Raw genomic sequence first — 144,179 nt, forward strand, 5'->3', positions numbered from 1 at the left:
CACTTGGCCATGATGCCCCAGGGCTCCCACACTGGGCGGCAGTGCCCGTGGGACAGTGCAGGGATGGCACTCTCTACGACTCGCTTACAAGGCAGAGTGCTTGCCAGCCGTCATGCATCCCACAATCGACAGACAAGCGTTCCACTCCCTCCCACACTGGCTCCTAATGCTTATTCCCATTCCTTTTATTATTATTATTGTTATTATTATTATTATTATTATTGTTATTATTATTATAGACAAAGAGTGGTGAAATCACAGAGGGGGCTCTGACCTGTACTTCCCTAACGGTGAGAATCACACTGCGTGTGCTTGGCCATTTGTACATCGCTTTAAGTCACAAACTTTTTATTTTAAATTTTGTTGAAGTCTAATTTATTTTCTTTTCAGGTGCTTGTGTTTGGGCATCATATCTAGGAAATCATTGCCTAGGTCACAAAAGTGTATTGGCGTTTCTCTTCTAATAGTTTTTGCAGTTTAGTAGTTTAATCTGAGTCATGCATTTTGGATTAATGTTTGTATATGATGTGAATAGAAGTCAACTTGGTTATGTTGCTTGTGGTTATTCAGTTGTTCCAGCATGAGGTCAGAGAGAGAGCAAGACGTCCTCAAGACTCATAGGTCTTCATGCTTTGCATACAGGAGGTACAGGTTCAATTCATGGCACTGGATCCCCAAAATACTGAACTGGGAATAGTCCATAAACTACGGAACCCAAAGTGTATGGCCAGTGTGTGACTCCAAAAACTGAGAAAAAAAAAAAACAGCAAAAACTTTGTCCCAGAACCATTTTTGAAAAAGATTATCTTTTCCCCCATTGAATTATTTGACATTTTTCTTTTTCTTTTTCTGCAATTTTTATATATTTTATTTTCATAAAATAGTCCACAACAGTCCATTACAGATAATATTCAAACACCAATCCCACCACCGAGCACCTTCCCACCACAATAAGAGGGAATTGTGTGAAGATTGCTGTATTTTATTCCGAGCCGTTTAAGCCTGTATATAATAGAATATAAGCAACTATGTTAAAACCAAACAAATGTGTGCTACTTTTGGTACATAAGTGGGCTAGAGTATAAGAGGTCGCTGGGCCATGAATGCGGCCGTGAACTTCAGGAAATTCTGTGTCACTCTCTTCTGGGAGTTTTAGTTTATAGTCTCTGGATCTTGGCTGCTGATGAGATTACATGGCGCCTGGGGGTCAGTGTGTGGGTGTGACTGCCAAGCTACAGGAAAACTGGGGAGCTGGGGGGAGGAGGCCCAGACCTGATCTGAGGGGGCTTGAAGATCTCAGTCCGGCATTCCCGCATACCTGGGTTTTTCTGCTTGTTCCCTGTTGGGTGAAGAATTTGGCATTTTTTTTAGAAAGCAATTTACCCTAAGTCATAAGGTTTAATTCTGGACTCAACTTCTATTCTTTTGAGCTTTATGTGCCTTCTTAATGCCAGTATTTTTAAAAAAACTTTTTAAAACATTGAATCACTGTGAGATATACAGTTATAAAGTTGTTTGTAATTGGGTTTCAGTCATACGATGTTTCAGTCCATCCCTTCACCAGTGTACATATCCCATCACCAATGTTCCCAGCCTCCCCCAAGCCCCCCCACCCCAGTCTGCTTCTATGGAAGGCACTTCCCCCTCACCCCTCTCTCCTTTTGGCATTATAGTTTGCATGACAGGTACTGGAAGGTTATCATGTTTGTCTCTATTGACTCTCAGCAGCCACATACTATTTTGATTCTGTATCATTGTATCACTGTCATCCCCTTGTTCACCGATTTACTCGAGCAGGCGCCAGTAACATCTCCATTTGTCCCAGCCCTGAGATTTTAGCAGCTTCTCCTTACTTGTCTTTCCCAATGATTGGGGGCTCTTTTCAGGGCCAGGGGAATGAGACTGTTATTGTTACTGTATTTGGCATACTGAAAACGCCACAGGGAGTTTGCCAGGCTCTTCCATGTGGACGAGATATTCTTGGTAGCTTGCAGGGCTCTCCGAGAGGCATATATAAATATATATATATGTATAATATATTTCTCTTTATGATGATGTGTTCACAGGAATATGTTCACTCATGCATGAGGCTCAGCCCGAGCGTGTGAAAGGTGGCCTGGAGCATGGCGGCGGTTGGGTAGTGGAGGTCGGCTGCCAGGCTGGGTCCCTTGGGGTGGGCTGCCGGGCTGGGTCTCTTGAGTATAAGAACTCTTGTACTCAACTGAAAAGCAAATAGCTCATTTTATTTTATTTTTTAATTTTATTTTATTTAGTTATTTATTTTTTTGCTTTTTGGGTCACACCCAGCAATGCTCAGGGGTTACTCCTGGTTTTGCACTCAGGAATTGCTCCTGGCAGTGCTCGGGGGACCATATGGGATGCCGGGGATCAAACCCGTGTCGGCCATGTGCAAGGCAACGCTCTACCCGCGGTGCTATCGCTCCGGCCTGCAAATAGCTCATTTTAAAATTAAAAGAATGTGTATAGGGGCTAGAGCGATAGCACAGCGGGTAGGGCGTTTGCCTTGCACGCAGCCAACCCGGGTTCGAATCCCAGCATCCCATATGGTCCCCTGAGCACTGCCAGGGGTAATTCCTGAGTGCAGAGCCAGGAGTAACCCCTGTGCATCGCCGGGTGTGACCCAAAAAGCAAAAAAAAAAAAAAAGAATTTGTATAATCATTACTCAAAAAAAGAGAGAGAAATAGCTATTAGGTACGTGGAAAGATGCTCAACATCATTATCCATCAGAAAGATGCTTTCAAAACCACAATGAGATTATCACTTCATACTCATCAGGATGGCTAGCATTAAAAAGGCAGGGCTGGGCGGGGCTGGGCAGACAGCTCAATGGCTAGATTAGCACATGGCTTGCCTGCACAAGACCTGGGTTCAATTCTCAGCACCCCTGAACGTGGCTAGGAGCGACCTAGAACCAGGAGCAGTCCTTAGGGACCAATGGGGACTATTTTGATTACTGCAGCTTTGTAAATAGTATGAAGCCACAAATGTAAAGCTTTTTAAAAAATTATTTAATGCTCTTTTCCCAAGATAGTTTTTGATCTCTCTCAATCCTTTGAAGCTCTGCCTGAATTTTAGAGTCAGTTTGCCAGCTTCTATAAAGCGGGGAGCTGGAAGGCTTGATGGGAGATCTCAAAAGGCTGGAGGGAGGCCTGAGTCCAGCCCCAGCACTGCATAATCCTCTGCACATGGCCAGGGAGCAAGCCCTGAGCACCAACCCACGAGCAGCCCCCTCAGATTACTACCAGGTAAGACTCAGATACTCACTTTTAAAAGCTAGAAAAGAAATGTGTCATGGGGATGCAGCCTATAATGTGATCAGTTCCTGCTGTTAAGACAGCATGACAGGAGAGATGGTACAGAGGGGGAGCACTTGCCCTGCAGGCCGACAACAGGAGTCAGAGTCCCGCACGATATAGACCCTCAGGCCAAGGGTAAGCAAGGGTAAGGCCTGAGCAGAATCTTTCACTTCCTCTCTCTCTCTCTCTCTCTCTCTCTCTCTCTCTCTCTCACACACACACACACACACACACACACACAACCCTGAACAAAAAGATTGCAAATTAAAATGTTCTGAGATTGGGGCTGGAGCGATAGCACAGCGGGTAGGGCGTTTGCCTTGCACGCGGCCAACCTGGGTTCGAATCCCAGCATCCCATATGGTCCCCTGAGCACCGCCAAGAGTAGTTTCTGAATGCAGAGCCAGGATTAACCCCTGTGCATTACCGGGTGTGACCCAAAAATAAAAATTTAAAGAAAAAAACAATGCTGCAATAAACATTAAAAAAAAAATAAAATAAAATGTTCTGAGATTAGTTCTGTAAGGTCCTCATCATAAGAAAGTTGAAGGTATGTATGGGGACAGCTACTAACTAGGTGTACTATGGCAATCCCGTCACAATGCATAGAGATGCCAAATCATCACCATAGATACATACGTGTCATACATTACATCTGTTCCTGACATTTTGTTTTTTTTGACAGGAGGTGCTCAGGAGGCCTGGGAGACCCACTTGCGGTTCTCAGACAACAGTCCCATGTGAGAATGCGGCACTGCTTCTCGGACCCTGCACGCTGGCAGGGGTGGGGTGGGGGGTGCCCTGGATGCCTGAGCAGTGCTCAGGAGAGCAAGAGGCTCTATCTATCAGGAGCCTCCAGGGCTGCACGCTAGGATGTTCAGTGGATCATGCAGTCCCCAAAATCAGAAGCAGGTGGTGTACAAACAAGGCACGAACCCTAACCACTGTACTATCTCCAGGCCCCTGAAACTATTTTGATACCTTAATGATCCCACCATCAAAGGCAAAATAGCCAGTTATGGTTTTGATCAGATCGTGTTCAACCTCTAGATCTTTGGGGTGGGGTGGGGCATTGTATTAATAAGGGTTTAAGAAAGAGGCAGAGGGGCTGGAGCGATAGCACAGCGGGTAGGGCATTTGCTTTGCACGCGGCCGACTCGGGTTCGATTCCCAGCATCCCATATGGTTCCCTGAGCACTGCCAGGAGTAATTCCTGAGTGCAAAGCCAGGAGTAACCCCTGAGCATCACCAGGTGTGACCCGAAGGGCAAAAAAAAAAAAAAAAAAAAAAGAGAGAGACGCAGAATAGGATGTTCGTAAATAGCATCCGGTTTATTATCATAAGGAATGGACTCCTCAGGACTTTAGACGCTGGCGGCCCTCACATTTATAGCCTGTGCGGAAGATTGGAAAGCAGGAAGTCTGAGTTGGGGCTTCCAGGTGAGAAACTGGGTCGACGGCAATACTGCAGGCCCGAGCTGACCTTGGTTCTAGGGCCTGCGTAGAGCCTCCTCCTATCAAATATAAGGCCCTGGTGTAAAAGAATTCTTAAATTGTTGACAATTTAGAAGCCAGCAATCTATAAAGAATTCTACACCACTCAGAAGTAGGTCGGGTTACAGGAATGCAAGCTCATGTCAATATCTGACAACCATGAAAATTCACCCTATTACCCAACTTAAAGAAGAAAAAAGCACGTGGGCAAACCAAATGCTTTTCAACAAAATAGAAATACCGAAGGACTTCTTCCACTTGGTAAAGAAGATGGGCAAAAGGCCGAGGACAAAAGGCCACCAACACGCTTACGGGTGAAAGTCTGAAAGTATTTCCCATAATGTTTGTGATGTTTTCTATAACAAAGGAGCCCATAATGTAATGCGGCTGGCAGAGCTTGCAGGCTACCCACCCAGAAAGGTCATCCTTAGAAATAAAAATGCCCTTTCTGACAGGATGTTCTGTCTAGAAAATGCCAAGTTGGAATGGGAGGAAGGAGAGAGAGAGAGAGAGAGAGAGAGAGAGAGAGAGAGAGAGAGAGAGAGAGAGAGAGAGAGAGAGAGAGAGAGAGAGAGAATGCCAAGTTGGAGCAGGAGGAAAGAGGGAAGAGAGAGGTGGGGGGTCCTAAGTCCTAAAACTTTGTAAATTCCTTGTACAGGATCAGCAGACCCACCAGTGATAGTGAGGACCCTAAAATAGAAGCTACAACACCGTTTACAGCTGTGAACACACAAAAGAAACAAGGACACTTAGGTGAAAGTGTAGCGATGTGTGTGGAATTTATACGCTGACGACTCCAGAGTACAGATCAAAGAAATCTATGAATAGAATAAATGGAGACAAACGCCACGTCTGTGAACCAAAGACCTAGAATTGCAAAGCACTCGGCGGTTCCTCCCAAGTGAGAGTACATGTTTGACACAATTCTGATCAAAGACCCAGCAAGATTTTTGTGTATACATTTAGGCCATCATATTATAAAAAATTCTTTTGGAAAGAGAAAGAAATTTGAATAGTTAAAACAGTTTGAAAAAAAATAAAAACACAGTAGGGTGCATGAAGCTGGACCAAAGGGCTCAAAGTCTATAATGATGGCAGGCAGGAGGCCAGGTCTCAACCCTACACTACGTGGCCCCCCGAGCACCACAGGGAGTGACCCCCGAGCCCTTGAACATCACTGCTATATCCTAAAAGCCCCAAAAAAGAGACAAAATACAGGATAGAAAAGGTCTAAGATTGAGGGCTAAGACAGAATAGTTCAAATCTATACCCAAACCTTCTGTTCATTATTAATCTTTGTTTTAGCTCTGGACTATTAATTTATTGGGCTGGAGAGATGATTTATAGGTCTGGGCAGATGCTTTTGTTGTCAGAGGCTACACCCAGCTGTGCTCAGGGTTTATTCCTGACTTCGCACTTGGGGATCGCTCCTGCCATGCTCAAGGAACCATATGGGATGCCAGGGATTGAGTCCAGGTCAACTGTGTGCAAAGCCTTACCCACTGTACTACCCCACTGACCCCAGGGGTAGGTTCTTTTTATGCTGGAGGCCCAGGAGCCACCCCCAACACCATGTTGCTTCCTGAGCACCACCAGGAACCTCTCCAGGGTGACTTGCTAGAATAGCCTCTGAGCACGGCTGGCGTGACCTGACACCCCCCCCCCCAATAACAACAGTAATAACAATTCTGGAGGTAAAATAAATACTCGAGTGTACAATGTTGCCACACCACGCCCACCACCATAGTGCCAATATCCCTCCCACTATCCGTAGGCCCCTTCCCTTCCTCACTCACCCCCTTGAGTAGCTCAGTTCGGAGCAATAGCACAACAGGTAGGGCGTTTGCCTTGCATGCAGCCAACCCATGTTTGATTCCTCTCTCCCTCTCAGAGAGCCCAGCAAGCTACCGAGAGTATCTTGCCTGCATGTCAGAGCCTGGTAAGCTACCCATGGCGTATTGGATATGCCAAAAACAGTAACAAGAAGTCTCACATTGGAGACTTTACTGGTGCCCGCTTGAGCAAATCCATGAATAACGGGACAACAGTGCTGGATAAATATAAGCAGAAAAATAATAACTAGAACTGCAGAGAACTTGAAGTTCTCTTGTGGGAGGGATCCTTTTAGGAGGATAAAAGCCAAACCAGAAGAAGGTGTCCATTAAATAGAAGAGTCTGGTGTGCAATAGAAGAACACTAGATGTGAAGAGCACTATGTCTGTTAAGTAGAAGACTCTGAAATATATGCAGAAGCACTGAAAACCTGGCAAGGGCAGGATATCACAGAAGGTAAAGCACTGGCTTTGTATGCAGCCAACCCCGGTTTGGTCCCTGGAACCAAGTGGTCCCTGAGCACTGACAAGAGTGACCCCTGAGCACAAAGCCGGGGATACTCTCCAGCACTGCCCATTTGCCACCAGGTGATTCAAAGAGTTGAATCACCTGCTAGAAGCCCAGATTAGAACACAACAGCACATATTATCCTACAGCACCACAAGCTATGGCCCCCAAACAAAAAAAATATGCAAACCCACAGACTAATGAACAGAATGCTTCAAAATGGTTCTATGAAGTGCTCCGGAGCCTGTGCATGGGGCATGATCCGGGAAGCGGAGGTAATAGAGAGGGATTCTGGAAAAGCATTGCATAGCCCACAGCTGCAGTCGAGCCCCCAGAGAACAGTGCAGCTAAAAGTCTGAGCCCCTCAACCGAGCGTGCGTGAGATCCTCGTTCATCACCACAGCTGCATCAGTGGTGGAGAAGGAAATGGGAAATAAACAGTCTGGAGAGGGGCAGAGATGGTTCCTGACGAGGATGACCATACAGATGGCAAATGAGTACATGAGGAATACTTGGGAGCACAAGTCACTCAGGAAAGGTCCATGAAGATCAGCATGAGGGCCAGAGAGATGGCTCAATGGGCAGAGTGCATGCTTTGCAGTGGGAGATGCTGGTCCCATCCCTGGCACCACAATGAGCCGCCCCCAAGCACAGAGCTGCAAGTAGCTGCTGAAAATCAGAGGTGTGCCCCCCCAAGCTACACATATACAAAGATAAGATCACCATAAGATATTGCTGTATAGCAGAATGACTAAAATGAGAAATAGTGCCGAATGGGGGCCTGAGAGATAGTATAGCAGGTAGGGTGCTTGCCTTGCATATTCGGTCAACCAGGATGTGTTTCCTGGCACTACATATGGTCTCCTGAGCCCTGCCCGGGGTGATCCCTGAGCACAGAGACAGGAGTAAATCCCGAACACAGAGCCAGGATGTGGCCCCCAAACAAAGCAAAAAACTCAATAATGACAATTGGGCCGGAGAGAGAATACAGAGATTTCGAAGCTTGCCTTGCAGGCAGCTGACCCGGGTTCTTTCCCCAGCTATGATCCCCCAAGCAATGAACATAGACCAAAGGGATGACAGGAAATCTTGTCACTAGAATGGTCATGTTTGGCACCTGGAGCCCAAGCTCACTGACATTTGGAGGGGTGTGTTCCTTCCTCCCTGTCCGCTTGGGCCTGTGGTTTGTGTTGGCTGTGCTGGACACTTCGCCTGCATCATAGACTGCTGTGGGTCATGGAGTGAGAATTTTGATCCCTGCTGGGCATATAGACGATGCCATGTATGCATTATTCATTATGGGCACTGCACTTGCCGAATATCAATGAATAGACTCAATTTACAGACAGGAAGAGTTTGAAAGTCCCAGACACACTAATGCAGTACAGTGAACGTACTGTACTGCATTAGGTGTGGAGCGGAGAGTTAGAACAGGGATGAAGGCAAGCCGGGTTCAGCCCCAAGCACAGCCAAAGCACACAGCTGCGAGTGGCCCCTGAGCATCTCCAGGTGTTGCCACAAAACAAAGCACAGTGAAAAAGAGGAAATAAATTGAGATGCATGAACACGATACCCTTGAGCAGTATTGCAACCCACAGTGCCTAGGAGGAAAAAAGGAACATGAGAGTGACAGACAGACAGCACACACACACACACACACACACACACACACACAGATAGAAAGGGGGAGCGGGGCAGGGAGAGAGAGGAGAAATTCTCTGCCATAGAGTCAGGTTTCCGGACAGCAGAAGGTGGGGCAGAGGGAAACTGGGGACATAGGTGGCATTCTGGAAATGTATCCTGGTGAAGGGATGGCTGTTGAAACATTGTAGGACTGAAACACAGCCCAGTGAAACTTAGTCATGAATAACTTTGTAACTGGTGATTCAATTTAAAAAAGAGATAATATTTGAGATTTGTGAAGATGCATCACGCCAGTACTCAAATATTCCACTAGGTGGCGTTCGTGTCTGCATTTTTACTGTTTCACGGTTGCTCAACTTGCGAAGGGATTGTCTCCTCTTTTCTGTATCTCACGGTGATTCAATAAAATAAAATAAAATAAAATCTTTGGGACTTTCTCTATAAGAAACCTTAAAAGGAGAGAGAGAGAGAGAGAGAGAGAGAGAGAGAGAGAGAGAATGCCTGCCTGCCATACACGCAGGCTGGTTGGCGGGTGGGGAGTGATGGGAAGGAAACTGGGGACAGCGGTGCTGAGAAATGCACACTCATAGAGAGATGGATGTTGGAATATTTTATGACTGAAACCCGACCATGAACAGCTTTGTAACTGTGAATCTCACTGTGATTCAATTTAAATCAATCAATCAATCAAATATTTGGGGAGGATCAGAAGAGTAGTACAGTGGGTGGGGCGCTTTCCTTGCATGCAGCAGACCCGAGTTTGATCCCTGACACTCCATCTAGTCCCCGCCACCCCTCTCCCCCCAAGGCTGCCAGGTGTTATTCCTGAGCACAGGACTAGGACGAAAAAAGGAACATGAGAGTGACAGGCAGACAGCACACACACACACACACACACACACACACACACACACACACAGATAGAAAGGGGGAGCGGGGCAGGGAGAGCATCTCTGAGCATCTCTGAGTGTGGCCCGAAAGATAAATAAAAAGAATCTTAGGGGCTATGGGAAGGGTTCTTTCTCTCTTTTTATTTTTCCTTGTGTTTTGCTCTTGTGTCAGGGATCAGCTCAGGTCTCCTGCCCGTGAGACACACACTTTCCACCGAGTCACACCCCAGCCCCCACCAAGAATAGTTTGGAACATAGTCACTGATAAGTATTCAGTCTGACATGAAGGGACAATACGTATTCAGTCTAATATGAAGTATTCATAATAGAATAAGTATTCAGTCTAATATGAAGCTCCCGGAATAGAGTGACGCAGAGAGTGTCTTGCCCGAATGCCTGGCTGTCTTCCCTGGGGCCCCTTGGAGGGGGTGGGCTCCAGCTTCCCTCCCCATCCCGAGCAGAGCTCCCGTGGCTGAAGACCTTCGGAGCCTAGCCATACCCATGCTCAAGCTCCCTCTCCACACGTTCAGACAAGCCTCACGCATGAAGGAACCGGCAGAGGAACCCAGGTGTGTGGGACCTGGGGCTGAGACCTCCAAGCCTATTCGGATCAGGACTGGGCCTCTTCCGCCCAGATTTCCCATTTTCCAGTAGCTAGGTGGTCACACCCAGGGACTGCCGGCCCCCTCCCCCACCCCGGGCACCATGTAATCCCACCAACAACCAACATCCAGAGACTTAAAACCAAGTTCCTGGAAGAGAGAGATTCGGCTGTGCGACATCTTATAGCCTACTTCTCCCTCTGGGAGAACCTGGCAAGCTACCTAGAGTTTCCTGCCCACATGGGAGAGCCTCGAAAACTCCCCATGGTGTATTCATATGCCAAAATCAGTAACAATGCCGGGTCTCATTCCCTGACCCTGAAAGAGCCTCCAATGCGGCATTGTTGGGAAGGATGAGTAAAGAGAGGCTTCTAAAATATCAGGGCTAGGACGAATGGAGATGTACTGAGACTACTTGAGAAATTCGACAATCAATGGGATGATGATGATGATGATGATGATGATGATGATGAAGGGACAGAGACGTTAATTACATTGGAACAAGTAACTACTCCACTTCTTGTAAGAAAAGATTCATAAGATTCCTACATGCGTATTTAGTGGGGATTTCAGTTGTTTCGGCCTGGGGGCTACTACACTTTGCAGCTCAGGAACTACTTTAGCTATGGGGCTTATGGGACCCTCCTGTGCTGAGAATTGAACCCAAGGCTTCAGCATGCAAAGCACGTCCTTTGACCTTTGGACAATCTCCCCAGACTTAATGGGGGTTTGGGGCAGGTGGGCGGGTGTATCGGTGATGCTCAGGGGTTGCTCTTGGCTCTGCATTCAGAAATCATTCCTTGCTCAGGGGACTATAAGGGATTTAACCCGAGTTGGCTGTGTGCAAGGCAAGTTCCCTACCCACTGTAGAATTTTATTATATTTTTTTATTTTAATAATTATAAGCAATAATTAAAATTAGACTTGCACTCGAAATGCCTACCTGGTTCATGACTCTGGAGCTTGTGCCTATTCTTGGCACACTTTTGCCCGCACGGCCAATTTGGGAGCTGGTCAGTGAGGTCATTGTGTACATTGTGTGCAGAGGGTTACGTCTTGCTTTGGGATTTTCCTAGTTTTTCCTAGTTGCTGTTTATAATAGAGCAGGTGGGGTGATCAAGATTCTCTCCAGACTAGTGGTGCTTAACTCACATAAGACAGATGATTGGAGATGGTAGGACAGCTAAGGGGGAGGCAGGTGACGTCTACAATGATGGCTGTGAGGCTTCCTGCAACCCAATCACTCACTCCAGCCTTAGCACCTAACACTCACCCACCGGCTCAGGCACCCCATTACAGAGGGGCCTGGGGGGAGGAAAATGAGATTCAGTGTAGAATAAAATAAACTAGAAATGATGACCCCTTGTCTTTGTACCATTATTACTATTGTTATTATTGTTGAAATTGTTGATACTGGAAGATAGTTTGGTAACTCAAAATTCATGCGTAGCAAACCGCAGGCCCAAGTTTAGGGGCTGGAGTGATGAGGCACTCGCCTTCCATGTGGCCAACTCAGGTTTGATCCCTGGCACCTCCTATGGTCTTCCGAGTCCCACCAGGAGTGATTCCTGAGTGTAGAGCCAGGAGTAAGCTCTGAGCACTGCAGGATGTGGCCCAAAACACAAAGGCCCAAGTTTAATTTCCAGGGAGCCTGAGGGAGAGCGACAGGCATAGAAGGACTGCAGGCATTTGTGGGATATTGGGGAAAAAAAAAAAGAAAAAAAGCTTAGTATGAGGCTAATAACCAAGGGCAGTAGAAACAAAGGCTGGGAGGCCTCATCCACTGTTGGAAGCTTGACACCAGTTGGAGGGGTGCGGGAAACTGGGGACATTGGTGGTGGGACATGTACACCAGTGAAGGGACAGGGTTGGAACATTGTATGACTGAAACCTAATCATGAACAACTTTGTAACTATGTACCTCACAGTGTTTCAATAAAAAAAGCAGGGGGGGGAGGGCGGAGGAGAGTGATGAGCAAACACCAAAGCTCGGATATACACACCACCCACCTCCAAACATGAACCCTGTGGTTACATGAGCAAGTAGTGAACCCTGATAAAATCTCTGACAAGCACCATATGTGTGAGCACCATTGGACCACGCAGCATTGGACCGTCTGTCCACGCAAGAGCAGCAGAGGGAAGGGTAGGGAAGGAGAGGAAGAGAAATTCCAGCCCCTTTGACACAGTGTTGACACGGGGTCTTCGGAGTACAAACCCTGATTATATGTATAATTATCCGGTTATGAAGCTGTTCATGAAGCCAGAGTGGCAAGCAGTCACATTGCAACAGATGCCCCGTAGGACAGCCACATACCTCATCCGAAGTGGACACCATGTCCACGCTGGTTATATCTCCATCTCCAAAGGAAAGAAGAGGAGCTGATAGCTGTCTCGGTTTCCATCCCCTGCATCTGTACAATCCCCTGATCCCACTAGGTGTGGCCCCAAACCCAAAAAAATAGAAAGCAAAGAAAAATAAAAAGGAAAGAATAAAATGCCAAATGTTATTAGCGCATATCTGACGTTTGGACTTTCACAAGCACAGAAAAAATAGATCTCTAATTTTTCATGTGGAGGGTGGTCACACCCAGCAGTGCTCTGGGATCACTCCTGGCGTTGTTCAGGGCATCACCTGTCAGGCTGGGCACTGAACCCAGGTTGACAGTGTCCAAGACAACACCCACTATCCTATCTCTTCAGCACCCGAGTTCTCTCTCATTTTGACAGGCATTCTTTAGCAGAAAATTTAAAATAATTTTTTTTTATTAGTGAATCACTGTGGGTACAGTTACAGATTTACAAACTTTTGTGCCTGCGTTTCCGTCATACAATGATCCAGTACCCATCCCTCTACCAGTGCCTATTCTCCACCACCAATGATCCCAGTATCCCTCCCACCACCCCATCCCGCCTCTGTGGCAGGGTATTCACTTTTGTTGTCAGCAGAGAATTTTTGATACAGAAATTAACAACAAAAAAAGACATGAGGTTGGAGCAATAGTCCGGTGGGTAGAGCACTTGCCTTGCATGCCACTGACTCGATTCGATCTTCAGCACCCCCTACGGGCCCTTGAGCAGTGTCAGAAGTGATCCCTGAACACAGAGCCAGGAGGAAGCCCTGAGCACTGCTGTGTGTGACCCCAAAGCAAAAACAACAACAGATATACACCCCGCCCCCCTCCCTTCCTCCTGGAAATTGCATCAGCTAAACCTCTCTTCACTTTTGTTGTTCCTTGGTGATCTAAAACAAAACACCAAGTGAGAGCTATCACCTTTACCCTCCCGGTTCTGCATTTCACTTCCCCCTAGAACCCTCAGCTTGGCTAAGTTGCCTGTCATCAAAGAAAACTGGCTTCCCCGGCCAGGCAGATTGCTCTGAAGGTTAACAACACAGGCTTTGCTTGAGGAAGGTCTACGCTGCGCCCCCCTCTCCTCGCCCTGAGCACTGCATACCCCCTCCCCAGCACTGCTGGGGGCAGTGAGCAACATCCAAATAACCAAGTGTGACATCAGCAAACAGCTCCCACATAAACAGCCACGTGAAAACCCACTGGCGCTGGTGCTCCGATTTCCACGATAAGCTGAACTCTGCTTCTGTTGCTGGGAGTTTCCTAAGCCTGGGCCCCCTCAGTGGTTCTTGGTTTGGTTCCATGCTGGGACTCCCAAGAATGCGAGCTTCTCGGGTCCTGGAGCTTGATACATTAGGTGATGCTGGGGGGACCACAGCGTGCGGGGGATTGGACCCAACTTGCTCGCATGCTAGGGATGCAGCTTAACTCAAGCTCTAATTCTTTGCCCCTCAACAAACTTCTTTGACTGATAAGGCAGTGAAAGCGGTCTGCTGAATGCTCAGGTTTGAAATAGCTTGTGATACAGCAACAGGGGATCAAGAGGGGACAGGCAGGGCGAGAGCAGAAATAACGGCTCCAGAGGGGAGAATTCTGAGAATAGCCCAAGAAAGGTTCAGGATACGCCCCAGGCTATACAATAGAGAAGTTTGTAAAATCCTGCTCTTCCCCCAAATTCTTTACCTTAAAGCACAATGCATGGGGCTTGAGCTATAGTACAATGGGTAGGGTGTACAGTGGGTAGGGTATTTGACTTGCATGTGGCCGACCCGGGTTCGAATCCCAGCATCCCATATGGTCACCCCTGAGCACTGCCAGGAGTAATCCCTGAGTGCAAAGCCAGGAGTAACCCCTGTGCATTTTGGGTATGACCCAAAAAGAAAAAAAAAAGGCCCAATGCACAAAGCTCACCCATCCCCTAGCAAAGAGGATATGAAAAGAGAAAGTCTTCCACATCTGGGCCTCCTCCTCCTTCCTTTCCTCAAGTCTCAACTGAATTCTGCAACTCATCTCTAGTCTTCTACTTTCTTTTTTTTTTTTTTTGCTTCTCCAAGGTGACCTTGTGATTTCCACAGCCTGCTCTCGAGGACCCTCATCTTGCTCACAAGAAACTTTCTCGGAATATGGTCTTGGCCAGCTTCTTCACTGGGACAGGTCCTGCCAACTTTCACTCTGCATTTACCAAGCACCTTTCCCTGCAGGTTGCCACCACATCCGCTGAATATCCCAATTGCACATGCTTTGCTTTTTCTTTCCCCTCTTTGCACGCTGCTTCAAACACAAAAACAAAAGTTAGGCAGAAACAGAGGGAATGGGCTGTGTGTGTGTGTGTGTGTGTGTGTGTGTGTGTGTAGGGTGGGGGCGGGGTTAGGGGGATGGGAGCAGAACATCAGCTAGAGGCAGGTTCCGGAATGGCCTCCTGACATTAATCATTTGAAGAACCAATTAGGGGAAGTGGTCGCTCTGGCTCTGGCGGGGCCTGAAAGGAGGCCAGTGACGTACAGGGTACCCTCTCAGTAACAGTCCTAGCGAGCCACAGAGCCTAAAAGGAAACAAAGAAATAAAAGGACTTGCCAGAGAGGCAGGCTTTCTGGGTCCAGAGGGTCGGTCCGGAGGGTAATTGAAGACGTTGTGGAGGGAAGGCACAAAGTTATAGAGAAGCACAAAGTCGCACACACATGCATATGCACACGCACGCAGACACACCACATGCATCAGATACACACACGCGCAGACACAGACACAAACGTGCAGATGGTTGCACGGGCAGATGCACACACTTAGGCATACACACGTGTAGACATGCACACACATATGTGCACACACATATGTGCACACATAAATGCACACACACACTGATGCGCACACTTGAATTCAAACACATACAGCTGCACACACAGACTACACGCAGATTCGCACCCACAGACACACACATGCGCGCAGGAGACTGGTGAAGGGCTGGGTGCTCGGACACTATTCCCCTGAATTCAATCGTGAGTAACTTTGTAATTTACAGTGACTCAATACATTAATTGTAAAACTTTTAAAAGAACCAATCCCCACCTGTCATGAACGCCTTTGGGTTTTCTTCATCCCTGAGGGAAATGGGCAGGAATAGAGGGGCCCTCAGAGCTCAGGGAGTGGGGCTGACTCTGGGGGGAGGGTCTCTGGCATGTGGAGGATGGGGGGATGGGGCAGAGAGGAAGTGATTGGGAAACTATTTTGCTCTGAGATCTCTGACTGCAAGTGCCTCTGCCATTTGCCTACCACAATAATCTCTCTGGCAGCAGAGTCTGGGGGCCCAGGGAAGAGTGAGCAAGAGAGAAAAACACTACAACAGACCGGGGTGGTCACTGGTGTTGCCAGTGGAGGAGGAGGAAGAGGGGGAGGGGAGGGGGAGGAGCAGGAGTAGGAGGAAAAGAAAAACGATGAAGAAGAAGAAACTGCATCAGCGGGGCCAGAGCAATAGTACAGTGCTTAGGGCCGTACTTGGATTGATTGTCAACCTGGGTTCAATGCCCGGCATCCCATACGGCCCTTACAGCCCTGCCAGAAGTCATCTCTGAGCATAGAGGTTACTTCTTAGGGGCCAGGACACATGATTTCCCGAGCACCACTTCCAGGAGTGATGGATCCCCGAGTGCAGAGTCAGAAGTAAGCGCTGATCACGGACAGACACGGCCCTGAAACAGAACCAAACCAAACAGAGAGTAGAATGCGGATCTGATGATCTCCTGCTGCATCCTGGCTATTGGCACATGCTGTGATATTCACTGCAGCCCCAAATAAGCCTATCTTACATCATTACTTGTCTCTTTCCTGAAATTCTTTTTTTGCAAGTGTAAGGTGACACACTGGAAAAAGCAAGAAATTGGGGCAGAGGTTAGGACTGGCTTTTCTTTTCTTGCAAAGGGCAATTCCTTGCTCCAGTCTGCCCACAGTTCCCCAGGAAATCTGCAGGTGGTGGGGATAAGTTTCTGCACTGTGATGACCAAGTGGGACTCGTGCACAGGTAGCCAACGGCTGCACGGAGGTGGTGAGAGGCAAGGTCTGGCCACGTGGGTACTCACAGCTGACTTTACCAGTCCTAAACCTCCCACGTGGATGGTAGTAGTTTTCCCGCCTGCCTTTCCAACACTCCCCACCCCATCCCAAAACTGCCACCTATTCTCTCCCCACCTTACATTAGTGACTTGAGACACCAAGGAACAGGAAGACAGCTCGTGGAGGAGGGGTGTAGGATGACATTACTTTGTCCTCTTCCCCCCCTTGCCCCGAGGAGCTTGTCCCGGTTATTCCCAGAGTTTAAGCTTACCCCAGTCTCACCCATCAAGGTGTTCCCGAATCTCTCCCATCCCTTTGTTTAGCTGTAATCACTTCTCTATGCTCTCTTCCACAAAAAGTTAATCAGCTTCTCCCCCTAATCTGACTCTGCTAATTTGTAAGGTCAGACCTTCCTAGGATACTGAACTTATAAGTTAATATTGCCTTTCTCCTTTCCTTAATGCCTTTTGAATAATTTACTTTAAAGCAATGTCCTTTTTATATAGACACAAGAAGACAATATTATGCTTTTGTAACTTGGGACTTAATTGGCTTTGAATATTATTCATTTCCGGGCATCTGCTTTCTCCACTTAAGCCTCAGTTGCCCTCAGTTCCTAGCACCCTAAAAGCGGGGTCCCGACGAGGGACGGGACGGATCCAGGGCAAGCGGTGAGTCATGTGCTACCCTGGCATCGAGATGGGCCTGGCCAAAGTGCCTAATTCTTAACTATAAGTTAAGAGCTTGATCATAGACAAATGCTGTCATGATCCAGAAGTAATGACGAGACTAGGACCCTGCTAGGGATAGGAAAGACTGATCTGGCCTGAGCATTGTAGTCTGAGATCGAGATGGCCCCAGGAGAGCAATTCTATAAGCTTTAATGCATTTGATATTGTGTCCATACAAAACAATTAATATTATGAATGCTTATGTGTTTGCTGGATGAGGAGAGGAGAAACACACTCATGGGACTCCGCCCTTGGGTGGATCCTCTTGCTGAAAGAGAATCAGTCCTAGGAGAAGTATCCCCTGAGGGAAAAGAACTTTACTCCTATTGCTGGTGACCACACCTATGTGTACGCCCCAACCCCCTCATGCAGGGAGGTTTAACTAGGCTGTAAGAGTGGGTTGGGGCCAGATCCACAGATCCTGAGAGAGACCGAGAGCCGGGAGAGAAGCAGGGAGTTTATGAAATAAACTGATCGAGCAACCAGTTTGGCCTTCTTCCTTCCATTGCCTGCCCTTGACCGACAGCACACACAACGGTTCCAGAGCACCGAACATGGGCGGTGAGACAGAGCCGCTCAGAGAGCCCGCGAGTGCACACACCCCTCAGCGTGCTTTAGTTTTTTACAGAGGGGGGAGACTTCTCCCTCCGCCATGGGTCTGAGTTGCTAAGGAGACTACACAGTGGGTGTTGCACACGTGCTTCCTTTGAAGGAAAGGGAGACAGACATGACCCACCAGCTCCCTGCCACTCTCTGCTGCTGCTTCTCAGCTTTGTTGGGGAGGGGCACACTCCTCCAACCAAGGCAAATAAAGGGACACCGAAGCTTAATCTACACACAGCTGCCTCACCCCAGTGGTGTTAGGTCTGCTCTTTATTGGGTGCTAAGACGTGGCCCGCTCTCTAGGGGTGTGTAGTGGGGGTGGTGGGGTGGGACCTGCCAAGTGGAATTGGCATTTGTCTCAGTTCAGTGGCCCCGGGCAGCGCCAAGCAGGATGCACTTGGCAATCGGCTCTCCCTTTGTTTTTGCCTTCCCTCTGAGCATATGGTAGCTGAATCTCGAGCGCAAAATGAGAGGAGACGGAGCTGACACTTGGCCACCAGCAAAACCAGGTGTCCGCCTCATGGCACAGAAAGACAGTTCCTGAGGAGAAGCTTTCTGCTGAGGAAAAGCTCACCTCAAGAGTGAGGAGATCCACCCCGGCCAGGCTGCCGGACCCCAGGCTGTTTCACTTGGGGCACCCAGAAGAGGGGCAGGTGAGGCCTCTCCCTGCCCCAAGGGACCCAGCCCCAGCAGCTGGAAACCTCCAGAACTCAACCAGCACCATGCTCACGGCTACTCTCCACACGCTCAGGCAGAGCCTCACCCATGAGTGAACCTATTCCTGGACCACTCGACATCTCATTCCTCACACCACTCAGATTCCAAGAGTAGCGCACCACACTTGATGGGGCTTAAAGCAGAAGGCAACCGGTCTTAGAGGGAAATATATCTTTTTACGCATTTGCCTTGCACGCAGCCGATCTGGGTTTGATTCCTCCGTCCCTCTCGAAGAGCCCGGTAAGCTACCAAGAGTATCCTGCCCGCACAGCAGAGCCTGGCAAGCTATCCGTGGCGTATTCAATATGCCAAAAACAGTAACAAGAAGTCTCACAAATGGAGCCAATCAATGAACAATGGACAACAGTTGTGCTACAGTACAGTGCTACATGGGTGAAATACAACGATCTTCAAACATTTTCCTCTAAGGAAGCTTTTCTGGAGCATTTTCAGTGGTCTATTCATAGCAAACAAATTATTTCAGTTTTGCTTTGGGGCAGGGGTTGGGATTCAGGATGGAAAAATCTGAAATATGGGAAGGTATAATGGTGGTGGGATTGGTATTCGAATATTAAATGTAATCAAATATCGTGAATGAAAGAAAAAAAAGTTAGGAGATCCTGCAGAAAGGTAGTGTGTAACCCAGAGAACAATCAGGAAAGGTGATGTGTGAAGTAAAATGCCAACTGTAGAATTCTACTACATTTTGTGTCTTTGCAACTCCAGCTGTGTGGATATTTTATTTTTCAAAGGAAGGAAAAATTTCACTTTGAACACTACTTTGGTGCCAGAGGAGAGTGCTCTAGTGGCTGAGAGCATGTGTGCAGGCAGGGGTCTGGGTCCCTCCCCAGCATGGCAAATCCTCGAACAATGCCAGGAGTAACCTCCTGAACAAAGCCAGGAGTGAACAATGCCCGGAGTGACCTCCTGAACAAAGCCAGGAGTGAACAATGCCCGGAGTGACCTCCTGAACAAAGCCAGGAATGACCTCCAAATATGGAGTTGGGAGTAGCCTTTGAGTCACTGCTGGGTTTATCCTGGGAGCTAAAAATCAGACCAATGGAACAAAATTGAGAGTTGAGTGAAAAAGTCCGTGAATCCATAGACAGTTAATCCATAGACAAAGGAGGAGGAAATCCGGGAAACCTGGAGAGCCACCAGCAAAGAAATCAAAAGTGGATCTGCATCTCACACCACACACAAAAGCGAATCCACACGCAAAGTGAATTAAAGACTGAGATTTGATCAGATCCACAAAATACAATGAGAAAAACACAAATTCTTCAGGCTCTTGACCTGAGTATTCTTTTCAATGATTTGATTCCATTGGCAAAGTTGACAGAAAAATAACATGTATATATCAAACTAAGAATTTGTATGGCAAATGAAACGGGCTAAAACAAAAAAGACACCTACTGAATGAAGTATTTGCACATCACACATCAGATACCAAAATATACATACTCACAAAGCTCAACCATAACTAAAGAAACCAATAACCCAATAACCCCATGCAAAGAAAAAATGGGAGAGGAGATAAAGACACTTCCTTGAAGAACACATAGACTCAGCTGGTAGCAATGTGAAAAGGTGTCCTCATCACTTACCATCAGGGAAACGCAAATCAGAACACTGAGATACCCCCACACCAGTGAGAATGGCATTTTGTATCAGAAAGATACAATCTGTGTTGTAGAAATGGAGTGAAGAAGGAACTCTCGCTCGTGACGGTGGAACCGCTGCCTGGCCTTAGGCCTTACGGAGAGCAATACAGAGAGCACATGCTCCATTGCTCACGGCAATGCTTAGTACGACAGTCAGGACAGGGAAACAACGCAAATGTCCAGTGACAAGTAAATAGGTAAAGAAGTTGTGGCATACATGCATGATGAAGTTACACGAAAAGATGAAATCATGCAGCTCATTGAAACTTGGACAGAACTGGAGGGTACCATGTGAACAAAATAAGTTCCAGGGAAGATAAATACCGGTTCAAGTCACTCATCTGTGGTACAGAGAATATTAAGTGCTGACAAACCTTTGGCCTTGGATTATAAAGCTGAAGACTATCAAAGTAGCCAGTCATGGGAAAAGGAAGAGGTGGAATAGAAATAACATAAGGACAACTGTTTCAGGGTCTCAGGTCCCCTGAAGACTTGGTGGTGAGCAGTCACTGTGTACATCAAAACAATATTGTAACTATGTTGCCTCAACTATCATACATTTAAAATTTAGAGGGCTGGAGAGATAGCACAGCGGGTAGGGCATTTGCCTTGCACGAGGACGACCCAGGTTAAATTCCCAGCATCCCATACAGTCCCCTGAGCACCGCCAGGGGTAATTCCTGAGTGCAGAGCCAGGAGTGACCCCTGTGCATCACCGGGTGTGACCCAAAAAGCAAAAAAAAAAAAAAAAATTAAAATTTAAGACTTGTAACTTAAAACAGCTGCAGATGGCTTTCAGCAAAATTTTCTTTTTCTGAAATGAATATAATTGTTCCATTTCCATTCAAACAATAATTCCCCAAGACCAATTCTACCATTTAATTGTTATGGAACCAGAATTGTACTTAACACTGAATAAGATTCAACTCAAGAAAAAAAGTACACAAATAAATACAAAGACAAATTTTATAGCTAAGTTTAAAAGCAGTAATCAATGACACAAACAACCTCTCCCCTTCACTCAGTCTTTTTCTGAGTCACACATTGTGTTTATTCTCAATAAATGTAGATAACATACCATATTCTGAAGATGATGGCTTTATATTTTAAAATGCCATCCCTTGGGCATGAAAAGTTTCATGCTGAGTGAAATGAGTCAGAAAGAGAGAGACAGACATAGAAAGACTGCACTCATCTATGGTATATAGAATATCAGAGTGGAAGACTAATACCCAAGAACCGTAGAAATAAGTACCAGGAGGTTGACCCCATGGCTTCGCGGCTGGCCTCACGTTCCGGGGAAAGGGCAACTCAGAGAAGCGATCACCAACTACATTGTAGTCGAAGGCCATGTGGGGGAAGGGAGTTGCGGGCTGAATGAGGGCTAGAGACTGAGCACAGCGGCCACTCAACACCTTTATTGCAAACCACAACAGCTAATTAGAGAGAGAGAACAGAAGGGAATGCCCTGCCACAGTGGCAGGGTGGGGTGGGGGGGAGATGGGAGTGGGAAGGGTGGGAGGGACGCCGGGTTTACGGGTGGTGGAGAATGGGCACTGGTGAAGGGATGGGTTCCCGAACTTTGTATGAGGGAAGTATAAGCACAAAAGTGTATAAATCTGTAACTGTACCCTCACGGTGATTCTCTAATTAAAAATAAATAAATTATAAAAAAAAAATAAAAATAAAATGCCATCCTTTCCACTCATTAATCTAGGTAAATCAATATAACACTGATCAAAATCCCAAGGGGGCCTACTCTGGCACATTATATGGTCTCTTAATGCTAAGCAACACACATACGATACATATATTTTTAAAATCTTTATTTCCTCCCTCAAACCTTGGTATTAACTTTATATTATCATCTGCGGTAGGCTAGTCCCATTTGTTCTTCTCCAAAGATTTTCTCATAGTAATAAGTGGGAGGTCCTGGAGGGGAGTCAGGTCTGGTGGGAGGGGCAGGGCCCCCTGGGACACACTGACCGAGGGGTCTGGCCCAGTCCAGGAGAACACGCTGCACTGAGAGGAGTGCCTCTGGAGCTTCGTGGGTTGGGTTGGGCTTCGAGACCCACCGGAACCAACCCGAGGCCACAGGACATAGACTAGGCCTCTAGCTTCTGGAAATGAAGGGGGTTGGCTCTGCAAGCAGGTATTGAAGTTCACCCATCCCACTTGTATTAATTATGGGAGGAAATGTTTTTTCTAAATTATGAGCACAAGATTAGACAAGTCTCTGTACTTGATAATTCCTGTGCGAACGTCTTTATTTTAAAGCATATTTCGTTTTAGTGTCAAAACATAAGACATATTTTCCTTTAGAAAAAAATCCTTATAATAATAATAATACAATTGCCTACAAGGATAAAAGTCTCCAACACTCAAATTATCCTGACCAAATGGCCAGGGAGGAAGGTCAGTGATAGAGCAATTATCTTGCAAGTCGAAGGCCCGAGCTTCAGTCACTGAATCAAAACACAGTCAGGACCCGAGAGATGGTATGGGGGTAAGGCCTTGCACCCTGCCCCCCTGGGCCAATCACCAGCACTACATACGGTCCTGTGAGCACCATTAGGATTCCCGGCATAGAACCAGGAGCCGGCCCTGAGCACAACTGGGTGAGGCCCCAAACAAAATGCAAGTGTCCATAATAATCCAGAATATTCTCTCCAGTGTAGGTATGGCTCCTTCATGGTCCCTGAACACAGCATATTCCAGGGCAGGGATTCATAACTGCTCTGAGTCCTTTACCCCAACCGGAAGCAAAGCTTCAGGAGGTAATTATTTCTCCCATAATCTCTTTTACTTAAACCTCTTAAAGAGGTTACACTTAAACCTCTTAGGGGGAGGAAGGCCTCCAAACAGCGTGCAGGGGCCCAGAGGCCCTTCCAATGACACTCAGGCCCCAGGCCTTTAGACTCAATCCCACAGCCTGAAGGTTCAGAGGCAAAGGTGCTGTGGGCCCCAGGACAATACTCAGGCAATGCTTGGGGGACACGACAGTGAGCCCCTTACCCGTTATATCCCAGGACCCAGCAAAACCAACTTACAAGCTCTTGTTCATATACTTCTTATTTAAAAATTTTTTCTTTTGGCTACACTTAGAAGTACTCCAGCTCGGGGCACTCCCAGCAGTGATTAGGGCACCTGCATTTTATTTTATTCTATTTTAATTTTTTTCCTGCATTTTAAACATTCCAATTTATATCTCAAACTACCACTAGGATATATTTAATGAAGTTTCAATCCTAAACACCAAAAAAAAAAAGCAGTATTCCTAATGTTTTCAACAGTCACAAGACCCTACTCAAGCCTAATTCCAAATATGCATACTTTGCTTTTTAACCAAAAAAAAAGAAAAAAAAACCAACAAAAAAAACACCAAACCTCTAATACCAAGGAATAAAGCAGCACTGTCAAAATCTAAACAAAACTGCACTACCAATGAGAACGCAATGTAGTCAGGTGAGGAGAAAGAGTCACAAAGGGAAACACTCATCCATCAGAACTAATGTGGCAGGCACACACAGGTCACCAGTCACCAGCCTCAGGAGAGCCCAGAAAAGGCCAGCAGCCCTGAGGGGAGATGATCTTATCTACCGTGTACTCGGTAATTAGGTAATTATCTTCACTTAGTGTGGAGGAGGAAATTGGTTCATCCTAACCCATCAAATACGCAACCTCAAGCACCAAGGGCGGTGACAACGCCTTGTGCAAACACTCAAACCAGGCACATCCGGGCAGACAAACCACCATGCAGGCATCGCGGCCAAGCATACGTCAGTAAAGTCGGAGGTATGCCATGAAACAAGCTGCACTAGGAAGCTAGGTCATTGCCACCACGTTTATTGATCTAGGTCATCACTAAGCATAGGACACCAGAGCGGTTTCTAGGGAAGAAATCCTGCCCTTAAGGGGCTCACAATCTTATTAGGGAAATAAAACAGGCACAGAGAAAGCTGGAGGCCAAGAAAGCAGAGGGTAAAGCCGCAAGAGTTCAGAAGGGGGGTTAGGAACACACAGTCCTGAGGCCTGATTCCCGCCCAAACCTGCCTACTCGGTCACTTCTCTGGGTTGCCTGCCCCAGCGGCAAAACGAAGGCGAGGAAGAAGCTGCCTGCATACATTTGCATCCCGAGCCCCATCAGAAGCTGAGGGAAGCTCTATGGAGGAGGCGTGTACCTGAGTGAGCCACTGAAGGGGACACAGAGGGCATCTCAGGCAAGGAAGGGGTGCTGAGGTAGCCCTGCACAGGGGATTTCAGGGGAGAAGCAACCACATGTCGCAAGGTGGGGTGGGGGGATTCCCACGCACCAGTGACCCCTGCCTTCCAGCCGGCTAGGGCACAGGGCTCCAGGGGACAGAAAATATACCCGAGAACATGGTGGCATTTCACCAGACATTTCAATTTCAGAAAATATAATTTAATATTATCTCTACATTGAAAATTGACATCGATAAACTTGTCAAAATGTAAACCCGTTTCCAAAGTTGACATTCTTAAGTAAACATTAAAACTCTTGATTTCAAACAGCATTTGACACAAATGATCCCAACTGTCCCAACACTGATTTCCTATTCGGTTCCCTGCATGGTGGAGAGAAGACCCAGAGCCAGGCAGAAAGGCACACGACCACGGGGCCTGCCTAGAACGAACTGGGCTTCTGTGGTGTGACCCCGGAGTGCGAAGCAGGCTCCATCCTTCTGAAGGAGTTTCGCCTGGGGTTCCGAGAATGCCTGGGAGAAACGCGCCCGGCGGGGACGCACTGTAGGGAGGAGAGGGCTTCCAGGCTGAGGCGCAAGGCCACAGACATGCGGAAGTAAGGGGGGCGGGGCGAGGCAAGGGCCTAGCATGGGGACAATGTGGGGGGCACAGAGAGCAGTCACAGCCAGCAACTCAGCTCCCTGGACTTAGTCCTGTGGAACCAAGAGTCAGTACTCAGCAGCCTTCCCTATCGACCAACACCCGGACATCTGCTCAGGAAGGAGCAGCAGAGCGAACAGCGTCAGGAGGCACGGTTAAGCTGGGCTCAGTCACCTCCACTGTTTGGGGAACCCCCGGGGCCCCCCACTTCCCACAGCCTCTCTTCTTCCCTTTAAGATCTGCTGGAACTGAAGAGGCATCAGAGGAGCAAACGAAGAGAACTGGAAATAGATGTATATGGCTTATTAGGTCACCAACGGGTGTGGTGACTGACTCTTCAAAGGCCGGCAGCTGAGAAAAACCTTCTTTCCTAGGAGTTTTCTGAAAGAGCCAGGTGGTGAATACCTCGCTCAATGTCAGCTCAGACACGGAGCCCTAGAGGAAGACTCCAATATCCTGAACTGTTTTTCCGTCAGAGAGCAGTGTTACAAATACAATGTCACAGGATTTCAAAGTTTATATTCACACAGCCGTGATTTATGGACATCTGCATTGTGTGGTTTAAAAGACAGAAAGACACAGTGTGTAGTTAGAAATGCTCTTAGTCATTAGTGAGTACGCAGTTACTTTCTGAGTACATTTTCTTAGTGGCGAACATGCGGAAAATGATCCTGGCAAGTAAGCCATTACTTTAGAACATTTTTACCAATTCTACAAAAGTAAAAGCGCTTCTTGAAATTTCATTTTATAATGAAGAAAATAAGCTTAGGTATTTTATTTAACATGCATTCATTTACAGTTATGCCAAAACAATCTGCTTTTAATGAAAGAAACCTTACTAATTCTAAAAACATGCATAGAGATTTAGTAGGATCATCTACATTTCTAAGTAAATTACATGCATGATATACATTAGCCAATAAAGAATACCAATATGAGAATTCATGACATTTATTTTTCTGCATGGAGATTTAACTACTGTACAATACATATACAAAACAAACCCACAAAGCAACGGTGTGTAATAGGTAGTGAGAGACACTTTATAATAAGCATATTTAAAATGCCTACAAAAAGGACCTTTTTTTTTAGGCAACAAAATATTTTCAGTCCTTGACACCTTCTCACACTCACCTAGCACCACAGATGCAAGGACTTCCCAGTAAACATGTACAATCTCATGCTTAAAATCTAAAGCATGCATTGAATAGAATTTACACATTATGATCTATTAAAGTATGCAATACATACTTCTAATATTTTATACATTAAATTACCCTGCAGCGTCTTGAAATTTAGCATTTATGCAAAACAACTTCTGAAAGACTTATGAAACAAGTTTTTGAGGATTACCTTGAGGCTGTTCACACAGGCATTGGTTTTAAGTAAGTGGGAAAATGGCAGCAGCCTCAAGGTTCATACTGAATGGAAATGGTAAATGGCATGTCAAACCATGTAAAAATACATATATACACAGATGGCACAGAGATTTGTGCAGTTGGAATCACCAGTGCAAATGCATGCATTTGAGGTACTTATTTTTTTTTCCCATGGTCAGGTATAATTATGCATAGTCATGTTCCACAAGTACGAAATATTTCAGACCTGATCAAGTAAAAAGGTGTCAGAAGTGTCAATGGGAGATTTTATATGATTAATTTCAAAATGCAAACAGGCTCTTCATGAACATTCAACATTATATGCTTATGTATTTAGTTTAAAACATTTACCAACCAATAACTTTTTGCAATTTAAAAGAGACTGGTAATTATACCTGGCCAAGTGATTTAAATAGCATACTTGAACTTCGAGCAAGAACTGTAGTGGAATAGTAAAATACTTCATTATTGCTTCATTGGACCGAGAAACCTAACAGGCAGAGACAAACAATGTTCAGCGACGATACGTGAATACCCAGCGCGGCCTCGCCTCAACAGACACTAAGCACTCTCCACATTATCAATGCCGTTGGCATCCACATGGATGTCCGGCTCCCCACACAAAGACGAGGGCACAAAGCGGCTAACGGTGGGACACAGACAGCTCTTAAGCTCTGGCAATTCTTGTTTCAGGCGTTCCAACTGCTCCACTTGGAATATATTTGGCTGTTCAGGCATCCAATCATATATCCTATTGATGAAACAAACACAAAGCACATGAAATACTGTCACTTTATGGTAGACTTAAGACCCGCCTGGCAACGTTTTTTCAGGAGAATTTATTTATAATGTCTGGAACATCTGTATTCTTTCTCATTTCTTTTCCTTTTTCCTTTTGGTGCACATCTGGTTAAGCTACAGGCTATGCCTGACTCAATACATGGGGTCACTCTCTTGTTCTTGGGGGGCCCGTGCATTGCTGGGAATCAGACCCAGAGTCTCACACAGGCAAGCTAAGTACTCTACTGGGAGTCACACCCCCTGGTCACAGTCTTTTAACATTTTATTTTTTAAGATACAAGTATCAGTTTCATCAGAAAAAAAAAATCTTTTACTTAACCTTGCCAATAATCTAGAAAAACAGCATTCCCCTTTTCTTTTTGGGGGGAAGTGCTGCCGGGCCACACCTGACAGAGCTCAGGGGTTACTCTGGGCTCTGCACACAGGGATCACTCCCGGCAGAGCTGGGGGACAGTATGAGATGCCGGGGATCTAAAGATCACACAGAGCTTTCAAAGAAAGGAAAAAAAAAAGTGGAAATTAAAAACACAATAACAGCCATGAAAATGTCAACAGAATGAACAGAAGGTAAGACTTAAGAAATCTCAAAGTGGAGCAAACGCCAAAAAGAAAAGGAAAAGAAAAAAACAATCAGAAGTCTGGTCTAAGAATAAAATACGGAAACAAAAGAATTTTTATAATTAAAAACAAATCTCAGAAAAATGGAAGGGAAAAAGTTAAAATGATTTCACAGAATTTTCCCCATCTTTAAGGAAATGTATCAAGAGACTAAAAGGGATGCCACGTGCCCTGTACAAGATGTCAAATCAGATCCCCAGTAAGACCCCTATCCAAGTGAGCAGATCCAAGCTTTCAAAGATACCACATGCAAAGGAACCAAACTCAACATGGCATCACATGCCAGCAGACCTACTAGGACATACGCTAACCGGACCAGAGTCACTTAAGAAAAAGAAATTAAAAGCCATCTTAATTACCATAACTGCAAAAATCCCAATGAACAAAAGCACTTTTTATAAAATAATCAAAAGCATTCTGTATGAAATAACGTATAAGAAGGTCATGCACGTCCTTCTATTAGTGCATAACCACTATTAGTACCTTTATAAAATTACAGAACTTCTGTTAAACAAAAATATGCATTCTTTAAGAAATGCCCATTTTCACTTTTCTTTTTTTGGGCTACACTCAGCTGTGCTCAGGGCTTGCTCCTAGCTGTGTTCGAGGATCAGTCCTGCTAGGGCTTGGGACATATGTGGTGCCAGAAATCCAATCTGGGTCAGCAGCATGCAAGGGAAGTACCTTAACTTCTGCACTCTCTCTCTAAACCACCCCCCATTTCATTCTTATCAGACTTCTCCCCAAAGGAAAATGCATCAAAGGCTGAGTCCCCCCACCCCTATACCTGGCAGTGACAAGATTTTATTTCTGGCTCTGTGTGTTCAGGGATCGCTCCTGGTACGGCTCTGAGGGACCATATGGGGTTCCAGGGGTCAAGTCTGGGTCAGCTGCATGCAAGGAAAGTGCCCTACATGCTGTACTATCTTTCTGGACTCAAAAACATTTTTTTTTTTTTTACAGTTACAAGCTTTGATGTTTGAGTTTCAATCATACAATGTCCAGACACCCATCTCTCCACCAGTGCACATTCCCCACCACCAATGTCCCCAGTAAAGCCTCCCCAACTTTCCAACACCCCCCACTGCCTCCATGGCAATTTCCCCCATACTCTCTCTACTTTTGGGCATTATGAAAACTTCTTTCTTTACATCTAATATTTGATAATTAAAATAAAAACAACCCTCTCCCCCACCAGGAAATACATCATTTAAAGTATATAGAGATTCGGAGCAACAGTACAGTCGGTAAGGCATGTGGCTGAGCCGGGCTCCCTCTCTAGCATCTCATATGGTCCCCTGAGCACTGCCGGAGTGATTCCTGAGTGCAGTCAGGAGTGACCCCTGAGCATTGTTGGATGTGGCCCCCAAACAAAACAAAACTAAAAAGCATATAGACCAATTATCAGAAGAAACAGTTTTGCAAAAATAACAAAGGGCTAGAGAGAGCGAGCACAGGAGTTAAAGTGCTTGCCTGCATTCCATCAACCCGGGTTAGACTTTCCAGTACCACATATGGGCCCCTGAGCACTGTCAAGTGTCTCTCTCTTGAGCAGAGAATAACCCATAGATATTGCTGGGTGTGGCCCCCAACCCCCGGGGGGGGGGGGGGGACAGGGCCCAGGAACTCACTTATAAACAAGGTCAGATACAGAGGTCCCAGACACCACGGCCACCACTGTGGTGGCGGAGATCAGACCCAGAGCCCTGCACGCCAGGCATGGACAATATCCAGAGCCCATGGCCTCCCATTTTAATACCAGACTGAGTAAGACAGAATGGGGAGGGGAGCAAGGAGCAATGGGCTTTACTAAGCGGGCGATGGGAACGGTATGAACTAATCCAGGGAAAGTGGTGTTCAAAGCAGGCCTGGTCAGAGCGTTACCACTTGTTCTCTGTAGGCTGCTGCGTGAGACCTAGCAAACCAGCTAAACTCTCGGTAGAGAAACCACCACCGCTTCTACCTCAAAATGTCTTTATCCCATTTTAACCTTTCAATCTCACATTAATTACTCAGAAACTTACACCCAAGGACTTTTAAAAAAAAGGGGGAAAAGGATATATCTGAGAAGCATGTGTTTATCACATGTTCCTGCAGTGCTGATCATGTTCTAAATCCTGAAGCCATAGCCTAAAAGCAGGCTCAAACCTCAGGCGTCTGTGTGCAAGTTTATTGGTGGGGACAGACCAGGGAGGTCAATATGTAAAATAAGTATCTATATGGTTATATCAGACAGTGGAAAATGCAATGGAGAAAGTAGAGGAGGTACCTAGTGAGTTATTTAAATTAAGGTAGTCCAGAAGACCTCATTTGGAATCTAACTGTTCAGTCTTCTCATGAATTTCTCCAAAGCAGAAGAAGCAGCAGATCAAAGTGGGGATGGCTTGGTGGGGAAGGTTGTAGAGAAAAGCAGGTGTGTGTAAGGCACTAGTAGCAATAATTATGTGTGTGTGTGGGGGGGGGGGGGGAGAGACAGACAGAGAGACACACAGAGAGAGAGGCAAGAAGGGAAGGAGCAGTCACCAGGGAGCCTGCCTGCTCTGACAGTCACCTAGGAAGGAGGACTGAAGTGTCTGGAGGTGAGTGAAAACAGTCAATAGTGAAAACAGGAGAGAGACTCAGGACTGAAAGATAAAATTAACAAGATTTTGTCTGGCTGGATTTGAGGTGTAAGATAAAGAATCATGTCTTCCTTAGAAGGCTCCAAGGATTTGGCACCAGGAACTGGAAAAAAAAAGAAAGCTGCCATTTATACTGAAGTCAGAAACCGAAGGCAGGCATTGGTAGCTGGTCATAAGCAGTTGAGGTGAGGGAACCCTCTTGGGGAGTCCATCAAGCTATGAAGAGCCACAGAACTGTTAAGATCCCGGTTAAGAGTTATCAGATCGTTAACAGAACTGTTGAGAAGGCTGGAGCAGACAGAGAAGTTGGGAAGCACACAGCAGCCCCACCCCACGATGACTCAGTACATCTGGGCTAGGGAGCACTTGGCTGAGATTTTCACCAGCTTCCTATGTTGCTGCTATGTTCTAAAGTTAGAAAAAACACACTGACAATCAAATGGTAAGAGAAATCTCAGGCTGAACTGCAGAAATTTAACTAACTTTAATATTATTTCTACTTTTGTAAGATGAAAACCATGTTTCCCTAATACTCCATTAACATTTTCCATGGGAAAACAAATACCTATCATAAATTAGACCATTAACTCCAAGTTCCTTCAACTTCTTCCTGTTCTCAGGATCGTTGGTATCATCACCCCAGCAGAATATGACGAGTCCCTTGGCTTTTGCCTCCTGAATATAGGACGGGTTTCTGAGCAGGTCTTCAGTATGTGCATTTATCCCCTGAAAGTAAAAAAGAAAAAAAGCTGCTCATGAAAAGATAACAACTCAACAACTACAAACGCTACTTGATCACACCTCAAGGTGGTGTTCTCTACACTAAAACAAGCAGGGAAATGAATGGTACCATTTTTTCTTGTCATTTATTTTATCAAACAAGTTCACAGCCCACTTTTTTCCATTCTTCTTTTTTTCAGTGCTGGAGCTCGAAGTCACAGTCTCACACATGTAAGACATGCACACTGCCACTGACGCACTTCTCGGTCCCAGTCTAACTATCCACAAAATTCTTTGCATGTTTTTGAGCCACCCCTGGCTGTGTTCACCGCTTACTCCCGGCTCTGCACCCAGGGATCTCTCCTGGCAGTCTCGGAACCATATAAAATATCAGGGATCAAATCCAGGTCTGCTATGTGCAAGACAAGTGCTTTACCCGCTGCACTGTCGCTCCAGCCCAGGTAATTCACAAAATTCATGTAGAAGACTAAACTACACAACTTACACAAAAGAATTTTGATTTCTGATTTAACTGCATTATATTCTGAGATCTAATAACCTCATTTTAAGTAGTCATTAAGACAGCCTCAAGTACATTCATTTACTTGTTATACACATGTTCAAAACTAACCAATTAGATGTGTAAAGTAACATTAAAATTTATTTGCTACTGTTCTAAAACATGAACTTTTTAAATTAAAAAGATTCTAACTTACCAGTAGATTTTCAAACTGTGCAAAGCTCATTGCAATGGGGGTTGTTCGAGATCTGAGGTCCATGAGTTCTGGGTAAATATCAGATTTCCCTTGAGTTAAAAATAATATTGGATATTTGTTCTGCTTTTGCCGAACCCTAAAACAAAATTGAAAAATATTTTCATCAGGATCACTATATTGTTTCAAATTTTAATATTAATTTAGAGTAAAAAATAACCACCACTATTTTGACTGTCTTAGAATAAACAAGTAAACAAAAGCAAAGTTTTCCAATCATAAAATCCCATTACTGAGTCACTGCTTCCATTACTGCCTTCCAGTCAGAAGACAGGGAAATGCTAAATTACTCTATGCAAGAGTCAAAATACTCTCAGAAAAGTACATAATACCTAATAAGGAGGGGTTGGGAATAGCCCAGGGCAGGTGCATACCCTGGCACATGTGTATATGTGGGTGTATATGCAGGTAGGTGTATACCCTGCACCTCAGGGTCTCCTAAACACTGCCAGGAGGGATTCTAAAGCCATGTGCTGGGAGAAGCTCTGTGCGGCCCTGAGTGTGACTCATCATCATCATCATTATCATCCCGTTGATCGTCAAATTTCTCGAGTGGTCTCAGTAATGTCTCCATTCATCCTAGCCCTAAGATTTTAGAAGCCTCTCTTTACTCATCCTTCCCAACTATGCCGAATTGGAGGCTCTTTCAGGGTCAGGTGAATGAGACCCAGCATTGAGTGTGACTCAAAAAAATAAAAAAGTATCTGTAAGGAGCAGGGCCAGTAAAATGCACACATGAGCACACACGTATGCGTGTCAACCTGCAGGGATGATGTTACATGCCTGCAGAATGAAATATAGGATGTAGGGTATGGTGTGCTCATGGGAGGAGGCTGCACAAAGCATGACTGAGAGAGGAGAGGTGAAGTCTGCACAACTGCCTGTCTCTAAGCACAATCTTGGCAACCACAAATATCTGGCTACAGCCTGAGAAGATGAGAAAAGAAAGCGAAGTACCACTCACATTGTGCAAATATCTGCATCGAATGAAGAAAACACAATTCTCCTCTTCCCAGAATTCTCTAAGACAGTTTTCAAAATTATATCCAAAAATAGATTCATGTCAAAATATGTTGATAAATTACCATCCCATATTCCATCCTATGTGAAAGAAATAGGAAAATAAATGCCACTAAAAACCATTAAATCACAGAATTAGAGAGAAAAATATGAGGAGTTGAGGAGTATCTAATCAAACTCACCTTTACAGATAAAGAAAGGAAACGCCTGAAAAGACTGTGACTTGCACCAACCCTACGTGAACTGTCCGGTGACCCTGCAGTTATGAACTCAGGTCTACTCTTACAGTACACCTGATGATGCCAGCTGGCCTCCACTTCAGTATGGTTGACCAGAGGAGAGTCAATACTCTAGAAAGCTATAATTTACTATGACCTAAGAGTCATTTCAGCTTCATAAAGTCATTACAAAAAGTCCTAGTGATCATGGATTATCAATTAATAAAATCTTTGAGTCTTTTTTTGTTGAATCACTATGAGAAAGATGCTTACAAACTGTTCATGGTTAAGTTTCAGAAATCTTTGAGTCTTAAGTATATTAAATACTCACAAAAATTATACAAGTAATTCTTTAAGTAGCAGTAATATACCAAGACACCTGTTATTCAGATGATAAATGTTTCTTCTTCTTTTTTTTTTGGGTCACACCCAGTGGTGGCTAAGATGCTACTGTCGGGTCTGTGCTCAAAGGGACATTCTTGGTAGAGCATACATGTTGCACATGCCAAGACCCTGAATTTGATCTCTAACAAAATTTAAACGAATTGTCATTGAAATAAAAAATTATAACTCTAGAGGTTCGTAAAACTAAAAATCACTTATTAGGATAATCTGGGCTGAGAGCTTACTATGCATGCCAGAGTCAGCTTACCAGAAATGGCAATTCAGAAGGCAAGATAATCAAAACAAGCTGCAGGATGCTGCTCTGAATGCCCGATGAGATCACTTAACTTCCGGGTTAACTATAACTCTAATGGCCCTCACTCCAACCAACCTCACCCTTAGCCACACACACCCATCTTTTGTATGCACTCCCACTGAATATATATTTCCCTAACTAGAATGCAACTTTCAGGAAGAGAAAACTTACTTTGTTTACCACTTGATCCCACACCCAGAAGATGTCTGCTTAAAGTTTTCAAGAAATAATTATTCAACAAAAGACTGCAGAAGTATTAGAGTAATATTAAAGTACATTTTCAAAAGTTTATTTCCCAATTAACAATTACTAGTTATTGCCACTGAACAGAAAGCTGTTTAGAAAATGATTTGGAATATGTTTTATAAGAGCGTAGGATATAGAAACTAACTAGAATGATAAAGTTCTGGCAGCCTAGAGTTCTCACTGTTCATGCTGTAATTATATCCAGAAACCAAATCCAAATTAATTTACATAAGACACAATCATCATTAACTTAAAAGATATCAAATATTATTTAAGAGATGTGCTTAAAAAATTCAGCAAAAGCCGTGCATGCTGAAGAAAACCCACAGTAAATTTTCAGATAGAAGGGATGTACTTAAATCAACAGGAAGGGTGGGAATGAGGAAAAAATATAACATAAAAAATTACTTACCCTTTGCTGGCAGATCCATTTTATTTCTATGTTAAAGCCTACATCCTCTGGCAAAGATTCTAAAACCTACAGGTTTTATATTTTACAGATAATTTTTGTTTTTTGTGGGGAAAAAAAAAAGAAAAAAGAAAAACCAGTATTATTAAAGGCAATCTTTGATAAAAACATCATTATTAAAAACAAATATTCTATGCTTTTGTGTCTTTTACTCCATTTGACAACTTGACTGATAATTAAGTGAAAAAATAAAGCAAGAGTAAAAATGTTTAGATATCTACAATAGTTGATTTGTTCACTATTTGACCCCAGCACTCTAGACATTACTAAAATTGGACTCTTTTCTTTTTTTTTTTTTCTTTTTGGGTCACATCCAGCATTGAACAGGGGTTACTCCTGGCTCATGCACTCAGGAATTACTCCTGGTGGTGCTCATGGGACCATATGGGATGCTGGGAATTGAACCCAGGTCGGCTGTGTGCAAGGCAAACACCCTACCCACAGTGCTATCGCTCCAGCCCCTACAATTGAATTCTTAATTGACAAATCTGTTAAGATATGCAAACTAATGAACTAGACATTTGTCCTGTTTTTGGAATGGCATTCTGGCTTAACTATACTACATTGCAATTACGTAAGAAAAAAAATTATGTTTTAGTTTGTTTTAAAGGTAGTAATTCTTGAGCTAGAGCCATGGTACAGCAGTTAGGGTGTTTGCTTTGCATGGGGCTGACCTGGGTTTGATCCCTAGCACCCATGTAATCCCCCCACCAAGGCCACCAAGAGTGATTCCTGAATGTGCAAAACATGGGTGTGTCTCCCTTCAAAAAAGGGTAGTAATGCTCATTAATAAATGTCTGGTAACCCTCTGAAAAGATATTATCTCCAAATAAAAGATTTTAGAGTTCATACATAAGATTTCTTCTATATAAACAAATAATCCAGTACTAATTTATCTAATGGACATGTATTACTTAACCATTTGCCATTATTTTGGCAGTCATTAAATGGAAAATCTAATTAAAAATATGGGGGCCAGAGTGATAGTACAGCAGGTTGGTATTTCCCCTGCACCTGGATGATCCGGGTTCAATTCCCAGCACTCCATATGGTCCCCTGAGCACCTCAGTGAGTGATTCCTTAGTGCAGAGCCAGGAGTAACCCTGAGCATCTCTGGGGTTGCAACTGGACAGGGACCCTCCCTCCCTCCCATCCCCCAAACTGAAAATATAAAGCTTGTTTTAATCTACAAAGAGAAGACTCGATGATGTCTAAAACACGAAGAACAGACAAACAGATGCACCACTAGGTGTAATTCTTGAGTGTATACAGCCAGGAGTAAGCCCTGAGTAATGCAGAATGTGGCCCCAAAACAAACAAGAATGCAACTCTGCCAGGACTGGAGCAATAGCACAGCGGGTAGGGCATTTGCCTTGCACGCAGTTGACCGGGTTTGACTCCCAGCATCCCATATGGTCCCCTGAGCACTGCCAGGGGTGATTCCTGAGTGCATGAGCCAGGAGTAACCCCTGTGCACCGCCAGGTGTGACTTCCCCCCAAAAAAGAAGAATGAGCTCTTCCATCTCTGTGACCCCCCCATAAAAGTTTGGTGGTTATATCCTGAAGTACTCAGGGGTTACGGTGCTAGGATCCAACACTGGCTTTGTGTATAAAGCATGTTCTTGGCTGCACTCTCCAGCTTTAACTTATGTTTTAATCTTTTTTTTTTTGGAGGGGGGTCACTCCCAGCGATGCTCAGGAATTCCTCCTGGCGGTGCTTGGGGGACCATATGGGATGCTGGGAAACGAACCCGGGTTGACAGCACACAAGGCAAACCCCCTACCCGCTGTGCTATTGCTCCAGCCCCCAAAGGCCACACCTGGACATGTTCAGAGCTTACTCCTAGTTCTGCACTCAGGGACCACTGCTGGTGGGCTTGGGGATCCTATGGGGTGCAGGGGATCTCTTTTCACTAGCTCTGGTCCTCTAGTTCTGTTTAAAATGCCCTGACAATCTTGATTTAGGGTTATCTTTTCTTTTGTTTGGTTTTGGTTTCTTTTAGCCACACCCAGTGGTGCTCAGGGCTTATTCCTGGTTCAGTACTCACGAATCCATACAGGATTTCTACTGCAATTGAGACTATCAGAAAATAGTCAGATGAGGGGCTGGAGTGATAGCATAGCGGGTAGGGCGTTTGCCTTGCACGCGGCCGACCCGGGTTCAAATCCCAACATCCCATATGGTCCCCTGAGCACCGCCAGGAGTAATTCCTGAGTGCAGAGCCAGGAGTAACCCCTGTGCATCACCAGGTGTGACCCAAAAACAAAAACAAACAAACAAACAAAAAACCCAAAACAAACAGAAAATAGTCAGATGATAGAAAACAGAGCCAGCAAGAACGAAATCAGATGCAGTCTTTGGGACAAGGGCAGCATCTGGCATCCAGGTAAGTTTGCCTAGTACTGTCAAAGGGATTCTTTATAGAAAGTTTAGCTATTGAGACATGTTAAAAAGAATTTCTTAAAATTTGTGTCTGTGTAACCAGAATAATTATTTTCTTTGGCCAGAGAACCTTGATTCTCTCCAAAAACTGAATAAGAATTTTAAGTATTACAAAAGTGCTCACCCCTAGCAAAATCACCCATTTCTCCTTCCCATCCTTTCCCTGTTCTTTCCTTCAAGTACAAAAACGTGGATTTCCTTTCTTTCTCTGAGTAAATTACTTAAAACAAAAAGTTACATCAGTGCACCACTAAATGATTTATCTTCTCTAAAAAAGCATTAATGGTGACAAATTTTTACTACTGTTGTCACTGAAAACTCCATGCTTGTCAAGGAGATTCAAGAGAAAGCACTGCTCTAGTTAACTCAAGGAACTTACCATCTTAAGTGAAGGAAATGGTTGATTTTCAGAAAAGGAATTTTCTTCCTCTACCACAGATTCTGAAATTTTAAATTACAAAATCTCAGGAGATAAAATGCCATTTTATCACTAAGATACACTCCTAAATTCTTAAGGGAAAAAAGGAGAGATGCTGAAGTAATTATGCAAATCTTTCACATACAGTACTTTTGAAGGCTTTTGTACTCATTTTTATCAGTTATTATCTAAATAAAAATCCTTTATGAAGAAAATAGCTTCAAAATACCTTATGAAGAAAAATGTTATTAAATAACATTTAATACAAACACCGTGCCTTGTGGCCCCAACAGTAATATTCTCTTAGAAAAGCTGTAACACTACTTTTTAAAAATGAGTCACAAGCAGGGATCTGCGTTTTCTCAAAGGAATTATGAAACTCCACCTTGGTCGGGAGAGAAAGGATAGGGGGTTTGATCCCCGACACCCCATATGGTACCAAGAGTGATATTTGAGCACAAAACCAGCAGTGCGCCCTGAGCACCGACCGGGTGTGGCTCAAAAATCAAAAAACAAAGAAATGCCATCTTGTTAAAACTTATTTGAAACATCAAAATCAGCTCAAAAGGCAGAAATTTAAAAATTACAAGAACCCAGAGCTATTTCCATTTAGTTCAAAATAGATACTCCCTCTCCCTACCCCCCCCCCCACACACACCTCTGCCCCGCTTCTAATTTTCGCTGTGGGAGGGGGCTGATGGCAGGATTGAAACCAGGACTTTACACAGGCAAAGATGCATACTGGTCCCATTCCCATCTCCGACCTTGCTCTGCGTGTTTTTTAATTGGGTACTGGGGGCCCAGGAATTGTGCCCAAGCCTCCTTCACCGGCAAGGCATATACACTCTACCACTGAGCTTTATTTCCAAAGAAGAAAAAATTTAACAGCAAGACTAAAAACAAACAAGACGCTTTACTAAGCCTGTCTATGGCAACTTTAAAAAATTATTTCATATGAAATTTTCTAGGTGAATAAAGGTAAAATTCATATTACTAGTAATAGTGATAAATGGTCAAGAATTTTATTTTCTGAAAATAATCTTCAGAATATTTAGCACTTTGTAATTTTGTATAATGCAGTCAAACAGTCTCATTATAACCAGATAACCATATGTTATGTGCAGTGTACAATAAATATTTCTGGGAATATAAAACATAAACAATATAAGCCAGGGCATGTATTAAAACAAAGGTTTAGGGGCAGAGAGTGGATGGCCATGCTCAGCTTGGTGGGGGGATGGACTTCAACCCCCAGTGCCACCTGATCGCCTAACTACTGTGCCAGGAAGAACCTCTGAACACTGCCAGGTATGGCCCGGAATTCTAAAGAAAAATTAAAATAAAATGTTAAGACTGGAGATCCAGCTAGGTATCGTAACACTTTATTGCATGTATGAGGCCCTGGGTATGATTCTGGCATTATAAAATAAATAAAAGACAAAAATAAAAGACTAAAGAAAGGATATGGAGAGATCAGTGGGTAGGGTGCTCGCCTTGCATGTGCCTGACCTGGGCTCATCCCATAGTGCCCCCCAAACGCCACCAGGAGTAATTCCTGAGTGCAGAGCCAGAAGTGACCCCTGAACACCTCCTTGTGTGGCCCCAAAACAAGAACAAAATCTGAAATAAATGGTACAGACCATTAAATTCCATGAGAATAAAAATTAATATGGTATCACAAAGCTTTCACAGGCAAGACAGGCGCTGAGGAAACTGAGACCAGTAGTGAAGTAAATACCCAGCACCACAGCAGACAAATGCTAGTGCCAGGTTTTAAGTCCTGGCTCTGGAGCCAATTCTCTATTCACTACTTCATAATTGGGCAATATGGTTGGAAATACTGATAGGTCCAAAATGATAAAGAACTTGAATCATAAAGCTAAGAAAAGTCACAAAAGCAAACAATAATTATTATAATATACATGAAATATATGCATTTGAAAATAAAAAAAGCTTTTATGCATACATAAAATTACATTTAACAGGCAATTCTGACTATTCAATTAAGTGACCGAGAATGTTATACTAGATAAGAAAATGCTATTTATAAAATAAAAGCTGCTTCCTTATTGGTACATACCTTTCAGGTCTTTAGATTTTAATGCCTTCACATGAGTGAGCTAAAAAACATACACAAAAGGCAATCAGATAAAGGAACTCAGTTTATGAAGATATAGTGAATAAACTAATTTGAAAATCTAGCAAGTGAGATAAGATCATAACATAGAATTATGAGTCTATTAAGGGCCAGAGATAGTGTAGCGGGTAGGGTGCTTGCCATGTACGTGATTTAATCCCTGACACTGTATATGGTCCTCTTGAGCCTTGACAGAAGTAAGCCCCGAGCACAAATACATATGGTTCAAAAACCAACAGGGAGAAAAAAAAAAAAAAGGCAATGCTCGTGTCTTGCAAAGGACGCACTGAGGACTCCCAGGAGCGATCTCTGAGCACAGGCAAGAAGGAAGCCCCCAGCACCACTGGCTGTGGTCCCCCAAAAACAAAACAAATAATAAAGAATAAATACTAACCACTATATACATTTTCTTTGTGTATAAATACACATAAGATCAGGTATGACCTTGAGTAGGGAAGAGCATAAAAATCCAAGTTAGGAAACTATTCTCAATCCATCAATTACCAGGTATCTAACAGTAATAGGGAGATGGATCATGTAAAATTATATGGCATCAACAAAATAAAGACCTTAGATATTAACATGTTAAAACTGTAGCATAAGAGGGTAATGATAAAAAGTGACAGGTTTAATATAAATAGAGCTAAAGTGGATCAGAGCTATCTAAGATTAAAAGGGCAAATCCCCATGATTTATAGAGAATTATTAGAGAGCCCGGCAAACTACCGAGAGTATTGAGCCCACACGGAAGAGCCTGACAAGCTACCCGTGGCGTATTGGATATGCCAAAAACAGTAACAATAAGTCTCACAATGAGAGATGTTACTGGTGCCTGCTCAAACAAATCGATGAGCAACGGGATGACAGTGACAGTGACAGGATCTTGCCTGTTCCTGAAAGCAAAAACTAATGGGGTCCGCAGAATAAGAAAACATGGATTAGCATGAATTCCAAGCACAGCAGTATAGGGGCTGGAGCGATAGTACAGTGGGCATGGTGTTTGCCTTGCACATGGCTGACCCAGGTTTGATCCCCAGCATCCCATATGATCCCCCAAGCACTGCCAGGAGTAATTCCCGAGTGCATAGCCAGGAGTAACCCCTGAGTATCGCTGAGTGTGACCCAAAATGCAAACAAACAAATAGAAACCAAGTACAGCAGAATTACACATTACCCTCTTTCAGTTTTATAGTTATCTCCAGAGCAAAGAGAACTAATACCATATTCAGGTAAACAGCCCTAAAGCTAGAGAAAAATTCATGTTTTGCGCTACTAACCTTTAACAACTGAAGCTGATCAAATGTTAATTCCTTGACTGGAATTTCAAATAGTTCAACTGGATCAGCGTCAAATTTCTAAAAAGAAAAGGAAAAATAAAGAGGAAAAATAAAACTCCCAAGTTATAGCAACATTGATGCTGGTGAGCCCCGGAAGGGGAATCCTTACCTAGCCCCCACCTCTGCCAGCTCATTCTATGACTCAATGCTTTAGCTTTTAAGCTGTATGAAATCTTAAGTTTGGTCAAAAATACCTACAGAAATCAACTGTCATGGAAAAACCGTCTCCTTTGCTTCACTGCCTTGGAACTGACTTTTCCTCTTCCTGTGAAGTGGATAGCTATAACTGAGCATGACAACCTTGGGCCCCTTTAAGGCCCAGAGGACAGGGAGAAGCTCCCAGGCCAGGCAGACGTAACGGGCTTTAGGTGCAGTTTCCCAGGCGTTTAAGGAGCCCGACCTCCTGAGGCCAACACCCTCCTGAGAACACGGCTGAGAGTCAGTCAGGAGCAAGGCAACGCCATGCAGCCCCCTCCTCCTGTTTCACAGCTGGCTCCCCTGCTCGCTTCCCTGGTCCCAGCATCAACAACAAACGCTTTCATTACATTTACAGTTGTTCAGACATGTCAGACACGAGGCTCTGTGTGCATAACATTTTTTTCTGGAAAAACATATAAGAAACTGAAGAATAAGGGAGACAGGAAACTTAAAGGATAGGTTAAACTTAAAACCAAAGAAACGGGAAGGAAAGACTCTTTTTATTCTGTAATTGTCTGAATGACTTGCATTTTTGCAATGAACATGAGTTGGTTTTATAAGAAAATCACCAACTTAAATTCAAGCTAATTTACAAACACACACATACACACAGTTACTTTTATTCCCTAATTAACTCATCTAGATTCAACTTCGCAGATTCAACTTCGGAGCAAGGCAAGTCTGTTAAAAATAAATCCAATCAAGCTGGCCTCACATTCTGGGGAGAGGGCAACTCAGATAGAGAAGGGAACGCCAAGTAAAATGTGGTTGGAGGCCAGTGGGGGAAGGGTGATGCGTGCTGGATGTAGACTAGAGACTGAACACAAAGGCCACTCAACACCTTTATTGCAAACCACAACACCTAATTAGAGAGAGAGAACAAAAGGGAATACTCTGCCACAGTGACAGGGTGGGGTGGGGGGAGATGGGATTGGGGGGTGGGAGGGATGCTGGGTTTATTTGTGGTGGAGAATGGGCACTGGTGAAGGGATGAGTTCTCCAACTTTGTATGAGGGAAACATGAGCACAAAAATGTATAAATCTGTAACTGTATCCTCACGGTGATTCACTAATTAAAAAATAAATTAATTAATAATAAAAAATAATAAGTTAACCAGAAAAAAAAAAAATAAATCCAATCATTGTATGACTTAAACTCAAATATGAAAGCTTTATTAGTGTAAAAAGAAAAAAGGATATTTAGATGCCACTTTAAGATACCATCTTTCCTTCAGTACAATTCTTATTTTTTCCTATTTGTAACTGATAATGTATGTGTGTGTATACAAGTAGTGCATATTGAACAAATATATTAATTTTTGTATTAATTTATACACTTAGCACTGTAGTACTGTTGTCCTGTTGTTCATCAATTTGCTCGAGCGGGCACCAGTAACGTCTCCATTGTGAGACTTCTTGTTACTGTCTTTGGCATATCGAATACACTATGGGTAGCTTGCCAGTCTCTGCCATGCAGGTGGGATACTCTCTGTAGCCTGCCGGGCTCTTCAAGAGGGACAGAAGAATGAACCTGGGTCGGCTGCGTGCAAGGCAAATGCCCCACCTGTTGTTCTATCGCTCCAGTCCATACATAAACTTTTCTAATTTTTGCTTCTATGGATTCTGGTAAATTTGGTTTTGTTCTCCCTTTTTATTAATAAATATTACTTGCCCATCTCAAATAAAAAAAAAGTGAATCCAAAATGCTCTTCAACAAATTCTCAGATATTCAGAACTAAGCTAGGATTAGTTTAATCTCGTGCTTGGTTTGTTATCCTGCACCGTCCCACCCCCTTGCTATGTCACTGTGTCTGAACGTTTCTGCCCCATCCCTATTGGGGCTATTAACCTCCCACCTACACAGGTGCCATTCTCTCTCCTCTCTAACACCAATGCACAGAAACAGCTACGTCTTTCCCATGTCTGACTGTAATCTAAGCCCTTACAGCAGGGGAGAAGCTGGTGGCAAGCAAACTGCTTACGTGCATTGTTTGGTACAGTGTCATAGATCCTTAACAAGCCACTTAAATCAACTCAATGGAAAAGGATACTCAAGGCAATTTTAAAACTTTGAATGTTGTAGAGGTAACTGTGTACATCAAAACTAAAAGAACAACAACAACAAAATGTTCCAGTACCATAGTGTTTTAATTACTACCACTTTGTAGTAGAGTTTGGGGAGGTTAATTCCTCCCATTTTCTTTTTTCCAAGAATTGCTTTAGCTATTCTTAGGGGCTTATTGTTCCATACGAATTTCAGGAGTGCTTGCTCCATTTCTTTGAAGAATGTCAAGGGTATGACCCGCAGCTTGGAAACTGGCCTCACACGCTGGGGGAAAAGGCAGCAGAGATAAAGAAGGGAACACCTAGTAGAGAATGTTGGGTTGAAAGATGCGTGCCGAAAGTAGACTACAGACTGAACATGATGGCCACTCAATACCTCTATTGCAAACTACAACACCCAACAGGAGAGAGAACAAAAGGGAATGCCCTGCCGAAGAGGCAGGGTGGGGTGGTGGGGGTTGGGTAGGGGTGGTGGGTACTTGGAACACTGGTGGAGGAGAATGGGCACTGCTGGAGGGATGTAAACCAAATGCAAACATGAAAGTTCTTAAGTTTGTAATTGTACCTCACGGTGATTCACTAATAAAAAATTAAAAAAAGAGCCAAAGCCAATACTCCTATAAACATGTGACTCAAGCTGTAACAATTAAATCAAAACAGTGATTGCCAAGGAGGCAGGGTGAGGAGTATGAGGGAAGCCAGGATGGTGGTGAGTGTGGTCAGAACTCTGTGTACCTAGAACCCCATTACTGTACTGTAAATCATGGTGTCTAACTATTATTTCAATGAAAATATTTTAACATACAGGAAAAACAAAGCCAGATGCCAAATAAACTATGCTAATTTAAGTCCCTGAGAAATTACTTGGTTAGAAGTGTAATAGTTCAGGTACCATGTGAGTTATCACAATAAATCTGTACAGTTCAAATTTCTTTATACAATTGTAATTTTGAAGAAATTATATGCATTTGTCAATCTCTTTTTATTTTTATTTATGTTTTTTTGCTTTTTGGGTCACACCTGGCGATGCACAGGGGTTACTCCTGGCTCTGCACTCAGGAATTACTCCTGGCGGTGCTCAGGGAGACCATATGGGATGCTGGGAATCAAACCTGGGTCGGCCACGTGCAAGGCCTACCTGCTGTGCTATTGCTCCAGCCCCAGTCAATCTCTTTTTAGACTTCTCCCTCTGTCTTGCTCTCATCTTCACTCTATGTCCATTCCCATTTAAGTTTACCTTACCTTTGGCCAATTTTACCAAATCCCTAGTCTCTTGCTGCTTAAACTCATGTCAAATACCAAAACATTAATGTTTAGTTCTGAATATTTCTATCTCTTATCTAATCTCCACAGAGGCTCTTTGACTGGCTCCAAAACACTTTCCCAGGTTTTTTTTTTTTTTTTGGATTCTGGGTCACCCAGCCTGCTCAGAGGTCACTCCCAGTGGTGCTCAGGGGACCACAGAGAGGGCGGGAGCACTCACACCTCAGCAAGCAAAGCATATGTTGCAGCCTTTTGGGCTATCTTCCGAGCTACCAATTTTATTTTTCATTGTGATTCTTATCACTTCTGTCAAGTCCTATTAGCCTCTTTCTGTGAGAAAAAGTCTGAAAAGGACAGAAGGGAAGCTCAAAGCAAATACTGACAGCTTCCTCGCCTGCCTCGAAATTGGGAGAGTGGCAGACTCGTGCAGAAACTTCCTAAAGATCTTTCAGTTGAATAACATTCTTTTTTAAAAGCAAATTCAGCAATACACAGACCCTCCACTAGGACATGGCTATTTCTTTCTCATCACTTTCTCAATGTTGCAGAAACTTGAGAAGAAAAAACTGGCAACTCACTAAGGAAATGAGCAGACTATTTCTGCGCAGTAAATATGGAATGAACTTCCCAGTTTTGAACTTTTATGTGTTTTTTTTACAAGGAGAGAATATCAACATACCTTTTTCATAGTCAGACAACAGGTCAGATCATGATACACCACAGGCACAAAATCTTTTGAAAGATGTACGTCAAATTCTACGAAGGCTGCACCCTGACAAAAATAAGCAAGTATTAATTTCTTCTTTCAAAACAACACTACATCTACGTAACTGACATATTCTTTGATTTGGGCCACACCTGCAGTGCCTTAAGGGTGGCTTCCTGTGGTGTTCAGAGGGCTCCTGTGGTGGTGGGGAGTAAACCCAGACTTCCTGCATGCAAATCATGTGCTGCAGCCCATGGAGCTATCACAATGGTAACTGTATTTTCTTTATGCTACTGTACAGGCATTCGCTCATTCCTGGGTGGGGAATGGGCCTTGGGCTACCATCTAGCTACCAACTGAATACCCCCTAGGGCCTTTCTGTGCCAGAGGGATGGCCCTCACAGGTGTCACGTCCTGCCACAGAGATGGCAGATACGGAGCAAAGCAGAAGTCCAGAACCTGGGGCTACCTACCCCCGCATAATTCCACTGGACATTCAAACCACAAACAGGAGGTGGGTACCACTGGGAGAGACCCCAGCACTGTGTGTGGCCCAAAGACCAACTTCCCCACCCCCACCTGCGCGCCAATGTCAAGTTGTAACGGCTGACAAAAGCTAAAAAGCAGGCCTGGAACCCTCTGAACCCTCTACAATTCTGTAAGATGAGTTAGGAAAATGAACAGAAAGAAGCTGTATGATATTTAAAAAAGGATGCTGCAATTCCAACGTCTTCATCCTGCCATTTACACCACTGATGCAGAGAGGAGAGCTCAGATCTACTCCTCTGTCTCGCTCCATCTTCACCAACAGTCAAAACTGGTTTAAAGACCACTTCCTTGTGAAATGATTAAAGAGATCTCAGGAAGATAATACAGGTACTAAGGCATTTGCCTTACAAAATGCCAACCCTGGTTTAATCCCTAAGCACAGAGCTAGAAGTAAGTCTTCAGCACCAAGTCTTCACTTTTGTGACCCCATAAACAAAAACACTGATACAGAAGTTCCAAGAGAATAGAATAAATGTTCCCTTGTATAGAATGAATGTGTCCCTGCACCCTAGTGCTAGATGGAATAAATATTCATTTATTACTAGATGCATTACATTTGTTACTAGGTGCATTAAAATGTTCAGGAAAAGTTGGGGCCAGAGGGATACTATAGCGAGTAAGGTGTTTGACTTGCAAGCTGTGGTCAACCTGGGTGCAAGCCCCAGTATGATCCATAGTATTATTTATGGTTCCCCAGAGTCTGCCTGGAGTTACCCATGAGAGCAGAGCCAGGAGTAAGGCCTGAGCACTGCAGGGCTTGGCCCGTAAACAAATAAACAAACAAATAGTTCACGACAAGCATGGTATCTATTCTCTAGAATGCAGAGATCAGTAGCTGTAGTTATGTACTATTTTAATTCTTGTCAATAAAACAACCTTGGGGCCAGAGCTACAGAACAGTGGGTAGGGCATTTGCCTTGCACATGGCCAACCTGGGTTCAATCCCCCGCATCCCATATGGTCCCCCCAGCACCCCCAGGAGTAATTCCTGAGTGCAGAGCCAGGAGTAACCCGAGCATTGCTGGGTGTGACCCAAAAAGAAAAAAAACAAAAGACAAAAAACCCCAAAAAACAAACAAACAAAAAACCCCAACCTTGTATGTGCTATTTGTAAAAAGCAGTTCTTAAAAAAATAAAACAGGTACCACACTGCTGACCCCCTTTTACCTGTTTTATTTTTTAAAGGGGGTCAGCAGTGTGGTACTGGATACAAAGTCTAACGTTAGAAACTAGATTGTAATGTAGCAGATACAGATGTTGAAATATGCAGATATACTTGAAATTGAAAAAAAAAAACAACTTTTGAGAGGGTCACTCACATGACTAGCAGCATTTCTTAAAGAAGCAATAGTATTTTCTTGCACTTTAGCAAGCCTGAAGGAGAATATAAAGAGTTACTGTATACAACAGACAAAGAAAATATATAATAGTAAATGTAATATTGAAGCCAACCATATTTCTAACAATGGAAATAGTTCTTTCTTATTTTATACATTTCTTGGCCAAAAGGCCTGGATATGATACATAAATCTCTACACTAAGGCTTACTTCACTCCTCCCCCAAAGATAGCAACTATCACCTGGGTGATTTATTTCAAAAATGTATGTTTTAAGGGTCACATTTACATGCCAAATATACATATGTCCTACATTCCTTCCTGCAAGCATGGTGCCCAATGAAAGGAAACAAGCCTTCACAATGGCACGAGAAAGCACAAGTACACATGGAAACCTGTTCCCCATAATAAGTCTCAGGTGATTTAATACTGGCAGGTGCGGGGACCGGAAACTGCTGGCACACCAATCGGGTAGAAGCACGGAAACTTTTTCCTCAAACAGGTGAGCAAACTGAGACCCAGGAAGGGCGATACGCCAACAGTCAGGACCACACCACAGAAGCAGTGATGCTCTTGGCTAGTGCTTCACTTCACCTAGCCTCCCTCCCAGCTTTCTTGTTTCAATGTCCTCTGATCACTAGTTCAGGAGAATATTAACAAGACTGACCAGAAGCATAGGAGAGAACTGGTTATCTAATTAACTTAAACGGAGTGTTCTAATCACTGAGTCATACTAAAGTTCCAGGGTACTAATAAAAGAATCGTCTGACTTTTAGTCAAAGCAATGCAGTAACCATCTCAAGTGTAAGTTCCAAATGTGAGCACTCAAACCTACTGAGCAGTTGTTGTCGAATTCCCTGCACCTCTGTGTCCAACATCCAATGGTATCCTCGGCTTCCAATACTTGGAAAACGAAGATTTCATGTCACAATTATATCCTGGTAGCGGCTTAATAATTATATAATCAACTTTATAGGGGAAAAAACAGAGAGGGAGGAAGAAAAAAATCAAAATTATAAAGGTCATACACTGATTCCTCCCCAGGTCAGCACATTTACATGGAACCCTGGGGAACCCCAGCACTGCCATGTCCAAGTAATACCAGGTTGCCTAGACCTAAGTATTGAATTGTACAGTCCATACAGCTGAGCCAAATTATGCTAGGAGGAACCCCTGGACACTGCTTGGGAGGCCCCCACTTTCTTCCCTAAAACACAGTAACTGGGAAGAGACTAAAGAGCCATCCTCCTTTCCCAGGCTTACCTCTCACTTTGCCTATGGTTTTTCTGGAATTTCTGCTCATAATAGGAAGAGTAAGGATTCCAGCACTCTTCCCACTCTCAGCAATGGTGGATGACAAGAGGCAAGCTGTACCCACATGTCCAGGGAGGGCATCGCCCTGAACTACATGTTCACTGAGATCCTCCTGAAAAAACAAAAGAGATAATTTGAATTTATTTATTTATTTTTTGCTTTTTTGGTCACACTTGGCGATGCATAGGGTTTACTCCTGGCTCTGCACTCAGGAATTACTCCTGGCGGTGCTCAGGGGATCATATGGGATGCTGGGAATTGAACCCGAGTCAGCCACATGCAAGGCAAATGCCCTACCCGCTGTGCTATTGCTCCAACCCAATAATCTGAATTCTTATACTTCAGTATCTTTCACCTAAAAATCAAAAGCTATACCCAAGTGAACAGAGTCAATCGCAGAGACAGCACAGAGGATGAGGAGCCCATCATCGTGCAGCTGATCCTGGCACTGATAATGCCAGAGGGTCACTGAGCAGAGAGGCAGGAGTGGCCCGAGTACCAACCTCCAAGGATAAAGGCAACAACGTTTATGGAGGAAGATAGATATTAACAAGTACAATCAAATTTACACTCAGATAATTTAGATGACTTCTTTGGTGGAGTGATGTAGTTCCCTTTAATATATACCAACAGGTTATGCCATGTATTGTAATTCAGGTGATTTACAATTCTGATCTTCTAAATTGTGTTAAGTGACAATTCTAAGGAAATTATCCTAATTTTATTCTTTTTTTTTTTTAAATTTTTGGGTCACCTGGAGGTGCTTAGGGTTTACCTCTTGATTACTCAGTAATTACTCCTGACATTCTTGGGGGGCCATATGGGATGCTCGGATTGAACCTGAGTTGTCTCATGCAAAGCATGCACCCTACCTGCTATGTTATTACTCTGACCCAATCTTAATAATATTCTTAATAGTACTAGAAAATTTATCAATTCTATGTTTTTAAAAACCTTTAAACGTATAGATGGTGAACTTAAAGAGCTGTAGAAGGCCACTGCGTAGTTTAGTGGTAGATAATAAGCCTCATATTTACAACACTTTGGGTTTGATCTCTCACAACCAAAACAAAATGTTGCATCAATTGTGGCTTTACATCAACTACACAAAAGCAGAAATAAGTTCATGACTTCATTATTTTTTTCTCAACCCCCCTTGGAGTAAAGCAACGACTCACCTCAAAAAAATCAAATATTAGTTCCAGGTTGTCTGGTTCCATTGTCTGTATACTATACTCGGTCCAACGATCAGGCTGTAAGCCATACCCGCACTCAGGCTGTGAATGCCGGCACTTGAACTCATTGTCACTTATTAGGGAGATCTCCAGGCTATTGGACATTTTGTGAAGAACTGTGGGAGATACTCTATCATCATCATCCTCCTCCAGACCTTCTAGAGTGAGCTTTACCCTAAAGAAAAAAAAATAAGGAAATGTAAATACAAGTACAAAAAGAAAACTCAGATAAATGTTATCTAATAAAGTACTCTCTGAATATGCTACATCTTCAAGAATGAAAAAAGGTCACATTCTAGGCCAACGATACCCAACTATTCTTTTTTTTTTTTTGCCTACTGTCCCCCTCTTAAAAAGTTATTCAATGTCTCTTAGAAATCTACCTTACGTAGACAAACAGTATGCCTCAACTGCACCTGATACAACTCTCCGTCACTGCATTCAAGCTGGGAAACACTGCTACGTGTTGGGTTTGTTTTGCAGGTGATTAGTATCAGAGCTATATGTTATTTCTGAAGAGTATTAAAATGAGAAAGGTGGTTAATACTCTTTTTAGGAATTCTTCATTTTTAAAAATCCAAGTCTTGGGCTGGAGAGACAGGACAAAGGGTAGGGCATCTGCCTTGTACACGGCCGAGCCAGGTTCAATCTGAGCACCAAGCACCACCAGGAGTTAACTTCTGAGTTCCAATAGGAGTAGCCCAAAAACCAAAACCAAAACAAATAAACCAAGCACCCTACATGGTCCCTGAGCCTGCCAGGAGTGACCCCTGAGCGCCAAGCAGGAGTAAATCCTGAGCACCATGGGATGTAACCCCCCCAAGACAACAACAACAAAAAATTTATCAATAAATTAAGATGCCAGCCTGGAACAGAGAGAGCTCCCAGGCTGAGCATATGCTCTGCACGCAGTGTACCGGGGTTCTGCGCCCCCGGCACATTACCTCCAAGTTCCTGCAGGCAGCGGCCCCACTGCCTGGTATGTGGCTCTTTCACAGCCCCACGAAAATATCAGACTAAAGTAAGAATCTGAGGAGGTTTGTACCATCATCTCATTTACAACTGATGATCTCAGTTTACTCTAAGTTTGTAGACAGATAAGCATCATACAACTGAATTCTACTGTTACTATACATTTAAAGAATGTATAGTACATAAAGAATGTATAAATACATTTATAGAGGGGCTGGAGCGATAGCACAGCGGGTAGAGCGTTTGCCTTGCACGTGGCCGACTTGGGTTGATTCCCAGCATCCCATATGGTCCCCTGAGCACCGCAAGGGGTAATTCCTGAGTGCAGAGCCAGGAGTGACCCTTGTGCATTGCCTGGTGTGAAACCCCCCCCCCCCCAAAAAAAAAGAATACTAGAGTTGGGAGGCTATAACTAAGCCAAGAGTCTAAAACTCGTCCAAGGCTCTCAGAACAAAGAAGACAAAACTAGATATGAAGACACAGGTCCACAAAACAGGTCCATTTTCAATGGGAACTAATTACCTGCAATACCAAATCAACTTAGTTCTAAAATTTCTTGCACTAATGAAAACATAGACCAAACTTTTGTTCTGGAGGCATACCAGTAGTGGTTAGGAAGTCACACCTAGCAGTGCTCTGAGTACAATGATGTTCGGGGCTCAAACCCACGTTTCCTCATGCAAAGCATGCCCTCCAGCCCTTGGCGTCAGCCCCAAGGGTCAGATTAAATGCTTTTAATACTATTAATGGAGAGATTAACATTACTGTACAGAGCAACAGTTAGCTATGAAAATGTTTGTTTCTGGATTTAAATGCGATGGGATCTAATGTATAATACAATTAGGGGGATTTATATGTAGTGGACAGGAACAAACATTCAAAAAAGACACTGAAGGGCCGGAGAGAGAGTAGAGCAGGTGGGGGTTTGCCCTAGACGTAACCAGCCCAGAAACCACATTTGGTCCCCAAGCCCCACCAGGAATCATCCTTGAACACAGAGCCAGGAGCATGACCTGAGAACCTGGGTACCATGGCCCCAAAAGACAAAACAAAACAAAACAAAACACTGAAGGTAAAAATGGCCGTTTTGCCAATAGCTTGCCTCTGTACGTTATATTTTTAAAAGGGTCAATGAAAGAATCTAGTATATTTTATTTATGTTAAGGATTTCTAAAAAACAGATAATATCTGTAAGAAACACTGCTTTCCACATACTATGGAGAAAATGAACTGAGTTCATTTTTGCAATCTGATGGCAATGAGATATTTGAAACATGTAAGCTATTGTTAAAATCTATTAATTTCCTGCCTCATGTAGGTTTGGTCTATAACTAAATAAACCTGGGGGTTGTTGGACAATGGTCAGAACAAACACCAATTTCTAATTTCCAGCTAGCACAATGATTTCAACAGGAATTAATCACACTGTATAAATAACAAAGATTTGCTATTTAAAAACAAAAAAACCCTCTAACCTTAAACAACACAAAAACATGTATACTCAAAGTGATTTGCAAATCAACAGAAAAGACTTAGTTCGTACCTCCCATCCAAATAAGAATTCCAACCATTAATTTTCTATTAAATTCTTTACTACAGTCAAGGCAAAATAATTCACACCAACCAATGATTTTCTATTATGTCAATTTCAAGGTCACATGCTACTGAGCTATCCCTCAGATTCTAACATTATTTATTTAAAAAACATTATTTAAAGCTATATGAATAACTGGCTAAAGAATCTTTGTCATCAACCGAATCTTGCAATTGAAGCATGTGGCATAATTACCTTGGGTTTTTCAGGAGCAAAGCAGAGGCCTAGAAAAGTTAATGCAGAGAGAGACAAGATAGACCTAAGACCTGTTGGTACCCGAACCTTACCCTGAATTACCAATGCAAAAGACTTTCCCTGTGTATTTCATATCTGAGAAAAATGATAAAACATTTAATAAGCTACTAAAAAACAGTGACAGATTTATAAACTGCAGTATCAAAAAATACATTATATATAAAAGAACTCCAAATTTCAAAAAGTTAGGTCCCTGGGGCTGGAGCAATAGCACAGCAGGTAGGGTATTAGCCTTGCATGCGGCCGACCCGGGTTCGATTCCCAGCATCTCCCCTGAGCACTGCCAGGAGTGATTCCTGAGTACAGAGCCAGGAGTAACCCCTGAGCATCACTGGGTGTGACCCAAAAAACAAACAAACAAACAAACAAAAAAAGTTAGGTCCCTAGATGACAGCTCACTTAAGGGCATGCACGAAGCCAGGAAAATAAAGTCACTAGTAAAACCTGGCACCTACTTACACTGATAATTGAAAAATCAATTTGGGACTTCTGGGTAACTGTTACCTTTCGTCAGGGAAAGCTTCCTATTTTCTTTCTTTTTTGGGAGGGTGGGGTAGTGGGGGTCTGCACCCGGCAATGCTCAGGGGAGCATATGGTATGCCAAGGACTGAACGCCAGTCGGCCACATGCTCCAGTTCCATTTTTTTCCACTTTCAAGTCAGGATATTTCCAACATGTTTTTTTCTGCTTTTACCACATTCCCCTCATTTTAGCACAGAATTACTTCTGTTACATCAATTTAAAATCAAGCTATCTATTGTTACGGAAATTTAAATGGCAAAAATAATGAGGATACATTAAGCTTTGAAATCACTTAACTATAAACAAATTTTCTGGTTTTAAATTCAGAGATTTAGGTGCATATGTAACTTCGGTTATCTGAGGCAAGGAAGTAGCTCACTACCCTAAGATCCTATAGTTTGTATTACTGTTACCCTGTTGCTCATCGATTTGCTCCAGAGGGCACCAGTAACATCTCCACTGTGAGACTTGTTACTGCTTTTGGCATATCGAATATGCCACGGGGAACTTGCCAGGCTCTGCCATGCAGGCGGGATACTCTCGGCAGCTTGCTGGGCTCTCCGAGACGGATGGAGGAACTGAACCTGGGTTGGCCGTGTACAAGGTAAATGCCCTACTCGCTGTGCTATTGCTCCAGCCCAGTTTGTAAAAAAATTTAATAAATTAACAATACCTGTAAATGTGTTATTTTCTCAGTATCTAAATCTAAAGGTTTAAATCAGTTGGGCTAGAAGTCTATAGTGTTATTGAAAAGAATAAAATGGCCACAGTCACATTAACTAAAAGTCATACCTAAATCTAGATTTTTTCAATTTTTTCTTTGTTATTGAGACAGGAGGTTTTTCAGAATAATGCAAACGTAGTCTTATTTCAGTCTGACAAGTCAGCCACCCAGAATCCAGAGTTTCAACACCATCTGGCAAAGAAAATATGGACAGTGAGAATTATATACTTATATACTTAAGACAATCCAACAGAATACATAGTGACAACTCTAGTCACATTATTTACTTATTTTGCAGTGCTGGGGATCACACAAAACTCTCGGCCCCACACAGGCCAAGGCAAATGCTCTCGAGCTGAACTACATGCTTGGCCCAGCACGCTTACACCCACTACATTTCCATTCACAGAGCCTATACAGCGACTGCCGTGTACCTCCACAGCAAATAGTCTGACATTTGTCACTGGAGCTGCGTATGAGGCAAGGAGAAAAAACTGAACCAGATGTTAACAGTGAGCCTCATTTTAAAAGTTTAAGTGAATGAGTTTTTTCCCTGGGGTCAGTAAGACAGCAGCACAGTGAGCAGGCGGTGGTCTCGGGCTCAGTTCCGACATGCCGCAGGGTCTCCCAAGGAACACCAGCCTGAGTACAGATGCACAGGGGTCACTCCTGGCTCATGCACTCAGGAATCACCCCAGACAGTGCTCAGAGCCAGGAAACAGCCCTGGGCAGCACCAGGGGCAGTCCCCAAACCCAAATACAAACAAACAAACAAGAGACCACTCAGTGGCCACGAACAACAAAAGAATAAATAAATACAAAAAGAGGGGCCAGAGGGATGGTGCAGTGGGCAGGACACTTGCCTCACATGGCCAAGCCAGGTTCCATCCTGGCATTCCATACGGTCCTCCAACCCTACCAGGAATGACCCCTGATTGCAGAGGCAGCAATAAGCCCTAAGCACTGTCAGGTGTGGCACAAAACCAAAAACAAGTAAGCAGTGAGATAGCCTTACTGAACTCATCAGTAATGCGAACAGTCTGCACCAAAAAGAATACACATTCCAAGCGGGCACTTAACCTAGCTGCTGTTCCAGCGGGGACCATTATTACACATCCAAAGTGCCACATGAGCGTGTCAGCTGAAACTAGCTATGTCATTTGTGCTGGGGGCTGAGATGAAAAAAAGAAAAAAAAAAAAGAAAAGATTCAAATCAATTCTATATTTTAATTTTTATAAATCCTGCCATAAAATGCAATGTTTATAATAGAAATGATTGTGGTAACACTGCATTAGCACTGCTTTACTCGAAGTTATATACTATCATAGATTAAAAACTTTTCATTGACCAGCAATTATTTTGTACCTAAGCTTTTCACCAATAAGACTTAAAAATGGAGAAACAAATTTCTGTAGCAAATGTTAACTAAAATTGAACTAAGAAAATCTAAAACCAGATTGAGGATAACAACAACTCCTTCCCCTCACCTCCAACCCACTCCCCAAAAGGCAGGAAGTGGGGAGGAATATTGCCACGCACTTGTACATAAACTATTATTAAAATGGTTCAGGGGGCTGGAGCGATAGCACAGCGGGTAGGGTGTTTGCCTTGCAAGCAACCAACACAGGTTCGATTCCCAGCATCCCATATGTTCCCCCCAGCACCGCCAGGAGTAATTCCTGAGTGCAAAGCCAGGAGTAACCCCTGTGCATTGCTGGGTGTGACCCCAAAAGCAAAATAAATAAAGTGATTCAGAGAAAGGATGTCATTCAATTAATTATAATTGAAGACATGTGAAAACAATTCTATAGAGAGTTCTCTAAAACATATCAATAACATCTCAAGATAAGGAGAATTGTCCCTAGAAGAAAGCTATTTTAGACTAATTTACAAATAATACCAAACAAAATTAAGTCAGAGTTCAATTCCTATCCACAAATACTGCCAGAGCTACACTACTACAGTGCACAAAAACACTGTCACTGTCATCCCGTTGCTCATTGATTTGCTCGAGTGGGCATCAGTAAAATCTCCATTGTGAGACTTGTCGTTCCTGTTTTTGGCATATCAAATATGCCATGGGTAGCTTGCCAGGCTCTGCCGTGCGGGCTGGATACTCTTGGTAGCTTGTCGGGCTCTCTGAGAGGGGCGGAGGAATCGAACTCAGGTTGGCTGCGTGCAAGGCAAACCGCTGTGCTATTGCTCCAGCCTCCACAAACACACAATGGAGTAAAACCACCAACAGAACACTCAGGCCCTGCAACTTCTCATAGTCAACAGTAAAGCAGGCTGGTTGTCGGCCATTTCTCTCTCTCCAGCTCAGCATCAGAGTAGCCACGAATCCCACCCACCCACTATGCTTTTATACTTCTACAGTGTAGAATTTATTATTATTATTATTATTATTACTTTTTGCTTTTTGGGTCACACCTGGCGATGCACAGGGGTCACTCCTGGCTCATGCACTCAGGAATCACCCCAGACAGTGCTCAGGGGACCATATGGGATGCTGGGATTTGAACCCGGGTTGGCCGCGTGCAAAGCAAACGCCCTACCCGCTGTGCTATCGCTCCAGCCCCTACAGTGTAGAATTTAAATGAAAATGCAGTTGGCATGATAACTCTGCCAGACTATGGTATTTCAATTCATTGAGAGAAAAACTCGAATCCTCTGGAAATGAAATACTTACTGAAGCGGAAAAATATTCAAGAGCATACCATTTTGAACACTCAGAGGTAAAATTATTTCCTTACTGAACTATTAATTGGTTTTGTCTTAGAGCCACACCCAGTGATGCTCAGGGCTTACCCCTGACTCTGCACTCAGTAATTACTTCTGGTGGTGCTAGGGTGGGACTATATGGGATGTTGGGGATTGAACTTGGATGGGTAGCGTGCAAGGCAAGGGCCCGACCTGCTGGTCTATCTCTCCAGCCCTGACTTGTCAATTGTTAAAGATTCATCTCTAGGGCTGGGAGATAGCTCAAGTGGTAAAACACCCGCCTTGCATGTGCTGGGTTTCCAGAAGCTCCACTTGGCTTGGCCCTGGTGGTTCCACAGCTACACTGGGAATGGCTCCCATTTATCAGGTAATTTTGGCCACTGCTTAGGGCCTACTGTTGGCTCCATGCTGAGGGATCATTCTTGGTGCTGCACTTATGCGATGCCAGTGACTGAACCTAGGTCACCAATAAGCAAAGCAAGGAAAACCTAAGAATCATACTGAAGGAATGGAGAGGTAAGACAGCAGATAATGCACCTGCCTTGCATACAACTGACAAAGTTGCAAGGCAAGGAAAGCATAAGAATTATATTGAAAGAATGGAGAGAAAATACAGATGGTAACGTCTGCCTTCCATAAAGTCGACCATAGAGTCGACTTGGGTTTGATCCCTGGCAACACAGATATCCCTAACACCACAGGGGTGCCTGAGTGCAAGAGTCAGGATTAAGCCTAAACACAGCCAGGCGTGACAAGAAAAAGAAAAGAGAAGGGAAGGGAACAGGAGGAAACAGAGGGGAGGAGGCAAGAGAAGCAAAAAGGAAAAAACGAAGGAAGGAATTACACTAGAAATGACTACTTAACAGAGTGTACCTGTTTCTGGGATCGAGTCTGTTTCCAGTATCATACCTTATCGTATTTCCCTACTGTTTCTAATGAATTATACAGGAACATCTCAATGACATCATTAAAGATTTTCAAAACTCATTTTTACTTACTGTGGATTCCAAATTGCCCATCATCAATAATAATTTCATTTTCTAGAATTGAAGGAAAATAAAAACCCAGTTAAAATTTGTGATGCATGTACAGCAAACTGAGAAAGCACCCATCTTAAGGATTTTTAAAAAAAAATATTAAATCCAAAATTTCAAAGCAACCCCAAATGAATAAGCATGTTTATTGTAGCCCTCAATAAAGGATTACTTGAAGGAGGCTATCAAATAGTAATAGTTCTCGCATACTTTGGTGACTACTCAAAGATGTCAGAAGATTAAGAAACTACTCAGGAGGTGGCTCTAGTAGCACCGAGAGGAACTTCCACACCCACCAACACGAGGGGCACAGGGTGCTGGGCAATGCGATCTCCTGGTTCATTTTTCAAACCAAAAATCTTGGCACAATTAAAATGCTTATTCTTATGTAGCACATTATCTGAAATTATCTAGATATAATCCTCTCAAGTCCCAGCTATGCTCTACAGCCAGCTACAGCTTTACAAACAGCGTTAACTTACCTGCAAATACAGAGCTGTGAGGAACTACCAAAAGAGTGAGTGCTAGAACATTCCCTTCTAACAGAAATTGCAACTATGAAGCTATGAAACTTCAACTATAGATTTTAACTGTAAAGCCCCAGCCTCTTGAGTAAAATATTTAATTACCTTTCCTCTTACTTCCTTCTCAGTTTACCTTAAACGTAAGTCTGAAGTATTTGTTAAGATAAGCATGACAGCTGCCAATAAAGATTCTCTGGTAGGTTGCACATAGCTCTCAAGTTTAGGAACTGTACTTTCCACAACTATCAATTTATTTTTAAGACCAGAAATAAAATCATCCCACTTCTCACAGTAAAAAAATATACTTGATTGCAAGATGCCTCAAAATGCAAATTACTTCAAAATGTTTCGTTACCTAATACCACATTTCCAGCCTCAATATGGGACTATTAGAATTCTAAAACACACTACCATAAAAATTATAGCTACAAAAATGTATTAAAACATACAAGAGGAAAATCCAATAAAGAGGATGGAATGAGATTTGTTTAAAGGAGATACATCCTAAGTAGAGGGTAAAGCAAAATCTCTTAGTACTTCCTTAACTAAGCTAATAACTGGCAAAGTATTTTGTATGTGTAAATTTTAACTTGCTCTAGAAAATGAAAGATATACTTCATAGCACTAAGTCAATCTGTAGATGACTCCAAGAGAGTAATTTAAATTATTAAGTGAACTTTAAATTTTGATCTCAATACAGAAAATGAAATTAAAAAATACTTGTATGAAGAGAAATGCCATTTTTAAGCATAAGAAACTGAATAATGTTTAAAAATACAGCTGAATATTGACTTTAATATAGCCGGCAGGGTATTTAAGTAAATCAGGAGGAAAATACAGCCAAGAAATTGGAATTTATTCATACAAGTTTATTCAAGTATCTACTAGTTTACAAAAAACACAGAATTGAATAATTTATCCTTTACTCTTACTCCTCAAATTAAAAAAATATAAGTAGCTTTGTTGTAGGTTAACTCCTTCCTCAAATGTTTTACAAGTTCTCTGAGCGAGTAATCAAATAAAGGCCTGGGTGCTCAGTCAAGAACATTCATGTATTAACTTTGTTGATCACTTTATAAATAACTACTCCAAATCAAGAATTCCATTAATATTAAGTTAACCCAAGACAATAAAAATAACTAGGCAAGCATTTCTAATAAATGTATAAAGAAAGGCAATTAAGAAATGTTTAGTTTTGAAAGATCCATGAAATGCTACGTGAGAGGTGTAGTACTGACAACGCATTGACCTTAATACTCAAGAATTTAAAAAATTTATCAAATCCCACTAAGCCATTGTGCAGCATATTAGTAACTTTATGCATATGCCTCAAACAGATGCAGTTAATGCCCATACCTAAAGGGGTTATTGATCGTGGTTGTAGATGAGTCTCCCACTTGTGAACTATCACTTGACATGGACCACCGATAGTCTGCAATTTAAAAGTTAAACGTCTGCAATAATTTCTTATATCTTATTTTCTACCCAAGACTCCATAAGATGTTTGTGGCCTAAGTCTTATTCTAAATATGAAACCAAAAGATTCATCTTGTTAATTACCAATGTTATATGTCAAAAACCAAGAATGTACCAGGTCACAAAACATGATGAGTGCTGGAAGAAAATGGGGGTGAAGCAGTAAACCAGAAAAAAAATTAGATGAACTAGCACATAAAACCATCTTAAACCCACTGCTAAATCTGCCTACAGCCCTCAATTAAAAAAAAAACCCACTTTATTCTTCAACAATTATTAATTGTGCAGTAAAGTTAACCTAAAATACTTTTAGTTTGTATATCAGAAATCAATGTTAATGGAAAAGGTATCTTAAGCAATTCTTCAAGTGTTGGAAAAAAAGCCTAAACTCTATATGACAGTAAGATTATCACAAGTATTTCACGGAGCATGAGGGTACAATAAAGATCTTTGTTTGAGGGATATATGTATGTTTATATACTTAAGAATATAGAAAACAGGAAGAAAGGCAGAGTTCTCTGATCTTAATAACGAGTGTTTCTAATGATCAAAGAAAACCCTTACAGGACAAACGAGTGGATAAATGTGTAAAACAAGTTCTGTAAAAGAGGTACTAACAACTAGGGTTGGAGGGACGGTGGGCAGGGCGCTTGCCATGCACATGACCAACCAGGGTTAGATCCCCAGCACCTCATTATAGCCCCCTGAGCACTACCAGAGTGATCCCAGAGAACAGAGCCAGGAACAATCCCTGAGAACCACCAGGTGTGGCCCCAAATCAAAAAACAAAAGCGGGGGGTGTTACTAATAGCTACTTTTATTCTTACATCTTAGAAGTTTATAAATTGTGACATTTCCTCATATTATTATCTATTACTAAATTATCTTACTGGAAAAAAATTGTCCATGTATTGTCGGTAAAATATATAGTGACTTAGAAAGATGAATCTACAGAAAAGGTTCACATGTATGTGTGTGTATATATAAAGGACTTAAGGTATTAAAGGCTTCCCAATTTACCATGTTTTTTAAATTAACAAAATTAGAATTAAACTGAACCAAATAAAATCCTTAAATACAGATATTATACGAAAACATTATTTTTGTATGTTTTCTAAGTAAATTTGCTAAAATCTAAAGAAGAAAAAAGAAAAAACTCCAACATTTTCATATGTAGTCCAGATCTTTTTCAAGGCAGCTATTACATATACTTATTTTAAAAGTCTGTCATAGCTGCCTGAGAGTGCAGGGCCAAGGCACTGGCTTTGTACAGAGCTGACCCCAGTTCGAATTCCTAACACCACATATGGTCCTGTGAGCACCACTAGGAGTGATCCCTGAGCACAGAGCCAGGACTAAGTCTTGAGCACCACACGGCCCCCCCCTCCCCAAATGTCTCATATAAGCTTTTCTGTGTACCTTTCAGTGGCAATAAGTATTCTTTTCTATTATAATTAACAACTTTAGTAGTGATTACATTTAATAGTAAATGTGTCAAATAATTATATATTAAATAAGTAAGATGGATTGATTTAACACAAATCAGGCACATCAAATAAACAGGAGATAATTCTGTCATTAAAAACAACAAGGTTAAAAATCACTTTCAAAACTAGTAAGCTTTCAGTTTACTCAAACTAAAACAGCATTATTCATTCAAATCATTAATCCTGGGATAATATAGGAAATCTCCCCTCCCCCCCAATTTAATACCTCTTTGTTAAAAGGTATTAAACTGGCAGGCTGAGTTAAGTGAATTGGCAGGCTGAGGAAATCTTTTAAAACATACAAACATGGGCCAGCGAGGTCACTGAACGGGCTGAGCACATGCTCTGCATGCAGGAGGCCTGGGTCCAATCAGGCAGCACGGGGGCCCGGAGCAGCGGCGGGAGCCACCCTCAGACAGCAGCAGATGTGACTCAACCAAAAACAAATGTGAAGCCGTTCAGCCTGAAGGATGGTACAACCTTACCGCCTCGACACCGAAAGCAAAACAGATTTGAACATTTTCCTGTCAGATTTTAAAAGTCAACTATTATTTTTTTCAGTGCTGGGGATCAAACCCAGGGACACACACATGCAAGGAAATTGCTCTGTCACCAAGTTACATCCCCGACCCTTGTTTTTATTCTAAACTTTCAATTTCTCAAATGACGCAAATGCCTTGTGCTAAAAATAGGCATTATGTTTCTTTCTTTGAGGGGTGGTATGGGCCATGCCTGGTGGTGCTCAGGGGCTACTGCGGGCTCTGAGCTCGGGGCACTACACACGGCCACACCTGCTCAATGCAAGGCAAGTGCCTTGCTCCTGTGCTGTCTCGCCAGCCCAACAGACCATGTTTCTTAGTGATACGCAGCCTGAAAGGACTTATTCCTTACTCCATCTCTTCGACGTCCTCTGTTGTGTGTCTCTCAAAAATCCTCTTTACTGCAAAAATGGTGCAAATCTAGTTTTTTGCAAGGTGACAGGGTTGGGGACGGAAAGAAGAGGTAGCCCATTCCATGGCCTGGAGGTGGCCTGGGTCCAATTCCGAGTACTGGATGGTCCCCTAAGCCCTACCAGCAGTGCTCCCTCAGTGCTAGGTCAGCAATCAGAGTGACTCTCTAGACACCACCACCTGTCTTCCGAACACACCAGACAGCTCCCCCACCCTGCCCCTGCCCCCACTAGGGTTGAAAGGGTATCAGGAATGTAATATTAAATGTCAGCAGGGAGAAAAGCTAGACTGAGGAAGGGCGTTTTTGTTTTGTGTAAATTTAGATGTTATGTAACTTTACAAAGTATTAGCACAGCACCTATACTTGTATAAGAAAACTCCCATAGATTAAATATTTGCTGGAGAACATATTTCATTGGTAAATTTAATAACAGGCTAACTCTTCACAGCCCAAAATAACCTAGACTCAACAGAGTGGGTTTGAGAAACAGTCCAAAGGGTTGTTGATTCAACAGGTAAGTTGTAACTGATACTAGCTATTACACTATCAAATCCATGTTGGCTGCTACATAAGGTAATATTGAAAAGAAAAAAGAAGAGCCAGGTTTCAAAATACAATGACCCTGCAAAATTGATGTAGTGCTTTACTAAACTTTAAGAGGAAATTTTAAATTGTAGATTAAATTCTTAAAAAAAAAAAACCCTCAAAAAGCAAAAAAACCCTTAATGCCTAATGATAACTCTAAAACATGCATATGTAATCACTAATTCTTCAAGATTTTAGAAGATCCATCCTGGGCCCAGGAGCCAGAAAGCTTAGAGAGCAGAGCAGCTTCAAGGACAGAACAGCTTCAAGGGCAGAGCACATGCCTTGCATGCATGAAGTCATGAGTGAAATCCCCGGCACCAACTGGCTCCCCAACTACCACTGGTTAGAGCCCTAATGGCTCCACCACTGCTGGGTGTGGCCCTTGTGGCCCTTAGAGATGAGCCCTCAGAGCTGCACCCGGGTGAAGAATCACTGAGAGTAGAGCCAGAGCGACAGTACAGGGAGGGGGAAGGGGGAGGGCATTTGCCTTGCATGCTGCTGATCCGGGTTCAATCTCTGGCACCCTATATAACCCCGCCAGGAGTGATTCCTGAGCACAGAGTCAGGAGCAAGCCCTTGCTGGGTGTGACACAGAAAATAAAGTTTAAGATGCATTCTGGAAAAGGTTGCCGTAATTTTAAGCATATTAAAATCAGTAAGAGGTGGCTGTTTTGAGAAATTAAAAAATAAAATAAATAAATAAATAAATAAATAAATAAATAAACAAACAAATAAATAAGAGTACCTGGAGCCAGGGAGCTGGTACAGGGGAAGGGTGCAAACGCTCATGCACCCTGGCAGGATCCCAGGCACCACATGCCCCACCCACACCCCCTTATCCCGGGCACTGCCAGGTTGTTCCAGTCCCACCAAAAAAGAGGGAAAAGAAATAAGTAACAGTATCAGTCTCACACAATATTCCATTAACAGTACCAGTAAAGTCACATAATTTAGCACATATTACATCAGATAACTACTGGGATACTTTCAAATATGCATACTAACAAATACACACATAAACCTTTATGCAAAAAAAAATCATTATTTTTTAAATTGTTGCAGACGTTATTCAGCTACATCAACAAAAAGAGAAACAAGATCATTTAACAAGTAGATGTGATTTTTTAAAAAAAATTACACAAAACATCAAGCAAAACTATCAACCAATCACATACTATCAGCACTTTCATTTTTGATGAAAAATGTGAACTCAAAATGCTGCTCATCCTTTTCTTTTCACAAAAGTTGAAAAAAAGAAGATACGCATGTATAAGGGGTCCAGAAGAAATTTTATCTATGATGTCAGAGGTTAAAACTATAGTTATTTTTAAACTACTTAAAAAAAATTTTGGTTACCAGAAATGCAACCCAGACCTCCTGTGTGCTGCGCTCTCCTGCACACTAGATTACTATTTTCAATAAGACCAGTAAGAAAAAGGGTGACCTAGGAATGAGCAAAGCAAACTATGCGGACAGGTATTTCTGAGTGGGTTCAAGCGTGAAGCAAACAGCTGAGGACAGTTAGCATTCAGGTGATTTTGTGACATTAAGAAATCAAACTGGGGGCCGGAGCAAGAGAACAGCAGGTAGGCCCTTCCTTGTCTTGCATGCAACTAACCTGAGTTCAATCCCTGGTGCCCCATATGATCCCCTGGGCCTCACCTGGAAGGATTCCTAGGAGTAAGCCCTGAGCACTGCCAGGTGTGGCTCACAAAACAAAGGCAAAAGAAAAGAAAAGAAAAGAAATTTCGGTGGGCCTGCCAGAGTGCATGATTTGTATGCAGGAGGCCCTGGTTTCTGTCCCTTTGCATGTGCTCAAGAGAAAAGTCAAAAAAGAAAAAAAGAAAGGTATCATCGTACAGAACAGCAGTCAGATATTCTGAAAATGCGTATCTGATGACTGCAGATGACCAAGTCTTTTGTTAAAAGGATTTAAACGGTTACCCAGGAAATAAAGGGGGTGGGGAAAGAGGTGGGAAAGAACAAAAAATCTGTATGTGAATGAGATTTAAGACCATTAGGAAAAATAAGAACAGGGACCAGAAAAAGTGCGGCGGGCAGGCGCGGAGACAGGCTTTCCCCAGCACCACACAGATCCCAGAGCAGAGGCAACACAAGACAGGAGCCCCTGACACCACTGGGCCTGCCCCTTCCTCCCTCGCAAAAAAACCCTCAACTTTTAAACAAACGAACAAAACCTAAGAGCTATTTCCACTTCAATGAAAAAAAATTTCCAAAAAAGTGTAACTGAAAAGCAACAACATTTTAGTAAAAGGTAACTGCACTGGTTTGGCTATAAGAGGGAGAATCAGGACTTTTTAAAAAAATCTGTTATAGGGTAATTCAAAATTATTTTTGGTGAGGACAAGAAAACAATGGACCATCTTGTAGACTCACCAACCTTTTATTCTAGAAACATCTACCACAAGATTTATTTGCTATGCTTTAAATAATTTTTTGATGTATAGCCTGTAAAAATTTTTAACTAGGCAGATCAATAGATTATTTTACTACTAGCATATGAGAACATATGGCTATGCAAAATTAAAAGAAAAAGAACTCTAATACTCAATTTCAAAACTATGCTGAAAAGGAAAATGTGGAAGAGGAAAGATGATTTATAAAGTTTTACTTATTTACAATTAAATTTTAGCAATGGAAGGAGCCAGAGACCCACCGTTCAAACCTGTGATTTGATAGATGAGGACTCTGACATCTAAAATTCAAGCGCCTAAGCCCAAGATTACCAAAGTTTTAGCTTTGGCTCAGCGACTGCTGTAGGGGACCACCTCCGCCAAACAGCTGATACACAAAGTTACTCTTTTAACCTATTTCTCTTTTTCAATTACTTCCATAACCACTTTGCTTTCCATAAGACCATAATTTATAATACATTCATAATACACTGGTGTGAGATACATCACACATTACGTAAGATTCCTTGTACATCCGTCCTATCGACAATGAACAATTAACACAAAGTTCGTGTTTCATTTAAAAAGCGCCACCACTCTTAAAAGGAAGTGTTACTTTAAGCTGGCATGTGGAGTTTAAATAACCCACTAACTATATGCATGGGATTTTATGCAGCTATTGACTATTCCAGGAAAAACATACTTACCACGGCAGCCCCTGCATCACACGGTACATGTGTACACGATACAGAGCACCTACTTAAAGAAACACACTCACCAACACAAACTGTAAACTTTTGCAAGTATTACAAGGGAGGGGAAAATGATTTTTTACTGTAAGCAGATGTGCCAATTTTTTTTTTTAAAAGGCATTTTGGACTCATTTTGCTGCTTTTGGTTACATTGTTAATAAAGAGAAAAAATACTTCAGGTTGGCTTAATTTGACTTGTGTTGACAACAGTCTTCCTTTAGCAAACTACGCACAAACGACTCAGGATTTTTTTCTTATGCAACTGGCAGCTTATGTAAAATTTAATTGATTTCATATAACAAAGCTCAATCTCACACACTAGGATCCTTACATTTTCAATGCTACGCATACTATGAACTCTGTCTATGGCCAATTGTTTAATGTATACATAAAAACTTTGCACAATGCATAATCCCTATGATAAATAATGATCTTTTATCAAGTCATTAAAGTGAGACTGTCAAGATAAGCCAACAATGATCACCCATAGTGTAATTTAAATTTAAATACTGTTATTTACAACACATTCTTCGAATAAGAAAAGTAATAGGTGCAAAAGACAGCTAAAGTGGGTTGTCAGTTGTTCTGTTCTGTAATGGTGGCTAAGAGAAGGAGCAATCAGTGGCTACTTGTACTTTTCGCATGTACCTAGAACTCCGTAATCCCCAAAGAGAAATACATTTTTTGAAAGGGTTTAATTCATGGTTTGCTTTCTAGACTCCTGCCTACAACTTATGCACATTCAGCCTAAGTGAGTTCCAAGGTGTTTTTTAAAAAAAATAAATAAATAATAAAAAAATGAAAGAATCTTCTGAGCAAGTAAGAATTCTTAAAGGGAAGAATTAGTTTTCTTTTTCTTTTCTAACTATGACAAGTCCAAAATAATAAATCATTGTAAGCAAGCAGACGTAGATTTAATAGATACTCCAAAGGTCTTCAAAAGGTCCTAGTCTTTCAACATTGTTGAAAAATTCTACAAGAAATGACTTTAGTTTTGATAGGAGTTAATGCAACCATGAAGAAATGGCTGAAGTGAACTAATCTTTGGAAACAATTACTCACTTAAAGCCGGCTATATACTCCACTAAATACATCCTAATCACAACAGGATTAACAAATGAAGCAAAAAGAAAAAAACCTGTAACTGGTTACTAATTCATTTACGAAAGTACAGAAAATGAACACCTCTAGAACATTTATAAGTAATACTAATTTTATCTTAAGTATACTGCAGAACATACTTACTATGAGTCTTAAAAACTCATTGCAGACTTTGTCTGCTGAGTTCTTTTCGTTTTCCAAGTGCTTCCTTCCCTTTTGGCACTAACATGTTATTTATCTACTTCTATTTTCCTTTTTTTTGTTCAATTAAACACATTTTACTTTCAATGATTTTAAACTAGTTGCTTCTGAAAGAAGCTTGCTAATTAGAAACTGGAAAATAGACAAAGACAACATACCTTTGGTTCTAAAAAGCACCCTTTGAAGTATCGATACTCAACAGATATTCCTCTACTGAGTACAATGTTTGCTTTCCATAACATGCTGTGAGAGAGAAAAGAAAAATTAAAGCAGAAACATCAATATCAAATTCAAATTGTACCAACTTCATAATCCTTTTTGTATGTGTGGTATCAGAGAATAAACCCATTTGTGTGCATGCAAACTCTCATGCATGGCAAAGCATGTACTTTACCACGAAACCATACCATTGGCCAGATATATTTCACTGAAAACGCACCAAGGTCTGTGACAAAAACCATTTATTTCCTCCTACATAAATTTACTCTGGGCCTAAGCCCAGGTTCCAGGGTTCCAGGAGCAATGAGGATAAGGAAGAAAACCATCTATCTTCAAAGAGGTTGCTTTCTTGTCTGAGTGGCCAAGCATTATATATACTTTAACCTTTCAGATAGAATAGGAAGTTTTGGAGGAAGCTTTTAGAGGAAGGACTCAATCATGAGGAACTGCCTGAATTCAGATACTCAGATCTAAGTGATGAGGCGGAACCAGTTGAATAACAGAAGTAGAAGTCAGAGACAGACTGTGCGTGTGCGTGCGTGCGTGCGTGCATGTGTGTGTGTGTGTGTGAGAGAGAGAGAGAGAGAGAGAGAGAGAGAGAGAGAGAGAGAGAGACTGTGTGTGTGAGACTGTGTGTGTGTGTGTGTGTATGTGTGTTTGTGATGAGGTGGAGCCAAAGAACAGAAGTAGAAGTCAGAAACACACCGTGTGTATGCATGCGTGTGTGTGTGTGTGTGTGTGTGTGTGTGTATGTGAGAGAGAGAGAGAGAGAGAGAGAGAGAGAGAGAGAGACTGTGTGTGTGAGACTGTGTGTTTGTGTGTGTGTGTGTGTGTGTGCATGTGCGTGCACTTAGGGGGTTCTTGAGCCATAACAAGCAGTGCTCAGAGGAGCCATAATCATCCATACCCTGGTGCTGGGGTTGAACTGGAGTTGGCCTTATGAAACACAAGTGCCTAACCTCTGTGGAACTTCTCCAGTTCTTTTCTGACTCTTAGCTAAAGATGTTACATAGTTGCTAAGATGCTTAGACTCCAAAGGCCTGCAATTCCAACTCATATTCCAGACATCCCTGTTCTAAATACTGATCCCAACCTCTGGCTACTCCCCCAGTCAAGCCTTGTTTTTACTTGTCTCAACTCAAGTCCTCTGAACTGTACTAATTTAGTTCTGACTCAACAGTGAAAAGAATTCACTGTGATTCATGATCATAACTGATTATAGCTTCAAAGCACAGGCCTGAGATATACACTTTCACGGTCCCATGATCCTCACTATCACCCAGGAGCTTGTTAGGAACGTAAATTCTCAGGGTCCTCCTAGACCTATAGAATTGGAAACTGATGTTGGGCCCCATAATCTGTAATTCAACAAATCTCCAGGTGACTCTGAGAAGAACACTTAAGTTGGAGAGCCATAGTCATAGACCATTACCCACATATTAATTCAGCATGAATAGTTCTGTGTATAAACAGCAGCTCCAAATGTTCTTCCTCGACACCAGATGGCTAGCACCGCGTCCCACCTGGCTCTGCCAAGACAGGCTTCGGTGCACTCGCCTCATTCTGACTCAGTCGTGGCTCCTTACAGAGCCACAACCAGCTGCCACCAGCTTCCTAACTCCAACAATTGAACTGACCTGGTAGTAATAAAAGAAGTGTGTGCTCTGGCTCCACACCTGGGAGGCTCTGATTTCTTCAAGTCGAGGAAGATCCTGGTCCTGCGGAGTTGGCTATGATGTATAGGGCAGCTTACTAATCACTGCTTCAGAAGGTAGCAAATGTTTCTTAGCGTGCATGTGAGCCCTCAGTACCAATAAAGGAGCAAACTTGTAGTAAGCTGTATCTGAATTAGTTAGAGATGCAGAAAAAAGTCCGAGGGAAGCTTTGAAAAAATGTGGTTGGATCCCTATTTCTCAGTCTCCAGGTATAGGGACCAGGCACAAGTTCTTTGATGCTGGAGATAAAACCCACAGCCTCATACACTTGAGTATCACTGAGCTATACCCCCAGAACCCAGACAAGAGTTCCTTTCAAAGCCCTCAGATTAGAGTCTACTATGAATCCCTGGTTTAAAAGCACTCATTAAATGAAGAGATGGAGAAAGCAATGAGTTCATTACTTACATCAAGCAAAGGTAATGTTCTTGGTTTTTTGGTGGGAGGGTCTCCCCAAAGGCCCTCAGAAGCTATCCTGGCTCTGTGTGCGTGTACATCTGTGTTAGGTGGGGAGGGGAGGAGGAGCTGCTGCACCTGGTGCTGAGACGGAACAGGGCCCCCTGCATGCAAAGCAAGCACTCACTGTTGAGTGCTCTGTCCAGCCCTTAAGCAAAGTTTATAATAAACCAGAATCACTCAGTGACTTCAAGAGTGAACATTATTTGTGTAAGTTCAAGAAAAGCCAGGATGGGGTAGGGTAGGGTAGGGAGTTTGCATTGCACGCAGGCGACCCAGGTTCGATTCCCAGCATCCCATACGGTACTCTGAGCACCGCCAGGGGTGATTCCTGAGTGCAGAACCAGGAGTAACCCCTGAGCATTGCCAGGTGTGACCCAAAAAGCAAAACAAAACAAACAAAAAAAACCCTAAAAAAATTAAAATAAATAATAAAAAAAAGAGAAAAGCCAGGATGGAGGAGCAATGAGAAAGTTTAATGTAGTCACTAACTTCTGTTCCCTAGTCTTCTGCTCAAATATTATAAAATCTACAAGAGGAAATAAAACAAGTGACCCACATTTTCAGTATTTTAGATTACAATCTTTCAAATTGGAGGTAATTAGGAATGATTGCAACAGAGTTCTCCTTACCTATCACAAGTCTATAGGTAGAGAGACACAGGACTCCTTGAACAGTGCTCACAGAGTACTTAACCTTTTTCAAACATGCCCAGGTCCCACCAGTTGGCTACCCAGTCTTGCACAATGGCCCCCCATTTGCACAACTTTCACCTGTGCCCCCTTGGAATATCCTAGGGGATATTCGAAGAACAGTGCTCTAGAGAGTATGCTGGAATCCCAAAGAAACAATTTCGAAACATAAGAAGGTTCTTTCACAGTAAACAAACCTGTATGACCTTGTATCATCTTGTATTATCTACTTGCATTATCCTGTGAAGCACTGTATATCTGGCATGTGATACATTATATTTCAGTGTATAACATCAATTTACAAAATGCTGGCTCCTTAAAGGCATCTACTCATTGCATTCCCATCAGTTTGATGTTGGTTAAAATGGATTCAAGGAAGGTGACTAGACAGTTCAAGGATTCAGAGCTGAGGTACATGAGTTTTCAATTCAATTCAGACACAAGTAGAGATCCAAAATCAAGGGGAGAAAAAAATGTCACTTGGAAGGAATAACCTGTCATGCACTTTCACTCGTATGCATACGCACGCGTGCACGCGTGTGTGTGCGAGCACGCGCAACACTGTGTATGTGGGTTTTGGGATCACATCTAGCTATGCTCAGGGTTTACTCCTAACTCAGCATGCAGAGATCACTCCTGATGCCAGGGATCAAACCTGGTTGGCAGAGGGCAAGGCAGTGCCTTATCCACTTAACTATCTCTCCAACCTCTAATCTGTTCTTATTTGACCCCAAAACTTTTTGGCAATAGAACTTCACTTACAGGAATAGGCAAGAATTTGAGCAAGAGATACAGGACAATGGCTACAGCCTTGTACATGGTCAACCAAAGTTTGATCCCTTGCACCACATATGGTTCCCTAAACATAGCCAAAAGTGATCCCTGAGCTCACAGCCAGGAGTGAGCCCTGAAGCACAGCTGGGTGTGTCCAAAAAGCCAAAACCAAAACAAACCAAAAGTAGGCAAGATTTGGCTAAAAATTAAAAGAAGACAAATATGGAAAAGGATAGTCTACACGTATTGTTCATTAGTTTATATTACATTGTTTTATTTTCATATTATGTCTTTGTTTTGCTGCATGTGTTTCTCAAACTATCTGCTATGAAGACCTAGTACTTTGCTTGCTTGTTTGAGACTAGTCTAGTTTGCATCCCCATTTCAATGAGATGGGAAGTGATAACAGTCATGGGTGTCCCAGCAGTCAGATTACTATACATATATTACTATATATATAGACATGGGCGTCCCAGCAGTCAGATTACCATACATATATTACTATATATATATATATATATATATATATATATAGATGTGGTGTCCCAGCAGTCAGATTACTATACACACATATTACTATAGAAACCTCATTATTTTAGAAGCCTGCAGGCTAGCATCTGACATTTCCGAGCTTACCTTTCCCCAGTCTCATTCTCCGGAAGAAGAGCAACTGCATTTTGAGGATTCCACTTTCCCAAAGGATCACAGCTTCCACATATAGCAAAAACTTCTCCTAAAGAAACAGATCAGTTACAAAGTGATTCGTACAAAGATTTCCATTTTAAATTTAATATAGAAAGAACAGTCAGTCCACCTAGCTCCACAGTAGGGCAGAGCCCTACTCCAATAAGGAGGGGCCTCACTGGAAACAGGGATTTGGACTGAGGTGCCTCGCTCGAGGCCCTGGGCTGTAAGCTGACCCATCTCTACCAGAACCAGAGCCACAGAAAAGGAAGGACGTGTAAAGTTTTCTTAGTTTGCTCCCCTATACTGAGCTAAAAACAAGCAAACATGAAGATAAAATGATCAAACTACAGCTTTCACAGCAGCTTCCAGTTTAAAGGGGAAACAGTAAAGAATCTAAGTATTCAGGTATGGGATGTGATTCTACTATGCAGAGCACATGTTCTGCACATGTGAGGCCCTAAATTTTCCTCTCGGTACCATATAGTTCCAAGAGACTGCTAGGTTTGGTTCCTACAATAAAAGAAGAGAATATTCTACAGAAATAATAACTACCATTTTCCAGAAACTTGATAGTTATTGAGCTAAAAACAAGAAAATTACCAATGGGACTGGAGCAACAACAACAAAACCCCTCAAACCAAAGATATATCGTAAAAACGAAACAAAACGAAACCCATCAGTGTTCCTTACTACAATGAGTAGTATTTCATTTGAACACTTCTCATTCATCAAGAGACAAACCAACACCAATGCTATTCCCTATACTACTAGCAAATATATTTAGGAAGAGCCTACAACTACTTTGGCAAGTGTACAGAAGTCTACTTATACACCAGCATATTCTGAATATAATTGAAATTCATAAGTAAAAGTGAAACTGAGCCTAAAAGACAAAGTTCAAGCCAAACACCTCCTGCATACTCTGAGAGTCTAGTGGCTACCAAGTTTGAGGCCCTGCCCTAGTAAGACTCGAATCATACTGCACACCAGCCTCTCAGAGTGTTTCTGTCAGCTTAGATGACCTAAAGTTTAACTAAAATTCCAAGTGTGACAGACATTCCGCTGCTTTTAGAATTCTAAATGCATGTACATGAAACAGGGTGAAATAAAACTCCACATAGAAAGTTCATGTCAAACTATTCGCCAATCCTTCCAAATAACCAGACACTACGTCCTCATTCCCCCATGCTGCTACTGTCTGTGAAGCACAGGTTCTGACTCCTCACACCCAAAGTACAGCCAGCCATAAAACACCTCATCTGGACTCGATACCCTTCCTCTGTGAAGATAAACAAGAGTTTTATTGAAACTTTCTCTTAGAAGCACAAAATAAGTACTTTCCGCCTGCTTCAGTGAGGAAGCCAAGGTAGAGCAATGGGGGCAGGGAGGGAGGGAGCCTCCTGAATAGTCTCGAGCTGCCCTTCTCCGTTTGGTCCTTCCCATCGACATACACATCTTTGCTCTCTTCCTCCTAGAAGTTGGCAATGAGAGCGCCCTCCAGCTGACCGACCCATGGCAAATGCTGTGGTCAGTTCACTTGCCAGACGTGGCCGGCAACTTCTGGTTTAAGCCCACCCACAGTTCTCCAAGGAATGAAAGAGCTCTGCAGAGTTCCCTCCAGGAGGCCACGCACTGGACTGCAGGTGAGCGCTGGATTGACTCAACTGACCGGCAAGCTTCAATCTGCAGGCTCCTGCCCACCCAGAGGAGGAGCTGCACAGGATTATGTTCATTAAGAATTTGCACTTGGGGGCTGGAACAATAGCACAGCGGGTAGGGCATTTGCCTTGCACGCGGCCGACCCGGGTTCGACTGCCAGCATCCCATACGGTCCCCTGAGCACCGCCAGGAGTAATTCCTGAGTGTAGAGCCAGGGGTAACCCCTGTGCATCGCCGGGTGTGACCCAAAAAGCAAAAAAAATAAAAATAAATTTGCACTCGGGCCAGCAACTGCGATATGATGGCTGCTAGAATGTGCACTGGCCATAGAGTCCTTTCTTTTTGCAACATATTTTCCCCTGCTCTAAACCAGACAGGCAGTGTTCCAGGTGCTGGAATTCAACAACAACTAGACAATGATATTTTCCTAGGATTGGAGAGATAGTGCAGGGGGTGAGGAGCGTAGTTTGGATGGGACTGATGTGGATTTGATCCCTGGCACTTCATATACTCCCCCGAGCCCTGCCAGGATCACTGAGCTCGGAGTCAGGAGAAAGCCCTGAGCACTGCCAAGTGTGTGACCCAAAAACACAGAAAAACAAGTTTTCACGTCCAAAAGAACAAAAGCAACCGGTGTTGGCTTGGATGTGGGGAGATAGGGACTCTCCTATACTGCTGGTGGGAATTCGACTGGTTCAGCCCTTTTGGAAAACAATATGGACCCTTCTCAAAAAATTAGAAATTGAGCTCCCATTTGACCCAGCAATACCACTGCTGGGAATATATCCCGGAGAGGCAAAAAAGTACAGTCGAAATGACATCTGCACTCGGATGTTCATTGCAGCACTGTTTACAATAGTCAGAATCTGGAAAATACCCGAGTGCCTGAGAACAGATGACTAATTAAAGAAACACTGATACATCTACACAATGGAATACTATGCAGCTATTAGAAAAGATGAAGTCACGAACTTTGCATGTAAGTAGATCAACATGGAAAGTATCATGTTAAGTGAAATGAGTCAGAAAGAGAGAGACAAGACATAGAAAGATTGAGCTCATCTATGGAATATAGAATAACAGAATGGGAGACTAACACCCAAGAACAGTCGAGCTAAGTACCATGAGGTTTGCTCCATGTCTTGGAAGCTGGCCTCCCATGCTGGGGAAAAGGCAGCTCAGGTAGAGACGGAACAGCAAGTAAAGTGTGGTTGGAGGACCCGCTGGGGGATGGGAGATGCGGGCTGAAAGTAGACTATAGATTGAACACTATGGCCATTGCAAACCACAACACCCAAAGGGAGAGAGAAAACAAAAGGGAATGCCCTGCCACAGAGGTGAGGTGGGGTAGCGGGGATGGAGTAGGGGGTGGGTGGGAGGGATACTGGGATCATCAGAGTTGGAGAATGGGCACTGGTGGAGGGATGGGTACTCGAGCATTGTATGACTGAAACACAAGCACGAAAATATGTAAATCTATAACTGTACCTCACGGTGATTCACTAATAAAAAAGAAAAAAGAAAAAAAAGAAAATCAAGTTTTCTTCATTTTATAAGGGTTTATGAAAAAAAATTCAAATAGTTCTACAAAATCTGTAAGAGGTGCCACAAAATTGACATACAGAGCCTTAAAGTTAATTTCACAGGGACCCTAACCAAGTTATGCGGAAGGGTGGGAGTAAAGAGTTACAGGGAGGATAGACCTAGGCTGAGGTCTGAATGAGAAAGTCCCAAAGGTCAGAGAAAGGAGTGCAATTAACCTGTACAGCTGACCAGTACGCAGTATTAAACCACATAACCCCCACAAGGTACTGTTTAGACATGCTATTTTATACTAAAATTAGTCTATAGTGCTTTAGTACTAAAATACTAATGAAGCTTTAAGAAAAGGAGAGGGGTTCAGGGAACAACACTATTTAGCCAAATACTTCATCACCTTTTATATGCAAGGAGGATCCATCCATCCCAGCCCCTTACACATGCAAGGCAGACATGCTACACTCCAGAGACCTTCATCAATTTCTTATTTTTTTTGGGGGGTGAGGGGTGGGGGAGGAATGTGGGTGGGAGACAGGGGTCCCTGAGTAATGCTCAGGTAATCTGAGCACCTCTGCTAGTGATACTTAACCCAGTCATGGGGGCCTGGGGATTCAACACAAGGGAACAGTAATGGGGTGCTAACGGGAAACTTGAGGACACTATTTGAGGCTTTTCTTTTTCTTGAGTTTACAAAGTTCACTTCTTATCATCAAGCAAAGCCTAAAGATACTTCATCTAAAAATAGGGTCAGAGTGATAGTATAGTGGGTAGGGCATTTGCCTTTGCATGCGGCTGACCTGGGTTCAATTTCCCAGTACCCCAAGTCCTTCCAGGAGTGATCTGAGCAGAGTCAGGAGTAAGCAAGCCGTGAGAACAGAAGGCATAGCCCAAGAATCAAAAGTTTTAAAATATAAAATAAAAACCAGGCCCACTTTCATAACAGCTCCTTATTCAAGTCATTGAAGTGTTCTGAATGCTCATTTAATTAAAAACTGTGCAAAGCGAAATTTTACAATACCTGGCAAAAGAGTTCCTCTTATTTCAAAGGTAACCTGAGAAGATGTCATTTTGGCGAATTTCCTTTAGGATGACCTGCTAAAGAGAACAAGAAAAGTTGTGTTCATGTAGATAAAAATATTTGCTCAAACATAGTTTAATAAGCTACAAATGAACCTGAACTATGAGCAATGGATTATACAATTTTTTTATATATGCCCATCAGGTGTTAATGCCGAAAGTTCTAGAAACTATTCTATACAAGTATAGGAACCAGAAATACTGCAAATGAAAGTGTCCAAGGTTTTAGGGATTCAATATTCTCCCCACATACTTTCTCTTCTGATAAGCAGCTGCTCTGTACTCAGTCTATCTTCCCTGACCAGGCTCATGTTATGGTGGAGAAAACAAACATCTATCTATAGATAGAAAAAAAAGCTTGGCTCAAAGGCCAATTTCTACTCCCCATCTAATCCAAAGAGGGCTCTAATTTTAATGCCAAAAACCAAAGAACTCACATAAAACCAAAAACATGAAAACCTTCCACCAGAAATTTCTCTTTTCAGATGTTCTCTTTTAGCCATCATTAGTCTAGTTCCCTACACTGGAATTCAATCTTTGACTCATCTCCCTGTCCATGGGAGAAAAGCATTCTTTAAGTATACAATGTTGATCCTCGAAAGTGTACATTAATATAGATAGAATACATACTCCATGCAAGGATTATATTCTATGTAACTTCTTTGATACCCAAATAAATTTTTTTTTAATTTTATTGAATCACCATGAGATAGTTACAAGCTTTCATGTTTAGATTCCAATCTCACAATGATCAAACACCCATCCTTCCACCAGTGCACATTCTCTACCACCAATATCCCGGGTATTCCCCCCTTTCCCACCCTCCTCCTGGCTCCATGGCAGACAATATTCCCCCTACTCTCTCTACTTCCAAATAAATTGTTGTATCCCAACCTACCCATTTCCTACAACAATTCCCATCATGAGGCTGGATAGAGCACTGTACTCCTGGTAGGACATTTGCCCGCACACAGCAATTCAATTCCCAGCTCCACAGAGGGTATCTGGAGCTCCACCAGGAGTGATCCCTGAGCAGTCAGGAATAACCAGAAAAAACTAACTGTGGTCCAAAACAAACACACAAAAAGCCAACAAATCCCAATCATGACTGCATATTTCCACTATTTTGTCAGCTTAAATTTTACTTGCACGTATACACTTTTATCAGCTAAGTATATTTACATGTACACGTTTTAAAAATCCTAAAGTACCTCCCATAGCAGTTAATTCTTCTATATCCTTTCCCTTTCTGCTCACTGTCCCTCCCCCACAAATACATGGAGAATTGTGCAATGGGCATTTAATGAACCCACAATTAGCATTTCAGTCAAGGTAGACAGATAACACAGCAATTCTCCCTGTAAGGAATTTGACCCTCCAAAGGGTACTTGGTGATGCAGACTTTTTTGTTTGTCACACTTGGGGGGTGATGTTCTGATACAGTGACAGGAGTGTTGCTAAACATCACACCACGCAGGGAGTCTGAGCAACAGCACAGCAGGTAGGGTGCTTGCCTTGCACATAACCAACCCGGGTTGGATCCCCTGCTCCTTATATGGTCCCCTGGGTTGGCCAGGACCAGACATAAGCCCTGTGTACCTCCAGGTATGGCCCCCAAACCAAAATAAATAAACAACACCAGATAAAGCAGGGCAGACTCTCTAGTTCCAAATACCATCTATCTAGCCACAGGAAACTGCTCTGAAGATTTGAGGTTCCATCTAAGCTGTAAACAGAATTGGGTCCATTCACATCAATTAGAAAATGTGAATGTTGAACGACTAACAGAAACAGCAGTCAAAGCAGTTTCATTTCACCAAGATAAAGAATTCCAAATTTAAGTGTCAGGGAGCAGAAAGCTTCCAAAATCTGAAAAAGAAAAAAGATTTCCCTATCTGGCAACTCATCACTTTAGCAATCCTAAACTGAGACTCCACCTTAGATAAAAGGTAATCATTTCGAAGATATGGTAATCTACTTTCTGGTCTCAGTAAACCTGGGGTGGGGAGAGAGTACTGGGGTCAGGCGCAGGCAAGCACCGGGCTGCAGAGCTGTCCAGTCAGGTGAGGCTGTGGGTCACAGGGAATGGGACACCCCCACTCCCCAAAACGAACATGATCTACTTAAAGTTCATGCATCCAGTTCTAGCACTGGCAAAGAACGTTCTAAATCCAGGCCAAGGATATAGAGCTCAGCAGTAGACACGGGCCTTGATGGGGCCTGAAAGGTCAACGCCACAGTTCCACATTAAAAATTATCTCTATACTATCTCCATTAACCTATCATTAGCCAAGCAGCTTAATAGTTTCTTTCCAACATAACGTCTAATATATGTGATCTATTTTTGCATAGCCCAAAGACAAGTGCACAAATACTACCTTTTATTATAAAATGCAAGTGAAATATTTTACAAACCTTAAGCTGCAAAACACTTGACTTAATTTACTGAATAAATTTTGAGATACAGCAAAAAGGTGTGTCCTATCAAGCAAACCTGCTGAATAACCAACCTCTACCTCAACCCATAATTGTACTTTCACCCAGTGTTTGCTTCCAGAGTCTCAACTAAGGGAAGGCATATCTACATAATTACACAGTTGGCACTCAACTGTTTGCTGATCAATTTTTCATAACCATTTTAGCCTATGTTAGAGAAATCAAATGTAATTATTCCTGTGTATTAAAACCGACAGTGGTACAAATCATCTTTAAAAGCCCACTGCACTAAATAAGAAACTTACATAAACTCAACCAGAGGGGAAAAATCAATTATTCAAATTTAGCCTTTCACTCTTAGGGCTGTTTTTCAAAGCGGCTACTGTAACCTGGCTGTGAACAGCTGTCCAAAAGGCGCTATACAAAGTTCGAAAACATTCTTTAAAAACAATGCTGGAGGGGGCCAGAGACAGATAGTCCAGCAGGTAGGAAACTTGCCCAGCACTGGGCCACCTTGTTCAATCTCAGCATCCCATATGGTCACCTGAGCACCACTAGGAATAATTTCTGCATGCAGTGTAAGGCCTAAAAACCCATGCTGAAGACCAAGGTATAATCTTCCACTTAGATTACTAGATAAATAAATAAATAACCCCCTCAGAATCTGGATTAATTTCTGCTCCCACCCCTACAGGAAACAGCTGACCAAATAAAAGCCTGGAAGCCACAGTTCCTCCAGAAGTTCACTTTATCATGGACAGAGGCCAAAATTCTGGTGCAGGATTGAAATGTACTATTTTGGCACCCAGCTATCACCAAAACAGTAGTGACAAAGTAAAATGCTGTCCAGCTACAGAATTAAAAATTTAAACACCCCAGTACTCCTTCCTCCATAAGGGAGAATACATTTTTCAAACATGAGCTGACTTTTGTTATGTAACTTTATCTTCCTGCACCTAAACCTTAACGCATGCACCACAATTCCAGAGACAGGTTTTGGTTTTATTGTTTTTAAACATAACCTCCATTTTGTCTTTTCTGAAGACAAACAGTAGACACTATTCTCAGCTGAGACTTTTTGTAGCATTCGTACTATCCTAGCACTTCTGAAAAGACTCAAGAACTAGCAAAATATGACACTGACTTATATAACACTTCAAAGCTAACACTATTTGGAAAAACAAATTGCACTATTCCTTTTGTCAAAGGATCCCATCACATTATCTTACAAGTTTACTAGTTTGGAGAGATTGCTGAGGAATTTTAATGAACATGAACATTTCATTAAGAAGTAAACTGAAGTAATTGCGTTAGCTAAAGTATGTCTGTCTGGCCAAAAAAGAACATCTCTCACCACTTCCCTTCAAATTTTTCAAAGGGAGAAAGCTGTTTCCAGTTCTCCTTGACTCCTACACCTCTGTGCTAAGAACACACAAAATGCCTGCATTTTCCTGCTTTTTCGGTTCACATTGGTAGGGGATGACCAGGATCTGAGTACTGAGGGGACTGCACTTCAAGCATTTTAATCTGACATATGCAAACATAATTCGAGTTTCTTTTCCTTTTTTTAAAGCACTTATGGAGCTTTCATTAAGTCCAAATAACTATTCCTTGAGCAACTTTCTAAACAACGCAGGAAAATTTTCCCACATGCTTTCCATTTCTGCTGGATTCTGTATAAGGCGATGTTTGGTGGGAATACACAAAATTCCTTCACTAACTTGTTTTTTTGTACTCTATCAAAGCTGTGAGATTTCCTTTGGGAAGGGGAGGGGGGTGTTATTATTCTCTGATCCTTAATCTTGCCTAAATCTTGTTTCTCAGATTGAAATTTTTGTCTAGAATTCTGGTTCTCCCAGTTCTGAAATTAAGAACGGACATTTTCAATTCGGTTTTCTTTGGGTCGATTACATCCAGTGTAAAGAGTTGGGGGAGGGGGCGGGAGGGGGGGGAGGCTGACAGCTGCACTTTACCTCTTAGCCAAGACACAAGAAGACACAAACGTGGCAGCGTGTTAGAAACGTGCGCGTATTTGGGTAGGCGCTGGGGAAGGGCCGGGAGCAGGCATCCCGGGGCGCAAACACCCTGCTGCAGGATTCCCAACAGTATCCCGGCCCAAAGCCCGACTGGGCGACCAAGTGCCTCCAAAGGGGGCAGATTCCGGCACCGTCCACCCCGGGAGACACACGCCGGGGGTCCCTTAGAAGCGAGGGCGGAGGGGGGAGCGGCGCGACGGGGACGGAGGAAGGCGGCATCCCCGCGAGTTTCTCCCCCTCCCGAGGCACCAAGGCCGTGTGAAGAACTCCGGAGTGGAAAACGCGGCGCTCGGGCGTCTCTGCAGCAAGCCGGTGGCGGGGCGCGAGGGCCAGTCCCGGGGCGGCCCCCGCCACGCCGGCAGGCGCTCGGTCTCCCGGAATAACTGAATGACACCGGCGCGCCCCGGCGCGGGCGCGCGGCCACCGAGGGGGACCGGTGGTCCCAGCACAGCTCCCCCGGCGGTGCCACGCGCGGCGGCACTGCGGGCGGGGGTAAGGACGCGGACGGGGCCCGCAGGCTTATTTCATTTTATTATTTTGGAGGGGGTGGTGTTTGACCCTCCTTGTTCCTTGACTCGGCACTTGGCAGAAACGCACGACGGTTCCGACAGGCGCGATCGGGGCGACCGCAAACACTTTCACGAATTGTCACTACTGTTGTTGTTATTATTATTATTATTGCCAGGAGGGAAACTTAAGCGCCGGCGGGCGCCCGGCGCAATCGCCGCGGCCGACCGCGACTGCCGGCAAACAAAACCCCCGAAAGCCCCAGCAGCAGCAGCCCCGGCCCGGGCTCCGCGGCGCCCGCGTCCAGGCCGCCGGCGTGCGGGCAGCCCCGCGCCCAGCCCCGTCCGCGGCGCCCCCGGGGCCGGCGAGCCCTGACAGCTCGGGCGCCACGTGAGCCGCCGCCGCCGCCGCCGCCGCCGCGCCCGGCCCGCCCCGCCGCCTCACCTGCCGGACCGCGGGTTCGCGCCGCCGCCGCCGCGCCCGAGAGCAGGGGCCCCGCGGGCCGAGTGCCGGGCGCCCGCCGTCCGCGCCTCGCCAGCGCTCCCCGAGGCCGCCCGCCGCCGAGCACAGGGGCAGGAAGCGGCGCCGCTCAAACCGGTTTCAGCTGCTCCAGACCAAACCGCCAGGCCACCCCGCGGGGCGGGGCCCGAGGGGCGGCGGGGCGGGGCCTGACGTCACGCCCGGTGCCCTCCTGGCCAATGGGCGGCCGCGCGCCGGGGGCGGGCCCGCGCGTTCCTGGAAAGGGGCTGCGTCGGCCGGCGCGGGCGGCGGGGCATCCCCGGAGTCCCCCGGTCCGCCAGCTTTCGCCCGCGCCGCGGCTGGCGGCGTCCGGGCGGCGCGGCGCGGGGTCGTGGACGTTTAACGTCGTAGCCCAGGGCCCTCTAGGAGGACCCCGGGGTGGAGGCAGCAGCTGCCGGGGCGAATTTCGATTTTTCCCGGACCGGGTAGTCTCTGGCAACGGGCTTTCCTTACAGAAACAGCTAGCCCGCGTGGATCACGTCTTGCAAGTGGGAAAGGAAAATGTGGGGGTTAACTGGAAAGATTTAAAAAAAAAATTTTTTTTTGCCAGCTGTTCAGTTTGAAATTAAACTCGGAACTTTTCTGAAAGCACAAAGGCTGCAAATATTGTAGTCGTTTATCTTCTGAGAAACCAATCGCACCAAAAAAAAAAGTTTCCTCTCCTTTTGATGATGCTGGAAAAATTAATCATTTGCTATTTACCTAATTTAATGAAGTGTTACCGTTCCAGAATCAAGGCCAATCTTTAATATCAAATTAGATTATCTCCCGTGTCTCCTTTTTCTCCACCGTGTTGGGTAGAATCGATTCTAGTCCATCCCGTTTCTTCTCACAAGACTGGGATCAAGTAATTTTCTGGCTAAGACGAGAAAGCAGACTCGTTCCATTCCCCTAATGGATTTTTATGAAAACATAATAAACCAGGTACAACGCAGAGATTCTCAAACCTTGGAGAACAACGTTGGGGCTATAAGCAATGGCACGTGGGCTCGCGCGCATTTTGAGGCTGTCACAGGTGTGTCTAGTTTATGGTCCTATCAGAAAACACTACTATTGGGATATATTTGTTCAGGAAATCATTTTTATCGAGCCTGGCCGCACACAAGGCAAACAAACGTCTTGCCCACTGAACTATCTTTCAGGGCTACTCTCCCCATCTGCTTTTGTTGTTTTGGGATTCAGGGATTCGAACTCAGGGCGTCACATGCAAGGCAAGTACTCTGGGGCTGGGAATGTGGAAAGATTCTTAGAAACAGGTTAACTGAGGGGCCGGAGCTATATTATAGTGGATAGGGTGCTTGCCTTGCATGAAGCTGACACAAGTTTGATCTCCACATTCCATATGTTCCCTGGATACCCGCATATAGAGCCATGAGTAACCCCTTAAGGCTACTGGGTGTAACCCACAAACAAAGAAGAGATATGCAAATTAGTGGGGATGAACTGATTTAGAAGAATTAGATTCCAATTAGAATAGCCCATGAGCATATCTGGGGATGGCACAAAAAACCTTTTTTTAGAGTTTCTCATTTTATAAATCGGATTGCGCACAACCACGTCTGTTTTGTGGATTTGGTTTAGACTTCAGGGCATTTCTGACCTTATCCATGTAGTTAATCAAGTGGCTGCTTTGTGTTTTGCACTGAGTCAAAGATTTGTGTTTGGTTTTGAGTAGGTGTTTCATTGTTTTGTTTTATTTTGCATTGTTGGGAACTAAATCCAGGACCTGGAACCTGCAAGGCATGGGCTCTACCACTGAGTCACGTTCTTGGCTTCTGCGGTGTATTTTTGATGGTAATTGTTCTAACAAATTTATAAAAGAACGAACATATTCTCCTAATTATGTACCGCTAGCTGCTAGCCAGCCGTTGGACATTTCCTAGTAGCTGGGAGTTGATTTCATTCTTCTGCTGTTAGTCATACTTCAGTGATGAATTTCTTTCATACGTATTTGCTTCCTTTAAATGTTTATAATAGATCTTAATTTTCCTGTTATCACCATTCAGTCAAGCTATTATTAGCCAAATGGTCAGAGTACAAATTGATTAACCTAATCCATGCTCCTAAATTCTGTTGGAATTTAGAAGAATTAAATATGTTTTATTGACAGACACAGAGAAATTGTTAAAAGATAGAAAAGGAACCTATAAGGGCAAAGTGATAGTACAGTGGGTAGGTTGTTTTCCTTGCAAATGACCAACCAAGGTTCGACCCCTGGCATCCCATAAAGCACCAGCAGTAATTTCTGAGCACAGAGTCAGGAGTAACCCCTGAGCATCGCCAGTTATGAACCCAAAATAAAAACAGGAAAGGAAGAAAGAAAGAAAGAAAGAAAGAAAGAAAGAAAGAAAGAAAGAAAGAAAGAAAGAAAGAAAGAAAGAAAGAAAGAAAGAAAGAAAGAGAGAGAAAGGAAGGAAGGAAGGAAGGAAGGAAGGAAGGAAGGAAGGAAGGAAGGAAGGAAGGAAGGAAGGAAAGAAGGAAGGAAGGAAGGAAGGAAGAAAGGAAGGAAGGAAGGGAGAAAGAGAGAAAGGGAGTGAGGGAGAGAGGGAGAGAGGGAGAGAGGAAGAGAGAAAAAGAAAAAAAGAGAGGAAGAAAGGAAGAAAAAAGAAAAGAAATCAATAGTATTAAGTGATTGGGAAAATCCCACACAGGGAAAGAAGGGATTCTGGAGATGCCATTTTACATAGCCTTGCCTAGAAACTCTTCAATAATACAATTTCTTTTTTCTTTTTGGGTGGGTGGATCATTCCTGGTGGTGCTCAAAGGTAACTCTTGACTCACTGCTTGAGGGTTGCTCTGCTCCCACTAGTGCCCAGGGATTACGCAGAACCAGTACATGCTCAGTCCATTGAGCTATCCCTCCAGCCCCAACTTGCTTTCAATCACGTTTTGTTCACCTTGCTCTCATTAGAATACAAAAATTAATATATTAATATATAAAAATATAAAAATAAAAATCAGCAAGCACATAATATCACTCTCTATTACCATTCTTTGGAATGTTAATCTTTTTGTTTGTTTGGGTCACTCCTGATAAAACTGCCTTTGCACCCAGGAATTAATCCTGGCAGTGCTTGGAGAACATATGAGATAAGAGATGTCAGGGATCGAACCTGTATCAGCTACATGCAAGCCAAGCACCCTACTTGCTGTACTGGTTCTCCAGCTTCAAGAATGCTACTTCTTTTTGTGAAGGGAGGGAATACAACCAGCAGTGTTGGGCCTGGCCCCCAACCCAAAAGTTAATTTATTACAATTTGCCCCTCACTAGCTGTGACAATTTTTAGCAACCGACATTTTATTGATCTTGGAAAATGTATGGCTTTATTTTTGGAGAGAACTTTTGAACCCACTTAATTTCTTGGTTTTTTTTTTTTTCTTTTTGGGTCACACCTGGCGATGCACAGGGGTTACTCCTGGCTCTGCACTCAGGAATCACTCCTGGCAGTACTCAGGGGACCATATGGGATGCTGGGAATCGAACCCGGGTCGGCCTCGTGCAAGGCAAACGCCCTACCCGCTGTGCTATTGCTCCAGCCCCCCACTTAATTTCTTAAATTTCTCTGTAGCACTGTAGCACTGTCATCCTGTTGTTCATTGGTTTGCTCGAGCAGGCATCAGTAACATCTCCATAATGAGACTTGTTGTTTTTGGCATATAGCATGTGCCATGGGTAGTTTGCCAGGCTCTGCCGTGTGGGCAGGATACTCTCAGTAGCTTGCCAGGCTCTCTGAGAGGGACCAAGGAATCGAACCTGGGTTGGCCTCGTGCAAGGAAAACACCCTACCCGCTGTGCTACCGTTACAGTCCAAACAGTGCCTTCGATATCTCAGTTGGTAAAGCGGAGGATTTTAAATTTCTCTCAGATGTTTAATTAACCCATTGCTAAATTCTCTCATTTTACTGAAATGATTTGTCTTGAATGTACTTTTGTTGTTGTTTTATTTGGGGGGCCACACCCAGCAGTGCTTAGGACTTACTCCTGGCTCTGTGCTCAGGGATCACTACTGGTGAGACTTGGGGGATCATTTGGGGTGCTGGGGATCAAACCCAGGTCTGCTGAGTGCAAGGCAAAGGCCTTACCTTCTGTGCTATTGCTCCAGCTCCTTGGATGCATTTTTATATGCATTTTACCACAAACAATTGCTTTATGAGATAGCTATTTTTGCTTATTTGTTTTGTTGTGTGGGGCCCCATCTGGCAGTGCTCAAAGCTTACTCCTAGTCATGTTCTCAAGGATCACTCCTGGTAGGGCTCAGGAGACCACCCGGAGTGCCATGTGGTCATCAAACCTGGGTCATCCATATGCAAGGCTGGAGAGGAAGGAAAATCAAAACCATTATGATGGAGTGGAGCCATAGTGGGTCAGGGCATTGGCCTTGTACACAGCAAATTTTGGTACCAGACTGCTGGGCCACGGATGTGGCTCAAGAACAGCAATGACAACAAAAACCACAGTGAGCTATGGCTTGAGAATGGCTTATACCGAAAGGAGAACACAAATGCTGGTGAATACGTGGAGATGAAAGACCTCAATGCACTTTATGCACTTTTGGTGAAAATTCCAGCAGGGGGATGGGGGGACGTGTGGAAGGAGGTTTGGGCCACACCCAACAATGCTCAATTATGCTTGGTTCTTCACTCAGTAATTATTCCTGGCAGTGCTCAAAGGACCATATGGGGTGCCAGGGATTGAACCCTGGACAGCCTTGTGCAGGACAAATGCCTTACCTGCTGTACTATCTCTTTGGCTCCTCTGCCCCCAGCACTCATTCTTAGACGGTAGCAGGCCAGAGAGTCAGGGCTGGAGTGAGGAAGCTTCTTGGCACCGGTGGGCATTGCTTATGGGAATGACTTAGACTGGGGAAACTAGTGGCAATATTCTCCTCTCTGTTCTACTCCCAACTGAATGGCTCATGCATATCTTGTGCTTCGCTGCTTTTATCTGTTGAATCTTTTTCTTGCTCTCCTATAATCAGACCCGCAAAGGTAAGAACTGTGTGTTGCTGATCTTCACATCCAGGAACAGGACCTGGTACATAAGCATAAAACATTCTCATCCCTTTAGGAGCCAAAGATGCAGTGGGTCAGGCTCTTTCCTCGCATGTGGCCTATGCAGGTTAGTCTCTAACAGGCCACATGGTCCCCCAAGACTTGCCAGGAATAACACCTGAGTAGAGAGCCAGAACAAAACCCTGAGCACAGTTAGATGTAACCCCCAAACAAACAAATAAACACAAACATGCTTAGTAGAAATCATGGGAAAATTGAGCAAAAAGCATTCAGTGAGCTTGTAAATTTTCAATATGACCATTTCATAACCATCAGTTCTTCCCGTGATTTCTATACTCCCACATTACCGGTCCTACAAGAATACTGCTCTGGTTATCAAAATAATATTGCTCAGGGCCAGAGCGATAGCACAGCGGGTAGGGCGTTTGCCTTGCACGCGGCCGACCTGGGTTCGATCCCCGGCATCCCATATGGTCCCCCAAGCACCGCCAGGAGTAATTCCTGAGTGCAAAGCCAGGAGTAACCCCTGAGCATCGCTGGGTGTGACCCAAAAAGCAAAACAAACAAACAAAAAAACAAAATAATATTGCTCAGATAATATTGACCATCTGACCACAGCTATAGATTTATGACCCATACAGTGCTATTTTTAAATTGTAGTACTGCATGTACACCCTAACTGACACTGTCCCCACCACTCCCTGTTACTCATTCTCTATGCTAATCACATATTTCAAATGTACTGCCTGATCCAGATTGGCTTCTGAGTTTGGATTCCAAGACAACTAAACAAACTCCTGAAAAGCCTCATGCTTCTGCATAAAAGAAAACTTGTCTTCTTTCTATGAATTAGGGGATCGAAATCCCAGCCCACAGACATAGATGGAACACGGGAATCATTACACCACTCAAAATGTTTTGGTTGTCCCAGGCAATACATTAATGTGACTCTACATGCTAACACTGACTTCTAAAGTTAAAGTGGTAGAAATAATTTCCTAGAGAAAGGAATATAACCCAAGAACCTATGAAGTGGATGGCAGTTAGAATTCTGAGATCACTTTTTCCCCTCTTCGGATTCAACTAATCACTGGACTATTTTTTTAAAAGCCTGAATAATAGCTCTTCCATTTTTGGTTTGCTTTTGTTTTGGGGTCATATTTGGCTGTGCTCAGAGCTTACTCCTGGCTCTGTAGTCAGATATCATTCCTGGCAAGGCTTCGGGTACCATATGGGATGCCAGGGATTGAATCCAGGTGTCCTACCCAAAATACTATTAATGGTCTCACCCCCTCTTTTTTTTTTTAAAGACAAGTATCATATTGCTGAGTGATGGCTATAGAACCAAATTATATTATGTGTAGACAACCAAAACCCACCAACTGGAGATGATCTTTCAAGTTATTTATCTTCTTTCAACTACAAAAATAAACATTGATAAATACAACTAATTCAATGGTTTTAGATACATCTATTTTACTGAATTTTTTGGTTTGTCTGCTTGTGGGTACATACCCAATTGTTCTCAGGGCTTACTTCTGGATCTGTTGCTGGGAATCATTCCTGGTAGGGTTCAGAGGACCATAGTGGTTCCAGAGATTATCAGACCCAGGTAGACACTGTCCAAGGCAAGGAGTCTTCCTGCTGTGCTATCTCTCAGACTCTTTCATGCAATGGCATAGAAGGTCTCTGAGAAGCCGGCACGGCAGCCTAAACACCTTGTCACTATAGTCAGTGATTATTGTCTTTGGTGTCAGATTGCAGTCCAGAGAAGTCTGTCATGCTAAGAATTTGTGATTCAGAACAGAATTATTACCATAGTGGGGGGGGGGACATTTGGAAGTCAAACAGCCCTAATTCTTTTTATAGGAGGTTAAGATCCATCTTGGATATTTTAAGGAATTCATAGATCTAAGAATTCCATCATAGAAATTCTATGTCCTGGCCAAAGAAATAGCACGGTGGGTAGGGCACTTGCCTTGCACAAGGATAACCTAGGATCAGTCCCCAGCACCCCATTTGGTACCCTGAGCCCTGCCAGGAATGATCCCTGAGCACAAAGCCAGGAGTAAATCCTTAAGTATCACCAGACGTAAAAAAAAAAAAAAGTTGGGGCTGGAGCCATAGCACAGCGGGTAGGGCATTTGCCTTGCACGCAGCTGACTCAGGTTCGAATCCCAGCATCCCATATGGTCCCCTGAGCACCGCCAGGGATAATTCCTGAGTAAAGAGCCAGGAGTAACCCCTGTACATAGCCGGGTGTGACCCAAAAAGCAAAAAAAAAAAAAAGTATCACCAGATGTGGCATCAGAACTGAGAAAAAGAAAACCAAACCTCAAAATAACACTGTTTATTTTATGTCCTCAAAAAAAAAAAAAACCAACCCCACTATTTCTTCAGTATGCCCAAAGCAGTAAGACTGATTCCCTCAAAGATCTCTCTTTTTCAGAACCCTCTTTTTTTTTTTTTTTTTTGGTGTGCGAGCGGGGCAGAGGAAAACAGGTAATCCACACTCAGCTGTGCTCAAGACTTACTCCTGCCTCTGTGTTCAGGGATCACTTTTGATTATACTCGGGGGACCATAGTTGGTGCCAGGTATCCAACCAGTGTTGGCTGCATGCCAGGATAACACCGTACTCACTGTATTATCTCTCCAACCCTTCTACGTATTGCCTATATTCTATAGGCTAAGTTCACATTACAAACTATCCCAGGAATCTATGTAGTTCAGAAGTCTGCCCCTTTGCTTGCTTCAAGTTAATTCTCTATTTGTGTAGTCTAATATGGTGGTGTTGGTGATGATGGTGATGATGGTGATGATGGTGATGAGGAGGATGATGATGATGATGATGATGATGATGATGATGATGATGATGGTGATGACGCTGCTAGTGATGGTGTCAGGGAGGGGCAGAGGAAGAAGATAAATCAGGGGCTGAGTTCAAAGGAGCGGAGCCCATGCCTTGCCCATGCTCAGCACCACCAGACTGATCATGGAACCACCAGACCAGCACTAAGCCCAGTATTGCAGGGACTGACCCTCGGTCCTATGAGGTCAGCTGGGAAGGTAGAGAGGGGCAGTGGGGTGTGAAGAGAGAGGGAAAAGGAAGAGGAGAAGAGAAAGACAACAGAGAAGAGGGACAGAAGGAGGGGGGAAGTTTATGGTAGAGGGGAGAGAGAGAGAGAGAGAGAGAGAGAGAGAGAGAGAGAGAGAGAGAGGGAGAGAGAGTGTCTTAGACTCTCATTTAGATTCCACCACCTTCCCAAGAAAGCACTTCTCATTTTGGTATACATCTGACTCTCCATAAGATAATTCTTTGTTTTCTCCTACCTACTTCTTACGATTTGTTTTAGACCCAAGCTACCTACTTCCTTCCCGGGTATGCTAAATGATATAGGCATTCCTTGCCAATATTATCCTCCCTTCTCCTCAGAGCTTCCTTTGTGGGTGTGGCAAATATTTGAGTGGATAAATTTGCATAGCAAATATCCATCTTATTTGGATTGAACTCTATGGAAGGTATTGATTCCTGGTATTCCCACACCCACCCAACACCCACCCCACGCACACCTCCCAAGAAGATTGTAGACTCCTAGTATTCACTAAGCCAATCATATCGATGGTGAAGTCCTAATTCTAGAACAATAGTGACACACAAAAAAAAAACCTTTATAAACTCTGGGGCTAGAAGAAATTAAAGTACTGACTTTTTTTTCTTTTTTTTCTTTTTGGGTCACACCCAAAAGACATATACATGTACATAATTTCTGAGTGCACGCACACTCCTGGTGGCGCTCAGGGGACCATATGGGATGCTGGGAATCGAACCCGGGTCGGCCGCGTGCAAGTCCTGACTTTTGAAGCCTGCCTTCCTTTGTAACTAGACTCAGACTTCTGGGGCAGCAAGTACTTTTCTGTAGACCTTTACCAGATTTTGAAATCATTTACATATCTTTAACTTCACTTAATTATTTAACTCTGGGTGTGTGTGTTAGAGGGGGGTGGTGCTGGAGATCAAACCCAGGATTCAGTGTTGGGGTCCGCCCCAACACTTCACACATGCAAGCCTATTTTCCACTAATGAGCTATACCCCCAGCCGTCCCCACTAGCGTTTATGTATATGTCTTCAGCTGAAGAAAAAAAAAAAGAAAGAAGGCCTCCTCTTTAAGTTCATGTTCTCCCTTGAATATGTACGTCGCTTGCTTGTCTCTGTATCTCTTTGACAGATTTTTTTCACTGTGGAGAAGCCCGTGTTCTCTTGAACACGTATTTTTTCTCTTTATCTCCCCTTACATCTCTCTAAGTTTCATTCAATAAAAACTTGCTTCACAAAATGAACAGAAACTTTTCCAAGGAAGAGATACGAATGGCCAAAAGGCACATGAAAAAGTGCTCTACATCACTAATCATCAGAGAGATGCAGATCAAAACAACCATGAGATATCACCTCACACCACAGAGACTAGCACACATCCAAAAGAACAAAAGCAACCACTGTTGGAGAGGATGTGGGGAGAAAGGGACCCTTCTACACTGCTGGTGGGAATGCCGACTAGTTCAGCCCTTTTGGAAAACAATATGGACGATTCTCAAAAAACTAGAGGTTGAGCTCCCATTTGACCCAGCAATACCACTGCTGGGAATATATCCCAGAGGAGCAAAAAAGTATAGTTGAAATGACATCTGCACTTATATGTTCATCGAAGCACTGTTTACAATAGCCAGAATCTGGAAAAAACCCGAGTGCCCTAGAACAGATGACTGGTTGAAGAAACTTTGGTACATCTATACAATGGAATACTATGCAGCTGTTAGAAAAAATGAGGTCATGAAGTTTGCATATAAGTGGATCAGCCTGGAAAGTATCATGCTAAGTGAAATGAGTCAGAAAGAGAGAGACAGACATAAAAAGATTGCACTCATCTGTGGAATATAGAATAATAGACTAGGAGACTAACATCCAAGAATAGTATAAATAAGTACCAGGAGGTTGACTCCATGGCTTGGAGGCTGCTCTCTCATTCTGGGCAACTCAGAGAAGGGAACACCAAGTAAAATGTGGTCGGAGGCCATGCTGGGGAAGGGTGATACGTGCTGAATGTAGACTAGAGACTGAACACAGTGGCCGCTCAACACCTTTATTGCAAACCACAACACCTAATCAGAGAGAGAGAACAAAAGGGAATACCCTGCCATAGTGGCAGTGTGGGGTGGGGGGAGACGGGGCTGGGGAGGGTGGGAGGGATGCTGGGTTTACTGGTGGTGGAGAATGGGCACTGGTGAAGGGATGGGTTCTTGAACTTTGTATGGGGGAAACATGAGCACAAAAATGTATAAATCTGTAACTGTACCCTCACGGTGATTCACTAATTTAAAATAAATAAATTATATTAAAAAACTTGCTTCACTACTTGCCTCCTCCTGAAATTCTTTTTGGGGTGGGCAGGCCACATCCAGCATTTACTCCTGGCTCTGCACTCAGGGACCACTGGTGGCAGTGCTCTGGGGGAACATATGGGGGTGCCGGGGATTGAACCTGGGTTAGCTGTACTCTGAAATTCTTTTCTGAGAGGGAAAGGTGATAGACCCAGAATGCCTGTGCTGGGGTCAGGACTGATTTTCTTCCTGCAAAGAACAATTCTTCACTGAACCCTGTGAGCAAGTTCATGGCTCTCCTAGCAATTGGATGGCAGGGATCATCTCAGGAACCTACAGAATAGGTGGACATCAAGCACAGCTTGATAGATGCCTTGTCAGGCTGTCAGGAGGGATCCCTTTGGTGGTGCTCTGGGAACCATTTTGTGATGCTAAGGCTTGAATCCCGGTCAGCCACATGCTAGAAAATGGCCTACTTGACAGAAATTCCACTTGTGGAAATTAAGGCATGACATTGAATCAAAGAGAAACTGTGTTCACAAAAGTTTGTAGATTATATTAAAAAAAATAGAATCAACTTTGACTAAAAGATGTTCTGATAGCAATTTAAAACTTGGGAGGTAATTTAATAAAAGTTTCTTGTATTTCTGAACTTAAAAAATTTTTATGTTCCAGCTCTGGGAAAATGTTTTAAAGAAGCTGCTGGGTGACAGGATCTTAGTCTGACTTTTTCAGACCATTTCAGTGTTTTTCTGACCATGGACCCTTCTGACAGTGTTTCCTTCCTGAGGCCCCTGGTTCTACACTTTAACCGTTCATTTTCACCATTTCCACCTGTGACTACCTTGAAGTGCCCTGGGGGCCCACATGGGGCATATAAGTAACCTGTTCTATAAGAAAGAACGAATTATTTGGGGTCTTTTTCCTTTGGAGCTTAAGTATGTTCAATGCTAGGTACCAGAAAACAAGAAGTTACAGGCCTAACTCATACTTTCAGTCTTCTCAAGTCTCTGGGAAAAGACTATCTTTACAAGTGAAGGTAAATAGGGGCCAGAGCAATAGGGCATTTGCTTTGCATGCAGTCGAACAGGGTTCATCCCTGAGCACCTCCAGGAATAATTCCTGAGCATCGCAGGGTGTGACACAGAAACCAAAAAAAAAAAAAAAAAAAGCAAGACTCAAAAGGCAGGCAAAATCTAGCTAAATATAAAACAGAGTAACTGTTACAAACTTCAAATGCTGGTCACTGCTAATACATGGTTTATGAAGTGAGGAAAATATTGTAAACCTGATTGTGGTGATGACTGCACAATTTTGACTACACTAAAAACAAGTAACCTGGGCATTTTCAATGGGTCAACTGTACAAAGCTCAATAAGTGTTACCCTCGTCTGGTCTCTGCCCTCTCGGAGGCCCGCACTCCATCCCACTTACGAGGTCCGCCCGCCTTCCCAGCACCCGACCCGGCCTTCCGCCTGCCCCTGCTCGACCCGGGGAAAAGTCCTCACCCCCGGCGCCCACCGCACGCCGGGTGACACTTGCTAGTGGTGGCCCGGCCCTGCGGGGTGCTGAGCTGGGCTCGAAGGTGACTCCGGGCTGCAGGTCCCCCCCTCCCCTTCGCTCCCTGCCCGCCAGGAGCGATTCCTGAGTGCAGAGCCAGGAGTGACCCCTGAGCACCTGTGGGTGTGGCAGGAAAAAAATCTATTACTTTTCCAGATTACAATTTGCTAAATGATGGGTGATCAGCAGAGGCGGTGCTGGACAGTGGTAAAGTGTGAAGCATGACACCCCGTCAGTAACAGTATTATAAAACAATGCCTAAAATTGGAAAAACAAATGTGACTGCTACAGGGGCAGGCTGGTGGGTGGAAGGCAACCCGGGGGCATTGGTGGAGGGAAGTAGATATGGTGAGGTGGTGCTGGACCATCATGATGCCTGAAGCTCAGGCGTGAATAACTTTGTCAATCGTGGTTTCTCAACAGAAGATTAAGAAGTCTTGACCTGGGAGATGACTCTAAGGGCTGGAGCCTGAACTCTGCATGGGGAGTCCTCTGTTCAACCCCTGGCACCACATGGACACCCACTACTAATAGGAGTGACCCCCAAACAAGTTTAAAGACTCAAGAATGTGTGTGTTTTCCCTATGTTTTCCTGTTTTGATTTTGGGTCACACCTGTCTGTGCTCGGGGCTTTGTCTTGGCTTTGTGCTTAGGGTTCACTCCTGGGGACTTACCGTACCCTGTGGGGTGCTGGGGTTTAATTGGCATTGACTGGTACAAGGCAAGAGAGCTGCCTGCTGTGCTATCTCACAAGCTCCTTCATTTGGATATTTATAACATTTGCAGGTCACACAGTATAGGCGATGAAAAGCCTCATCATGTGCCAGGTCCAGACCATAGGAATCATGGGATGCCAGGAATTGAACCTCAGTCAGCCATGTGCAAGGCCAAATACAGTAACAATAACAGGTCTCATTCTCCTGACCCTGAAAAGAGCCTCCAATCATTGGGAAAAACAAGTAAGGAGAGGTTGCTAAAATCTCAGGGCTGGGATGAATGGAGACGTTACTGGTGCCTGCTCAAGTAAATCGATGAGCAACAGGATAACAATGATGCAGTGAAAAAAAATTTTAAAGTGCTACACCAACATACATCTCTCCAAATGCAAATATATATTTACATAGACTTTTTTTTTTTTTTTTGCTTTTTGGGTCACACCCGGCGATGCTCAGGGTTACTCCTGGCTCATGCACTCAGGAATTACTCCTGGCGGTGCTCAGGGGACCATATAGGATGCTGGGAATCAAACCTGGGCCGGCCTCATGCAAGGCAAAGGCCCTCCCCGATGGATTATCACTCCAGCCCCTATTTACGTAGACTTTTAAGAAACGTTGAATTTGGGGCCAGGGAGAAAGTTCAAAGAACTGGGTGGAATGCAGACCTTGCATGCAGAAGGCCTGGACTGGATCCCTGGCACCACCCAAAGTCTCACTCCCAGAACTGCCACGAGTAGCACTAGTGGCTACCAACACCTCCCCCAAAGAAAAAAGATGGTCTACTTGTCCTGCAAGCCCCAGGATCTTCTCCTGTGCCCCAGGAAGCATGAAGCACATGCAGTCTGCTGCATTCCAAAGGAAAGGTCCTTGTTACCCTTTTCAATCCAGAGCCCCAAAGGCCACTTACCAACAGGGCAGGCTCCAGGAAAACACACTTGTACTGTTCACTACTTTACTCTGTCTCCACAGCATCCATAAGAGTATGAGGTACAGTCACCACATGTCCCTGGGGGCATCTCATCTGTGGTTACTAAAGGCCCTAGGTTTCAAGAGACACTGGCATTGTTTTTCCTGCTGTAATTTATTTTAAAAATAATTTGCTTACATCAATATGCTATCTAAACTTCCACCACAATCCAAATGTATTGCATTCAGCAGTGTTCAAATGCTTCACTATTGAGTTAACATTTTGTATGCTGAGAGAGCCCTTCATTAGTCATATTTTTGCACCACTATAATTCATAAATCAGTCATAGTTTTGTAGGAGTATAATTCTGCAAAAAGTCACTAGTAATAGAAGTACCTAAAATTGTCTTCTTTTGCATATTGATACTTTCTAATCTTTCACCACAAATTTTTTTCTTAAAATTGTTCATAATAATTTATTACATTTAATATTTCAACCCCAATTCCACCACTATTACACTTTCCCACCACCATTATTTCAAATTTTCTCACCAACACTCGAACCTGCCCCAAATCAGGTCCTAAATAATTTATTTTGTATTGCTTGTTATGAATAACCCATTAAAAATGATCCAAAAAACTTTCCTTTAGAGGGATATATGTAAAGATTGCTATATCTCATCCTGGAGTCATTAAACCCTTATATAAGAGACTGCTAGCATGTTACATGTTAAGCTTTGTGTGCTAATATTTATTTATTGATTGATTGATCGAGATCAGTTGCCTTCTACCTTCCACCCCATCAATGTGGTGTGCAACTCATGGTACATCAATGGAGTAGAGAATGAAAACTCACGTGGTCGCATATGCAGTCGTATTTCTAAAGACTCCAGGACTTCTAAAATTTTAAACAAGGTGATAAAAGTGTCTACCACAAATTCTTGTTGCATCTGAAATACAGACACAACACCAGACCGTGTGCTAAGAATTTGGGGGCCGCAGCCATAGTACAGTGGATAGGGTATCCGCCTTGCATGAGGCCAATCAGGGTTTGATCCCCAGCTTCCCATATGGTCCTCTAAGCACTGCCAGGAGTGATTTCTGAGTGTAGAGCCAGGAGAAACTCCTGAACATTGTTGGATATGTTCCAAAAGCAAAAACAAAGAAAGAATTTTATAGATGTTATCTTATGAAATCGTCTTTACTATCTTTGAGTTGCTGTTATTAACTCACTTTACAGAAAAGGGAACACAGGTCTTTGAAGTTAAATAACTTGTCAGTTCAGTCCAGCTGTCTTGATTTGTGTAAATGGTTGCTTCTTTTAGCCTTTCAAACTCAGTCTGTTGGGAAGTGCCTTCTATGGCCTGTAAAACCAAGACAGTATCTGCCTCTTGAAGTATAAAGTTTAAAAAATCTATATGTCAACTGTGAAGATGTTCTTTCATAAAACACCTGGTACAAGGAAAACATTATTTTTTAAAGTTCTCTACAGATGCAAGTACAACTATTAAAATAAGCCTTGTGGAAAGGGGAAAGGAAAGTAAAGAAACAATTGGGACTATATTTGCTCCAAGAGCCAGAGCCCAGACTTTGCATGTGGGAGGCCCTGTACCACGTGGTTCCCAGAGCACACCAGGAAAAATCCCTGAGCACTGTGCTAGGAGTAGCACCTGAGCAACTCCCATGTTTTCCTCCCAAACCATAAATAAAGAAAATAAACCAACAAGCAAAACTTTTGTACTGTAAAAGAAAAATGTAAATACAATCAAAAGATAGTCTACAGATCAGGAGAAGATATTTGCACATCATATATAAAAGGCTTAAAGAACTCATGCAGCTTAACAATAATGACAAAAAGAGACAGTCCAAGCCAGAAACAGTCAGGGCTGAATGTTTGCTCTCCAAGGAGAACATACGTGTGGTCAGTAGGCCCAGGAAATGGTGCTCAGCATTACTGTTGACCAGAGAAATGCAGAGCTGCCACCTCAGCTCTGTGAATGACTTAAAGGAAACATGTACTAGAGACCGTGTAGAGAAGAGAAACCCTCCTGAGCTGATAGAGGGAAATGCACTGGTGTAGTCGTTCTGGAAAGGGATAAGGAGCCCCTCAAAGAAGCTGAAGATCAAGTGACCAGGTGATCCAGCAATGTCTCTTCTGGGTATCTGTCTGTAGACTCTGAGAACATTAACTCAGAAAATTGTCCCCAGTGTTTATTGCAGTGAATTTTCAATACCTAAATTATGAAATAACCCAAATGTCCATTGCTAGGTGATTGGATGAAGACAATGTGGTCTAGGGACCAGAGCAGCAGTATAGCAGTTAAGGCACTTGTCTTGCATGAGTCAACCTGGGTTCAATCCCCAGCACCCTATATGGTCCCCTGTTCCTCGCCAGGAGTGATCCCTGAGCACAGAGCCGGGAGTAAGCACTGAGTACCATTAGGTGCTCAGAGATTTTGGCTTAAAACCAAAATCAAACAAATAAGAAGATGTGATCTATTTATACAAGATAATACTAGATGGTTAGATAAAGGTGAAATTTCACCACTCACACCACCATGGAATGTACTGGAGAGGATTATGCAAAGTGAAATAAGTCAGAAGGAAAAAGACAATTATTTTCCTTCATTCAACTATGTGTAATTAAACTAGGGAATTAATCTGATGAGTAGCAGGGTTCAGAGGAGATCCTGGGGTTAACAGAGCCTGTCTTGTAAGCCTGAAGCCGTGAACCTAATCTCCAGTTCTCTCTCATGGGCCCAGGGCTGTCCTCGTGACTCAATTATCTGAAATCCTCAGCACTATAATCCAGTGTGCAAAACTAGTTTCACAACTGATGGATGTGAAGGCTGCAATGGGAAATGTGTGTAGACCTGGGAATAGAACTACAAGTAGAATGGCAAGCAGTGGGGCCGGGAAAACTACAACCAGGATGTGCATGAACACCTGAAACCAAAGTGTTTGAGTCCCACTGAGCACCACATTCAAATGTGTGAGCACCTGCGACAAGAGTGTGTGACCCTCTTTCTTGGCAATTGCAACAGAGGGAATAGGTGGGGAAAACTGATGAGGACACAAGAACTTAAAAAGACAAAATGTGTCTGAGCCATAGTACAGCGGGTAGGGCACTCACCTTGCACACAGTCAACCCAGGTTCCATTCCCAGGTACCCATATGGTCCCACAACAGCACCACCAGCTATTATTTTATTTTATTTTGCTTCAAGCACTGCTGGGTGTGGCCCAAACCAACCCCCACAAAAAAAGAAAGAAGGAAAGAAAGAGAGAGAAAGAAAAAAAGAAAGAGAGAAAGAGAGGAAGGAAGGAAGAAAGGAAGGAAGGAAGGAAGGAAGGAAGGAAGGGAGGGAGGGAGGGAGGGAGGGAGGGAGGAAGGAAGGAAGGAAGGAAGGAAGGAAGGAAGGAAGGAAGGAAGGAAGGAAGGAAGGGAGGGAGGGAGGAAGGAAGGAAGGAAGGGAAGAAGGGAGAGAGGGAGGAAGGAAGGAAGGAAGGAAGGAAGGAAGAAGGAAGGAAGGAAGGAAGGAAGGAAGGAAGGAAGGAAGGAAGGAAGGAAGGAAGGAAGGAGAAGAAAAGAAAAGGTAAGAAGAGAAAAAGAACAAGTAAAAATGAAACAGGGGTGGGGAAAATAATACAGCAGTTAAGGAGCCTGATCTCAGTTTGATTCCATGCACAACATGATCCCTAAGTAGGGTGTAGGGCTAGAGGCACCCCCAGCAACGCTGGGACGATCCTAGTATCCCAGGCATCACAGATCTGAGAAAGTGTTGCATCCTTGGGTCCTGCATCCTTGCTCTGAACCATGCCACTTGCTTGGCCAACAATTGCTGATAGGGCCCCCCCCCCCAGGACCTTCTGAGCAGCTCTTGGGAGGTCAAAAGATCAAAACAAAACTGTGGACTTTGGCAACAGAACTAAGATCACCCAAGGGGAAGAGGGTGGGAGTCAAGCAAAGGCTAAGGCGTGGGATGTGTGTAAAAAGAGGTGTGGGGTTATATTTGCAAAAAGGTCAATAAAATAAAAAGATTTCCTTAAGCAAACAGACAGGAGAGATAGCTCACTGGTTGGCTCTGCGTTGTTTCCTCCCAACTTCAATTCACTGTCCTTGTTGGGGTCACTTGAAACTAGCTGTGGCAGGAGTGAGAGACCAGCCAATACGGCACTAATCAGGGCCTGGTTCCCTGAGAGCAAGTTGTGGGGCATTTATTGCAGGTCCTAGATGGAGAGATAAAAGGCCTATTGGGCTAGCCCCAGTTCAGGTTCCATTTATTTATTTATTTGTGGGGAATGATTCAGAACTTGCTGTGCATGCCATGAGGTGCAGTTTCCCAGCTGCAACGGGAAGGAATTTCAAGAATGGCAAAACAGCACCAGAAAAAGATTTTTCCCATTTAAATGGTTTTAGTCTAGTTAAGGGAACAAAATTTGCCATGCTACACCAAATGCACTTCTCATGTGTGGGAGGTGAGTGGGGGCAGAGTGGAGGGGTTCGTACTTGGCAATTCTCAGGGAAAACTGCTGGCAGGGATCAAACTTGGGTCTGCAAACCATGCACTCCACCCACTGAACAATCTCTCTGGTAACCCTTACACAAACAGTTTTGTAGTGTCAATGTGGCTGTTATTTTATTTTATTTTTTATTTTTTAATTTTTTAATTGAATCACCATGGGAAAAGTTACAAAGCTTTCAGGTTTAAGTCTCAGTCATACAATGATCAAACACCCATTCCTTCACCAGTGCACATGTCCCAACACCAAGAACCCCAGTTATGCCTCCCATCTCCCATCCTCTTCCCCCCCATCCCCGCCTGTGTGGCTAATGATCTTCACTTTACTCTTTCTTTACATTGATCGCATTCAATATTTCAACATAAAACTCACTATTATTATTTGGAATTTCCCCCCAACAATCAGACCTGCTGAAAAGGCATCATTTGATAATTTGTATTGCTAAGAATGAAGAGCATATGAGGTTGCGCGGCTGCCGTCTGGATTTCTGGTACTTTAGTAATTAAGTCCAGGGAAATTTCTGCCAGAAGTTGTGTCACTGCAAGCTCATACCTCCGGTGAGTGGGCTCTGTAAGATGGCAGTTGCCACGCCACTGCCACCACTGCTGCCGCTGCTGCTGAAAGGAAAGGACGTGAGAAAAAAACCTTCCCCCTACGGGGCGGCATGGGGCCGTAGCTCAGTTCACAGTCTAGAGGCATTTCTGTAAGAATCCGCTGGGTGCTGAAAGTAGTTAGTAGGCCTCTGGGATCATGGTCTTTTAGGAGTGGAGGAGCCGTTCATGTGTGGCTGCTCGGGTCTCGTCTGGGCGGAGATCAACCTATTTTATTTTATTTTATTTTGCTTTGTTTTATTTAATTTTATTTGATCTCTGTCCTGCCAGTCACTGCCAAATTAGTAATTTTGTCAATAGCCTATTTGGTTTGACCTTGGACTAGCTAGGTCATTAACCAGAGTGATCACTCACGGAAACTTGTCTGGCAAGAATGCCTGGCATCGAGAAAACAAGATATCTTACAAAAAGCAAGCACTTTGTTCAATATTATTTAGGTGGTTGATTGGTGTTTAGCTTTGGAAAATTTCTCTTCTCTCCATGATAAAGAAGAATAGAAGAGTCACTTACTATCATTTTAGGAATGATAATGAACTTTCTGTTGGGGGTCATAGTATGCCTTCCTGGAAAGTCAAGCTTCAACCCCATGAGGGTATGAAAGTAAGAGTCCTGCTTTCACCTCTGTATCTTCAAGTCACCAGCCAAACTCGTTGACTTTTCTCCAGTAAAACCTGATCTGACAACTCTCCTATCGGACGGGGAGGTCACGGTGCCCCCCATGGAGTTGTCCACGTTGGAAAACAAAAGTAGACTGACCTTTGGTTCAAGCAGAGTGGTACACCTGATTGGAGGGAAGAATTTCAGCATCTTCAGTTAAAATACTGCATCTAGAGGACAGCTGCAACAAAGAACCACAAATTTAGTGTCTTACCACGACAGACACTGGTAGGCCTCAGAGATGTGGTTCAATAGCAAAGCACGTGCCTTGCATGCAGGAGACCTGGGTTCAATTTCCAGCAACACAACACAACCAAATCTGACATGTAATTAGTTGTAGTTTGCGGAAGAGGCACAAAAATTCAGAATAGAGGTCTTAGCAGTGTCATACTGTCCAAATTCTCTCCAAATTCTCTAGGAGAGGATCTGTTCCATAACTTCTTAGCTTCTGGAATGGCCAACAGTCCTTGGCCACCCTGTCATGCCCAAGCATCACTGCAATCTCGGCCTCCTACTGGCACAGCACTCTGGGTGTCCAGTACTTGGTGTATCTGTCTCTGTGCTTTTTCCTCTCTTCAACGAAGGACACTAATTATATTGGATTAATCTCCACCCCACTAACCAACTCTTTGGCTTCCTGGCTTCAATTTCCAGCACCAGGTGAAGACCTTGTTTCTGGATAAGGTCCCATTCACAGATCTTGGGGCTAGGACTTAATGTCTCTCACAGGAAACAGTGCCTCCTATAACATGTATTGAGTAAAGTCTTGAAGAAACAGCCTTAGTATGTAGGTCAGGAGATTTCAAATAATAAGGCCAAGTCTAATATGTGTCAAGAGGGAAAGGCAATGGGAAGAGGGAGAGATAGGCAGAGCCAATGTTGGGAGAGGAGTTCTTGAGACATGGACAGTATGTTTTCCATAATGTCCCTTCTATTAACGTCTTCTCATCTTTTATTTTGTTCACCTGAGTTTCTCTTTCCATAATTTAATATCTTTAGACCAGAAGAGTGGGTTCTTCAATGTCATTGTGAACTAGACAAATATCCCTGAAGATATTGCTGCAGACAGGGTGGTGATTCCCAGAAGAAGAAATAAAGTTCCCCAGGTAGCTCACAAATTCTGTCGCAGGGGACTTTAGTGAAGTGGGGAGAATGGGGGTGGTCTCCAGAATACAGTGCTTCCATCTTTGTGCGTAGCTTGCTTCAGCCCCTGTGGGATTCCTGCATGGCTCAGGACTGGTAAGTCTTTGATAAGTTCCTGTATGACAGGACACAGCTCAAACCCCTCCTCCCCTCCTCATGGCATTCCATGTTGGTGCTTCTTTCATGTAGGGCCATTTCCCTGATCTCACCCTGTCTCTTCCCCTTTTGTCTCTTTCAGGATGTGGTGCCTGGGATCAAACTTGGGTTGGACACATTCAAGGCAGGTGCACTACTCACTGTACTATCACACCGGCCCCAGCAATTTTTTGTTTTGTTCATTTGTTTGTTTTTGTCGCACCTGTTGGTGCTCAGAGGTTTATCCTGGTTCTGCACTCAAGAATTACTTCTGATGCTGCTTATGGGACCATATGGGATGCTGGGGATCAAACCCAGGTCAGTCACATGCAAAGCAAATACCCTACCCTCTATACTATTACTCTGGCCCCTTGACTTTTTTTTTTTAAAGAAGCTTTCATTTTGAATGGAAAAAAATAAACAAAAAAATCAGGAGACAAAAATAAAATGGAAACAGCAGAAATTTGTCTCAGTTTTAATATTTTAGTTGATAATATTATTCCTTTTACTTTAATTTTGGAATACACCCAATGGGGCTCAGGGTCTACCTGTGGCTGTGTTCTGAGGTTGGTCCTAAGACATGTCAGCTGTAGGCCATCTGCACGGCAAGCATCTGAACTCCTGTTCTTTCTCTCTGATATTTGAAAATGTAAAAGACTGACAAATTTAGATCTAGGTCCAGAGTTTAAAAGATGGATTTAGTTGAATCCGCCCTTGGAAAGACACCACATCTGCTGACTTTAAGGCACTTGGGAGCCCCTGGTATTCACATCACAACACTCACAAACTTTGCTATGGAGATCCAATTCCTTTCCAGTCCAGACTGGCTTCTGTCCAGCCTATAAATTCCACCCCCCAGACTGAGCGCTCCTGCAGACCTCCCTTGCCATGCCAATGAGGCTCACAGCAATTCTTTCCTGCTTGCCAGTTGCTTTCATCTCTGAAAGTGTCTACTCGGTGCCCAGGTTAGTGCCCATTTCTATTGCTCAGCCTCCTGGGCAACTTGTATCTAATTGATTCTGAAGGGAGCGGCAGCAGCAGCAGTTGGGAAGGACCATGCTCTTTCCTCCCATTGCTTCTGTTTTCATTTCTGCAAAAGCAAAGGCTGAGGTAAACTAGTTGGGTGCAAATAGCTTTTCTTCAAGGTAATTATCATCAAGTTTTGTAGGGGGGTAGAGAGAGGACAGAAAAGCAAGAAAAGTTAGAATGATAGTACAACAGGTAGGGCACTTGTCTTGCAATGCGGTCAACCTGGGTTTGATTCCCAGCATCCCATCTGGCACCCCAAGTTTGCCAGGAGTGATCCCTGAGCACAGAGTCAAAAGTAAGCCCTGAATATCACTTACATGTGTGCCCGCATAAAACGAAACCAAAAAGAAAAGAAAGAGAAAAGTGGGTAAAATATGGGTGCTGAGGGGGTAGAGATTAGCAATGGGTTCTGCAGGAAAAAAATGTTCTAATTTATTTCATCTGCCAATTTTAACTGTTGCAAGTGACTTGAGTGAAGTGGGGAGCAGGGGAAGTAGCCGGGACTGCTTCTCCCTCTCAGCTGGTTGAACTCAGGGAAACGCCCGGCTTCAGCCAAGACTAGCAGAGTTTGCTGTGAGCCCCAACATGACACAGATGCTTGTGTCCTGCCTGCCCCGTGAGGCAACTTTTGATAGGAGGTTTGTTTGACTTGGTTTTCGGCCTGCCCCTGGTGGTGCTCAGTGCTTACTCCTGACTCTGTGCTCAGGGATCACTGCAGGTGGGCTTGGGGGACCATATGGGGTTGTGGGAATCGAACCTGGGTTAGATCTGGCGACTTCAATCCTTGCAGTGTTGATATTTCTTTCCTAATCTCAAAGATTCTTCTGTCGCTTCTCATTTTCTGGGATCATGCTTCTCTAGGTGGGACAAGTTATCAAAAATTACATGGGAACCAGGGATGTGTGTGGCTCAGTAGTACATGCTTTGCATGTAAAAAGATCAGGGTTTGATCCTTTGGCACTACAGGAAAAAAAAGAAAGGAAGGAAGGAAGGAAGAAAGAAAGGAAGAAAGAAAGAAAGAAAGAAAGAAAGAAAGAAAGAAAGAAAGAAAGAAAGAAAGAAAGAAAGAAAGAAAGAAAGAAGAGAGGAAGAGAGAAAGAAAGGGAGGAAAGAAAGGAAGTAAGAAAGAGAAAAAAAGAAGGAAGGAAGGATGGAAGGAAAAGAAGGCAAAGACAAAGAAAAGAGAAAGGTAAAAATATAATAATTATGTGCGGTGGGGAACTGGAGAGATAATACAGGATCTATGGCACTTGTTTTGCAGGCTTTTGACTCTGGTTTTATCCCAAGCACTGCATATGGTCCCCAGAGTACTTCCAGGGATAGTCCCTAAGCAGAGTCGGGAGTAAACCCTGAATATTTCTGAGTATGGCCCAGACATCTATCCCTCCAGATAAAAAATAACATGGGCTCTTAAAACCATAGTCATCTCTTAAACAAAACCATTAGTCTTGCATGTGATCTGTGCTGCATTCGTGGGTTTCAATGCTTCCCCTGAAGATCAGAAACAGTCCACACCTAGCAGTTGTGCAGTTCTGATTACATAATGATTCCTCATGAAAGCAAACCAAAATCAGGAAACTATTTGCATAGAAGGTAAATATCAAACATTAGGACTCTGATCAACACCTTTAGTTCCAATTTCAGCAAACTTTTCCCCATATGCCATTTGTGTAGATGTAGATAAATGGCCTAACTTCTTGTCCTATTTCTACAGAGAGTAATCAGAGAAAATAGTATTTATAATCTATCAGAGAAGCATGAGAAGTGTGTTAGGTCACTGTCACTGTCATTCCGTTGCTCATTGATTTGCTCAAGCGGGTACCAGTAACATCTCCATTTTTTTTTGAAACTTGTTGTTATTGTTTTTGGCATATTGAATATGCCATGGGTAGCTAGCTTGCCAGGCTCTGCAGTGCAGGCGAGATACTCTCCGAGAGGGGCAGAGGAATCTTACCCGGGTCAGCCGCATGCAAGGCAAACGCCCTACCGCTGTGCTATCGCTCCAGCCCATGTGTTAGGTGATCTCCAAAAAATTGAAAAGCTGGAAGTCACAAGTACAGAGATAAATTCTAAAAATTACTCAAAGAACTAGAAATTAGACTAAACTAAAATTTATCATAACTACATAAATCTGTCTTTTGTGCTTAAGTAATTTGATTATTTGGGGAGTAAAAAGTTTTCTTATTTTCGTTTTCAGTTTCTATCTCTATTTATTATCTATGGTCATTACTTAAAATTTAAAAGTAATAATGCATTGTATTTTAAAGTATCATTGATCTAACAAATGGAAAGATAATTTAGTAAAACTGTACTTCAGCATTTAGGTCACAATTTTTAATTTATTTTTTTTTGCTTTTTGGGCCATACCTGGCGATGCACAGGGGTTACTCCTGGCTCTGCACTCAGGAATTACTCCTGGCAGTGCTTATGAGACCCTATGGGATGCTGGGAATCGAACCTAGGTCAGCCATGTGCAAGGCAAATGCCCTACCCGCTGTGCTATTGCTCCAGCCCCTAGGTCACAATTTTTAAAATTCATTTTTACTAAATAGGAATTTTTGCTTCTAAAATTCCTATTAAGTAATTTGTCTGAATTACTCTTGTTGCCACATAAATTACCCATCTGGGGGGCCAAAGAGATAATACAGCGGTAAAGCACTGATTTTGCATGCAGCCAACCTGAATTCAATACCCGGTACCCCATATGGTACTCTCAACCCAACCAATTTATACTCAACACTCCATATGCTACCCACAGTTAGGAGTGATCCCTGAGGATAGAGCCAGGAGTAAGCTCTGAGTGCCTCCAGATGTGGCCCCAAAACAACAAAACAAAACAAATCTACCCATTTTTATTTCACAAACAAGGGTTTTAGAGGGGCTGGGGTGATAGCACAGCGGGTAAGGCGTTTGCCTTGCACGAAGCTGACCCAGGTTCGATTCCCAGCATCCCATATGGTCCCCTGAGCACCGCCAGGGGTAATTCCTGAGCACAGAGCCAGGAGTAACCCCTGCGCATTGCCTGGTGTGACCCAAAAAGCAAAAAACAAAAACAAAAAAACAAAAAAAACCAAGGGTTTTAGATTATAAAAAGGATCAAACACTACTAGTAAAATATATATTGAAGAAACTGACATCTTACAGGTACCTTTCTGGTATCCTTGCCCAAGGTAGTTGCAGTCAAATGGCAGGTGGGACTAAAACTGGTGGCAAGGCTGACTGGACCAGGTGACCTACATGGCTCCTCCATTTGTACATCTGGTACTTCAGCTGGAACAACTGGAACGGCTGAAGGTTGAATGATGTCTCTTTTGTCAAATACATCTTCTGATGGATAGATAGCTTGGGCTGTTTTCATCACGAGGGTTTAAGAATAGTCAGCTGCCTTATATGGTGTTAACTTCCTCCATAGTGGTAATCTGCTCTAGACCAATTTCTACAAAATATTTATTCACTGGGAGTTTGGGGACATATCCAGCTATGCTCAGAGCTTTACCCTGGCTCTGTGCTAAGGGATCACTTCTCGTAGTGCTCAAGGGACAATTTGCAGTGCTGGGGATCAAACATGAATTAATAGCATGCAAAGCAAGCACCTTACCCATTGTACCACCTCTGTGTTCCCCTTAACAGAGAAACTCTTCAGTAAGTCTATGGAGCTGCTCCCAGTATTTCAATGTCAGTGACCTATTAGCTACCTACAGTTGTAGAACCTCAAGACTTAGTGTTGTGAAACAATAAACATTATATATCTAAGGTTTCTGTGAGTCAGAAGTGTAGAAGCAACTTAGCTAAGTGGTTCAGGAAGCTGCAGTTAAATGATGACTGGGACTGTCATCGTCGAAAGACTTGTCTGGGATTGGAAAATCCATTCCAAGATGGGGCTTTCCCATAGTTCCAGTTGTAGACGGAAACCTTTTCTTCCTCCTACATGAGACCCTCTCCCTGAATTTCTTTGCTGTTCTCATCACAGTGGCTGCTTCTCCCCAAGGCCAGCAATTCAAGAAAGAGGAGAAAATACCGATGTTTACTGACACCTAAGCTCAAAAACTATCCTAAGTAAAAATTCTAAAAATCATCATATTTTGCCTCTGTATTATTCTGTTTGTTACAGAGCTCAGTCTTATTAAGTGAGGGAAGTACAGAATTGATCCAATACTTGGTGATGGGGGGTCATTGAGGCCATTTGGATAAAGCTCAGTTATGACAAGAAAAAGCAAATGTTGAGTGCGGAAAAGAGGGCACAAAGGTATGTAATACTGACTCCAGGGACATAGTGAGGAAAACCAAGTTTTAATTAAGTCCTGGAGCTAGGAAAGAACTAGAAAGTCTTGAGAGCTCAGGCTTTCTGATTCATTTTCCCGAGTCAGAAGTAAATTGGAGAAAAATGACAAATACATCCTTTGTCAAAGTTATTCCTGCACTAACAACAAGAGACAAACTGTCTCTGCCCTTCAGAAGTTATTTTCAATTTCTTGGCTGAACAATAAGAAACAAAAGAACATAAGAAGTATTTCTCCTGAATAATTAATTGGTTTTATGAAGATGGAAAGACATTTTCATCTTTTATCAAGAAATCAGGGTTGTTTAAATGATAACCTTATGCAACAAGGACACAGTCTTTTAGGAAGTTTGCTTTTGCCAACATAATTAGTAGTTACTTTACGGGGCAATAATATCCAGGTTTCATGCTGGGATGAAAGGAGGTGATTTTTAGTTCTGATTAAAAATTGAAACAAAGGGAATTTTGCAATCAAAACAGGAAGAGAAACCAGACACTAATATGACAGGAACCATGGAGCTTTGTTCTTTCACAGCACTTAGGGAAGCAGAGTTTCTAAACTATTTTCATCAAAGTCAGATTTCTTGGACTAAAGCCCTTCACCTGTTGTCTCTAGTTCTTCACCTTGCCCATTTCTCTGACTTGGTTTTTGCCCTCACCCTGGTTAACAACAGTTTTTTTTGTGCCCTGTAAGATGAATATTTTTCTGGTTTTGTGTTTACTGAGATTCAAGAGCCTCTGTCCCCGTTGATCACCATACTACTTCTGGAAATACTCAATTTATGCGGTACTGTTTTCTTGGCTGCCAGCGATTAAGTTCTTCCAATCTCTCCATGTGGGCATCCTGATCATTTTCTTTCCTATCTTTCTGCATGTTGTTATCCATTCTACAGTTTCAATATCCTCTAGATGCTAACATCATCAATATTAACATCTCTAACCTTGATCTTACCCTGAAACTCAAGACTACTGAGTCCAACTGCCTTTTTTATTTTTCCACAAGGAGAATTTTACAGACAATATGATGTGTCTCCTGGCATTTTTGGTCCATTACCTCTCAAATCTGTTCCCTCATTTATCTTTTCAATGATTTCTCAATTAGTGGCTCAAGTAATGAAACCCAATAAAACAGAAAACCCAACCTCAGTACATTTTGATTTACTCTTTGTCTTACTCTCTATATTCATTTCATCAAAATTTCATTTTTTCTCCAACTCCCATTTCAAACCCTTTCAACTCTATTACCACTCATTTTTTTTACTCTATTCAACCCATTTTTAATACAAAAAAATAGGTTGCTCTTAAAATGAAAATCACAACCCGTGTCCAAAAATGGATGACTTGAAAAAACAAACAAACAAACAAACAAACCATAAACTATGGTATATATACACAAGAGAACACTCCTTGGCTATAAGAAAAGACAATCAAAATTTGCCACTATGTTGATGGAACTGGAAGGGATTATACTGAACGAAGTCAACTTGAAGAAGAGTGGCAGATATAGAAGGACTTCCCTCATATGTGGGATGTAAAGAAACATAGTAAAGGAATAACAAAGTGCCAAAGGCAATAGAATCTAAGAACTGGTCTATAGACTTGAGCTTACCACGGCAGAAGAGGACCAGGGAGGGAGATTCATTGTGGGAGGAGGTGCTGAGAGGGGGCCTGAGACTATGGTGGATGGGAGTAGACACTCAGGTGGAGGATTTGGGGCTGAAACACTGTATGCACAAAGCCCTATTATTAACATTATTGTAAATCATGGTGACTAACATGAAAACTTTTTTTAAAAATTTTATTGAATCACCGTGAGATAGTTACAAGCTTTCATGTCTGGGTTACAATCTCACAAAGATCAAACACCCATCCCTCTACCAGTGCACATTCCCCACCACCAATATCCCGGGTATACCACCTCTTTTCCCACCCTCCCCCTGTCTCTATGGCAGAAAATATTCCCCATACTCTCTCTCTACTTTTGGGCATTATAGCTTGCAACACAAACACTGAGAGGTCATCATGTTTGGTTCATTATCTACTTTCGGCACACATCTCCCATCCTAACTGGTTCCTCCAGCCATCATTTTCTTAGTGATCCCTTTTCTCTTCCATCTGCCTTCTCCCCTCCGCTCATGAAGCAGGCTTCCAGCTATGGGGCAATCCCCCTGGCCCTTGTATCTTCTGTCCTTGGGTGTCAGCTCCATGTGATGTTTTTCTATATTCCACAGATGAGTGCAGTCCTTATATGTCTGTCCCTCTCTTTCTGACTCATTTCACTTAGCATGATACTCTCCATGTCTATCCATTTATAATCTCTCCTAACAGCTGCATAGTATTTCATTGTATAGATGTACCAAAGTTTCTTTAACCAGTCATCTGTTTTAGGGCACTCGGGTTGTTTCCATATTTTGGCTATTGTGAACAGTGCTGTAATGAATATATAGGTACAGATGTCATTTCTACTGTGCTCTTTTGCATCTTCAGGATATATTCCCAGAAGTGGTATTGCAGGGTCATATAGAAGCTCAATTTCTAGTTTTTGAAAGACTGTCCATATTGTTTTCCAGAAAGGCTGGACCAGTTGGCATTCCCACCAACAGTGAAGGAGTGTCCCTTTTTCCCCACATCCATGCCAGCACTGGTTGCTTTTGTTCTTTTGAATGTGTGCTAGTGTCTGTGGTGTGAGATGATATCTCATTGTTGAAAACTTTTAAAAAAAATTTTTATTAGTGAATCACCATGAGGTATAGTTACAGACTTATGAACTTTCGTGTTTGCATGTCAGTCATACAGTGATCGTTTATCCATCCCTCCACCAGTGCCCATTCTCCTCCATCAATGTTCCCAGTATCTCTCCCACCACCCCCTCCCCATCCCCCACCACCCCACCCTGCCTCTGTGGCAGGGCATTCCCTTTTGTTCTCTCTCCTTTTGGGTGTTGTAGTTTGCAATAGAGGTATTGAGTGGCCTTCATGTTCAGTCTATGGTCTACTTTTGGCATGCATCTTTCAACACGAATGGGTCCTCCCAACATTCTCTACTTAGTGTTCCCTTCTCTATCTCAGCTGCCTTTTCCCCCAATGAAAACTTTTAAATACAATTAAAATAATAAATATCACATCTTGCTATGGTCACTTAACAAAGGATTCCTGCTTTACTTAGACCAAGGTACAAACTTGCAGTGCCCTCTAAGCTGCTACAAGATCTATCCACTTTCCCAAGATCACTTCATACCTCTGTCTCATTGACTCCCCTTGTCAATCCTACCCACCCTAGGGGCATTTGCATATTCTATTCATTTTCCTAGAATCTCTTACTTTCCTTACACACTGGTTCTTCCTTTAACTAGCTTCATTATCATCTGCTCAGAGAGACTTCCCTTTTCCATTCTACCCGAAGGTTGCCTCAGTTCCTCATGGTCTCTTCTTAGCTGCTTCTTTCTTTCCAGCATCACTCTTCATTTTATATTGCTAGCTCAATTTTTTTCCACCAAAGAGGATCTTGGGAGACCTTGAAGGAACTTACTAGGCTTGAAACAAGTCAAAAGAAGTATAAACAATGGACTACTCCTTTCCTCTAAATGGGGAAACCTGTGGGTGGCTACCAGTTACACTTGAGAGCTTCCATATTTATATCTTGGTACACTGGGACCAGGAATTATAGTGCTTGAGGTATATGTTCAATTCATGGCACTTGTGGTTCCTCAGTGTTACAAGGTACATTCTTAGAGACCCCCAGAACTGCCAAAGTGACTAGGGTGGCCTGGGTATCAACGGGCTGAAGCAGCATTGCATATTTTGCGTTGAACCACTGGTCCTGTTATTGGCTGAGAATCACTCCCGGACCTCCTAAGCATTGCTTGAGACACTTCAGCAAAAATAAATTCAATAAGTCAATAAATAAAAAATTGGTGTAATGAATCACATCTAAGACCCTTAAATAGGGACATTCTTGAGACCCTTTCAGTGGGACCCTTGAGACCCTCAACAGCATAGCTAATTGTTCCTGCTTTGTGATGGTCTTAAATCTTATCAACAAAACTGCATTCAATGAACCATGTAGAGGCTGGAAACATTTTCTCATGATGAGTTTCATTTCCTGTGTTTCTCATTGACGTTTGTTGTTTTCTTTTTCATTTCCTCTGAGACACCCGTTCCATGAGATAGAAGTTGTCTTGTTGGAGTAACAGAACATTTGAACTCCACTTAAATTCGTTTGTGCATGAATGAAGCTCCAGATTAGATTCTGGCACTTTAAAATTCTTAGCTTAAATTTTTAGCACTTCGTCTGGGACGCCCCGATTCCCAGCTCATGGTGTATAATCCCCTCCCCCCCTTTTTTTTGTTTGCACACAATCCATGTTGGCATTGTGTGCACATATTACCATGATGTGTGCAATTTCTTTCTTGTATCTTCAAGGGTTTTCTCTTCTATCTTCTCCCTCATATTTTCTAAACAAAACCATTTTACTTTAAAATATTTTTACAGTCATAGAAAATAGCACCATTAAGAAAGAATACTATTTAAAATAAACTTCTTTTTACTGTTATTTATTTTTTGGTGGGGTGCTCTCAAGTAGTGCTCAGGAAAGCCTATGGTCCCTCTTCATGACTCTTGGCCAACCTGACAAATGATTGAATACCAGGGCCTGGGGATGCAGTACTACTCGTGCTCTGTTCTAAAGTCTACCTAAGCCAGCTGGTGGTATTTGGGGTCACACCTGTGGTGCTCGGGGACCTTCATGGCTACATCCAGTGATGTTCAAAGGACTGGTGGTTCCCAGGAGCAAACCAGGGTTGGCTGCATGTGAGGCATGCACTCTAACTCAATTATAATATTTCTTAGCCTTGCTTTTATTTCTACAGAAAGTCTTAGTATCTAATATACTAAGTTGACAACACTTACTAATATATATATATATATTTTTAATTTTTTGGGTCACACCCGGCGATGCTCAGGGGTTACTCCTGGCTCTGCACTCAGGAATTACCCCTGGTGGTGCTCAGGGGACCATATGGGATGCTGGGAATCAAACTCCGGTCAACTGCGTGCAAGGCAAACACCCTACCTGCTGTGCTACCGCTCCAGCCCCACTTCCTAATAATTATGCACTTACTCAAGAATTTTAAATCTGTTCTAACACCTTAAAATTTCTTTTCTGTTTTGTTAATGAATCACTCAATCTGGGAAACAAATTTTCAGTTGGAATTTAACCTGCTGACGCTACTACCTTCCAACATTCATTGAAGCCATAAATCACCTTGGTTAAGGTAGATGATTCTGAAATTCTAGCTCACAAAGGAGCTATTAAACGAATTCAAATCAACTCTCAAGGAAACAAATGTGTTTCAATTTCTTCCAAATAAATCATAAAACAACACATGGATAAATAATATTCCCTGGGAAGGAATCTATTTTGCAAGGAACAAACCTATATTGGTAATCCTCAGACAACTAAAATAATTTTTGCATGTAGAGAGTGAATCACTAGACACAATTGTGTTCAGAGATCCCGGGATCATTTATCCCTGAGGACATTTTAAAGGCGGAAATGGGCCCTGTTGTTCAGATTTGTGAGGATGAGAGCTCATTTCAGAAATCAAATGCATTTCTATTTTCTCCTTTTGTATTTTTCTCACCGCTTCAATACAACTCCTCTTCAGGGTCCAAATGAAACATTTAAAATGATACTGAGAGGAACATTTCCGTACTGTTTTATAAAACTCTAAGGATCAGACGGTTGGGCTAAGAGATTGTCCTAAGCCATTCAAGCATGCTCCATCTGTTAAGACCATTTTCTTGGCTGCTTCTACCGGGGATTGTTTATACTAAGCTCTGAATTGAGTGTTCAGCTTCACTTGATGTAGAAAATCTCACTAGTTCCATCGCTAATTCACAGTGCTTGAGAAACTTCTGCTAGAAATTATGAGATGGCAAGCACTGCAGGCTCTTTTATTGCTCAACAAATGCAAACAGAGACAAAGTGCCTTTCTGCTCTTGATGAGCAACCAAATTGGCCAGTTTGGAGATGGTGCTGTCTTTAATTGGGTCCCATGGGCATAGACATCCTTCAGCCTCCTCCACTTTCAGAGGTAAAGCCGGGCAGGAGACCAACATAGTTCAGAGCTGGAAGGGAACTACACGTTTACTTCTGCCTTCTCCAATGCAATGTCTGTCTCTGTCTCTGTCTATCTCTCTCTCTCTCTCACTCTCTATCTCTTTCTCTCTCTTCTCTCTCTCTTCCTCTGACCAATTTTTTTGGAGTTGACAAAACAGAGTTGGCATATTGCTATAGTTTCAGTAAATAGCAAACTAGAAATGATCACCTATTTACATTTTAGACTCTAGAAGGAATCTGAAACAAAAGGATCCTTGGGAATCACACTCCAACTGCTGAAGAGACAGGGTATATCCCAGTGCTACAGGCAATTGTTTATCCTCAGAGGAAACACTTAGTAAAATACAAGTTGATTGCCGTGACATCTCCCTTGATCAAACCTCTCTTTTTATGCGGGGTTGGGGGAGGGAGGGGGGGTGGGCCACACTCAGCAGTGCTCTGAATTTACTCCTGGCTCTGCACGCACCGGTCGCTTCTGGTGGGCTTGGGGACCATGTGGTGTTCCTAAGATTGAAACCTGGCTTGGTTGAGTGCAAGGCAAGTGCTCCACCAGCTGTATTTTGCTTGAGCACTCCACACTGCTCGTTTCATAGAATAGTATGTGAAGTTTGAGGAGCTGAGATGTACCTCAGTGAAACTGCTGGCTGCTGGCATGCTAACGCCAGAAAGCCTGGTTTCCCTCCCCTACCACTCTCCTTTCTTGTTACCCAACTAGGCAGCAACCCCTAGCCAAAATCGTCCAAGTTCATGGACTTTGGGTACTTGTATGTGAAGACTCTTCCACAGATTATGAACTAAGGAGAAGCAGAATCTGCCACTCCCTCAAATATGCCATTAATGCCTGTGTGTTATTTTGTTCTGGAACTAATTAAGAGTCAACAGGCTCAGAAAATCCCTTTTGCCTCTCCCTTACGTGTCTAAGATTGAGAGCCTGTCCCAGGAAAAGAACTATAACCTCATTTTTTAAAAAAAGTGTTTTTTTTTTTTTTAAATTTACTCACCGTGAAATTACAAAATCAATCATGATTGGGTTTCAACACTGGTCCTTTCACAAGTGTCCATGTCCCTCCACCAATTCCCCCTGGCCCTGCTTTTCCTCCTACCCAGCAGTCTGCCCCTGGGAGAGGCAATTTAGCTTTTCAGATAGGTCATTGCCCTGTTACAGGACTGCTGCTGGTAGGGTTTCAGGCACCACACTCTCCCACCTTTCAGCACCACCTCCTCCTCCCGGTTGAGTGCTTCTCTCCATCATAGTCACTGCCCCCTCCCTGTCCTATCCCCCAGGCCCCTAAGTGGCATGTTTCCTGTAGCACTGTAGCACTGTCCTCCCGTTGTTCATCGATTTGCTCGAGCGGGCACCAGTAACATCTCCATCGTGAGACTCGTTGTTACTGTTTTTGGCATATCAAATACACCATGGGGAGCTTGCCAGGCTCTGCTGTGCAGGCAGGATACTCAGTAGCTTGCCGGGCTCTCCAAGAGGGACGGAGCATGTTTCTTACTGAAGACCAATTCTCATGTTCTTTGTCTCCATTTCTGGGCATTCATCCTTCCACCACTATATAAAGACACTATCTGTCTTTATATCCTGCTTTATGATGTAATATCCCTTTTATATCAGACTTTGCTGCATGACCTGACATGTTTTTGTTTACCAAACAAAATAACTTGCTGTCCCCCTCTTCCTGTCATCTGTCTTTTCCTCCTTGTAGATGGCTCACTTGTCTAACTGTTTTGGCATGGTGGGGCTCATGTCTTTGGACCTCATGTAATATACATAAAAAAATTATTTTGGTTTGGGATAGTGAGATAGTCCAGCAGGTAGGCTGGCTGCCTTGCACACGGCTCACCTAAGTTCCATCCTGGCCATAGCCCTGCCAGGAGTGATCTCTGAACACATAGTTGGGAATAATCCCCGAGTCCACTGGGTATGACCCCAAACCAAGAAATAGAAAAGAAAAGAAATCTGCCCATGTAATTGTTAGACCAGTCAAAGAACCTGGAAGGGAAATTTTCTGCCCCTGAATGTGATAGATGCATCTGTAGTGAATTTGTCCTTTCGAAAAACGCACAGTTCCCACGACTTCTACAATCAACTGCTAACATCATTTCACATTTCCACCACAGGAAATAGGGAACAAACATTTTTAATTCTGTGGGGAAATGTTTGGAATGGACTTTTGAGGACTCTGTGTGAAGGAAAAAAAATTATTTAACCCCACTCATAACTCAAGGGTCAGCTCCTGGATCCCTTCAGATCCAGCACTGTCTTTCATGGTGTGGTGGGGTGGAGGGGCCAGGAGGGCTTATGTGTCTCCTGACACCCATGTCAAGGATCCTGCCAGCTCCCTGGGGATTCTTCTTTTGCCTTGGACTGCCATACCTTTTTGCTGCCACTCCCCTCCAATTGCCCAGCTCATAATGCATGAAAATGCCCAGAGTTTCATAATATTGTGGCGAAACTTGGGCTGCTCAGGAAGAATGGGAAGGAATCTATTCAGAAAGAGACTTGGGCAGGAATATGGTTCAGTACTAGAGCACATGCTTCAATTATGTGAGGCCCTGGGTTTGATTCCTGGCCTTAAAAATAATTAAAAGAAAATGAGGCCATGTCCCTCAAATGCTGGGGGAAAAGGCAGCTTAGAGAAGGAAACACTAAGTAAAGGGTGTTTGGAGGACCCGCTCACTCTGGCTGGGAGATGCAGGCCAAATGCAGACTACAAATCAAACACAATAACCACTCAATGCCTCTATTGCACACTACAACACCCAAAAGGAAAGAGAGAACAAAAAGAAATGCCCTGCCACAGAGGTGGGGTGGAGAGGGGGAGATGGGGTGGAGGTGGTGGGAGGGATACTGTGATCATTGGTGGTGAAAAATGGGCAGTGGTGGAGGGATGGGTACTCGACCTTTGTGTGACTGAAACCCAAGCACGAAAGTTTGTAAGTCCGTAACTGTACCTCACGGTGATTCAGTAATAATAAAAAATAAATTAATAAAAAAAAGAAAATGAGGTCATGTAAGTAAGAATTGCCCCCGGTTCAGAGAAACCTTCCCCCAAAGTTCAGATTACTTTTTTTCAAAAAGAAATACATTTATTGGTAGAAAAAAGAAAGATCTCTGGGAAGAGTGTTGGTGGTGATTTTGTCCTTCTCAGGGATGGGGACAAGGACCACTATGCCTGACACCACATCCCAGCCTGCAGTGTTGAGCATGGCTCATGAGATATTCCAGATGCCCTGGGTCCACGTGACAACTCCCAGGGGACCTTGCATACCCTGTACATTTGTTCAGTACACTGCTCACACAGTCACCAGTTGCTGTGGGGCAGTCAAAGAGCTCTAGAGAGTGGCGAAGGGCTGAAAGATCTCGGGGTCCATCCAGGCCCGCAGTAAGTGTATCAGTGTTGGGGCTGGAGAGACAGTACAGTGGACAGAAAACGTGCATGAAGATGACCCAGGTTCAATCCCTGGCACCACACACAGTTCCCTGAGCACTGGCAATAGGACCACGGCCTGAGAACAGCTGGGTGTGGCCCCAACTCCACACCCTCTCCCCCCCAAAAAAGGTGAATCAGTGTCATAGAAGCTGAAGCACTTCTCTCTCAAGAGCTTGGCCACTCATTGTCCTCACCAGGTGGCATGGCTTGAACTGCTGAACTACTTTCAGCTTCTATAGGTTGACTGTGAACTTGAGGGGCCCAAAATCTCAAGTTGGATATTGGTGGCAAGCCCAGACAGAGTGATGTACATGGGTCACCTCTGGGGAAAATATTCTGGAAGTCTGTTTTCACCACATGGGCCTGGATGCTAAAATACCCGCCTACAACAATGGTCACACAGTTCCCTCCCCAACCTTCTTGGTCATGCTGGTCTCTCTAATAAGGGCTCTAGTAGACATGGCTGCTGTGGACTGGGATCCCCAGTTGCCAAAATTCCTTCCAAACAGCACTGACTCAACCTTTTTTTGGGTCACTAATTTATATTATTATTATTATTATTGAATCATCATGAATTATGAAGTTAAAAGTTACTCATGATGGGTCTGGAGAGATAGTACAGCAGGTAGGGTGTTTGCTTTACATGTGGGTTCAATCCCCAGCATCTCATATGATCTTCGAGCACTACCAGGAATAATTCCAGAGTGCAGAACTAGAAATAATTCCTGAGCATCACCATGTGTGACCCCAAAACAAAACAGAAAATATTCATGGCTGAGTTTCAGGTGTTTAATATTCCAACACCAATCACTTCACCAGTGTCCACTTCCCTCCATCAAGGTCCTCAGACTTCCTACCTCCACGCCCCTACCTCCAGCCCCATTGCCTCCCAACCTGCATCTCTGGCAGATGTTGTTTTCTTTATTTTTTCCCCTTCCCTTTAAGGACTGTGGCTTACAATACTGTTACTGATTGGGTATCATGCATATCACTTTTCCTCCTTTCAGCACCCCTTCCTCCTCCAGAGTGACCACTTCCATTAACCATTGTCATATTGATCCCTTCCCCGACTTATTCCCTCCCGGCCCACTTTCCACCCTCCCGCCCCCCACCTCCCTAATGGCAAGCTTCCTACTGAAGACCAGTTCTCATCTTCTTTGTTTCTGTTGCCTTTGGGCATTTATTATTCTCCAACCATATTTCTTTATACTACGCATAGGAGCTAAATCATTCTGTTCCTCTCCTCTCCCGCCAACTTCTCTCATCACAATACTCTCCAGTGCCATCCATCACTGATTCTTCTTACACTCGTGCCTCAAAGTTCTCTTTGGCTGCTGGAAGTGCCTCGTCTGCGTGTTCAGCCTCTATCCACAGCACTTGGTCTTCGGTCCTCAGGCAGTACTTGGAGAGGCTGGGTCAACACTTTGCAAGCCTGGCAGTCAGTACAGTTCTCAAAGGCCTTGGCATTTTAAATCCTTTTGAAGTGTCCACTATGGACTTGGGAACCCCCAAGTTGTGACTCTGGACTCGCCATCTCCCCACCAAGACAGCTACATGGAGAACTCCTCATTTCCTAGTAGAGACTACACACACACACACACACACACACACACACACACACACACACACACACACACACACACACACACACTTTCCCTAGGACAGATCTTAATTCTCCAACAGTATGGTTTATGTGGTCTAAACTGAAAAGGAACTAGTAACACATTTGCCCAAACACACTAGAAGATTTTACATTTTAACAGAATGTAACATTCCTTCCTTTCCTTTATCTGTCTTCTCCTCCTCTTTCAAGTTGGATTTCACAGTCCTCTTAGGGATGTGTAGGAGGTCTGGAATTGAAGTGTTGCATTTTCCAACAACTGTTCACAGCTATAAAAGTCCCAGCTGAAGCTCTGAAATGAATATATCCACATGTGCATGCATAGTTACAGGAGTCATAGATACCTTACTTTTGCTACAGAGATGCTATCTTCTGCTTTTATTTTATTTTTTGTTTTAACACACCTAGTGTTGCTCAGGCTTTAATTCTGGCTCCATAATCAAACTTTTCTTTGGCTGCTGTAAGTGCCTCATCTGCATATTCAGCCTCTATCCACAGCACTTGGTCTTCAGTCCTGGACTTAATCCTGACTCTGTGTCTGGCGGTGTCCAGGGCTTATTCCTGTCATTCTGATTTCTAGTAGTTCTGGGGGGGACCCAATGTGATGCTGTTGACCAGACTGTATGCAATACAAGTGCCTATAGCTATTGTACTATCTCTCCAGCTCTTGCTTCCTGATTTTAAAAAAGGGTTTTGTGACCCAAAGCTATTTTTTACCATATTTATTTGTCAGAGAATGGAGTCAGTCATCAAACTCTACATGGGTCCTTGGTACTCTTGTGATGGTTATGGAGAGAGCGATAGTACAGTGGGTAGGGCATTTGCCTTGCACGAGGCCGACCCAGGTTTGATTCCCAGCATCCCATATGGTTCCCTGAGCACCACCAGGAGTAATTCCCGAGTGCATGAGCCAGGAGTAAGCCCTGTGCAACGCTGGGTGTGACCAAAAAAGCAAATCAAAACAAAACAACACAATTACAACAGAGAGAAACATCCTGCTTACCCCCAGGGCTCCTGGAAGAATTCTTTGAGCTCATATACAACAGAAGCTCACACAATTAGCCCTAAGTACCTAAGGGATGGTAACTGACACAGAGAAGGGTCATACATTTCTTTGTTTGTTTTTTAGTTACACCCAATAGTGCTTAGGGCTTACTCCAACCTCTGTGCTCAGGGATCACTCTAGTGAGTTGGGGGACCAAGTACGGTGCTGGGGAACACACCACCCAGGTTAGCCACATGCAAGTGCCCTACCTGGTGTACCCAAGTGCCATACATCTCTAAACAATCTTACATATATGTGTGTGTGTACATATATAAGTTTATATATATACATATATATGTTTCCTTATGAAACTTCAGTAACTTCCCAAGATATCACAGCTTAAATATCATTTGAAATATCTCTAGACCAAATGCCAAACAATAAGTTGAAAGGAAATTATAAATGTTGTCCAGACAGAAGATCCATCTTCTAGTATCTGGTGCTTTATATATATTATAATGATATGTAATATATTTTATATTTTATAGTATGTTTGTATATACATATATATACTTTTTTCTGTCATACAACTCAACAACTCAGTTGAGGGTTTCAAATTGCTAATATCAGTGGGCTGCTTCCTATGCGCTGAATGCATTGATAATTTATTCTCTAAAACAACACCATTTTCCACTTGGGAAATTTGAAATATATTTTAATGGTGAATTGAATGTACTGATTCCCAAGTTGAGAATCCAGGCAGACTGGCTTTAGCTGCAACTGACACATGGAGATGTCCTCTGAGCCAGTAGTTTGAATCCTGTGATTATTTCTTACCCCCAATTAACTACACTGGCTGTAATCTCAGCAACTTTTTTGGGACATCATCAGTTGTCTGTCAGAAATCCAGGCTGCAGACTTCTTTGTTCACTCACATCATTGATGATAGAACATCTCTTTGGGTAAATCTTTCAGTAGATGGTAGAAGTTATTTTTCAGAAAGCCTCATCACATCTCTTCCTGTGTTCCCTTGCCCTAATCTGGAGAAACCGCATGATGTGGGAACAGAGAAGATGTGGTTTTCCAGATGCCTTAAACTGAGCAAAGAGTAAAGCACTGCCTGAAACAGGCCAGGGAACTCTCTAAAGGAAGTTTAAGGTTACTGTAGATTTGTGGAGGTGGCACCATACCCAGTACTGCTCAGAGCTTACTCCTGGCTTTGTACTAAGGAATCACTCCTGGCAGTGCTTGGGCAACCATAAGTGCCACTGTGGATTAAACTTGGGTCCAGGTCAGTTGCTGGCAAGGCAAGCACCTTATCCATTCTAATATCCACCCGCACTATTGCAGGCTTTTAACTGGGGAAACTGCCTTACCCACTATACTAAGAATTCTTTTTTTTTAATTGAACCACTATGAGATACACAGTTACAAAGTAGAAAGCTGATTAGGTTTCAGCCATACAGTGTTCCAGAACCCATCCCTCCGCCACCAGTGTACATTTGCCACCACCAATGTCCCCAGTTTCTCTCCTGCCCCCTCCCCAACCTATCTCTATGGCAGCCATGTTCTCTCTCTCTGACTCTGTCTCTCTGAATCTCTCTGCCTCTGTCTGTCTGTCTGTCTGTCTCTCTTTCTCATAAAGGAATTCTTAACCTAAAAAGGAAATTCCCAGTTCAGCCAATTCAACAGAAAGTGCTGGCTCCCTTGGGGGCACACTTACTTCCTGGGAATTCCACAAACTGTCTCACTCCTAGGAGGGTACAAGGGCCCAGGCCACTCACTCTTACCTAATTTGTTCCAACCCAGTGTTCTCTGAAGGGTCTTACCAGCACTTTCTGTTGAATTGGCTGAACTGGGAATTTCCTTTTTAGGTTAAGAATTGTACTCTGCTCTTCCCCCCCCCCCCTCTCCATAGTATGGGAAAAATACCCAAAGGGCTTCCTGTGGTAGGAAGCCTGCCACAAAGGGAGGGGAGTGCAGTTAGGACAGAGAAGGGACCACTGTGACAATGATACATAAAAATGATCACTCTGGGCAAAAACTGAGTGTTGAAATGAGGTAAAGTGATATGCATGATACCTGTTTAGTAATGGTATTGCAAACCACAGTGCCTAAAAGGAAAATAAGAGAGAGAGTGAGAGATAAGAAAACTGTCTGCCAGAGAGGCAGGCAGCAGGTGGGTGGAAAACTGCAGACATTAGTGGCAGGAAATGTGCACTGGTGAAGGGACAGTGTTGGAACATTGTAGGACTGAAACCCAGTCATGAATAACTTTGCAACTGTATATCTCATGGTGACTCAATTGAAAAAAACAAACAGAGCTTCATACATGGTTTTCATATGGGAGACTCAGATTTGATCTCTGGCACCACATGGTCCCCTCACATCCCTGGGAGCCACCCTGAGCTTTGTGCAAGGAGCAACCCCCAAGTAAAGCTAGGTGTGGCCCCCCCAAAACTTGAAAAAATATCCGAAGTAAGTATTAGAATAAAATACCCTAGTGGCTTTCATATACCTGAAATGAGGGGGGACTCTGAGCCAAACTAGAATGCTGGTTCATGGAAGCAGTATCCAGTGAACTAGTTAATCATGTCTGGTTCCCATGGCAACAGTCACCGAAGCAGCTCCTTGGAATAAGACTAAATGGGACCAGCTGCCAGCATGGAAATAGAATCCTCCCCTATCCTCTCCCACATGTCCGTGTTACAAAACAGGACTTGAGAGGTTCCCTGGGTCCCCCGCGTCCTCCATTCACGAAATTTCAGGGGCAAAGCCCCTCCTCCACTGTGATTTCAGTCTTCAGCACAGAAATGGTGGTGGTGGTGGTGGTGAGGGAGGTGGTTACTGCACGCACTTTCAAAGACAAGGACAAGTCAGTTTTAGCTAGTTCCCAGCCCACCCCTGTCTGTCACCAAGTCTCTTAGGCGAGTAATGCCATTTTCTGTGGGAATCAAATTAAAGTGTAGTGTTTCTCAGTCAGGGGCCAACTGGCCTCCTGTGGCCTCCCAGGATATTCTAAGGGGGACACAAATGAAAATCATTTAAATTAAGTGGGAGGACACCAAATGAGGTTTGGGGACTAACTGGTGGGGCGGGGCCCAGGCAACCATATGGGGTGGGGGAGATCAAGCCAGGGTCAGCCCCAGACAGGGAAGAGCCCTACCCACCGTACTATCTAGTCAGCACATATTTGCACTATTTTGTTTTTTCCAGGGTGTGGGGGAGTTGGGTCATACAAGCAAGTACTCAGGGGCTAATCTTGTGCTTAGAAGTGTCCCCTGGAGATGCTCGGTGGACCATCAGTAGTGCTGGGGGTTAAATCAAGGTCAGCATCACACATGTGCCTAAACCTCAGGGCTATCTCTCCAGCCCGCAATGAGCCAATTTCTTATGCCAAAGGTCTTCAGGCATGTTTTTCATGAAGGTGTTCACATACCTCAATTTTTTTTGTTGAAATCCTAACTCCCAATGTGATGGTATTAGGAGGTGATATGTCAAAAGGGTATAGTTCTCATGAACAGAATTCTGCTCTCAAGAAAAAGACTCCATGTTGGGCCCTCATTTCTTCTACCATTAAAAAATACAGTGTGGAGACAGCTGTCCAGAAGCCAGGAAATGGGCTCTAAGCAGATGTCAACATCCTTCCTTCCCCCCTCCCTCCCTCCCTCCCTCCCTCCCTCCCTCCCTCCCTCCCTCCCTCCCTCCCTCCCTCCCTCCCTTCCTCCCTTCCTTCCTTCCTTCCTTCCTTCCTTCCTTCCTTCCTTCCTTCCTTCCTTCCTTCCTTCCTTCCTTCCTTCCTTCCTTCCTTCCTTCCTTCCTTCCTTCTTTTATTGGACACTCCTTAGATCTGGAGAAAACAAACCAGACAACAGTCCTGGCGACCATGGGTTTTCTTTCTTTTATTATTGAATCAGTGTGAATTACAAAGTTACAATGTTTTTCATGATTGAGTTTCAGGCGTACAATGTCCTAACACCAGTCCCTTCACCGATTCTGCTCCCAGTTTGCTTCTATGGCACAGATTTGTCCTTTTTCCTTCTCCCAACCCCTTTTAGGCACCGTGATTTACAATACTGTTGCCGACAGGTATCATACATATCACTTTACCTCCGTTTAGCACCCAGTCTTCATTCAGAGCGACAGTTCCTTCTATGGTTGTAATGATAGAACTTCCCTGATCTAACCCTCTTCCTTCTTAGGAACTTGTCATCCCCTCAGTGGCAAGTTTTCTCAAGAACAAGTTCTGCTTTTCGTTTCTCTTGCCCTTTTGGCATTAGTTATTCTCATGTTTTTTTTTTCTTTTTGAGTCACATCGGGCAATGCATAGGGGTTACTCCTGGCTCTGTACTCAGGAATTACTCTTGGCAGTGCTCAGGGGACCATATGGGATGCTGGGAATTGAACCTGGGTCAGCCGTGTGTAAGGCAAATGCCCTACCCGCTGTGCTATCACTCCAGCCCCTCTCATGGGTTTTTAACTCACTTTTTAACTGAGAAATAAACACCACCAAACCCACATGTACACTTAAGTAGCAAGTGTGGAATGTTAGAGGCCAAAGTTAATGAGAAATCATTACTAACGGAGAAGAGATGGCTTTAGATAAGGAGATCAGGGTAGGCCTGCTGTGAGGAAGAGATCTGAGCGACTGGTGGACGGGGAGGTAACCCTACAGCCCTCCGGAGTCTGGAAGCACCTATGCCCCAAGAAGACTGGGCCAAGGACCAGGAAGTGCGCATGCCCTGAGGAGGTTGCGCTCCTGGAAGTGCACATGTGCGTGTGACTGGACTATGGGCACCCAGTAGAGTAGGAACGGTGAACGTGGTGGTGAGGTAGGAGCAGGGTTACCCAAGGACAGAGGTCTGGGAATAGGGACACAGAGGAAAGGGCTCATGTAGCCCAGGCAGGCTTTATTTTTTACTGTGGTAACGCATGCATAGCATAATATTTACCATCTTAAAACCTTATCTACGGGCACCATCCCGCAGTGCTAGAGCATTAATATTGTGTAATCCATCCTTCATTTTTCTCCCCCCCTTTTTTTTTCAGTGGGGGAGGGCTTGGGGGCCATATCTTGCTGTGCTCAGTGTTTACTTCTGACTGTGCTCTGGGAACCACTGGTGGGTTCAAGAGACAGTAAGTGGTGCCAGAGATTGAACTCAGGTATGCTGCATGCAAAGCAAGCACATTACTGCACCCCCACCTCCAACCCCCCTTCGTTTTTGTTTTGCAAGTGATGGTCAAGGGAAAAACTTATTTCTTTGGGTGGGAGTGGTGGGAGGGATGCTGGGATCATGGGTGGTGGAAAATGGGCACTGGTGGAGGGATGGGCACTCAACCATTGTATGACTGAACTGCAAGCATGAAAGTTTGTAAGTCTGTAACTGTACCTCAAGGTGATTCACTAATTAAAACAAACAAACAAACAAACAAACAAACAAACAAACCCTCTTTCTCCCACCCTTTCTCCTTTCCTGCCTTCCTTCCTTTTTTTTGGTTGGGGGGGGCACTCTTGATGGTGCTCAAGGCTCACTCCTGGCTATGTGTTACTGGAGGTTCTGGGGATCATATGGGGTGCCAGAAACGGAACCCGGTAACTGAGTGCAAGGCAAACACCCTATCCATAGTACTATCACTCTTGCCCCAACTCCTTGTTTCCTGAAAGGCCCAACTACCCTTGACGTGGGACCCTTCCGAGACTTGCTGAAAGAGTATGCCAGATAAAAGGAAGCAGCATTTCCTTCCTTCAAAGGTGGAATGTTATTCCACTGTGTGCATAAACCACATTCGCTCATCCATTTCTGCATTCAGTCACTTGGGTTGCTTTCCCTCTCAGGTGATTGTGAATCGTGCTGCTATGGGCATGAATGTACAAATATATTCCTGCTACTTTGTTTTCAGTTCTAGTATTTATCAAGAAGTTGAATTGCTGAATCATATGACAATTTGACAATTTTTAAAAATGATGTGCTCATGCTGTTTCTCCCCAAACTATCACACAATTTTCCATTCCTACCATCAGTGCACAAGGTCTCCAATTTTCCCACCTCTTTGCCAACTCTTGCTATCTTCTGTTTTACATCACTGCCAGCCTCCAATAGTGTCCTCATGGGTGTGAGACGGTATCTTATTGTGACTTGTGAGCATGGATTCATGTGCTTCTGGGCTTTTTGTCTATCTTCTTTAACCACAAAATCAGCCTAAGGGAGTTCTTCCAGACCAGTCAAAGAAAGAAATCAGAGAGAAGAATCTCCTTTCCTCACAAGTTGCAATACCAGAGAATTAGGATGGGAAAACAGGAAGGAAGAGTAAGTTGGAAAGTTCTGGAACAGAGATTTGCAGCTCTCTGAAAGGGGCAGTATAACTTTTTTTGTTTACTTATATGTTAGTTGTTGGTGGTATGCTACCAGTTAATTGGATTACTTGAAGAGAAGGGGATTTATTATACCTATATTGACATAATTTATAGATTAGAAATCAGATGTAGGAGAACCCATGAAGGGAAGGAACCCAGATGAGAAAATCATCTCTCATCCATCCTTCTCCCTCTCTCTTCTCTCTTGCTCTCCTCCACCCTCATACATCTTTGCTAGCCCAAAGCTAGCTCTTCCTGCTTCTCCAACTCATTACTCTAGTAAGACCCCACAAAGTTCCCAGGTCCACCTGTGAGAAGCTACACCTCCTGCAGACAATATCTTCTCTTTCTTCCAGTAAGAGATTTTACAGAGCAATACTATGAAAGGAATGGTCAGGTGACCAGTTACAGCTTGTATGCCAATTTTTTTCCCCTTCTGATCTCTTGAAAACAGACCCAAAAGCAAGGTGTACCTAGGGATTTATTTGGGAGATGATCCAAGCAGGAGGCATGGATATGTTGGGGTAGAATGGGCAACAGGGGAAGGAAGATAGCTGAAAGGGCTGGCATGCAGACCTCATATACATGAAGCCACAAGGTTGAGTTCCTCATGGCCCCAAGCACCACTGGGCTTTAGCTCTGAAGCTTCCTAAGCTGCAGCACAACTGCCATGACATTGAACTAGCTGACAACGCAGTTCTCAGGTGCCCTCAACTCTCCTTGGAGGGCCTAGAAGGGAATAAAAGCCAGTAACTGAGTCTCAAGTTTACAGGGACCCCTGGAAGACTCTGAAGAACACATTTTAGCATGATTCCACCTGCTGAGTGAAGTAACTGCCATATTCATCTACCAATTCTCATCAATCACTGGTTGAGGGATGTTCCCTAAGTCCCTGCTCTCCCTGGAGTTCAGTGAAATGGAAAATCCATGCACTTGCATCAAGGAGCACTTCTTGTGAGTGTCAAGGGCCATATTTGGTCAAGGTACCAATAGCATTTGCTATAAATATCTTTAAGGTCTGGGAAAGGAGATTCAAAGAGCATGGCAGAAAAATATAAGTCAATGGTCTGGAGAGAGAGACCTCAAAGTGCTGGAGTACTTAGCAGGGAAGACCCCTGGCACTGCCTGACTCCCCCATCACTGTGGGAGTGACCCACAAGACCCACACTGGAAAAGCCCCTGAGTACCTGTCGGTATGGGCCCAAAACAAAATGGAAGAATACGACAGAAGGTAAATGACACTATTCCTATGCTTTGAATTTCCAATGGATTGAAAATGCACATACATCAAAGTGTGGGTGGCTTAATGGTCAGAATGAGAGATAACAGGTGAGGACAGAATGTGTCAGCTTGCATGTTGTAGCAGAAGCACTTAACACACAACGATAACGTTCACTAGCAGAGTGTTTGTCCTGCAGAGGGACTGATTTGAGATGAGAAAGAAAAAACTGAAATGACTCTCTGAAAATAGTTTTCTGCTAAATAACATTAAAATGGTAAAAATGATGGGAATGTAGAGATTGTATAGCTGGTAGGGTGTTTGCCTGGCACACAGCCGACCCTGGGTTCAATTCCTGGTATCCCATTTGGTCCCCTAAGCACAGCCAGGAGTTATTCCTGAGTGCAGAGCCAGGCATAGCCCCAAATGTGATATGTGCCCACCAAACAAAGCAAACAGACGTGAAAATAAAGCTAGGAATGTTTTCTTTACATCATTATAAAGATGTTTGCTTGATTCTTGAACGTGGGAACAAAACAATGCTTCGACACTGTATTGTTTTATGTGTTCTTTTCCTTTCATTTTGTAATTGTTTGATTTTTGGGCTACAGCCAACAGTGCTCAGGAGTTATTCCAGATGAGGTGCACAGAGGTTGCTCCCGGTGGTTCTGCGGGACAGTGTGGTGTCCAGGGTGGAACCGAGTCCTCAAGTGCTTACAAAGCAAGCACTGCACCCCTTAAGTGTACCTTCCTGACACCTGAAGTTCTTTGTTTCATATCCATTACCTCCCTCACCCCACCACCATCCTTAACTTCTGTGATTCAATAGCATTTCTTTTCTAACAGCTTCAGGAGCTCAGGTAGCGTGAAAATCCCCTCTGAAAACAATGGAAACTCTGTGCTCAGCCTCTTCTGGCTCTGAAGCAAGAAAACAAATGAGACCCAAGAGAATTTGGGGCTTAGGCAAAGATCCAGGGAATATTTGGGGCTCAAGTGTTCAGAAAAGCCCCTTGATGAAGTGAGGCAGGGGGCTTGTGTTGGAGGGGGGAGGGGATAGCCCAGCAGTCTTGGCTACTGATCTATAGTGCAAGGGGGGACCAGAGACACCTGGGGGAGGACCCTAGCGGGGCATCTTCTCAAAAATGGGGATACCTATGCTCCTCTGGGTTTCCTCCTGTCACCTGGAAATAGAAGACTCAGGCTTTGCCAACACTTTGGGTGTGTCCTCTGCATCTTTCCAGTCAAGATTAGTAAGGTTCCGGTGTTTCCCTTGAGCAAAATCATTACCCTCCAGGGGCTAGAGCCATAGCACAGCAGGTATGGCTCTTGCTTCCCGTGCAGCTGGCCCAGGCAGGCTCCATCTCCAGCACCCCATGTGGTCCCTGAGCACTCCAGGAGTGATTCCCGGAGAGCAGAGCCAGGAGTTAATCCTGAGCATAGCTGGGTGTGGCCCCCAAATAAAAGTCTTCAAACCTTCATCAGACCTGGACTGTAACTCATTGGGAGAGCTCAGGTGTTGTAGGTATGAAGCCTTGGGCTCAATTCCTGGCACCACAAAAGACACACACAAAAAAAAGCAAGCAAAGAAATAGAAAACAGTTTACCAAATATTAAAAGATAATTGCATTACAACATTTTTGTCTTTTAAGATCCTATTTTCCTTAACATTTTTATATCTATTCTTATATTTAATATAGGAATTGGAACTACCCAAAACATTCTTTTATATATATTATAGTACTATCACTGTATCACTGTATCACTATCATCCCATTGATCATCGATTTTCTCGAGCAGGAGCCAATAATATCTTCATTCATCCTAGCCCTGAGATTTTAGCAGGCTCTCTTTACTCATTCTTCCCAGTGGTGCCGCATTGGAGGCTCTTTCAGGGTAAGGGGAATGAGACCCAGCATTGTTACTGTATTTGGCATATTGAATACTCCACGGAGAGCTTGCCAGGCTTTGCCATGCAGGCAGGATGCTCTTGCCAGGTTCTCTGAGAGGGAGAACTAGGTTATAAGAGGTCTCGCAGCTGCAAATGTTGCCGCACCCTTCCAGGAGCTTTGTTTTATATTCTCTGGATCTTGGCCGTTGATTGGATTACACAGCACTGGGGGCAGTTTGTCGGTGTGGCTGCCAAGCTACTGGAAAATGGGGGATCTGGGAGGAGGAGGCCCAGTTCCGATCCGAGCAAGCTTGGAAATCTCAGTCCCGGGTCCCACACACCTGGGTTCCTCCGCCAGTTCCTTCATGCATGGGGCTCATTCGAACGTGTGGAGAGGGGCCTTGAGCATGGCTGTGGCTGGGTTCCAGAGGTCTTTGGTTGCTGGGGCTCTGTCTGCTTGGGTGGGGTGGAGGGTACTCAAGCTACCCCTCTCTGAGGGGCCCCAGTGAAGCCAGTAAGGCACGGGGGCAAGAGGAGACTCTCTCTCTCTCTCTCTCTCTCTCTCTCTCTCTCTCTCTCTATATATATATATATATATATATATGTATATATATGTACATATATATATTGTGTGTGTGTTTTGTTTTGTTTTTGTTTTTGTTTGTTTGTTTGGCCAAGCCCAGCAGTGTTCAGGGCCTACTCTTGGATCTAAACTCAGGGATCACTCCTGATGGGTTCGGGAGAACATATGGGGTGTAAGGGATCAAACCCTGGTTGGTCGCATGCAAGGCCAATGCCCTACCTGCTGTAGTCTTGCTCCAACCCTGAGAATTAGTAATTTTTATTTGTATCTGATGATAGCCTTACATTGCATTTTTTTCGTTGAGTTATTTATTGGAAGGTGTATGGCCACAGACAAGCTCAGGGCTCAGGCAGTGCCTCTGCCTTTGTGCTTAAGGATCACTTCTGGTGGTGTTTGGGGGACCAGAAGAAGGGCTGGGGATCAAGGCAAGGTCAGTCACTTGCAAGACAAGTGCCCTAGCCCCTTTATTATTTCTTTGGCTTCAACTTTGTTTTTGTTTTTTAAATTTATTTTTTTTTCCCTCTCGGAGAGCCCAGCAAGCTGAGTATCCTGCCCGCATGCCAGAGCCTGGCAAGCTACCCGTGACAGATTCAATATGCCCCAAACAGTAACAATAATGGGCCTCATTTTCCTGACCCTGAAAGAGCCCCCAATGTGGCAGCATTGGGAAGGACGAGTAAGGAGAGGCTGCTAAAATCTCAGAATCTTCATGTTCCTGAAGCAAGCAGATGCCATTGGGCTACATGAGCACATAACAGGGACATATCAAGATGCTACTGGTGCCCGCTCAAGCAAATCAGTGAACAATGGGATGACAGTGATAGAGTGAAATTTAAATTTTTAGGGGTTTGTTTTAGTCTTGGGACTATACTTAGCAGTGCTCAGGATTTATTCCTGGCTCTGAGTATAGGGACCACTTCTGGTGGGCTAAGAGACTTTATGGGGTGCTGGGGATTGAACCTGGGCCAGCTGCATGAAATGCAAGTGCATTATCCACTGTACTATCTTTATGATCCTCGTTTTTATTTTTAACTTGTTTATCTATAGTGGAAGTATTTTATTCAATAAATGCTTTATTTTATTTTTCCTGAAAAGACTCAAGTTCAGAAATCAGAAACACAGTTGATAATATTATCTTTACAAATGTATTTCAGTAATAGAGTAATTGCCATGTATATGTAAGGCTTGGGTTTAGCTTGAGTTTTTTCCTGACACTGGAGGGTGGGAGGGTAGCAAAACACCAAAAATAAAATGTAAAGTCAAGGAGTAGGCAGAGATGAAAAATATTTGTAAAAAAAAATTTAACCATGACATACATATACGTCATACAAATCAATGAGAAAAGTAAAATTTTGATTAAAATTTGAAGAGGAGTTCATAGTAATTTATAGAAGCTGAAATAAAGTTGTCCAATTGCTCAAGGGGCTGAACATTTGCTTTGCACATTGGAGGCACAGGTTCAATCCCTAGGACCACACAGCTCCAGGAGTAGCCCCTTAGCACCACCAGGTATAGCCACAAGGCAACAAATAAACAAACAATATGAACCTTGCTAAGAAAGAAGTATAATTATGAGAAAAATGATATATCACTTCTGCCCATCAGAAATATCCAGTTTTTGAAAATATGAATTTTCTACACAATGTAATACTACAAAGCTGATAGGAAAAATGAAATCATGGAATTTGCTTATAAATGGATGGACATGGAAAGTATCATGATGAGTGAAATGGGTCAGAAGGAGAGGGACATATGGGACATATATAGAATGACTACATTCATTTGTGGATATAAAATATAGTATAAGACTAATATCCAAGGCCAGAGAAAACAGGGACCAGAAGGACTGGTCAATGGTTAGAAGCTACCACTAGTGTGCAGGGGGAGCAGAGGACAGCTAGGATAGGGAAGGGTAATCACTATTGCAATAATAGTGGAAATAATTACTCTGGACAAGATCTGAGTATTGGAAGTAGGTAAACAGATTTATATAATAACCCTTAAGTATCTATATTGCAAACCATTGTGCCCAATTCCATAGAGGTGAGGGTAGGGTGTATGGTGGGAGTGGGATGAGCTGTGGGAGGGAGAAGACTGGGGACACTGGTGGTGAGTAATGTACACCGGTGAAGGATGGGTGTTGGAACATGATAACTGAAATCCAATCATGAACAACTTTGTAACTGTGTATCTGACTGTGATTCAATTAAAAAATTAATAAAATGGAGCTTAACATATTGCTTTAATTAAAGTTAATCTTATTTTTTGCACCTTTAATGACTATTTTCTTTTATTGTTAGGTCAAATATGAATCCTTAATTAGTTTCATCCAGTGCTCGTAGTTTTCATTTCTTAGCTGCTAATGAAATAGCAACAGAACATTTTTTCCAAGACCTACCCTGTCAGTAATTAACTATAATTGTTGACCTTTCTAAGTCTTGAACATCTTGAACATCTCTAAGTCTTGAAGCTGTACCTTATTAAACATTCTCAGGATTTTCATCATCAAGTTTGCAATCTTTAAGGACTAACATTCTTCTTGACTATGTTCAAAACATGGAGCCAACCACATATGGCTATAAACACCACAATGTGGCCAGTCCAAACTGGGATGTGCTAAAGGATTACATTCTCTGCTTAAAGTGAAAAATTCATTTTTAGAGAAGAATACAGGGGCCAGAGGGATAATACAGCAACTAGGGCCTTGTATGCGGCCTGCCTGGGTTAAATCCCCAGCATCCCATATAGTCCTCCAAGCACAGCCAGGAGTAATTTCTGAGTCCAGAGCTAGGAGAACCTCTGAGCATTTCTGGGTGTGACCTAAAAATAAATAAATAAATAAATAAATAAATAAATAAATAAATAAAGTAGCTGTTCTTTAAAATAACTAAATAAAATTTAAAAAGAATACAAAGGAACCAAAACAATAAGCACAGAGAATAGGGTGCTTCCCTTACAAGTGCAAACAAAGATTCAATCCCTGACATCTCATATGGTCCCTTGAGCACCACCAGGAGTAATCCCTGAGCACAGAGTCGGGAATAAGCTCTGAGCACCATTATGTGTGACCTCCCAAATAAATGAATAATAAATTTAAAAGAATATAAAACATCTCACCATTGATATACTGAGTTTGTGCTGAAGAGATAGCGTTGGGGACTTACTGGATTAAATAAAATGAAACATTGAAATAAAAATAATTAATCAAAGTTTTAAAAAAATTAGAAAGACTGCCCTTAATGCCACCAGGTGTGGTCCTGGTACATCGCCCTGCTTCCAGTATCACTGAATAAGGTCTCCACAATAACACAATGAAAGAAATTCAAGGCTAATAGTAGCCAGAATCTATGAGGATATATGCTGTTGAAAATTGTCAGTTTTTCTAGGATAATACAGTAGCATATGTTAATACATAAACTGTGTACCCCAACATCCCAATTTTAGGTAATTCCCAAATTAATTAGCAAGTGTATTTATAGAAGGAAATTTGGCCCTACCCTTTGGGTTCTTCTGGTGCTTGCCAAGAAATTAAATATACGTTAGACAGATTAGCAGGAGAAAAAAAAGCAATGAAATGATATGCGTTTGGAGAATTTACAAGGATGAAGACTTTAAGGCCAATGGGGCAAAATAGAGGGGTGTTATCCTGAAGAAAGAAGGTGACAGGGCTCTGGGGTTTCAAGGAGAGAAGAGAGAGACTCAGCTGAGGCAAGGGGCTCGTGATATAGACCAAAGCCCTGGTCAGCCTTGTGCTTGCACTACCATATAGATATTTTTCTCATAGAATTTCTCATTAAAAATACCAATTCTGCATGATATCATTCATTCTTCTAGGTAGTTGAGGGCGTAGTAACAGTTTCTCATAAACCTGCAGGGCCTTGGCTGGTCTCAGCAGAAAATAGTCTATATGCCCAAAATAATTCATCTTTGCAAGCCTCTAAGGAACAGCTGCCGAAGGCCCATTCAGCACAGAGTCATGGAAGCACCAAAAGAGGCACAAGTGACAACAAACCAGTAACAACACAAACGTCCATCAAAGGGAAATAGATATGTGAACTATGGTCCATCTCTTCTATTGAAAGCCATGATTGACAGATGCATCACCATGCACCAGAGCAGACCTCTGAGAGCCTGGGCATCATGAGTCCAGATCCAGGGGCTTGAGTGATAATATAGCGGGCAAAGGTGCCTGCCTTGCATGGAACTGACCCCTGTTTGATTCATAGCACCCCATGTGGTCTCCAAAAACCACCAGGAGTAACCCCTAGTGCAGAGACAGAAGTAACCCTTGAGCATAGCTGGGTGTGACCCAAAAACAAAAATAAAATTTGAACAGAAATTCATAATTATTTATGGAACCTGAAATAAAGTTTTCCAATCTCAACATTAATATTAAAGATCTCAGTCTTGGGGTTAGAGAAATAGCTTTGTCTAAAATGATGACAGATCCTAAAGAAAGCAGATGATGGTTTACTGGTTACTTATGGAGATACGGCGAGGTCAGCCAGTGATGAGGACAGAACTACTTATCATCAGGAGGTGGGTACATACCTGGTATAGATTAAGAACAAACAGCTATACCCAGGTGGGAAAAAGCGCTGTCCTTCACCTATTCCCCCTGGCAGCTTGCTGGCCATCATCTTCCAGAGGCCAGTGGACAGTCAGGTATGGGCCAGCAGTGATAAGACATGTGGGGTCTCACAGGATGGAGGTGGAGCCGGCCCTTTCCTCCCCCCCCCCGCCCCAATGAGACCCCGAGTCGATGCCCACAAATGACCCCTCTGGCTACTAATCAAGCTGCTTAACGACCATGATCCCAGAGACTCAGAAACAAATCTCAGAACCCAGTGGCTTTTGGCAGAAATTCCTCCAGATTTTATTATTAAAATTTCAGAATTCCAAATGCACGGTTGCAATAGCAGCCGTGCAACATCATATGCTATTCACAATCAGCAATAGAAAAAAAATGTCTAATGTTGCCTTTTCAGTAGATCTGAGTGTTGGTGTAAAGTCCCAAATAATAATGGTGGGTCTGGTGTCGAAATAGTGAGTGTAATCCAAGTAGAGAGAGAGAGAGTAATGTGGAAATCATCTGCCACACAGGTAGGGGGAAGGTGTGGGATGGGGGGTATACTGGGGTTTTGGGTGGTGGAAAATGTGCACTGGTGAAGGGACGGGTGTTTCATCATTGTATGACTGAGACTTAAACCCAAAAGTTTTGTAACTGCTCTCACAGTGATTCAATAAATAAATTTATGGAAAAAAAAAGAAGAAGAACAAACAGCTACAAGCAATGCAGCCATGAGCAAGAAGAGATGGAAAAGACAGATAGCTATATGGAGCCCTGGATTCTCACCCAAGAGACTTGATTGGTGGGAAGGTCAGTTTCTTCTACTTCTGTTTACACACACACACACACACACACACACACACACACACACACACTGTCATCCCGTTGCTCATCGATTTGTTCGAGCGGGCACCAGTAACGTCTCTCATTGAGAGACTTATTGTTACTGTTTTTGGCATATCCAATACACATGGGTAGCTTGCCAGGCTCTGCCTCGCAGACTCGATACTCTCGGTAGCTTGCCGGGCTCTATGAGAGGGGCGGAGGAATCGAACTTGGGTCGGCCACATGAAAGGCGAACGCCCAACCGCTGTGCTATCGCTCCAGCCCACACACACATCCTACCTAAAAAAAAAAAATCTTAGAAAGACCTACTTGTTGTATAATGGTTAAATGGAGCCAGCAAATTCCAGAGTATTTGATTAGCTCAATGGCCAGCATATGTCTCCAATAGCCATTCCTATGTTACACTGCCCTTGTCTTTCAAGTCTCATCATAATGTTATGACAAGTGTCACAGTCACAGCTCTTTAATGTAATAGCTCTCTATCTAATAGCTCCTGTCACTGCATCTTTGTGGGCTGCAACAACCCCAGAAACGGGAGCGTCTGTGAGCAGTCCCCAAGGCTGCTAGCCACATGCCCACTTTCTGCTTCGAGGTGCTCTCTAGTTCTCTTCTTCACCATCCGCCTTGTTTGTCAATTAGTGCCATCTCTGACCGTCTCCATTACCTTTTCTTTCCTCGTTTTGGCACTATCTGCATCATCATCTGTCCATTCATGTCTGCCAGCCTACATTGTCCATCTGCAGGACTCTGCCAATCTGTATGCCCACCTAGGCAGTGTTCTGCTTTTATATCTATCACCTACAACCTCTCAGCTATTTTTGCTGTTTGATTGATCGCACCCCCACGTAGGTGAGATCTAAAATGATATTTCAGATTGTTTTAATCATCTGACGCCCCTTTTCCTTGCTTCCTTCATAACTTTATGACAAGACTTTAAAGACAAGGGCACTATATCATAGGAATGGCTGCTGAAGGCTCCAATGCCACCCTGCTTGGATTCACATCATGGGGCTGCTGAATATGCTCAGTTAAGCTTTGATCCTATCAACTTCCTAATATGGAAAATTAGAAAAACTATAACATGGGCCACTTAGAGTTTTCAATGAGAATTAAATGGATCAGTTTGCATTTAGTCAACACACATAGAAATGCATCAACAAAAGGGATGGAGGGGTCGTACAGTGGGTAGGGTGTGTGCCTTGACACAGCCCACCCATGTTGGCTCTCCTGCATTTCATATGCCCCCCACGCCCCAGCATTGCCAAGTGTAATTTCTGAGTACAGGGTCAGGAGTAACCCCTGGAAACCATTGTCCATGGCCCCAAAACTAAAGAAGAAAAGGGTGAGGGGATAAATGCATCAACAAATATTACTAATGAGAAAATTGAGAATGAAAACTCAAAGAAAATCAACTTTGACACCAAGAATGCTTATTATAATTTTAACACCTAAGATGTCATTTCTATAAGTACATGCTTATATATGCCTAGAAAATGGTTCAGGGAAAAACCCTCACAACTTAAGTCTGCAGGGATAGTACAGTAGGAAAATATAAAGGGAATTTGCCTTGCATGAAGCTGACCCGGATTCAATCCTCAACATCCCATATGGTTCCTGGTGCACTGTAAGGAGTCATTTTTAAATGCAGGGTAGGAGTCACCCCTGAACATCATCACCTAGTATGGCTTCCCCCAAACAACCAACTAACCAAACAAACAAACATTACTCCCCACACCTATTAATGACATTACTTTTTATTGGAACTGGGCTACTTGGGTGGGCACTTGGAATAGACCAGGGGACTTGTTTAATCCATTTTATATTTTGTATTGTTTGCTTTTCTACAGTAATAAAGCTGTTACTTGTATAAATGTAATAGAAAGCAATTAAAATGTTTCAAAACCTTAAAACCACAAGCTGGATCTCCTACCTCCTCCCCATCCCACTCAGCTATGCCAGAGACAGGACAATCCAGACTGACTCTAAGCGCTAAGACTTAGAGAATGAGACAGGTTTTGCTTATGAAACCGTAGTGATACACAGTCTTCAGAAACGTATGTGTCTATTTTGGCTGCATGAGGAACTTCCTCAGCAACACAGAAACAAATGAACTGCAATTCTTGGCTAATAATAGTTTGTAAAAATAGGAAGATACAAATGATATGCTCTTAAACAACACTCCTCAGGGTATCTTCCAGAGTTGATGGAGGGCCAATTTTACCTTGCTTTGGACCAAGTTTCTAACTACTCTGCACTTTCCCACAACCTCCAAGCAAAGACAGTAGAACATCCCCATCCAACTGTGCATGACTGATCTTGGATCTTCATGGAGGCGGAGGTGACGAGAAGTTCTAGCTAGAGCCCTATCGCCAGTCCCAAGCTCGATTTTATTTTCTTGGGTAGAGGCTTTATAAGCTGAGTAATTTGAACTGAGTCCACAGCATTAGCAAGCAGACTTTCAAATCTCCCTCAATAAAGATCTACACCTTTGCTAACACACAGCCGGGCCAGAGGAAGGGGGCAGGAAGCTGGCTGGAGAGAACGTTCTGTCTCTCTGTTCTCCCCCACACAAACACTGTGGTGGGGGCTTCTGACAAAGTCTGCAAAAGCTCCCGGAGCTGGAGCACAGTGGAGAGTCACGAGTGAACGTATGTCTACCACAAAACAAACTATTGGTTGCATTATTTTATAAATTCACTTAAAATGTATCACATTTTCCTATTTTGTGTTTTGGGCCACACCTGGCAGTGCTCAGGGCTTACTCCAGGCCCTCTACTCAGGGCTCACCCCTGGTGGTGCTCAGGGGACCATAAAGGGTTCCTTTATGAAGCCCTTCATGAAATAGACCAGGGGACTCCAGGTCACTGTGTACACGTTCAGTTCCCTTCCTGCTGTACTATAGCTCAGCCCCAGGTATCCTATGTTTCATGTACTTTTGCACCTTGCTTTTTGTCTTTACCATTCTATTTTTATCACTATCTATTGGGAATAAAATGTAGTTCTAATCCCAATACTCATTTAAACTACCAGAATTCTATCTTTTTCCTACCACAGCAATTGTGCAAAGAGGCTTACATATATACATAATATTATTCATATATGCAGGAACGAAGTTGCTGCGTGTGTGTGTTTTGAATTGGCATTACATATGTACATCTTAACTTTACTAGGTATTGCAAAATTGCTCCATAATTACTCCACCTTTCACTACCACAAGCCAAGTACAAAAACTTTTGCTTTAGATTTTTTCACTCTCACCACGACTGATGTCATTAGACTGAACACTTTGCTAACCTAAAGTCTCTAAAATCATACTTCGCTGTTATTTTCATTTTCCTGCTAGAGTGCTCTGTACTTTCCTATGCCTCATTATCCCCGACAATGTCATTGAAGTCACAACAAACCTAATTATTACCACAAAGAACATGTAAGAGGTACTAATGTTCACAGTCAATGACCATTGCAAAATATGCCTTCGCTTGACTTCTCAAACCTTTTCCTCCTGGAATTGTTCCCACCTATATGCAGCTCACAAAAGCTGGTGCTTTCAAGAAGCTAATCCATTTCACAAGAAAGCAATTCCAAATAGTTTTGGTTTATATATATGTTATATATATGTATATACATATACACACATATATATAGCCACTTTTAAGGGATTGGTTGAAATGCAAACCACCTATAAAATGAACTCTACAATTTTTTTTCCCACATGATAAAACCAAACCATGAAACAATGGGCATTTGAAAGTTTGTGCTTGTTTCACATTTTTTCAAGCTATAAAATGCTTATGTGTGCACAGGATATTTTAGGGACAATATTCTCAAACAGAAAATGGTGTCTTTCAGGGAAGAGACTGAGAATTTCAGGCTTAGAGTGAGAAATAGATTGTTCCTATTATGGAATGCTTGCTATTCTTTGATTGAGATTCTTTCAATACCTCCAAACAGACCAGAAATATCATCTGGTTAAAATACCAATGTGTGTCTCTATTTTTGCACCCCAAAGCATTTTGCCTTAGCATGTCTTTAAATGGATCGCTGGATTTGGGAGGGAGGTGCGTACACTGGTGATGGTGATGGGTGTGGTGTTGGAATTTCGTGCATTGGAAATCACCACCAACAAGAATGTAAATCACAGAACCTCAGTTTAAAAAAAGTTAAAAGCAAACAAGCATACCCAAACCAGAAATGACCTTAACAGCATTGTAAATCAAAGTGCCGAAAATAAAAATCAAATGTTTTAAGCAGAGAGAGAGCTCGAGGGAAAAAAAAAAAAAGAGATTGCTGGAAATAAATAAACAAATGGAATGCTAAGTACAAGGAAATTTATTTTAAAATTGTGAAACAGAAAAGCTAGCCTTTTCACTTCTCTTTTCTAACACCAGCTATTTCCTTTTATCATAAACAATAATCATGATGCTTTACATATCAACGTCAGTAATGGTCGGAGGCCTATTTGCCATTCTGGAAAAAAAACAAGCAAACCACTGTTGCTGTCGTAGTGTTACAAAATGACTTAGAAAGCTTTCAGCCTACATTGTGTTTTCATTTCAGGAAAGTTGTGAAACTCATTCTTGCATCTTTGAAGCAGATCACAGTGTGCCTGTGTGGTGTTGAAATCTATTTTTTTTTCCTTAATGAAGGATTTCATTGTGTATTCCTTCCATAGCTCTGATGTGTGGACCAGAGTAGACAGCAGTCAGCTCTGTCTCGCATGGCGTCTGCTCTTGTGACTGTTGTCAGACAACTGCTCTGTGGGGCTCTTCGTGGTGCGCTTGGTGGAGCCCCACTCCCTGGCGAAGGATACACACTTTCTGAATGACTGACAGTTTTCTTCATCCAGAGCAACTACGCAGATCAATTAAAGCCCTTTTCTCTGGGCTCAGATAAAGAATTCTTACACATGTATTTTTCACACATATGTACTTAAAATATATTGTACTAATACATGGTATGTATATGTGCATATATATTGTGTTCATGATATATATTATATATTTCAATCAATCAAGGATTCAATTAATGCCTTATCAGGAGATTGTTGTGATAGTACAATGGGTAGGTAGGGCGTTTGCACATGGCAGACTTGGATTCCATCCCTGGCATCCCAGAGGGTCCCCAGAGTCCCACTAGGAGTGATTCCTAACCACAACCAGGAACCAGCCCAGAGCAAAGCAGGATTTATCCCTGAGTGCAGAGCCAGGAGAAAGCCCTGAACACTACCGGTATGACACCACCCTCACCAAAAAAAGCTTTTTTCAGAATTAGAGAGAGACCAGGATTCAACCTCCACTGTCACATGTGGTACCCTGTGTACCACCAGGAGTGATCCCTGAACACAGAGTAAGAAATGAGCCCTGAACACAGCTACGTGTAGCCCCCCCCCCCAAACAAAATAAAACCAAAGAAGAAAGAGAGAAAGAGGGGCTGGAGCTATAGCACAGCCGGTAGGGCGTTTGCCTTGCACGAGGCCGACCTGGGTTCAATTACCAGCATCCCATATGGTCCCCTGAGCACCGCCAGGAGTAATTCCTGAGTGCAGAGCCAGGAGTAACCCCTGTGCATCGCCAGGTGTGACCCAAAAAGCAAAAAAAAAAAAAAAGAAAGAAAGAAAGAAAAATAGAGAGGAAGGAGGAAGGGAGGGAGGGAGAGAGGGAGAAAGAAAGAGGAAAGAAGGAAGAAAGAGAGAAAGCTTGTTTTGCTTGGAGTCATAAGTTATATATTGGCTGACTTGTTTTTTGGCCAGTTATGTAGAAAGAAAAAAAGTATTAGTTGTACATTGCTTATGTAGAATTAGGTAGCATTTTCAAATCTATAGTCAGATAATCTGTAATACAGGAGCTAAGTGCATAAAGTGAAGTAGGGAAACTTCAGCAAATGGTGATGAGAAAACTGGGTAAATGCAAATCAAAAAGTGAAAATGTATTTGTTTTTCAAACCATACACAAAAGTTAATTCAAAGTGGGTTAAAGACCTTGAGATTACGGGGCTGGAGTGAAAATACAGCAGTTAGGGTGTTTGTTTTGCACGTGCCCGACCCGGGTTCGATTCCCAGCATCCCATATGGTCCCCCCAGCACTGCCAGGAGTAATTCCTGAGTGCAAGGCCCAGGAGTCATCCCTGTGCATTTCCGGGTGTGACCCAAAAAGCAAAATAAGTAAGTAAGTAAGTAAATAAATAAATAAAGACCTTGAGATTAAACCAAAAATCCACAAGTAGATTGAGGAAAATATAGGTAGAATATTCCAGAATATAGACCTCAACTTATGTGATTCCATTGGAAATGATAACAGAAACCAAAATAAACAAATTATATTATGTCAAATTAATAACACTTTGCATGTCAAAGAACCTCAGGCTGGGCCTGATTGATAGTACAGCGGGTAGGGCATTTGCCTTGCATTCGGATGACCGGGATTCAATCTCCTGCATCCTATATGGTCCCACAAGAACCGCCAGGAGTGCAGAGCAAGGAGTAACCCCTGAATATCACTGGGTGTGACCCAAAAAGAAAAGAAAGAAAGGAAGACAGAAAGGAAGAAAGAAAGAAAGAAAGAAAGAAAGAAAGAAAGAAAGAAAGAAAGAAAGAAAGAAAGAAAGAAAGAAAGAAAGAAAGAAAGAAAGGAAGGAAGGAAGGAAGGAAGGAAGGAAGGAAGGAAGGAAGGAAGAGTGAAAGAATGAAAGAAAGAAAGAAAGAAAGAAAGAAAGAAAGAAAGAAAGAAAGAAAGAAAGAAAGAAAGAAAGAAAGAAAGAAAGAGAGAAAGAAAGAAAGGAACTCAGGCTAAGTAAGGATACACCCTATTGAATGGGAGAAAAGTATTTGCACATAGCAAACAATGTTTGAAATCTGAAATCTATGTCTTTGCATATCAAGCTATTTTGGACTTGTGAGAATAATTTTTAAGTTAAAAATACATGCAGAAAATTATACTTATTCACTCATTCTTGAATCTAGTTAATTATTCTACAAATCTATCTATCTTGGTTTGGGGCCATACCTGGCAATGCTCAAGGGCTACTCCTGACTCTGCACTCAGGAATTACTCCTGTTGGTGCTTGGAGGAACCATATGAGATGCTGGGGATCAAACCCTGGTTGGATGCGTGCAAGGCAAGCTGTACTATCTCTCTGGGCCCTTATTCCACAAATATATATTGAGTATATATGTGTGCCAGGGAGATGTTAGGCTCTTTTTTAAGTCATTGTTTTTAAAGTTTTAGGGTACACCTGGCAATGCTTATGGGGTTACTCCTGGATCTTCACTCAGGAATTAGTCCTGGCAGTGCTCAGGGGAATCTATCATACCTGGATTTTGGGTATCAAAGCTGGGTTGGGGATATACAAGTCAATTGCCTTACCCCCACTATCTCTATAGCCCCAGGTATTAGATTCTAAGGATAGACTATTGGGGAGAAGTTTTGTTCAATAAAATTTCATGGTGAAATATAAAGATCTGATATATGGTTATTGGGCTGCAGCAATAGCACAGTGGGTAGGGCCTTTGCCTTGCACATGACCAACCCAGGTTTGATTCCTTTGCCCCTCTCGGAGAGCCCGGCAAGCTATCTAGAGTATCCCGCCCACACAGCAGAACCTGGCAAGCTACCTGTGGTGTATTTGATATGCCAAAAACAGTAACAACAAGTCTCACAATGGAGACGTTACTGGTGCCCGATCGAGCAAATCAATGAGCAACAGGATGACAGTGACAGTGACAGTGACATGGTTGTTGAGTATAACACCACAGAGGTTTGGACACTAAACTAGGTTACAACCAGCCCAGAGGGTCACTTTACTATTACTGTGTACCCAACATTCCTCAAATCTTCATTACCTACAACACCGATTACTTAGCTTGTTCATGAGTCTGAGCGTGGTCAGAGTGTCACCTAGCAAGGCTGTCTCAGACAATCCCATCTTCCTCCTGGTATGAGCGGGTTAGGATGCACGTGATCTTACTCTAGAGGCAGACGCAAATGTAACTTGTGGCCTAGCCACAGAACCTGCACACTCTTTTTCTCTTTTTAAGTGGTTGCAATTTATTGTACAGCTTAAGTAGATGGATCCAGAGTCCCTGCCCAAATGCCCAGGCCTCTCCTTTTACCTGTTTGCTATGTCACTCATTCTGTCTCATGATGCCCAGACCACTGGGCAACTTCAGAGTTTGAAATCCTGTCCCTGGGCCTCTTTTAGACTCTACCCCAATAATTCCCTGACATCTCAGTTTTCCTTAGTCTCTGGATCATGGCCATGTGCAAAATCCCTGTACCCTGCCCCTGTGACTGGGCCTCTCACACCTGTACCCTCAACAGTTCCCGTCATTCGTCCTGGATTTTCTCATCCCTGACCACCACCAGGTGTGTGGGGATGAGATTCTTGTGCTCAGCACCTTGTCCCTGCCTGGGTGTTCAAATCCTGCCTAAGCTCGACTTTCCTGGACAACTCAGCCCTGCCTGTATTCTGGCCTGTCTGGTCCCCTGAGGCCTGCCTGCACTCATCCATCTGTGGGTGTGCAAGGTCTACCTGACCCTGGAGTCCATCTGGGCACATGCCGTGAGAGTGTGAAGAGGCGGAACCTGCATACTCTTTTCTCACCCCCCCTTTTTTTTTACCCACACCCACCCCTGCATAGGGGAGGAAATATTTATTTTTCATTCATCTTTTGAACACAACTCACCTAATTTTCAGATGATTTTAGAAGAAAATTGATTTATCTTTCCAGTTCACAATTTCAAAGCTAAGGTTCTGAATAAGACAATTACTGCTGCTAATTAGATGTAAATGAAGTTTTCATTAAAGGCTAAAAGCAGTGTAAGGCAAATATACACAAGTGAGGCTTAGTCGTATACACTATGAACTTAGTCATCCATACACGAGCCGGGCTTTAGACTTAGGAGCACATAAATGAACCAGGCTCAAACTTCATAACCTTGTGCTTCAGTGCAGTAACAGTCACAGAGCAGAAGCACCTCTCTGTTCTCCTACAGCGGTCATTCACATGCTAGTATGAATAAGGCACTGCGCAGACTGCAGGAGCAGTGCAGTGAGTGTGCTGGGGCAGGGTGGTGAGGCGGCGGCAGGCACAGAGTGGGGTCTCTCGGCTCAGTCCCCTTCTCTTTCACAGAGCAGCATGAGGGCT

At 43.3% G+C, this 144,179-nt stretch overlaps 1 protein-coding gene across 2 annotated transcripts; it reads right to left on the reverse strand.

Annotated features, from left to right (window-relative positions):
* Nucleotides 1–24,222: 24,222 nt before the first annotated feature.
* On the reverse strand, nucleotides 24,223–81,578 carry GPCPD1 (glycerophosphocholine phosphodiesterase 1). Of its 2 annotated transcripts, none has more exons than XM_055130859.1 (20): nucleotides 81,385–81,578; nucleotides 75,903–75,976; nucleotides 71,636–71,732; nucleotides 67,302–67,386; nucleotides 59,530–59,605; nucleotides 57,614–57,655; nucleotides 53,962–54,085; nucleotides 49,770–50,001; nucleotides 48,541–48,703; nucleotides 48,113–48,245; nucleotides 47,260–47,314; nucleotides 45,365–45,457; nucleotides 41,101–41,178; nucleotides 39,767–39,806; nucleotides 37,648–37,709; nucleotides 34,769–34,834; nucleotides 33,137–33,273; nucleotides 32,116–32,251; nucleotides 31,245–31,405; nucleotides 24,223–27,390 (listed from the first exon to the last, which is right to left on the reverse strand). In XM_055130859.1, the coding sequence occupies exons 2-20, from the start codon at nucleotides 75,949–75,951 to the stop codon at nucleotides 27,201–27,203; spliced, it is 2,019 nt and encodes a 672-aa protein (XP_054986834.1). In that variant the 5' UTR covers nucleotides 75,952–75,976; nucleotides 81,385–81,578; the 3' UTR covers nucleotides 24,223–27,200. The 2 variants fall into 2 exon arrangements, with proteins under 2 accessions (XP_054986834.1, XP_054986833.1); XM_055130858.1 differs by having other exon boundaries at nucleotides 75,903–75,979.
* Nucleotides 81,579–144,179: the final 62,601 nt, after the last annotated feature.

This window comes from Sorex araneus, chromosome 3, assembly GCF_027595985.1.
Source record: "Sorex araneus isolate mSorAra2 chromosome 3, mSorAra2.pri, whole genome shotgun sequence".
Taxonomy (NCBI): Eukaryota; Metazoa; Chordata; class Mammalia; order Eulipotyphla; family Soricidae; genus Sorex; species Sorex araneus.

What these genes read in the sequence shown, in the direction of transcription:
- GPCPD1 (XM_055130859.1), bottom strand. Translation starts at nt 75,951, where the DNA reads ATGACATCTTCTCAGGTTACCTTTGAAATAAGAGGAACTCTTTTGCCA. An exon ending in TAATATTTGATTTTTTTGAG is followed by an intron (nt 48,704 to 49,769) that starts GTGAGTCGTTGC and finishes TTGTTTTTTCAG; the next exon opens with GAGGATCTCAGTGAACATGT. An exon ending in AATGGTCTAATTTATGATAG is followed by an intron (nt 27,391 to 31,244) that starts GTATTTGTTTTC and finishes TTTCATCAATAG; the next exon opens with GATATATGATTGGATGCCTG.